Below are 103,874 nucleotides of genomic sequence, written 5' to 3'. Positions count from 1 at the left end.
ATAGCTCACTACAGCTTCAAACTCCTGGGCTCAAGTAATCTTCCTGGCTTAGCCTCCTGAGTAGCTGGAACTACAGGCAAGTGCCACCAAGCGGATCTGGCCATGTTGCCCAGGCGGCTCTTAAACTACTGGCCTCAAGCAGTCCTCCTGCTTCAGCCTCCTGAATAGCTGGAACTACCGGTGCACATCAGCAGGCCCTGCCAATTGACTGCTTTTATAGTGAGTGGTAAGCATGCTGTTCTTTGTCAGGTGGGAGACTTGAGCTCATCTTTCAAGGTTCCTTGCTGCAAACGCAGCCTGGGTACAGAGCTGTCAGGGTCTTGCTTTCTTGGCATACCCAGAAAGAACATGCAGGGACGCCCAGGGCCCACTGTGAACTGGTTCTCCCAACAGTTACATAGTAACTTGTTAATTGTCTCTCCATCTAAAACGTAAGAAACAAGCGGTTAGAGACTTTGTCACTTTGTATGTCCAGCACTCTAAAAGTGCCTGGTATGTCATAGTTAATAAATATTTGTTGAGTGAATAGATGGATTACATTCATCCATTCATTCTCAGCAGTCATTTATTCATCATTTCCTACGCCCAGACCCAATGCCCCGCCCTGGGAAGACAGTTGGATCAGACATTACTGATTAAACTTAGTGTGATGAGGGTGGGATAGACAATGATGACAGTGTGCTCATTGTTGTAGTATCTGGGAGACCAGAGACCCTGTCTAGCCTAAATCCTTCAAACTGCAGACTAAACTAACTATGTCTTGCTCGGAAAGATCAGGAAGTAAATGGCCCCATAGAACCCCTGCCCTCAGCACAGATAGGGCTTTGATTCCTCATGGCATGGGATGTGGAGAGGACTTCCTGAAAATCAAGTAGTAGTAGGCACTATGACAAGAAAATAAAGCAAGCTGAACGCCGTGGCTCACGCCTGTAACCCAGCATTTTGGGAGACTGAGGCGGGTGAATCACTTGAGTCTGGGAGTTTGAGGCCAGCCTAGGCAATATAGTGAGACCTCAACTCTACAAAAAAAATTTAAAATTAGCTGAGCAGGCTGGGCACGGTGGTTCACGCCTGTAATCCTAGCATTTTGGGAGGCTGAGGCAGGCGGATCACCTGACATCAGGAGTCTGAGACCAGCCTGACCAGCATGGAGAAACCCCATCAGTACTACTAAAAATACAAAATTAGCCAGACGTGGTGGTACATGCCTGTAATCCCAGCTACTCAGGAGGCTGTGGCAGGAGAATTGCTTGAACTCGGGAGGCAGAGGTTGCGGTGAGCTGAGATTGCACCATTGCACTCCAGCCTGGGCAACAAGAGCGAAACTCCATCTCAAAAATAATAATAATAGGCTGGGCGCGGTGGCTCACACCTGTAATTCCAGCACTTTGGGAGGCTGAGGCAGGCAGATCACAAGGTCAGGAGACTGAGACCATCCTGGCCAACATGGTGAAACCCTGTGTCTACTAAAAATACAAAAATTAACTGGGTGCGGTGGCTCACGCCTGTAATCCCAGCACTTTGGGAGGCCCAGGTGGGCAGATCACGAGGTCAGGAGTTCAAGACCAGCCTGGCCAACATGGTGAAACCCCATCTCTACTAAAAATACAAAAATAGCTGGGCATGGTGGCACATGCCTGTAATCCCAGCTACTTGGGAGGCTGAGGCAGGAGAATCGCTTGAACCCAGGAGGTGGAGGTTGCAGTAAGCCAAGACCGCGCCACTGCCCTCCAGCCTGGCCGCAGAGTGAGACTCCATCTCAAAACAAAACAAAACAACAAAAAAGCAAAAATTAGCTGGGTGTGGTGGTTTGTGCCTGTAATCTTAGCTACTCGGAGGCTGAGGCAGGAGAATTGCTTGAACCAGGGAGTCAGAGGTTGTAGTGGGCCAAGATGGCACCAGTGCACTCCAGCTTGGTGACAGAGCAAGGCTCCGTCTCAAAAATTAATAATAGGCCGGGCGCGGTGGCTCAAGCCTGTAATCCCAGCACTTTGGGAGGCCGAGACGAGCGGATCACGAGGTCAGGAGATCGAGACCATCCTGGCGAACATGGTGAAACCTCGTCTCTACTAAAAAATACAAAAAACTAGCCGGGCGAGGTTGGCGGGCGCCTGTAGTCCCAGCTACTCGGGAGGCTGAGGCGGGAGAATGGCGGGAACCCGGGAGGCGGAGCTTGCAGTGAGCTGAGATCGGCCACTGCACTCCAGCCTGGGCGACAGAGCGAGACTCCGTCTCAAAAAACAAAAAAACAAAAACAAAAACAAAAAAATTAATAATAATAATGATAATTTTTAAAATTATTATACATAACTCCAGCCTGGGCAACAGAGCGAGACTCCATCTCAAAAAAAAAAAATTATTATAAATAAACGAATAACATTAGCTGAGCATGGTAGTATGCACCTTTGGTTCCAATTACTCAGAAGGCTGAGGTGGGAGAATCACTTGAACCGGGGAGGCAGAGGTTGCAGTGAGCCCAGACCACGCCAGTGCACTTCAGCCTGGGTGACGGAGTGAGACCCTGTCTCAAAAAAAAAAAAAAAAAAATGCGGGGCACAGTGGCTCACGCCTGTAATCCCAGCACTCAGCACTTTGGGAGGCCAAGGCAGGTGGATCACCTGAGGTCAGGAGTTCAAGACCAGCCTGACCAACATGGTGAAACCCCATCTCCACTGAAAATACAAAATTAGCCAGGTGTGGTGGCGCATGCCTGCAATCCCAGCTACTTGGGAGGCTGAGACAGCAGAATTGCTTGAACCTGGGAGGTGGAGGTTGCAATGAGCTGAGATTATGCCAATGTACTCTGGCCCAGGCAACAAGAGCAAAACTCAATCACAAAAACAAAAAACAAACAAATTAGCCGGGTGTGGTGGTGGTGGCAGGCACCTGTAATCCCAGCTACTTGGGAGGCTGAGGCAGGAGAATCGCTTGAACCTGGGAGGCGGAGGTTGCAGTGAGCTGAGATCGCACCACTGCACTCCAGCATGGGCAACAGTGCGAGACTCCACCTCAAAAAAAAAAAAAGAAGAAGATGAACTAAAGCTGACTGGGAGAAGAGATGGATGGGAGGAGGCTACTTTAGAGCAGGGAGGCCTGCCTAAGGTGACATTTGAGCAGAGGTCTGAATTCAGTGAGAGAGGGGCCCATTAAGTATGATGAAGAAGAGGCCTCAGGCGGAAGGCAGTGCAAGTGGAAAGCCCCTGAGCGGGAAGCACTTCCAAGGCGTAGCAAGGAGGCTGGTGGCTGTGGCAGGTAGAGTAAGAAGAACAGGGGAGGAGGTGAGGCCACGGAGGTGATTGAGCTCCCGGAGACTGAGGCCCTTAGAGAGTGGTGGGCTGGGAAAAGACTTTGGACTCTGGTGGGGACTTTTCAGGAGGGGCCGGGCTGAGACCCAATCCACCAGTGTGTGCTGAGCGCCTGCCCTGGGGACCCTGGTCCCAGAGGAGCCAAACTGCTTCAGGGAGTTACCACTGGTAACGAGAAACAAGGCACTGTAGTGGGAGAGGCCATTGGGGAGCAGCCAGGAGCAGCAGGAACCCAGGGGAAGCTGCCCTGTGTCCCTGGGGACAGAAAGTAGTTGTGTGTAGGATCCATACGTGATGAAGGGTAGGGATGGGGAGGAGGCCAGATCGAGGCCTGGAGGTTCTTACATCCTGAGCACCCAAGCTGGCAGGGTCATCAGAGTCCTCTGGGCCAGTGTTTTTCAAATCAGCTTCTGTGGAGCCCTGGGGAGATGACTTGGGGTCCTGTGAGGGACAGGGGATTCTGAGTGGGTTGGGTCCAGAACCCCCACCCCCACCCTAATACTGAACCGAAGCAACCTCAGCTTTATCTATGTTATGTATTGAGCTTCCCATAAGCTTTTGTATGAATAAGGAATCAGTGGCTAAAACAATGCCCACAGGCCATGGATCACACACCTTACAGATTTATTGAGGCATAAGGGACACATATAATCAACTACATGTATTTCAAGGGCACAATTTGATAAGTTTGACATATGTATATACTTAAGAAGCCACCATCACCATTAAGACACTGAACATATCCTTCACCCCAAAAAGTTTACTCCTGCCCCTTTGTGATTCTTCCCCCAACTCCTCTGCTCTCCCACCCCAAAATGTTAAAAAGCACTTTGGCTAGGTGATGGCTCATGCCTGTAATCCCAGTACTTTGGGAGGCTGAGGCAGGAGGAGAGCTTGAGGCCAGAAGTTCAAGACCGGCTTGGGCAACGTGGCAAAATCTTGTCTCTACAAAAAGCACAAAAATCAGCTGGGCATAGTGGCATGCATTTGTGGTCCCAGCTACTCAGGAGGCTGAGGTGGGAGGATCACCTGAGCCCAGGAGGCAGAAGTTGCAGTGAGCCATGATCACACCACTGTGCTCCAGCTTGAGTGAAAGAGCAAGACCTTGTCTTAAAAAACAAAGCAAAAGGCCAGGCGTGGTGGCTCACGCCTGTAATCCCAGCACTTTGGGAGGCTGAGGTGGGCGGATCATGAAATCAGTAGATCGAGACCATCCTGGCCAATATAGTAAACCCTGCCTGTACTAAAATACAAAAAATTAGCCAGGTGTGGTGGTGTGCACCTGTAGTCCCAGCTCCTCAGGAGGCTGAGGCAGGAGAATTGCTTGAACCCGGGAGGTAGAGGTTGCAGTGAGCCGAGCTTGTGCCATTGCACTCCAGCCTGGCGAACAGAGCGAGATTCTGTCTCAACACAAAACAAAACAAACCCTCTGTGAACTCACAGTCACCCGCCTTGTCCCACATATGCTGGAAAGGACCCATCATACCTGAAGAGCCCCTAGATGGCCCCAGAGGTGTCTGTGGTGGGGGACCTAGGTCCTGAAGCAACCTCACCCAGAGCCTTTCCCCCTGCCCATCCCGAGGTTTCTGGGAACAGATTCCCTAGGGGAGGTGGTTCCTGGAAGCCTCTTCCCAGCCACGCCCCATGGGCCCTGGGGGGCTACTGTCTCCTCCCGAGACAAAAGCCCTCAACATGTGGCAGATAACCTTGTCTATGGCATAGGGAGAGGGGGAGGATCCACACGTGGGAAGGTGGACCCCACCCCCAACGTCAGCCGCTGGCTTTGAACTCCAGCTCAGTCACTGAGAAGCTGAGGGCTCTGGGAGAAGGAGAAGGCCAGCAGCTTCACCTCTCTGCCTCATCACAAAATGGGGTCTCAACACCAATCCAGCTGGGAGGACTGCAGGAAGTGACGTGTGGGGCCAGCTGGCAGATGGGAGCGCTCAATGCCTGTGCTGGCTGTACACCAGCCAGGGGTGCTGTGGGGTAGATGAGGCAGAATGGGGAGGGGCAGCCATTTGCGAGGGTCCTGAAAGCCAGGCTAGGGCTCCGACCCTGGCATTGGTACTTTCTTGCTGTGTGACCATGAATGAGAAAAGAGTTAATATAATCAAAGCGTTGAAAACAGTGTCTGGTGCATAGGAAATGTTACATTGAGCCAATGTGTCTGAACTCTCAGACTCAGTCTTGGTTCTTCCTTCTATAACATATGACCCCCGGCCGGGCGCGGTGGCTCAAGCCTGTAATCCCAGCACTTTGGGAGGCCGAGACGGGCGGATCACGAGGTCAGGAGATCGAGACCATCCTGGCTAACACGGTGAAACCCCGTCTCTACTAAAAAATACAAAAAACTAGCTGGGCCAGGTGGTGGGCGCCTGTAGTCCCAGCTACTCGGGAGGCTGAGGCAGGAGAATGGCGTAAACCCGGGAGGCGGAGCTTGCAGTGAGCTGAGATCTGGCCACTGCACTCCAGTCCGGGCGACAGAGCGAGACTCCGCCCCCCCAAAAAAAAAAAAATGACCCCCTTGGGCTTTACTGGTCACTGATTCTGTGTCCCCACGCACTTGCCAGTTACCCCAGTCTCTCCCTGCTTCCCAAATGGCAAACCATCAAACCCTTAGAGTTATCAGCCGTGGTCCTCTCCTCTCCAGGCCCACCAGGCTTGGGGTGCTGCAGCCTGCTGGGTGACTCGCCCTCCCGCACTCCCCCAATCCTGCCGCCCTGTCATCTGCTGTACCACGTGCACAGTACCAGGGATCCAGAAGAGAAGGCTGGTTGCCAGGGCAACGGAAGATAAAGCCTTTGCTCTGCCAGGCTGCTGATTGGTTGAGACAGGTCCCACCTCCTGCCATCCTGAGAGGGGGGGCTAGGGTGAAGGGTCTCTGATGGGCCAGGAGAGGTACCAGGGTGCTGAGCCAGTCCAGGACTGCCCTCTCCTGGTCCACTCAGAGCCCCCGGGTGTGAGAAGCTCCGTCTCCCGTGGGTGGCATTGGCCTTGCCCTATCTCTGCCTCCAGCACCCAGGGTAGCTGCAGATAGCGGTGTCTCTGGGGACAGCAGCTGCGAATGAGTCCACGGGCCGACGCTGAGCTGCTCAGGCTGAGGCGGTGTGCTCAGTGCAGAGCCCCCGGAACTGGCATCTGCAGGGCGTGAGGTGGGTCTTTGGGCACACGGAGGGCACCAAGTGGTGCCAATGGCTTGGGAGGTAGGGAGAGAGGCTCTGCAAACTCACACTGTCTCAGGCAGGACTTTGGCTGAAATGAGGCTGGAAAATTCCATATAGATCATCTGGTAACCCCATCCCCACCCTGTCACTGTGCACAGGGGACCCTGAGGCCCAGAGAGGGTGAAGAAGGGGCCAAGGTCACACAGGAGGCCAGTGTGTGTGTTGCTTTTCCACCTAGGTCAGTTCCCTGAGAAATCAGGAAGAGACCACTGGGTCCTCAGTCAGCCTCAGAATGCCTGGGATTTTGTGCGCAGGGCTGGAGAGGTTGGGGGACCTTGATCTCTATTCCACACTCCCCAGCATCATGGCTGAAATGGCTTCTGTTCTGCCCCAGCCCCCCATTCACATGTTTAAGCTGGAAAGAAACTGGGGGCCTGGCTGGGCCTGGGCAGGGGGTATGAGTCACCTTGGACACAGTCAAGTCACACAGAGAGCAGCCTCCCTGCCTGGGGTGCTCCTTCCCTACCTTCGCCAACCCTGGCAGCACCAGGCAATCCTGCACTCTCTCCGGCTCCCCAGAAAGGCAGCTAGTTAAGAGGTGCTGGGTCCTACACGCTCCCCTGCCCTGGCTGCTCTAGTTACTTTGGACAATCAGTGCACTCTTCATTTTGTTCCTCCACAAATAGGGTGCTTTAAGACAATGTTGGTGCCTCAGAACAGCCAGTGAGGACCTTGGGGGTAAGAGAGGGGCTCAGATGGATGCAGGACCAGGAAGCAGCATCTTTCCCTCCCTTGGGGCCACAGCTTCCCTCACAGGCCCACCTGGGAGTAGAGAGACAAGAGGAGCTGGAGTTTGGAGACGGAGGTCAGAGGAGTGAGGGCTTCGCTCTGACCTACCTGGCGTTCTTTCCATCCATCCCCCTGCTTCCCTCCCCGGAAGCAAGGTGGGCATCTGCTCATTTCATCCTGCTCAGGTGCCTTTCCCTCCCCTGGAGGACGCAAGTCTCAGGGCATCACTGGGGTTTGGCATCTAGCTCTGCCACTTTCCAGTTGGGTAAGCCAGGACAAGTTAGTGAGCCTGTCTGGGCCTCAGTTTCTTCATCTGTAAAATGTGGATAGTGACGCTTGCCCCATAGGCCTGTTATGAGGTTTGTGGAAGAACTCAAACAGTGCTCTACCTGCCGGGCAGGCAGAGGTGGGCTCCTCATGTCACCCCTTTCTTAAAACTAGGGAAGGTTGGGGGTGGGTTCAATAGGCCCTGCATCATCCTGTCCCTGGAGGAGATGATCTGTGATCTGTGTTTTTTTTTTTGTTTTTTGTTCTTTGTTTTGAGACGGAGTCTCCCTCTGTTGCCCAGGCTGGAGTGTAGTGGCACAATCTCGACTCACTGCCAACTCTGCCTCCTGGGTTCACACCATTCTCCTGCCTCAGCCTCCCAAGTAGCTGGGACTACAGGTCCCCACCAGCACGCCTGGCTAATTTTTTGTATTTTTAGTAGAGACAGGGTTTCACTGTGTTAGCCAGGATGGTCTTGATCTCCTGATCTTGTGATCCGCCTGCCCCAGCCTCCTGAAGTTTTTCTTTCTTTTTTTTTTAAAAAACAGTCTCACTCTGTTGCCCATGCTGGAGTACAATGGCACCATCTCGGCTCACTGCAACCTCTGCCTCCCAGGCTTAAGTGATTCTCCTGCCTCAGCCTCTCGAGTAGCTGGGATCACAGGTGCCTGCCACCACCCCGGCTAATTTTTGTACTTTTAGAAGAGATGAGGTTTCTCCATGTTGGCTAGGCTGGTCTTGAACTCCTGGACTTATCCACCTGCCTCAGCCTCCCAAAATGCTGGAATTACAGGCGTGACCCACCACAGCCAGACTGTGATCTGGCATTTGAAGTATGAGTAGGAATTTGCCAAGTGAACAAGAATGCAAAGAACATTCTAGAAAAAATGAAAGCATATGCAAAGATGAGGACTGCATAACGTGTAGGCGCATGTAGGTGACGGACAGGCAGTTCCATGTGACTGCACATAGTGGGCGATATGAGGAGGGGGAGGTTGGCAGGGAGCAGATGGGCACCTTTGGGCCATTCTAAAGAGTCTGGGTGGGCCGAACACAGTGGCTCATGCCTGTAATCCCAGCACTTTGGGAGTCCGAGGTGGGCAGATCACTTGAGGTCAGGAGTTTGAGACCAGCCTGGCCAACATGGCAAAACCCTGTCTCTACTAAAAAACACAAGAACTACCTGGGCATGGTGGCAGGTGCCTATAATCCCAGCTACTCACAAGGGAGGCTGAGGCAGGAGATTGCTTGAAGGCGGAGTTTGCAGGGAGCCGAGATCATGCCATTGCACTCCAGCCTAGGCAACAGAACGAGACTCTGTCTCAAAAAAAAAAAACAAACAAACAAAAAAAACACAAACAAACAATAAAAAAAGAGTCTGGGTGTATATAAGGTTTGCAACTCACCTTACACCTGCTGCCTTTCACTTTCCTGCCTTCTCTGCCTCTGGTTCAGTGGAAATAACAATAGCTGATATTGACCGAGTGCTGATTCTGTGCCAGGCAGAATGGTGCAAAATGCTTTTTTAATTTTAATTATTTCTTTTTTTGAGACAGAGTTTCACTCTTGTTGCCCAGGCTGGAGTGCAATGAAACAATCGTGGCTCACTGTAACCTCTGCCTCCTGGGTTCAAGCAATTCTCCTGCCTCAGCCTGCTGAGTAGTTGGGATTACAAGCATGGGCCACCACACCCCGCTAATTTTGTACTTTTTGTAGAGACGGAGTTTCACCATGTTGGTCAGGCTGGTCTTGAACTCCTGACCTCAGGTGAACCTGCCCGCCTTGGCCTCCCAAAGTGCTGGGATTACAGGCATGAGCCACCACGTCCAGCCTCATTCTCATTTTATAGATGTAGAAACCAAAGCTCTGAATATCTTGCCCAAATGTTTTGGTGCTAGGGGCCATGTCCTTATAACTATGAAACTGGGCTTGTGTAGAATCCATTGACATCAACCAGGTCTCCTTCAATGGATGTTTGTTCACTACACTTTCACCAGGCCACACTTGGCTAGGGCATGCAGGTGGCTAGGAGATCCACTCATCTCAGGGGCAGGTGCTGACAACTGGCAGCCATGACAGCTGCAGTCAGGGCTGTGCCCCAGGGCTCAGGGGCGCAGGGAGACCAGAGGAGGCATCGCCCAACCTGTCCTTTACTGAGTGCCCTGCACAGGCCCCATCCAGAGATCAGTGAATCCTCACTAGGACCAGTGTAGAGGTGTTATCCCTTTCGCCTTCCATAGGGGAGGAAGCCGAGGCCCAGCGAGGTTAGGCAACTTGCCCAAGGGCACACATCCTGGCAAGAGACTCAACCAGAACTGCCTGTGGCTAAGTCGCTCTGTTGCCCAGGCTGGAGCGCCGTGGCGCGATCTTGACTCACTGCAACTCCACCTCCCAGGTTCAAGCGATTCTCCTGTCTCAAGTAGCTGGGATTACAGGCGCGTGCCATCACGCCCGGCTAATTTTCGTATTTTTAGTAGAGATGGGGTTTCACCATATTGGCCAGGCTGGTCTTGAACTCCTGACCTCAGGTGATCTGCCCGCCTTGGCCTCCCAATGTGCTGGGATTACAGGCGTGAGCCACCACGCCCAGCGTAAGTCTCCTTAAAGGGTGACTAGGACCTGGGTGTCCCCATGGCGTGGCGACAGCTTTGTGCTTGCCCAGGAGGCCTGGGCTGCTGAGTCACGTGACCTGGTCTTGATCAGCCGCTTCCCCGCCCTTGCTCTAATGGACCTCAGTCTTCTCATTTGTAAAGTGATGCTTGGGCCTCCGGCTCTGTGAAGCCTGAAGGTCTCCCTCTGGATGGGCGGGACAAGGGGCACCTCTGCTGGCCCTCACTACCCTGTGTCTCCGCAGCCAAGGCAGCCGGGATGCCGCACTTCCTGGACTGGTTCGTGCCGGTCTACCTGGTCATCTCCGTCCTCATTCTGGTGGGCTTCGGCGCCTGCATCTACTACTTCGAGCCGGGCCTGCAGGAGGCGCACAAGTGGCGCATGCAGCGCCCCCTGGTGGACCGCGACCTCCGCAAGACGCTAATGGTGCGCGACAACCTGGCCTTCGGCGGCCCGGAGGTCTGAGCTGACTTGCGAAGGGGATGGGCGGGCGGCACCGGGCGCCGTCCCCCAGCTCGCCCAGCCCGCCCAGCCCGGAGACCCCCCAAAGCAGAGGGAGGCCGGTCTTTTGGCCCTCCACGCGATCCCTCTGCAGACTGGCTCTCCCGACAGAGGCCCCAGGTGCGCTGGCAGTGGAGGTCGGGCAGCTAGGTGCCTGGCTGGCCCAGGGCTTGCTCTCCGTGTCAAGCCGAGTCACCCAGAGCCCACTCTCCCAAGCTCAGGAGCATCCTCCGCTGGGCCCCGGTGCCTTTGTGCTGCGCAGCACTCTGCCCCTCCACTGGAGTCAGGCATGGCTATGGCTGCCTGTCCTGAGCCTCCCGAGCCCTCATTTCTTCGTGAAATCCTGTTTCCCCAGTCAGCTCCCCCGCCTCCACTCAGTGGCACCGGCCCTGCAGCTTCAGGCGGCAGGCGTCAAAGGCAACCCAAGGAAAGAACCTAAGAACCTCGTTTGGAGGGATGTCAGCTTGGGCCAGCCCAGCCGCACCCCGCAGGGCTCAGGTTTGGAACTGGTGAGGGTGTGTGGTGGGGGTGTGCAGAAGGGTAAGACCGTGGTAGAGGGTTGAGGAGGGGAGAGAGAGAGAGAAAGTCTGGGGGGAGCGGGAAAGCTTAGGGAGATGAGGATATGTGTACATGTGAGAGAGAGCGTGGGGGCCCCAGGCAGGACAGGAAGTGGTGGAAACGGGGTGAACTCTGTGGGCTGTGTGAGGACTGTCCATAGTGGGTCCCAACCCCCTCCCTCTGCTGGAGTTTCCTAGCCCTTCCCCCTCCCCAAGACTGAGGCAGCAGGCAGGAGCCCCTATCTTCCCTCCCTGTCCTGTGCCACACTTCTGGGGCCAAGCCCAGCCGCCTTGAGCCAGGCCCCGCCAGACTCCAAGGCCAGCCTAGAACCCTCCTCCTGTGTGGAGACTCTGTTGCCCCACTTTGGACACAGATTGGCAACCTGCCTCACCCCGCCCCCCTTCGCTGGGGCTTCCATCTTAATTTATTCTCAATAATAAAGACTTCATGATGATCTCTGCAGGATTGTGTCTTTTCCTGAAAGGAGCATCATGTCTGTCAACTCACTGGGTCCTCATGAAAAATATGACAGCTCCATAGTCCCCATTTTAGGGATGGGAACACTAAATCTCAGGGAAGGTAGGCCAGGGCTTCCCAAGAGCTGCAGTACTGACATTCTGGACTGGATCACTCTTGGTTGTAGGGGGCTGTCCTGCCCATTGTAGGATGTTTAGCAACTCTGGTTTCTACCCAGTAGATGCCAGTTGCTTGCCCCCTCTTCTGTTAGGACAATCAAAAATGTTGGCTGGGCTCGGTGGCTCACACTTGTAATCCCAGCACTTTGGGAGGCTGAGGTGGGCAGATCACCTGAGCTCAGGAGTTTGAGACCAGCCTGGCCAACATGGTGAAACCCCATTTCTACTAAAAATACAAAATTAGCCAGGTGTGGTGGCACGTGCCTGTAATCCCAGCTACCGTGGAGGCCAAAGTGGGAGAATTGCTTGAATCTGGGAAGTGGAGGTTGCAGTAAGCCAAGATCCTGCCATTGCACTCCAGCTTGGGCAAAAAGAGTGAAACTCTGTGTCAAAAAAGAAAACAAAACCCCAAAAATGTTAACTGGAACTCCTGGGGGTAGATTATTAGTTAGGATACAAACTCAGGCACAACCCAGATGCAAAACAAAGCCTTACACTGGCAACAAAAAGTCAACTCTTTTCAGCTGAAGTGCAGTGGCACGATCTCAGCTCACTGCAACCTCTGCCTCCCAGGTTCAAGCAATTCTCCTGCCTCAGCCTCCTGAGTAGCTGGGATTACAGGTGGCCGTCACCACACTCGGCTTATGTTTGTATTTTTAGTAGAGACGGGGTTTCAATATGTTGGCCAGGCTGGTCTCAAACTCCTGACCTCAAGTGATCCGCCCACCTTGGCCTCCCAAAGTGCTGGGATTATAGATATGAGCCACCGCACCCAGCCAAACTGCCTTAGTTTCTCAGAGAGTTAGGGGTGTGAGGCTGGGATTAGAAGCTCAGTGCAGCTGCTGTTCATCCAGAAAACTCGGATGGGCATGGTGGCTCACGCCTGTGATCCCAGCACTTGGGAGGCCGAGCCAGGCAGATCACAACGTCAGGAGATCGAGATCATCCTGGCGAACACGGTGAAACCCCGTCTCTACTAAAAAAAATACAAAAAATTAGCCGGGCATGGTGGCGGGTACCTGTAGTCCCAGCTACTCGGGAGGCTGAGGCAGGAGAATAGCATGAACCCAGGAGGCGGAGCTTGCAGTGAGCCGAGATCGTGCCACTGCACTCCAGCCTGGACGACAGAGCCAGACTGTCTCAAAAACAAACAAACAAACAAACAAAAAAACCCAGAAAACTCTTTCCCAGCCATGGTCAGAGGCGGGACTGAAAAGGGCCTCTGACAAACAAGCCAATCTAGTTAGGAGTGATCATTGCAAGGGACAGAAACCCGACTCTCCTAGCTTGGCCAAGAAGACCAGATATCATGAGGACACTGGGGTGTTCTGTCCCTTTAGGATAGGAAAGTAGTGGGCTTAGGACAACTAGAGCCATGCATGCAGACCCTCTTAGGATCCTTTCTCTTGTTGGTCACCACTGTCACACCCTCAGCATGGAAAACACAGCAGCCAGTTGCTGGCAAGTTCTGTACCTCACAGCTCCAGCCCCTGGAGCTACCAGTCCCTCACTCTGCCCCCACCGCAGATATCTCTGGGGTAGGATTCGTTGTCTCATTTTAGGTCAAGTGTCCATGTTAGGCCAGTCACCCAAGGCTGGGGCAGTGTCCTGTGGGTGAAAGTCTGTGGGTTCAGCGTGGATCATCTCAGAACAAGGCAGATCCCCTGGGATGTAGGGAGAGGAAAAGGCAGGTTTCAGGAGAAATGATGTAAATTACCCCACCCCACCTCAATCACAACAAACAGACTCTTTTGGAGGTAGATTAGGCTCGACTGGCTGAGCACTGGCTCAGCGAGGGAAGGCCTCCAGGCGTGATCTGGCCTGCAGCCAAGTTTGATTTGTCCCACATAGTGTTTTGAAAAAATGCAAATTAGTTGCCAATATTCACCAGTCAGGAGATTTCACACTAGAATCTCTTTTTCTGACTCCTCCTTAAAAATAAAAATTCTAGCCACAGAGAGTCTGAAGTGTAAATGTGTTCATGGTCATGAGCTTCACAGCCTGGGCAGGGAGGGTGCTGACTGTGACCCTGCCGGAGGCCTCAAGGTGGCCAGTCCTCTCAGGAGAGCCGCCTCCATTCAAGGGCTGTACCAAGATTTCTCACCCTAGGCTGCCATCAAAGGGAGGGTGAGAGATTCATCCAAGCGCTCTGCTCTTCAACCTGGATCCTTTCCCAGACTTCTCCCCTGGGCTCATTACATAAATGTTTATTTACACCTGTTCTTCCCCTAAAAGATTCAAGGTTTCAGCTGAAGGAGCCACATAACATAGGAGTAAGGAGGAAATATTTTAACTCTGACTCCTACTGTAATGCTGTTATTATTACTTGTCTCTAAGCCTCCTGGCAGCCAGAGGGAAAGGGCAAACACAAAGAGGTCTTTATTTGTTTATTTATTTTATTTATTTATTTATTTTGAGATAGAGTTTTGCTCTTGTTGCCCAGGTTGGAATGCAATGGTGCAATCTCAGCTCACTGCAACCTCCGCCTCCCGGGTTTAAGCAATTCTCCTGCCTCAGCTTCCCAAGCAGCTGGGATTACAGGCATGCGCCACCATGCCCAGCTAATTTTGTATTTTTAGTAGAGATGGGGGTTTCTCCACGTTGGTCAGCCTGGTCTCGAACTCCCGACCTCAGGCAATCCACCCGCCTCAGCCTCCCAAAGTGCTGGGATTACAGGCGTGAGCCAGCACACCCGGCCTTTTTATTTCTTTTTTAGAAATGGGTTCTTGCTATGTTGCCCAGGCTGGTCTTGAACTCCTGGGCTCAAGCAATCCTCTCATCTCTCAAAGTGCTGGGATTATAGGCGTGAGCCACCACACCTGGCCCATCTTTTTATTGTTATGTGATAGAAGGGAGAGATTCACTCTTCATGAAAGACAAATTATTATTATTATTATTATTATTATTTGAGACAGAGTTTTACTCTTGTTGCCCAGGCTGGAGTGCAATGCGCGATCTCGGCTCACTGCAACCTCTACCTCCCGGATTCAAGCGATTCTCCTGCCAGTAGCTGGGATTACAGGCACGTGCCACCATGGTCAGCTAATTTTGCATTTTTAGTAGAGACAGGGTTTCACCATGTTAGGCTGGTCTTGAACTTGTGACCTCAAGTGGTCCACCCGCCTTGGCCTCCCAAACTGCTGGGATTCCAGGAGTGAGCCATGGCACCCAACCTTTTTCTGGTTTTAAATAGGAAAAAGAAATGCTTCAGATGGGATAGTAAAAGCAACACAGTGGAGGGGAAGGAAGGTTTGACCCAGATGGCAGAGTCTACAGAAACAGGCCATTGCCCGTGGAGGCAGGATGTTTCTTCCATCTGCCAGGGGATGTCAGACGACTGGACTAAGGGTGATTCGAGGTCAAGACTTGATAATAGTAAATCCTATAAAACCATTGATTTAAATTGCACATGCTTGGGCAAGTTTCCTGAGCTCTCAGAAACACAACCACACATTTTTGTGTCAGGCACTGAGAATCACAGATGATTAAAGCCCACATAAATGTCCCCTGCCGGTGTCTGGCATTGTGCTCAGCTCCTGTCAGGTTCTCCATACAGACCTGTTCATTTCTTTTTTTTTTTTTCCTTTTTTTCTTGAGACGGAGTCTCACTCTGTCGCCAGGTTGCAGTGCAGTGGCGCAATCTCGGCTCACTGCAACCTCCACCTCCCAGGTTGGGGCAATTTTCCTGCCTCAGCCTCCCGAGTAGCTGGAACTACAGGCGTGCGCCACCACACCCAGCTAATTTTTGCATTTTAGTAGAGACAAGGTTTCACCATGTTGGCCAGGATGGTCTCAATCTCTTGACCTTGTGATCTGCCCACCTCGGCCTTCTAAAGTGCTGGGATTACAGGCATGAGCCACTGTGCCCGTCTGAGCCCTGTTCATTTTCATATCACTCCTGGCCTACCTCCCTCACTGGGTGATGGCAGATGTCGAAGGAGATAGTGGGGAAGAAAGCACTGTATAAAAGTCGTGTATCACATAGCTATCCTCTTTTTTTCTTTCTTTTTTTTTTTGAGAAGGAGACTCGCTCTATCGCTAGGCTGGAGTGCAGTGGCACGGTCTTGGCTCACTGCAACCTCTGCCTCCTGGGTTCAAGCCATTCTTCTGCCTCAGCCTCCCAAGTAGCTGGGATTACAGGCACGTGCCACCATGCCCAGCTAATTTTTGTATTTTTAGTAGAGATGGGGTTTCACCATGTTGGCCAGGCTGGTCTTGAACTCCTGACCTCGTGATCCACCCGCCTCAGCCTCCCAAAGTGCTGGGATTACAGGCATGAGCCACTGCGCCCGGCCCATAGCTATCCTCTTGAACTCTACAGAGGCATGTCGCATACCTAGGCCTGGCACCAAGAATGTAATGGAGAAGAGGATATCCCTGCATCAGAAGATCTCACAAACTGGAGGGTACAGAGGTATAAACAAATTATTATTAGTAGTAGTAGTGCTTTTTTCCTTTTTTTTTTTTTTTTTTTTTTTAGTAGAGATGGGGTTTCACCGTGTTAGCCAGGATGGTCTCAATCTCCTGACCTTGTGATCCGTTTTTTCTTTTTTTTTTGAGATGGAGTCTTACTCTGTTGCCCAGGCTGGAGTACAGTGGCACAATCTCAGCTCACTGCAACCTCTGCCTCCCAGATTCAAGCGATTCTCCTGCCTCAGCCTCCCGAATAGCTGGGACTACAGGCATGTGCCACCATGCCCAGCTAATTTAGTAGTAGTATTTTTTGTGAGGGAGTGTTACTCTGTTGCCTAGGCTGGAGTACAGTGGTGTGATCTCAGCTCACTGCAACCTCCGCCTCCCGAGTTCAAGCGATCCTCCTGCTTCAGCCTCCCAAGTATCTGGGACTACAAGTGCACGTCACCATGCTAGGGTAATTTTTGTATTTTTAGTAGAGACTGGGTTTTGTCATGTTGGTCAGGCTGGTCTCAAACTCCTGACCTCAAGTGATCCGCCCACCTTGGCCTCCCAAAGTTCTCGGATTACAGGTGTGAGCCACTGTGCCCGGCCAACAGACAAATTATAAAACTGTACCTGCCGCAAGAGAAGTATGTGTGCAGAACTAAAAACAGAACCGAAGAAGTGCCTAATTCTTGGGGAAGGGGGTTGTCAAGGAATGCGTCCCGGAGGATATGACTAGTAATCTGGGTTCTGGAGGTGGAATAAGAGTTTTCCCTGCAAAGGGAAAAGAAGGCTGCAGGTATTAAGCCACGGACTCCGGAGAGAACCTAGTCCTTTCTGAGGACTGTGAGTGGTGTGGCCAAAACACAGAATGCAAGTGAGCCAGTGGCAGGAGGGCAGGGGGATTAAGCATCTAGAAAGTGGCTTCTCAAGGAAGGCTTAGACCCGGACAGAGAACCCGATGACCTTCCCGTTACCACCTACTCGAGGAAGCCTTCCCTGGCCCTACCAGCGGCTTTCCACAATGCTAATCTTGTGTTGTGATTTTGTTCTCGTCAGTGGAGAGCAGTGACCACATCTTCTCATCTTGGCTTATAGCCTGCCTGGCACTGGGCAGGGCCTCCTTGAAAGCTTGCCTGTGGCAAGAACGGGGCTAGTTTCTTTGGAATTCCTGCCAGGGGTTGCCTGTTTGCTTAGAAACCAAGATTTCAGAAAGGCTTGGAGGTTTCCTGGGCGTCACGCTGTGTGCAGGTTTTTAAAATGCTTTGAGAGGTTTTGCAGAGTCCTGGGAGCTTTCCCATCATCTGAGAGCTGTCAGGATGCGGAAGGGCAGGTGTGTCAGGGTTCAACCCAGAACAGGAGGACAGGAGGCGGGAATGTACAGGGTCCCTGAGTAAGAATGGCTGCAATGTTCAGATTCCAGCCCTGGAGGGTGGCACAGGCTCCTCATTGTTCCGCCCCCTCAGTTCTCCACACTGGCTGAGTAGGAAGCTTGGGAAGGCTGAGAGACCAGCTTTGGGAGCATAGCAAAGGCTACAGGCTCTCTCAAAAGACTATCACAGTCTCAGTCAACCACCCTTTCAGAGAACCCCTGGCAGGCAGAGCTTTTTTCTCCTTCCCTCATAAGGTACGAAGGGCTCAGTATTTGGAGCCTGGAGACCTGGGTGTCCAGCTACTGATTCACTGTGTGAACCTTGGCAGCTCCATTTCCCTCTATTTCTGCAGCTGTAAACAGCTGGAACTGATGAGAAAGTCAGAGGAAATCATGGAAGGATACATAAAAATCATACCTAAAAAAGGAAATCAGTGTGCCAAGGCAACAATTTGAATGGCTAACGTGGACTGGGCTCATGGACTAGCAATTGCCCGTTGCAGTTTTTTGTTTGTTTGCTTTGAGGCAGAGTTACGCTCTTTCGCCCGGACTGGAGTGAAGTGGTACAATCTCGGCTCATTGCAACCTCTGCCCCTTGGGTTCAAGTGATTCTCCTGCCTCAGCCTCCCGAGTAGCTGGGATTATAGGTGCCCACCATGACGCCCAGCTAATTTTTGTATTTTTAGTTGAGACGGGGTTTTGCCATGTTGGCCAGGCTGGTCTTGAACTCCTCACCTCAGGTGATCTGCCCGCCTCAGCCTCCCAAAGTGCTGGGATTACAGGTGTGAGCCACTGTGCCTGGCCCCCATTGCATTTTTTTGTTGTTGGTGGTGGTGAGACAGAGTTTGGCTCTTGTCACCCGGCTGGAGTGCAATGGTGTGATCTAGGCTCACTGCAACCTCTGCCTCCCGGGTTCAAGCGATTCTTCTGCCTCAGCCTCCCAAAGTAGCTGGGATTACAGGTGCCCACCACCACGCCCAGCTAATTTTTTTGTATTTTTAATAGAGCAGGGTTTCACCATGTTGGTCAGGCTGATCTTGAACTCCTGACCTCGTGATCTGCCTACCTCGGCCTCCCAAAGTGTTGGGATTACAGGCATGAGTCACCGTGCCTGGCCCCCACTGCATTCTTATAGCAACCATGCAAGTGGGTCCTCACTGCTGTTCACCAAAGGTTTCTGACTCTCTAGCTGTCAGCATATGGTAGGATTAAACTTCCCTGCCTCCTTGTGATGAGTGGGGCCATATGACTAGTTTTGGCCAATTAGTTGCAATTAGAAGTGAGTACAGGCCGAAGCATCTAATGGCTAGTCCACAATTTGTCACTCCCTCCTTCCCTCTGCCACATGACTAGCAATGCACTAGAAGGCAGCCTGGGTCCCAGAGGGAAGAGGGCACAGAGCAGAGCCTTAGTGGACCCAAATTACTGTGGACATGAGACATGGATGAGAAATCAATGTACCATCGCGGCCAGGCGTGGTGGTTCAGGCCTATAATCCCAGTACTTTGGGAGGCTGAGGTAGGAGGATCACTTGAGGCCAGGAGATTTAGACCAGCCTGGGCAACACGGCAAAACCCTGTCTCTACAAAAATTAGAAAAATTAGGCTGGGTGTGGCTCATGCCTATAATCCCAGGACTTTGGGAGGCTGAGAAGGGTGGATCACTTGAGGTCAGAAGTTTGAGACCAGCCTAATCAACGTGGTGAAACCTTGCCTCCACTAAAAATACAAAATTAGTTGGGTGTGGTGGCCCACACCTGTAATCCCAGCTACTTGGGAGGCTAAGGCAGGAGAATTGCTTGAAACTGGCAGGCAGAGTTTGCAGTGAGTCGAGATCATGCCATTGCACTCCAGCCTGGGCAATAAGAGCAAAACTCCATCTCAAAAAAAAAAAAAAAGGAAAATTAGCTAGGCGTGGTGGCACATGCCTGTAGTCCCAGCTACGCGGGAGACTGAGGTGGGAGGATCACCTGAGCCTGGGTAGGTCGAGGCTACAGTGAGCTGTGATTGCGCCACTGCACTCCAGCTTGGGCAACAAAGTGAGACCCTGTCTCAAAAATAAATAAATAAATAAATATGTTGTTATCAGCCACTGGGATTTGGGAATGGTTGTTACTGCAGCATAACTTGACTCATCCTGACTGATATAATCTCCATTTTACAGATGAGACGGGAGCTCAGGGGGATTGACTTGTTTGAAAATCACATAGTTTAACAAACCCAGGCTTGAAGGACTCCAGAGTCTATGCCACTTGTCTGGGAGGCCACCAGGATGGTTTTGCGGTTGAGTGGAGGCCTCTGTTCTCTGAGGCCACTTCCAGGCCTATGGATCTTTTCTTTGATGGGAAAGCACCATATGTGTAGATAGGAGAGGGCCATTGTCACTTTGGGCCCCTAGAGGGCAGCTGAACCTTGTCCTGTAATTACTGGACAGGCAGTGTCCTCTAAGCCTCTAAGCAGGGCAGATGGGCAGGAGGATGTGGAGGTGAACAAGACTCAGGCCTTGCTCTCAAAGCCCTAACAGCCTGGCAGGGAGCAAGATGGAGGAATTGTAGATCTTGAAGTAGAAGAGACCGACCACATGAGGGCATCTGATCCCTATTTTAAAAGGCAACTGAGTCCCAGAAGCACAAGTTAATCTGATAGACGTTGCCTGGTGAATCGTTGGCCAAAGTAGGGAGAGAACCCAGGGCCCCTGATTTCAGCCCAAGGCTGCTTATCTCACAGAGATCATGTAATCCAATGGGGCTGGACCCAGGAAAGTCTCCATTGCTCCAATCTGTCCCGGCAGAGCTGTGCCCTCTCCTTCCCAGCACCCTCTGTTCTTCCTTAAGTCAGGCCGGTCCTCAGGGCCTCAAAGCAAGGAAGCACCAGATAGCTCCCCTCCCCCATCCACTGGGATCCCAGTAGGTTGCCCTGGTAACCAGAGCCCAGCCAAGTTTGAGAACCTAAAGCTGTAAGGGGAGAGAAAGGATAAGAAGAGGGATGGGGGCTGGGCGCGGTGGCTCACACTTTTAATCTCGGCACTTTGGGAGGCCGAGGTGGGCAGATCACGAGGTCAGGAGATCAAGACCATCCTGGCTAACACGGTGAAACCCTGTCTCTACTAAAAATACAAAAAAATTAGCTGGGCATGGTGGCAGATGCCTGTAATCCCAGCTACTCAGGAGGCTGAGGCAGGAGAATGGTGTGAACCTGGGAGGCAGAGCTTGCAGTGAGCCGAGATGGCGCCACTGTACTCCAGCCTCAGTAACAGAGAGAGACTCCGTCTCAAAAAAAAAAAAAAAAAAAAAAAAAAGAAGAGTGATGGGTGCTAGGCCCACACAATCACCATTCAATCATTAATTCATTCATTTATTATTTCTTTCTAAAGAAATTTACTGGTCGGATATGGTGGCTCATGCATGTAATCTCAGCACTTTGGGAGGCCGAGGCAGATGGATCACTTAAGGTCAGGAGTTCGAGACCGGCCTGGCCAACATGTTGAAACCCCGTCTCTACTAAAAATACAAAAATTAACCAGATGTGGTGGCATATGCTTGTAATCTCAGCTACTTGGGAGACTGAAGTAGGATTATCCTGAGGCTTGAACCCGGGAGGTGGAGGTTGCAGTGAGCCGAGATCCCGCCACTGCAGTCCAGCCTGGGTGAGAGATTGAGACTCTCAAGAAAAAGAAACTTGGCCGGGCGCGGTGGCTCAGGCCTGTAATCCCAGCACTTTGGGAGGCCGAGACGGGCGGATCACCAGGTCAGGAGATCAAGACCATCCTGGCTAACACGGTGAAACCCCGTCTCTACTAAAAAATACAAAAAAACCAGCCGGGCGAGGTGGCAGGCGCCTGTAGTCCCAGCTACTCGGGAGGCTGAGGCAGGAGAATGGCGTAAACCCGGGAGGCGGAGCTTGCAGTGAGCTGAGATCCGGCCACTGCACTCCAACCTGGGCCACTAAGCGAGACTTCGTCTCAAAAAAAAAAAAAAAAAGAAAAAGAAACTTACCGAAGCCAATTCTTGTCAGGCCGTGGGGCCCAGAGAAGATCCAGGCCCTTCAGAACTGAGCTGTTGGTGGTGCATGTTGGCTTATGACTGTAATCCCAGCACTTTGGGAGGTGGTGGTAGGAGTATTGCTTGAGCTCAGAAGTTTGAGACCAGCCTGAGCAACACAGGGAGACCCCCATCTCTACAAAAAATAAAAAATTAGCTGGGCATGGTGGTGCATGCCTGTGGTCCCAGCTACTCTGGAGGCAGAAGCAGGAGGATCGCTTGTGCCCAAGAGGCTGCAGTGAGCCATGATTGCGCCACCATCTTCCAGCCTGGGCGACAGAGTGAAACCCTGTTCAAAAGAACTAACAACAACAACAACAAACGAAACAGAGCTGAGCTAATATGGTAGCCACAAATTAAAGTAAAAAATCCAGTTCTTTGGTCACTATAGCCACATTTTAAGTGATCGGTAGCCATCTGTGGCTAGTGGCTACTGTACTGGACAGCACAGACATAGAACATTTCCATTATCACCGAAAGTTCTATTGCCCAGTGCAGCTCCAGAAGCTTACTCGCTAAAGAGAGACACACAGGAGAGTAGACCAGACAACACAGTGTTGTGTGGGCTGCAATGTCCTCCTCGGCAAAAAGCAGGTGATGAGGCGGAGATTAAAGGAGATGCCAGGAGAATGTTTAGCCTAGTTCCTGACTCAGGGTGAGTGCTCAGAGGACATCTGCCATCACTGTAGAGGATAGTACTATAGGATCTGTTTACATACCCATCTTCCTAGCAGACTGTGAGCTCCGCCCAGCCTTGGCATGGTGCCGGGCACAGAGCAAGTGCTCAGGAAATAGTAGCTGTTATCAGCACCATCGTTGTTATCACCATTGCTATGACAGAGGCAGCCGGGGACTGTGGGAACACAGAAGAGGGCTCCCATCCTGGCCCCAGGGCCAGGGGCTGCTGAGAGTCTGCATTGCCAAAGCCAGACTGGGTGCCTTTGTGGTCCCCTCAGGGGCAGGCTTAGGGGCCTCTTCACACCCTTAGGGTCTGGGTACAGGGTCCAGCTGGAGCAAGCTGGGGCTCAGGAAATAGTTGTTGAAGGAGCTCTAGCCTCTGGGAACTCCAGCCTCCTTGAGGAAAGACCAGGTGAGTGGGCAAGATGGCCTGAGGGTTGCAGAGCTTAACAGGGCATGAAGGGCACAGAGGGAGAGCCTGAGGAAGATTGGCGCTGGGACCATCAGAGTACAGCCATATTTGGAGTATTCCTGTTTTTACTGCATACTCCCCAGGCATCAGAGTCTGTGGGAGACAGAGCAGATTTGGGGAGGGCAGGCTGCAGGGAACCACCCCGCAGGTGGCCGTGAGTGCCAGCCTGGCCATTACCAGCCTCCCATGGCTCTTCAGGATTCCAGAGGCTCAGAGCAGCCATTCACAGCCGCCCACTCCTAGGAAGCCAGCTCCTCCCTGCACCAGAGCCCAGTCCAGCCCAGTCTCCAGGGGATGTAGCTGGTGGGACAGTTAGCAGAGGGCTGGGCCCTGTGCCTGGAGACTGTGGCCTGGAGGCTGAGCAGGAGCCGATGAGGGGACCAGATGGACCAGGCCCCTAAGCTGGCCACCATGGCCAGACTCTGGGTAAAAGGGAGGTGAGGGGCCTGCGTGTGCCTTATCATCCACTGGATCCTTCTTGTCCTCTGATCAAGGTAGGTGTGTGTCGGGGGGGGTGAGGGGGGTGGGGAAGGACCAAGCAATCCATGGAAGATGGGAGTGCAGTGAGGGGATGGGGGTCGGGTGACGCCCTCGGACAACCTGTCCTCTGGCCTGCTCTCTGTGTGTGGGTGTGCACACTGAGGGGAGCTGTTTGTGGCTAAGTGCAGGGTAAATGTGTGTGCCCAAGTGTATGTGGTTGTGTAGGAGCAGGCAGGAGATCAGGGCTGCAGCGATAGGCCAGGTGGGAAAGGGTTGGAGGCCAGGGCAGTCTTGGATACAAATATATGACAGAAGAGGGATGTGGGGCTGGGGGCACCATTGTGAGGGGTGATGCCTTCCCCGTCTGGTGTCCTGCCTTCCCCGTCCCTGCTCCAGACCTCAAGGACCTGGCTACATGATTACTCTCCTCCCCATGACCTTCTGGAACTGACTCCTCCCACCAGCCCTGGCCTTGTCCCCCAGCTGCAGGTCCCAGCCTGCTGTGTTAAAAGCAGCCAAACCAACTTTGTTTCAGAGGGTGAGTTACTTGGAGTCCAGAGTGGCAGGGAGTGGCCATCTACTAAGACCATAGCCAGAGTCCTGAGCTTCATCCTTGACACTCCTTTGTGCCTACTCCCTAGCCCGGGCAGTCCCGCTGCTTCTACCCCTGTGCAATGCAGCCTCCTCCAGCCCCAGCCCTAGCCCTGCCCCTTCCACAGCCCACGGAGCAGAGAGTTTCAACTATGTCCTCATGGGATCCTTGCTTCAATCCTGCTCCCCTCGGATCCCTCCGTCACACTGCCCCTGAGTGCCGTTCCCACCTGCAGATCTGAATGGGTCACATTCCCTGGCCTGAGCATTGCTGTAGCCTGGCCTGGACCCCAGCTCACCTGCAGCCTTGGCTCTCCCCTTCCTGCTAGATACAGCCTAGGAGCCCCATGTTGGATTTTCAGAAAGATGCCACACTTTCTCACCTTTGGGCCTTCTGTAGGAATAGCCCCAGCTCAGGTCTAGCCTCCCGCCTTTTTACCCCTAATGCTTAGCTTGGCGGAGCCCTGCCTACTTCCTTGCCTGGCATCCTTGGGCATAGCAGGCTCTCCAAGGGCAGGGACCATGGCTTGTTCACCGGATAAGCTCCTTCTGTGAACACTCACTGCCTCTCCATTTCCCAACCTCACCTTCTCCAGGGCTGACTCTCTTTCCGACTCCAGCACTAGGCCAGCTCAGGGCTCTTCTTTGGTTCTGGGGCTCCAAGCCAAATTGGTCCTCTCTCATCCTTCTACCTGGACACCTGAGCTCCTATGTTGGCTGCTGTGGGTGGGAATCCACAACCCTTTGGTTCTTTCTGGAACAGAAAGGGAGAGAGATCTCCAGTAAGCACTGCCCTCCTCTGGAGTCCCTGAACATGTATACGACCTCCATAGAGCTGTCCACAGAGACGGGGGCCACACTCAGGCTCAGGCAAAGGGAGATGTAAGCCCGGCCTGAGTTCCCCCATGCTGGAGGCAGACTGCTCACTGGATGTGCCCACCCCCCTGTGTGGTGGCTGGCCAGGGGTGGGGTGGGTATGAGGTACAGGTCGGTCTGCAGCAGGTAGGAGCCATAGGGGGACTGAAGGAAGTTACATGTGCCCTCCACTAAGGACTGGACAGTCCCCAGAACCAGGCCCCTTCAGACCTGGCATGCTCAGCTGCTGGTCAGGAAGGGGAGGACTGAGACCTCCAGGCCTGAGCTCCTCACCCCTGCCTGGCCTCTTCTTTCTGTTGATTGCCTCAGGGGAAGACAAACAACCTGGATGGACCACGACTTGGCTCCTTCTCCTCCAGAGATGCAGTCGCATGGAGCTCCAGGCCCGGGAACCTCCTTCTCCCATAGCCATGTGCTGGGGCGCCCTACCCGCCCCTCGAGACTCCCTGGAGGAGGGTCCCCCCTCACCCCCGTCCTCAGGAAGACCATCCATTTGGATACCTTCCCCCAAAGCCATATCCCACAGACCTCCAGTCGGCTGGGCCTTGGAGCCAGGACCCGGAGTGTGCCCCCACAGGAGATGGGCATTGCTCTGGGGGCTTCCTTGAGCCCCCTGCCCACCAGCAGCCTTGTACCCAGGAAGCTCAGCTCCATCTCCTTGACTCTCCGTCAGAACATCCAGGTACGGTCCCTGGATCGCCCACTTTCTCACTGGGAAGAGTTGCCCACCCCAGGAAAGAAGGCTGCTCCCCATGAGGGAGAGAGGGTGTCCTCGCCAGGCTCACCACCTGTGACCTTAGTGCCAGGGGGCAGGGTCCACTCTGAGGGCCCAGGGAACCCAGGTCTGACCAGATCCAGCAGGATGCTTGCCACGGAGAAGCCCCTGGTGAGTTCCTACCTGGCCTTACCTTTCCAATCCCGGTTAGCCCAGAGTGCACCAGTCCTTGCAGAGCCAGGCTCGGTAGGCCAGGGCCACCTTGTCTCAGTGACTGACCACACGCCTACCAGAGCTTCTCCAGGAAAAGGCAAGCCCCGGGCCAGGGGGATCCCCAGACCCCGGGGGCGTCTCCAAAGGGCCAACGCGGCTGTGAATCTGACTGCTATGGATACAAGGACAGACACAGCCAGACATTTAGCCACAGTGGCCACCAAGAGACCTAGCTTGGCTATCAATTTAGCCACACCAAACACATCCGGACTGGACACAGGCACAGAGTTCCCCACTATGGATATCAAGCTGGGCACAGCCAGAGACTTATCTTCAGTAGGGACAGTCAAGTCAGGCAAAACCACAAACTTGGTTACAGCAGGCACAATCAAGCCGGGCACAGCCATGAATCTGACTACAGTAGGGACAACCAAGCCAGGGATGGTCATGGATTTGATAGCCTCAGACCCAGACAAGCTGGGCAAAGCCATGGCTACAAGAAGCACAGCCAACCCAGATATGACCACAAAGGGCACAGCCATGGATTCAGCAACATCAGACCCAGTCAAGCTGGACACAATCACAGCTACAGTGGGCACCACTAGGTTGGAAACAGCCATGGCTTTGGCCAGAGTAAACAGAGCCAAGCTGGGCACGACTATGAATTCTCTTGCTTTGGACACAAGTAGGATGGGTACAGCTCTGGGTTCAGTTGTGCCAGTAACCCCAGACCCAGCCACTGGAAAGACCACACTGGGGAGTGTTAATAACCTAACCATATCAGACGTTGCTACATGCCTGCTAATGCCAATCAGATCCACAGACCCAGCCCTAGACCACACTAATGCTGCCATGGACGGAGCCACAGAGCCTGCCTCCCTGGACCTGGCCACAGAATCCAAAGGTAAATGCAGAAACTTGGTTGGGGATGGACTAGGCTGCCAGCGGAGGTGGAAGTGGGTGAGCTTGGAGATGGCTCATGCTTGCATGGGTTGGGAAAGGGAGGAAGGACTCTAAGGTCAGAGTTGAATGGGTTGGGAGATAAGGAAATGGGGGTTGTAGGGCCAGACATAGGGACTGTACCCTGAGCTGGGTTATAACCTGCCAGTCTGAGGTCAGGCTGAGGGAAACTATCAGAAAGAAGGTTTTGGCCAGGTGTGGTGGCTCATACCTGTAATCCCAGCACTCTGGGAGGCTGAGATGGGAGGACTGCTTGAGGGCAGGACTTCAAGACCAGCCTGAGCAACATGGTGAGACCATCTCTATAAAAATTAAAAAATAAGGGTTGGGCGCAGTGGCTCACACCTGTAATTCTAACACTTTGGGATCCCCAAGGTGGGTGGATCACTTGAGGTCAGGAGTTCAAGACCAGCCTGGCCAATATGGTGACACCTCATCTGTACTAAAAATGCAAAAATTAGCCAGGTGTGGTGGCACATGCCTATAGTCCCAGCTACTTGGAAGGCTGAGGCACGAGAAGCACTTGAACCTGGCAGGCGGAGACTGCAGTGAGCTGAGATCATGCCACTGCACTCCAGCCTAGTGACAGAGTAAGACTCTGTCTCAAAAAATAAAATAAGATAAAATAAAATAAAAAATTAGCAGGGCATGGTGGCGTGCATCTGTCGTCCCAGCTACTGGGGAGGCTGAGGTGGGAGGATTGCTTGAGCCCAGGACATCGAGGCTGCAGTGAGCCATGATTGTGCCACTGCACTCTGGCCGCCTGGGTGACAGAGCAAGACCTTGTCTCAAAAAAAAAAAAAAGAAGAAGAAAAAGGAAAAGAAAGGTTAACAGGGGTAACTTGTGGAGGAGCAATTATGGTGAGTCCTCCTTTCAGCATCTCCTGGGGTTCTTTGTTTCCTGAAGAGGTGGAATAATCTGGTGATCAATAGGTGTGTCCAGCTTTAAAAGCAGTGGCTCACAGCTGTAATCCCAGCCCTTTGGGAGGCTGAGGCAGGTGGATCACGAGGTCAGGAGTTCAAGACTAGCCTGGCCAAGGTGATGAAACCCCATCTCTACTAAAAATACAAAAAATTAGCCAGGTGTGGCCGGGCATGGTGGCTCACGCCTGTAATCCCAGCACTTTGGGAGACTGAGATGGGCAGATCACGAGGTCAGGAGATCGAGACCATCCTGGCTAACACAGTGAAACCTGGTCTCTACTAAAAAATACAAAAAATTAGCCGGGTGTGGTGGCGAGCGCCTGTAGTCCCAGCTACTCGGGAGCCTGAGGCAGGACAATGGCGGGAACTCGGGAGGTGGAGCTTTCAATGAGCCTAGATGGCGCCACTGCACTCCAGCCTGGACAACAGAGCGAGACTCCATCTCAAAAAAAAAAAATTAGCTAAGTGTGTAGGCTGAGGCAGAGAATTGCTTGAACCCAGGAGGTGGAGGTTGCAGTGAGCCGAGATTGTGCCACTGTACTCCAGCCTGGGCAACGGAGTCCCAGAAAAAAAAAGCAAGCCTCCTGCTTCCTATGTGAAAATACTGACTAGCACTTTAGGAAGTTGTGATTTGTCTAATAGGTAGTCTCTGCAGCCTCCTCTGAATGTGAGATAATGACCTCACCTGAGACTTTCCAAATCCATTTACACTCAGCCTTTTAGGAAGTATCTGCTGCTTAAAAGGTGCCTTACCTGGATGCCTCTTTCTTGGTCCCCCACCCCCAGCCCTTTAATCCTGAAAGGTAAGTTGGAGCCGTGTATATATGGAAGTCCTACACAGAACTCTAAATAGGTCAACACAAGGGCTGGACATTCATTTGGTCTTAGAAAGCCTGTGACATGCCTAAAGTCACACCAAAGCTGGCTGGTGGCAGTAAGCTGACTGGAATCCAGATTGTTGAAATTTCTACTTTGGGCAGCCTCATTTCCAACATTTCAAGGGCTCAGAGTTTCTGGGTCTGGAAAGGTGCCTCGAAGGCATCCAGTCTAACGCCTGAATTGAGTCTTTAGATTGTCAGACCCCTTTCCCTCCACTCCGCACACTCAGTCTGGGCATCTCACCTAAATTCTAGTCTTTACTTCTCCCTACCAGACCTCAGCTCTCCCTCCTTCTGCAGCCCAGCCCTGTCTCCTGAAGTGCAGATGTGGGCAGCCAGCAGCTAGCTGGTTTATCTACCAGACATCCCGGATGTCTCCTGGACATGTCCAGAGGTAGCCCTTTTCTTCTTGAACTGACTCCTGCCTCCCCGATCTCACTCTCTCAGCTGTAGGCATCGCCTAACCTTCTATCTGGTGCCTAGAAACCTGCGTATCCTCTTCTTCCTCATCTCTCTCTTGCCATCTCATCCAGTCTATTTCCCACCTTGTTGATTTACCTCTTCAGTACTCAACTATCTGGCTGGCTGTCCTCTCCTCTCCATCCTTCTGCCCCTGTGAGGCCATCTCCCACCCACTGGCTTGTTCCCTGTCCACACACAACTGCTGCAACGACTCACATATTGAATGGCAGCACTTTCGGCTTAATATTCGTCAGTGACTCACCATTACCTTCCATTAAAGTCCAGCTTCCAAGGCTGCGTGTGGACTTCTCCAGCCTCTTATTTAGCTCTGCACACCTGTCTGGAATTTTCTCTGCTTCAGTGACACCAAGGACTCTGGGCTGTCCACCAGCACCACGCAGCTCTCACCTCTGGGCCCCCTCACCTCAGCTGTCTTCTCTTTGCAGAATGCCTCTCCCTTTCCATTCTTCCCTTCCACTCCCATTTGTCTTTCCATCTGGCCCTCATCTCCTCCAAGAAGTCTTCCAAGCCCCCTCTCACCCAGGTTGCCCACCTGCCTGCACCCTCAGTCCCCTGTGTGCACCCCAGCCCCTGCATTAGGACATTCCATCTTCCTGTTTCCTCCACTAGACCCAGAACCTTCAAGGGGAGGGATGGTTGTCCTCACCCCTGTGCTCCCAGGGCCTGGCAATATGCTGTCCATTAGTATCCACTGAATGCATGACATTTTTTTCTAATGGGCAAATTGAGGCTCAGGGAAGTTCCTGGCTGGCTTAAGATTATTGGTTCATCATCCCGGAGCAGGGCCTGGAACCCGGGCCCCTGACTCAGGGCTCTACAGGCACCCGCGCAACACCCCAGCCCCCGCGTGACTCACGCGCGCTCACGGCCGCCCGCAGTTGCCACTGGTCCCCTGCTCCCACCGCCCCTCCCTGCCGCAGCCTAGCGGGTAAGGGGCCGGGAGCGGATCCAGGGGGATAGATGGGACTGGGGCACAGGCACCTTTCCGGCCAGGGCACCTGGAGCCCGCGGGAGCGGCTCCTGGGCCGCCCGCAGCCTGGACCCGGGGCCCGTTCCCGCGTGCGGGCGCGGGCGCCGCGGGAAGGGGAGGGGCCCTCGGCGGGGCCGACGGGCGCGCGGTCACGTGATGTGGGTGGCAGCGGCGGCGGCTGGCGGCAGCGGCAACGGTGCGCGCGGACAGGGGCGGCGCGGCGCCGAGCGAGCAGAGGCGAGGTCCCGGGCGGGTGCGGCGGCGCGGGGCGCAGGGGCGGCGCGGCGGGGCCGCGGGCCGGGCGGGTGGGAGGACAGCGCGAAGGGGCGAGGCCCGGCTGCAGGGGCCGCTCGGCCCGGGGGAGCCCGCGCCCCGCTCAGCCTTGCAGCCCCGCGCCCGGAGCATCTCCCTGGAGGAACCGAGACAAAGGAGGATTCATGTCCAAAGGTAGGGCGGCCGGCCGGGCCACCAGCACCCGCCAGGAGGAGGCTGCGGCCCGGACCAGTGCGGCCGGAGGCGCTCCCGGGGGAGGGTTTCCGCGCCGAGGAGCCCACGCTCCGTGACAGATGCGCGGACACACGCACACACGGTGGCACCCACCTCGAGGGAGACAGTCTCGCAGAGGGGCAGACACAGGACGCGGGGAGACGCAGGGACCCACGGATACGCAAGCAGGGACCCCGATGCGCACAGAAAGCCCCACGCTGGAGTACACCAAGACACGCACACACACACACACCACGCACAGGTGCCAGGGTCATGCCAGCCGGATGAGAGACCTGTTCACTGATACATACGTCCCCTGTCCCCCAACCCCCACAGGCACACGCTGAGACAGGCACCAGCTGGTGGTCTCCAAGGGAACCCGTTGGCCTCTGGAGGACTGGGATGGGGGAAGGGGTGTCCCAGGGCCCTCCACTCCTGCGAATGGGAAAGGACCGAGAGAGCTTTCGGTGATTCCTTTTCCCAGAGCCTAGGGCTGGAACTGGGGTGGGCTGGAATTGCCTCTGTGGGGGGTGGTGGGGTCTTGAAGGCTGCTGGGGCTGAGGAAGATCCCCCTTCAGGCTGGAAGGAAGAGGGGGGTCTGCACTAAGCAGGTGCTATTTTGGAAAGGTCCCCTCCCCCAGCTGCCACCTTCCCAGAGGGGTGGGGTCCCTGGGCCAAACAAAGCCAAAACCGTTCATTTGCCCGTAAAAGGAAGTGCCAGGGTCTTTGCTTAGCATGGGAATGGAGGGGCTGTTTCTGTGGGGGACTTGGCTGCGCCCAGTCAGGTGGATGGTGCCTCTCCCTGGAGCACTGATGGGGCAAGTAGCTTCTGGCAGAGGGTGCTGCAGGCAGATCCCCCTTCTCCAGGGGCCCTGGGAGAGCCAGGAGCTGAGGGGGGCCCCAAGGACTGTCTAGCCAGGATGGCAGGCTTGAGCTGCACCCTGCTGTGAGCCCGACCTGAGCTCTTCCCCATCCTTGGGGAGCCCCCTCCAATCCTTGTTGCAGAGGAGGGAGGAGGTCCCAACAATTCTACTCTCTTGACTGTGGCCAAGACAACAGCCATTGCTCACTGAGGGTCAGCTGCTCTGCACTGGGAGAAGCATCTGAGGGAAGAGAAAGGTGATGTCTCTGATACCTGCCTCACTCTAAAGCTCTCATTCACTCATCATTCATTCATTCATTTATTGAGGAGTGCGTGTGGTATGCTAGGTAGACTGGGGCACAGAGATCAATAAGACATGGCCCTGCCCTAAAGAAGGGTGAGAACTAGTATGTATTTGTGCCAGATAATTTACATCCTTCATTCTATATAACCTTCATAGCAACCCAGCAAGGTAGGCTCTATCTCCAGTTTTTTGAGCAGAGAATGAGGCTCACAAGGGTCACCCAGCCAGGATTCAAGCCTGGGTCACCTGCCCATCTGAGGTTGACATGGTGGGATCAGGGGAGCTGTAGGGGCAGAGGATGGAGCTACAGAATCCAGCTCCAGAGCAGCATTGGTTCTGTGCCCCAGAGGTCTTTATTTGTCAGGCACCCTTACCAGCCAGTGGGTACTTGAGGGCAACAACCTTGTCTGGGGTACTTAAGTGTCCTTGGAATTTAGCCTAGGGCTTGGCTGGTGTAGACCCCCATTTGACAGCATAGGAAATGGCCTGCATGGGATGGAATGAATGAATCAATGAATGTGATGAGTACCAGAATACCTGCAGCGGGTACAGAAGAGGGCCATTCACATCAGATGGCAAAGCAGAGGCTTTCCTGGGAGTAGCAGTGGGGCTGAATGCTGGAGGAGGAGGAGGAGGAGGAGGAGGAGAAGGAGGAGGAGGAGAAGGAGGAGGAGGAGGAGAAGGAGGAGGAGAAGGAGGAGGAGAAGGAGGAGGAGGGAGCCAGGGGTTGGAGGGGGAACAGGATCTTCCAGCAAAACTTGTGGCACTGTGACCTGCACGTATTTTCTGTACTTGGGGCTGATGGGTGGCTTGTTAGCATGTGACTGGCATGTCATTGGCATGTGGTGGGGAGGCTGACTTGGCAGTAGGCACTCTGTACCGTGCACACAATGGGTGCTCATATGTGCTTGCTGGAGGGAATGAAAGTGAGGTCTACCAGGTCCTGGTCCTGCAGCGGGCCTGTGGTAGCCCCTAGATGCTGCTTGGGAATCTGGTAGGACCCTCTCTCCATCAGGGTCTATCTTTTGGGAGTGCTCCTTTAGGATGCTGCAGTTGACAGGCCAGGGCTCAGCAGGCCATGGTGAGAACAAACACTTTATAGGAATCTTTACACAACCTCTCATAGTAAATACAAGGCATACTTTCCAAGTACCTAAAATGGGGATAAGATCACCCCCCGCAAAAACCACGTGGCTCTATCTTATAACACAGGTTGAGACCAAATGGGCTCAGCTGCAGAGGCATAAGGGGCAATGGAAAGGCCCAGCTTGTGTGAGCAGCTGGGCAGGAAAAATGGGGCATTGGTCCCAGTGCAGGTGTGCTGAGTGGGGCCTGTGAGCCACGTGCAAGAGTGGAGGAGCAGGGCCAGGCTGCTGAGAGTCAGCTGCTGCAGGGCTGAGCCAATCTTGCTGCCGTGTGGAGCTGCCTGGCTGGGAACAGCTTCGTGGGAAGCAAGAGAGAGCCATGCCAGGCCCTGGGGAGGTCCTGAGGCTTTGGCAGATTTGGCTGTGCCTAGGAGTGACAGAAGAAAGGACAGTTTCCCATTGGGAGAGAGAGTCTTGCCAGTACCAGTGGAAGGACCAGGTGGAGAGAGATGGGAGTAGACTCCTGGCTGGGTTTAGGGGCAGGAAGGGAACACTCCTGTCCCCTCTCCCTCTCCTCCATCTGCTGCTCCATCAGGCCTCCCTGTAAGGTTGAGACTCTGCAGGGTGTTAGTCATGAAACATAGGATTCTAGAACGGCAGAGCTGGAAAGTGTCCTCAAGAGCACATGGAGTCCAATAACCATGCTTGTGTAACTGGCATCTGGGGACACCTTCCTGTAACCAATGCTTTCACATGTACTGTTTCATTTCCCCTATAGACCTGAAAGGGGCTGGGGCGAAAGGGTCTGGGACCTATTGCTCAGTGCCTCTTCTTTTTTTTTGAGACAGCGTTCCACTCTTTCTCCCAGGCTAGAGTGCAGTGGCACAATCTCGGCTCACCGCAACTCCATCTTCCAATTTCAAGCAATTCTCCTGCCTTAGCCTCCCCGGTAGCTAGGATTACAGGCGTCCGCCACCACGCCCAGCTAATTTTGTATTTTTTTTTTTTTTTTGAGGCAGAGTCTCGCTCTGTTGCCCGGGCTGGAGTGCAGTGGCTGGATCTCAGCTCACTGCAAGCTCCGCCTCCCGGGTTTACGCCGTTCTCCTGCCTCAGCCTCCCGAGTAGCTGGGACTACAGGCGCCCGCACGTCGCCCGGCTAGTTTTTTGTATTTTTTTTTTTAGTAGAGACGGGGTTTCACCGTGTTAGCCAGGATGGTCCTCGATCTCCTGACCTCGTGATCCGCCCGTCTCGGCCTCCAAAGTGCTGGGATTACAGGCTTGAGCCACCGCGCCCGGCCTAATTTTTGTATTTTTAATAGAGATGGGGTTTCGCTGTGTTGATCAGGCTGGTCTTGAACTCCTGACCTCATGATCCGCCTGCGTCAGCCTCCCAAAGTGCTGGGATTACAGGCGTGAGCCACTGCGCCCGGCCATTGCTCAGTGCTTCTAAGCATTAAGTCTCATGAATGCTCACCACAGTCTTAGTGATGATCCTACCATTTTATAGAGGGGATGCAGGCTCATAGTGGGGAGGTGGTCTTCCCAAGTCCACAAAGCTGAGAAGTAGCAGAGCCAGGCTCTTTCCACTTCACCCCACACCCCAATCGTATGGATGGGGAAATGGAACTGCTCTATTCTAGAACCTGCCCTGGTGGCTAGTGGCCTGATAAGGAAACCCAAAAATTTCTCCTGTGTGTGAACACACCCATGATCCACTAAACCCAGGGAGATGTTTGCCCTTCCTCACTAGGGAGGGGCTGGTTCCTCAGCCTCCTCTTTCATGTGCCATCCACCACTCCAAGAGCACACTGTGTCCTCTTAGGCAAGTGATGCCCTCATTTGGTTCTTATCCCCTCCCCACTGCTCCCACAGATTCAGAACAATGGCTGGGAGGGTGTCTGGGCTCCTCCAGGCACAGACCCCCTACTCTGCAGTGGTGCTCATGGTACAGAGAGGACATCGAGGCTGGGAGACGAGAGTGATGGCCACTTTTCAGAGAAGGGTAGCCCTGTTTGCTTCTAAAAGATGAAGCAGCCGAGGTCAGTGACAGTTAATAGATGTTAGTGCAAGATCCTAAAACGTCTTTGCCCTTTATTCAGGGAGGGAGGCACAACTCAGGTCTGAATAACCCCACACGTTTCCTAGACCAGTGGTTCTCAGCCAGGGCAATGGTGCCTCCCAGGGGACATTTGGGACTGTCTAGAGACATTTTGTGTTGTCACAACCTGGGGGGGCCACTAAGGTCAGGGGTGCCACTAATCATCCTGTAATGCACGTGACAGCCTCCCACGATAAAGAATTACTCAAATGTCATTAGTGCCAAGATGGAGAAGCCCCTGGGTTAGACGCACAGATGTGGGCTTCAGAGCGTGAGGTACATTTGAAAGTGCCCAGCAACCAAAGAACCTGGCACTGGCCCAGATTTTGCCTCTGACCTGCTCTGTGTTCTTAGTTGAGTTCTTTCTCCTCCAGGTCTCAGTCTCTTTGTCTATGAAATGAGGGACCTGGACTGGATGATATTAAGATCCTTTCCAGGCTCAACTTTGTATGATTCTGTAGCAAGAGAAAAATACCATGGTTTCCATGTGACTTCTGTTGTCCTCCTGATCACCCCTCCGACCTCTCCCACCTTGGCTCTGCAGGGCTCCCAGAGACCAGGACGGACGCAGCCATGTCAGAGCTGGTGCCTGAGCCCAGGCCTAAGCCAGCGGTGCCCATGAAGCCCGTGAGCATCAACTCCAACCTGCTGGGCTACATCGGCATTGACACCATCATTGAGCAGATGCGCAAGAAGACCATGAAGACCGGTTTCGACTTCAACATCATGGTCGTCGGTACGGAAGGCTGTGGGACTGCTGCAGGCCTGGTGGTGGGCAGCACCAAGGATCCCATTTCTTTCCTCCAAATGGCTGTGACCCTGGCTCTTCTTTTTTTTTTTTTTTTTTTTGAGGAGGAGTCTCGCTCTGTCGCCAGGCTGGAGTGCAGTGGTGTGATCTTGGCTCACTGCAAGCTTCGCCTCCCGGGTTCCCGCCATTCTCCCACCTCAGCCTCTGAGTAGCTGGGACTACAGGCGCCCGCCACCTCGCCCGGCTAGTTTTTTGTATTTTTAGTAGAGACGGGGTTTCACCGTGTTAGCCAGGAGGGTCTCGATCTCCTGACCTCGTGATCCACCTGCCTCGGCCTCCCAAAGTGCTGGGATTACAGGCTTGAGCCACCACGCCCGGCCGACCCTGGCTCTTCTAAGATGAGCTGTTTATAGAAGGGAGAATTTCACCATGCTGATCACAAAGGCCTGACCCCTGTCTCCCTTTTTTTTTTTTTTTTTTTTCTGTCTCCCCTTAAGACTAGCTGACCAGGGGTAGGAGCTTCGGGTGGATGCCAGGCCGGCCCCATCACCAGCTGGGTGTACACAGGCAGCCCCTTCACCACTCTGAGCCTGCTTTCGGGTTTGTGACATGAGAGAATCAGCAATGTCCTTCCTTAGCTCTAAGATGTGGTGGGAGGATTGGATGAAGGGTGGTCTTATTTCTACTCTTTTGTAGTGCTTTAAAATTTTGAGAGAAGGCCAGGCATGGGGGCTCACGCCTGTAATCCCAGCACTTTGGGAGGCTAAGGCGGGCAGATCACCTGAGGTCGGGAGTTCAAGACCAGCCTGACCAACATGGAGAAATCTCATCTGTACTAAAAATACAAAATCAGCCAGGTGTGATGGTGCATGCCTATAATCCCAGCTACTTGGGAGACTGAAGCAGGAGAATTATTTGAACCCGAGAGGTGGAGGTTGCGGTGAGCTGAGATCGCACTATTGCACTCCAGCCTGGGCAACAACAGTGAAACTCTGTCTCCAAAAAAAAAAAAAAAAAAAAAACCAAAAAACAAAAAAATATTTGAGAGAATTTCCAGGGATTTGGTTACTGAGTAGCATCACTGCGTCACAGAATGTAAGAGTAGGAAGGGGCGGTCGGGCGCTGTGGCTCAAGCCTGTAATCCCAGCACTTTGGGAGGCTGAGACAGGCAGATCACGAGGTCAGGAGATCGAGACCATCCTGGCTAATATGGTGAAACCCCGTCTCTACTAAAAAATACAAAAACCTAGCCGGGTGAGGTGGTGGGCGCCTGTAGTCCCAGCTACTCGGGAGGCTGAGGCAGGAGAAGGGTGTAAACCCGGGAGGCGGAGCTTGCAGTGAGCTGAGATCTGGTCACTGCACTCCAGCCTGGGCGACAGAGCAAGACTCGGTCTCAAATAAATAAATAAATAAATAAAAGAGTAGGAAGGGGCTGGGCGTGGTGGCTCACGCCTATAATTCCAGCACTTTGGGATGCTGAGGTGGGTGGATCACCTGAGGACAGGAGTTTGAGACTAGCCTGACCAACATGGTGAAACCCTGTCTCTATTAAAAATACAAAAAAATTAGCTGGGCATGGTGGCACATGCTTGTAATCCCAGCTACTCAGGAGGCTGAGGCAGGAGAATCACTTGAAGCCCAGAGGCGGAGGTTGCAGTGAGCCAAGACCGCGCCATTGGACTCCCGCCTGGGCAACAAGAGTGAAACTCCGTCTCAAAAAAAAAAAAAAAAAAAAAAAGTAGGAAAGGACCTCTGCCCCATCTCAGTGAGATGTCCAGTCAGTGCTGAAAAAGGAATCTGGCGTCATCCTTCTGTACTGTTCCTCTTTCGTCCCCCAATCAGTCATCCAGTCCTGTCCATTTTACCTCATAAATACCTCTTACGTCTGCCCACTTCTCTCCTCTCTCCTGCTGCCACCCTGTACTGAGCTAGGTCTCTCACCTGGCTTGCCATGGCCACCTGACTCTGTGTTGTCAAAGTGCTGACCTGCAGCAAGATAAGCTCAGCTGGGGCTTGGGCCAGAGTATAAATCATCTGGAAAATCTTGCTATAAAAAACCTCCGCTGAGCTAAACAGTGTGCTCAGTGACAAGGTAGATTTCTCTCCTGAGGCAGACTTCTTATCTCAAGAACTGGTAGCAAATGGTTCAGGGACCCTGGCAGCTGGGCCACTATGGGCCACACTCGGAGTGGCACCAACCCTCCTAGCTCTCTATCTCCTTTCCTCTTCAATCCCTTGTCCACCAGTGACCAAATAATCTTCCCACCTTGCAAAACTTATCAAGTCACCCAACTTACTTAAAACTCTGTAATAACTCTCCTTTAACCTCAGGATAAGTTCAAACTCCTAGACTGCCCTGATGCTACCTCTCCAACTCATCTCTGACCACTTCCCATCTAGCATTCTACTCCTCACTCATAAGAGGCAGTGCTCCTCCATGTGCCATGCTCTCTCCTACCCTAGAGCTTTTGTGTCTGCTGTTCCCTCTGGCTAGAACTCATGACTCTTTTGAAATCAACCTTCTGGTTTCAGCTTAGTTGCATTTCTCCAGAAGTCTTCCTTAGTCCCAGAGAGACTGGGTTGGATTCCCTTGGCAATGCTGCTTCAATACCCTGCGGGTTATTCTCTTTCATACTGGTTATTGCAACATACTATAATTGTCTGCTTATGTTTTGGTCTCTCTCACACTAAACAGCTCCTTGAGGGTAAGGATGATGTTTTGTTCACCATAGTACCTCCAAATTTTAGGACAACGCTTGGCACCTAAGAATAATGAATGAACGAATGCTCTTAGAAAACATCTCAGAGCAAGCATGGCAAATCCAAGACCCGTGAGCCACTTCTCTCCCCAGTGGTGCGCAAATGACAGACTGCTAGTCAGTCATGGCACGTGTTCAGTGCTGAGGCCAGATGTAGCCTTTTTAACATAATGATCTAGGTGGCTACTACCAGATAATCAGCAGGAATGAGAAATGCACCTTATTTACCATCCCTGGTCTTGTCCAATTTCCTCTCTCCTCACCATCGTATCAGTAAAGAAACCAAGGCATGACTAATCCAAAGGCATTCAGGGAAAACAATGCAGGTGGGTCTGGAACTCTAGGCCCTTGTCCCCCAGCATGGTTCTTTTTCTAATATAATCACAAGAATGCACTAGCCCAGTATTTCTTAGATCTTACTGTCTATAGGACTGTTCTGGAAGCCCAGTTAAAATGCAGATTCGGAATCATAGGTCTGGGGTGGGGCCTGAGACTCTGCATTTCCTACTACTGTCCAGACAATGCCAAGGCTGCTTGTCAATTGCAAGTCTTTCTTGTGGGATTCTTGTACATGTTGAAGTTTGAGAAGCACCAGTGGGTTTCTTTCTTTTGAAACAGAGTCTTGCTGTGTTGCCCAGGCTGGAGTACAGTTGCATGATCCCAGCTCACTACAACCTCCACCTCGTGAGTTCAAATGATCCTCAGCCTCCTGAGTAGCTGGGACCATGCCTGGCTAATTTTTGTATTTTTAGTGAATACAGGGTTTTGCCATGTTGGCCAGGCTGGTCACGAATTCCTGGCCTCAAGTGATCTGCCCGCCTCGGCCTTCCAAAGTGCTGGGATTACAGGCATGAGACACTGTGCCTGGCCTGATCAGTCTCTCTCTGTTGCCCAGGCTGGAATGCAGTGGTGTGATCTCGGCTCACTGCAAGCTCCACCTCCCAGGTTCATGCCATTCTCCTGCCTCAGCCTCCCGAGTAACTGGGATTATAGGTGCCCACCACCACACCCGGCTAATTTTTTGTATTATTTTTAGAAGAGACAGGGTTTCACCATGTTAGCCTGGATGGACTCTATCTGCCCCTGACCTTGTGATCTACCCGCCTCGGCCTCCCAGAGTGCTGGGGTTACAGGCATGAACCACTGCACCTGGCCTGACCAGCGATTTTCAAATGCTCTGTAGCTGTGAAACTTTTCCTTGAAATGAAATCTTTTGCAGATACGCATCTGGAAAACAGGTGAAAGGGAGCCATAGCGAAGGAAGTGGAGGCAGAGGCCCTGCCTGCCCAGTCTCCTCCTCCTCTCACAGTGCCCTCTCTGACATGTATCTTCACAGGACACTAAGGCTTCTGGGAGCACAATCTAAAAACCACTACACTAGAATGAAGAGTGGATATAGAGACAAGATGTTCTTTGGGTTCGAGTTCCTGGTCTTGCATGTATTAGTTTATGTTGCTCTGCACATATTTTGTTAGAAGAGGATTCATCTCTCTAGGACCATCTCAACTGAGGATAAAGATAGTTCTGCTTCAGGATCCACAGGGCTGATACAAAGATTTGTCTAACAAATGTGAATGTACAATATGCACTGTGAGGCAGTATCAGGATGCAAAGTCCTTCTATTTTTCTTTTTAGTATCATTAAAAAGTGAAAACCTAAGCAAAAAACTGAATTACAACAAAACAGACAATCACGACACTAGACGTATGCAGAGGTTGTCCCTTTTCCCAGTGGTCCTGGGACTCTGGGAAGGAAAGAATATGGAATCCAAGTGATGTTTCCCCGAGGCCCTCTGCAGTAAGCAGGAAACCATTCCCACCTGCCTACTGTCCCCCAGTGAGTAGTCAGACAAGGTGTTGGCCTGGATCATGGCTCTAGAATTCTGTAAGCTTATGGGGAAGTATTAGGCTCAGAAGGTGAATGTGGAGTCTCCCTACCTCCTCCTCCTGCTTTGCTGTAGGCCAGAGTGGACTGGGCAAATCAACGCTGGTCAACACGCTCTTCAAATCCCAGGTGAGCCGCAAGGCCTCCAGCTGGAACCGGGAGGAGAAGATCCCCAAGACAGTGGAGATCAAAGCTATCGGGCATGGTGAGGACCAGACAGGGACCCCTATGGGCTTTGTTCAGTGAGTGTCTCTGCTGGAAAGGGGAAAGAATGGGGCTTATTGAGGAATAAGATCAATAAAAGGCAACCTTAAGACAGAACACACTTGAGTACTGCACTCTGAAGCAAACCCCTTAGACTGCTGGTTCAGGGAAGAGAGAGCGGGGAGCTCAAATGGAAGGAGGGGGGATTTGAGGTGGATGATAAAGTACAGGATTTAGACAGGTAGAAAGAGGTAAGGAGAGGGTGGGTGTGGTGGCTCATGCCTGTAATCCCAGCACTTTGGGAGGCCAAAGTGGGAGGATCTCTTGAGTCATGGAGTTCGAGACCATCTTGGTCAACATAGTGAAACTATCTCTCTTTTTGTTTCTTTGTTTGTTTGTTTTCGTTTTTGTTTTTTGAGATGAAGTCTCTCGCTCTGTTGCCCAAGCTGGAGTGCAGTGGTGTGATCTCGGCTCACTGCAAGCTCCACCTCCTGGGTTCATGCCATTCTCCTGCCTCAGCCTCTTGAGCAGCTGGGACTACAGACGCCCGCCACCACACCCAGCTAATTTTTTTGTGTTTTTGGTAGAGATGGGGTTTCACCATGTTAGCCAGGATGGTCTTCATCTCCTGATCTCGCGATCCGCCTGCCTCAGCCTCCCAAAGTGCTGGGATAACAGGTGTGAGCCACTGTGACCGGCCCGAAACCCTGGCTCTTAAAAAAAAAGTTAGCTGGGTATGATGGTGCATACCTGTAGTCCTAGCTATTGGGGAGGCTGAAGCGAGAGGATCGCTTGAGCTGGGGAGTTCGATGCTACAGTGAGCAGTGATTGCACCACTGCACTCTAGCCTGGGTGACTGACTGAGACCCTGTCTCTTAAAAAAAGAAAAGAAGAAGGAAAAAAGAAATGAGTAGAGAGGGGTTTCCAGGTACAGGGAACAGCATGATTATTGAGATGGAGAAGACCCTAAATTTGACTTTTCCAATGACCGATCCTGAAGAAGAGGCCTGGGTCTCCCTAGCTAGTAGGCTGCCAGGTACCCGGGGTCAGCTGTAGGACTGAGCTCTCTGGTATATTTTCTTTTCACCCCCAGTGATAGAGGAAGGTGGTGTTAAAATGAAGCTGACCGTCATCGACACCCCGGGCTTTGGAGACCAAATCAACAATGAAAACTGGTATCTGTCTGCCTCTGAGATCTTTGCCCTAAAGACTCTGCTGGGAAGATACTTGCTATGGTGCAGATTCATTCACGTTGAGAACCATCTGCACCCTCCATGCTCTGCAGTTCCCGACAGCCCAGGCAGAGGCCAGGGTCCCTGGGGAGCTCCACCCCTGCTAACTAACCATCCAGGAAAGCCATCGATGCGGGGGCTGAGGGGGAATCCAGCAGCAGGTATTCTAGGCCCACCAGGGAATGAGATGGATGTAAGGAGATTGCTACCAGACCATGCCTAAACTGAGCCCTAGGTCTTGTTCTTCTGATGCATCTATCTACTTTCCCCCGCCATCAGCTGGGAGCCCATTGAGAAGTACATCAATGAGCAGTACGAGAAGTTCCTGAAGGAGGAGGTGAACATCGCCAGGAAGAAACGCATCCCTGACACTCGTGTCCACTGCTGCCTTTACTTCATCTCCCCCACAGGACACTCGTATGTATCAACCCCACCCCTATTGCCAGGCCCGGTCTGGTTCGCATCATCTGTGTCCATTCTGGATCGGATGATCCATACGTTGACTCAGCTAGGGAGGGCCAGATGGGCTGGAATATAGTCATGGCCCGTGACCTTGCGATTCCCCAGACTTTCCGTGAGGAAGTCTGACTTTCTTGCTAGGAGGTTAAAGCTGTCCAACATCAGCCACCAGTATCTGCCCACTGGTGTCCCAGCAGCACAGCACAACTGTATCAGCAAAGAGGACTTGGTGTGTGTGAGCAGAGGGCACTTCATTTGTTCACCAAATGCCTGCTTTGGAAAATAATTGGAGTTGGGAGCAGCAAGAAGGGTGAAATAGGGCAGGGCAGGGCTCTCGCATTGGGGCTGGTGTTTGGAGGGTAGGGACCCAGCCGTAGGCATTTGGAAGGTACCAGCCTGGAGTGAGGCATCGTGTGTCCAGAGATGAAGGCCAACCATTGTAATGAAGTACTGTCTGATAGGCAGAATAAGACACACACAAGCGTGTTGGGAACTCTGATTGTGAGTGGCAGGTGGACCCATGAAGGAAGTGCTGGGAATAGGCAGAGAATGGAGATCCCAGGGGGGAGCCCAGCAACCTTCCTGCAGAGATGGGGGGAGGGGGTCCCATAATGTTACTAAGCCCAGATGCTGGGCCAGAGTTAAGCTCTTCACAGAATGGCACAAGCAAGGTAGGCCCCAAATTTTGTAGGAACCAGGCAGTGATGGTAGGGGGAGGACAGAGATGAAACAAGACTCCTGAGAACTCAACAGAAGGCTGGTTTTATCCCTCCCTAGGCTTCGACCCCCCAGTCAGAATGAACCATCAGACAACCTATGAGTCCCCAAGGTTGCAAAATAGAGCCAAGTTGGGGTCTCAGAGCCTGAGGTAGGATGGAGGCATAGACTGTGAGATTGTGGGAAGGGCAGGGCCTCTAGCTTGGCCCTGCAGGACTAACTCTGGGGGCTAGGAGGAGACCTGTCAAGAAGTAGTCTGATAGGCAGAACAAGGCATACACACTAGGCATGGTGGCTCTTGCCTATAATCCCAGCACTTTGAGAAGCTGAGGCAGGAAGACTGCTTGAGCCCAGGAGTTTGAGACCAGCCTGGGCAACATGGCAAGACATTGTCTCTACACAAAATTTAAAAACTAGCCAGACATGGTGGTGTGCACCTGTGGTCCCAGCTCCTCTGGAGGCTGAGATGGGAAGATTGCTTGAGTCCTGGAGGTCAAGGCTGCCATAAGCCAATGACCATACCACTGCACTCCAGCCTGGGCGACAAAACAAGACCCTGTCTCAAAAAAACAAAAAACAAAACACACACACACACTGTCATTTTTTGTTGTTGTTGTTGTTTGTTTTTTATTTTTAGGACAGACAAAAAAGGAAAAAAGACACACACGCAAAAGACATATGAGTAGAGACAACAGTCCACAGGTGCTCCAAGGAGAAAGAAATCCCTGAGTCAGAAAAGATGTCATGAAGTGGTGGTTTGAGGGGGGCTCACAGAGAGGCAGGATCTGCATGGGGACTGAAGAAGAAAAAGGCAGGTGTTGAGGCTGCTCTGCAGATGGCAAGGCAGTGGGGCTGTGTTGGAGAGGAGAGGAGCAGCCTCTGGGCCTCAGCCAGATGCCCAGCCCCGTCCTCTTCTCCTGAGGTGTCCTGGAGTGGTAGCAGTGGCTGAGTTGGGGAGGGCGAGGTGGCTCTGACGATCCCACCTTTTCTGTGACCCAGCTTGCGACCTCTGGATCTCGAGTTCATGAAACACCTCAGCAAGGTTGTGAACATCATCCCTGTCATCGCTAAGGCTGACACCATGACCCTGGAGGAGAAGTCTGAATTCAAGCAAAGGGTGAGAAGGCCCCCTGCCTTCTTTTCCTGTTCCCATCCCCTCCTTTCTCTCCACTGGGTTCAGGCCATCTCCTAGCCCTCATCATTCTGACTTTACCCCCACCCTCAGCCCTCCCCCAATTCTCCACCCCAGCCCCTACTTAACCATTCAAAGGGCTGAGGTTGGTGGTATCTGGGGACTATGATGAAGAAAAGTTGGTGCAGCTCCAGGCTGCTTTCTTCCTGCCTTCCAAACCTATCTGTGAAGACCACTGAATACATGTATCACTGTGAACATAAGAAATCACTCCTCAAACGTTAGCCTACTTGAAGGACTAGACGACTAGACTGATGATTGAGTCATCTGCCCACTAGTCCTCACTGGCATCTTCTTCATTTTTTTTTTTTTTTTTTGGAGTCTCTCTCTGTTGCCCAGGTTGGAGTGCAGTGGCGCGATCTTGGCTCACTGCAAGCTCTGCCTTCCGGGTTCTCGCCATTCTTCCGCCTCAACTTCCTGAGTAGTTGGGACTATAGGCGCCTGCCACCACGCCCGGCTAATTTTGTTTTTTTATTTTTAGTAGAGACGGGGTTTCACCATGTTAGCCAGGATAGTCTTGGCTAGTCTCGATCTCCTGACCTCGTGATCTGCCCGCCTCGGCCTCCCAAAGTGCTGGGATTACAGGCCACTGCCTGAGCCACCGCGCCCGGCTGTCACTGGCATGTTCTATAAGCTCAGTCCTGTGCTGGATGTACAGGGTTGGGGAGGGGAGATTTGAGAGAAATAAAAAGACAATTGCTGCCTTTAAGAAACTTACAATTGGCCAGGCGCGGTGGCTCAAGCCTGTAATCCCAGCACTTTGGGAGGCCGAGACGGGCAGATCACGAGGTCAGGAGATCAAGACCATCCTGGCTAACACGGTGAAACCCCGTCTCTACTAAAAAAAATACAAAAAACTAGTCGGGCGAGGTGGCGGGCGCCTGTAGTCCCAGCTACTCGAGAGGCTGAGGCAGGAGAATGGCATAAACCCGGGAGGCGGAGCTTGCAGTGAGCTGAGATCCGGCCACTGCACTCCAGCCTGGGTGACAGAGCAAGACTCTGTCTCAAAAAAAAAAAAAAAGAAAGAAAAAAGAAACTTACAATTGTCTGGGGGCGGTGGCTCATGCCTGTAATCCCAGCACTTTGGGAGGCCAAGGCGGGTGGATCACCTAAGGTCAGGAGTTCAAGACCAGCCTGGCCAACATGGTGAAACCCCATTTCTACTACAAATAAAGAATTAGCTGGGCGTGGTGGCATATGCCTGTAATCCCAGCTACTCGGGAGGCCTAGGCAGGAGAATCACTGGAACCGGGAGGTGGAGATTGCAGTGAGCCGAGATCACACCACTCTGTGCAGAGTAAGACTCTGTCACAAACAAACAGACAGACAGATAAAACTTACAATCAAATAGAACAATGAAGAGGTCCTAGATGGTATCTTGGAGAAGGCAAGACTTAAGTCGACCTTGAAAGAGGGCAGTCTCGGAGTAGGGGGAGCCTCACCTTTCTTCCTTCCAATCAGGAATATAACATGCAGGGATCTGAGCACTCCCCAGTGCACTCAGCTGTGCTGCTTGTGTAAATCTCAGTCTCATGGACCCTGAGATGAGCAAGCTGGTTGCGAGGCGCCTGGGACCTAAAGTTGCACCTCCTAGCCTCTTCCTCCTCTCAGGCTAGGCTGTAATTGTATAGCTGGGGCTTGCATTTATTCACCATCCTCCTGCTGCTCAGGGTCTCAGAGTTCAGAGATGACTGTGGATTATCCAAGGCTGGATTCGGCTCTCTGACCTCAGCTCACACACATAGATAGGTGCACACACTCCTCTTTTCCATTATCCTGACACTTGACTACCTTGCTTCTTCTCCTCGCCTCTAGGTTCGCAAGGAGCTTGAAGTAAATGGCATTGAATTCTACCCCCAGAAGGAATTTGATGAGGATTTGGAGGATAAGACGGAGAATGACAAAATCAGGGTGGGTGCCTGGGGCTCTTCTGCTCCACAGATGCCCCCTTGGGACCTCTGGGATGTGTATTGTGCATGTCCTCTGTCTTTTCACTTTCTGTACTCCCCCCAACCTTGCCTGACCCAGACCAGAAGTGACATGGGGGGAAGAGGAGGACTATGGCCCTGGACTGTGAACCCACAGAAGGGCTCCCTGTACCAAAAAAGCCTTCTATCCCCAGACCACACAAAAGCCTTCTTTCCCCCACAAGGTCTGGCAAAAACAGTATGTGAGGTGATGGGAGGGGCAGCAGGCAGGAAGAGCAGTGGGCTGGGGTCCAGGATGATCTATGCTGTGGTCAGAACCTACCTCAGTTTCCCCTCTATGAAATGCAGGGGTTAGATTGAGTGGCTTATAGGCTATTTTCTCCCTCTAGAATAACTTTTTTTTTTTTTTTTTTTTTTTTTTTTTTTTTTTTTTTTTTTGAGACGGAGTCTTGCTCTTTCGCCCGAGCTGGAGTGCAGTGGCCGGATCTCAGCTCACTGCAAGCTCCGCCTCCCGGGTTTACGCCATTCTTCTGCCTCAGCCTCCGGAGTAGCTGGGACTACAGGCGCCCGCCACCTCGCCCGGCTAGTTTTTTGTATTTTTAGTAGAGACGGGGTTTCACCGTGTTAGCCAGGATGGTCTCGATCTCCTGACCTCGTGATCCGCCCATCTCGGCCTCCCAAAGTGCTGGGATTACAGGCTTGAGCCACCGCGCCCGGCCCCTCTAGAATAACTTTAAAAAAATTAAATTGGCTGGACATGGTGGCTCATGCCTGTAATCCCAGCACTCTGGGAGGCCTAGGTGAGAGAATCACTTGAGCCCAGGAATTCAAGACCAGCCTGGGAAACATAGCAAAACTTATGTCTACAAAAACTGCAAAAATTAGCTGGGTGTGGTGGCGCATGCCTGTAATCCCAGCTACTCGGGAGGCTAAGGCAGGAGAATTGCTTGAACCTAGGAGGCAGAGGTTTCAGTGAGCTGAAATCGTGCCATTGCACTCCAGCCTGGGCAACAAGAGCAAAACTCTGTCTCAAAAAAGAAAATACAGGGCCGGGCGCGGTGGCTCAAGCCTGTAATCCCAGCACTTTGGGAGGCCGAGATGGGCGGATCACAAGGTCAGGAGATGGAGACCATCCTGACTAACACGGTGAAACCCCATCTCTACTAAAAAATACAAAAAACTAGCCGGGCGATGTGGTGGGCGCCTGTAGTCCCAGCTACTCGGGAGGCTGAGGCAGGAGAATGGCGTAAACCTGGGAGGCGGAGCTTGCAGTGAGCTGAGATCCGGCCACTGCACTCCAGCCTGGGCGACAGAGTGAGACTCCGTCTCAAAAAAAAAAAAAAGCTCTCTGCAGCTGAAGAGAGCTGATTCCTGAGGTTAACCAGCCAGGCAGTGGTACAATTGGGACTGGACCCAGGACTCTTGAATCTCAGTCAGGTGCTCTTTTCAAGAGACCAAGCCTTGCCCTTGCCATCAGTAGTATCTCTGAATGAGCATCAGAGGTGTGTGGTTCAAGGCTAGAAGACCATATGCCGTCCTGCTCCTGGATGTCCAGGTTGTTGGAGGATGACGGTGCACATGTGTGTGGTTTGTGTTTCTGCCCCATGTAGCAGGAGAGCATGCCTTTTGCTGTGGTGGGAAGTGACAAGGAGTACCAAGTGAATGGCAAAAGGGTCCTCGGCCGAAAAACTCCATGGGGGATCATCGAAGGTAATTCACTGCATCTTCTGGAAGAACTGGTTGCTGATCAGTTATCCAGTCATTAAGCATCTATAGATCAAGGCACTGTCTCAGGACATATGAAATGAATGCCAGCCAGATTCTGCTCATAAGGAGCTGTATTACAGTCTCATTGAGAAGATGATGCTCACAGGCAGGAGTAACGAGAGACTGGTTTAGCACCTGACTGAGTGGCACTGACTTGGTGCATCAAAGGAGTTCAGGACATGGAGAGATTAGCAAGGCCTGGAAAAACTGGAGAAAGGTTTTCATAGGAAGAGGGATGTGATCGGACAAACTGCCGAAGGGTTGTTCAGGTGTTGTCATTTCCATTTTATTATGAATGGATGTGACCTTGGGCGGGTCTTGATGATTCTGAAAGTGGTCAAAGAATCACTTCAGTGATTTCATTCAATATGATAACCCTATGAAGGGAAGAGGGCGGGTGCTCCTGTTCTCAGAATATAAGCCACTGAAGCACTGGAAGCTTAGGTTAAAAGGCTTGTCCAAAGTCACATAACTCGTTAGTGGTGAAACTTGATTTCAGACGCATATTTTTTTTTTTTTTTTTTTTTTGAGAGGGAATCTTGCTCTGTCATCCAGGCTGGAGTGCAGTGGCCCAATCTCAGCTCACTGCAACCTCTGCCTCCCGGATTCAAGTAATTCTTCTGCCTCAGCCTCCCAGGTAGCTGGGACTGCAGGTGCAGACTCTAATTTTTGTATTTTTTATTTAGCCCCAAAAATTAGCCCAGCTAATTTTTGTATTTTTCATAGAGATGGAGTTTTTTCATGTTGGTCAGGCTGGTCTTGAACTCCTGACCTCAGGTGATCCATCTGCCTTGGCCTCCCAAAATGCTGGGATTACAGGTGTGAGCCACCATGTCTGGCAATTTCATTTTTATTTTTAATAGAAGTGGGGTCTCATTATGTTACCCAGGCTAATCTCGAACGCCTGGGCTCAAGTAATCCTCCCACCTTGGCCCCCCAAAGTGCTGGGATTACAGGCATGTGCCATGGCACCCAGCCCCTTGTCTTAATCCTCATTCTGTTCCAACAGTGCTTGGCCAGTGATTTGCAAATACTAGGTATTCAATATATGTTGAATTGGATTTGTCATGTAGTGTATGACCTTTTTAAAATGGCTCAATTATTTTCTCTGTGTTACTTCCAATCGGATTATAAGCTTCTGAAGAATGGGAAGTGTGTCTTAGGCCTTGGCCAGTTTCTCAGACTCGGTATTAGTTTTCTCTTCTATAAAACGGTAAAAATTATAGTCCCTCTTGGCTACTATTCCACAGCGTCTAGAAGAGTGTTGTGCCCATTGTAGCTGCTTAATAAATATTTGTTTAATGAATCAAATCCAGTGCACCCAAGTGAGCACACCTCTGGAAGGGTTAGAAAAAATAACCTGTCCCATAGCTTTCTCCGAAATGCCTCCGTGACCCGAACAGAAGTTCACCTCCTGGGGGTTGCTGTATTAATGAACTGACTACCTGTTTTGCTTTGTTTTGTCTTGTTCATAGTGGAAAATCTCAATCACTGTGAGTTTGCCCTGCTTCGAGACTTTGTCATCAGGTAAGATGTCTCCCCTCCAGCTGTGTCCTGATGGCAAGCTGAATTATTTGGGGTCAGGGTCTATATGTTCAGATTCATCTCCTGCATCTCCAGGTCTCTCTGACAGAGCTTTCTGCTCCAGTTCCAGCTCCTGTTGCAAACTGGAAGGGGCTGTAGAAGAATCCTTAGCTCCTGGGATTGGGGTCCCAGTCATTGGGTCCAGTCACTCGAAGTGATGTGTGTCACCACCTCCTCTTCCTGCCCCTAACTGCAGCCCTCTTCTTACCCTGTGTCCTCTAGGACCCACCTCCAGGACCTCAAGGAAGTGACACACAACATCCACTATGAGACTTACAGGGCCAAGCGGCTCAATGACAATGGAGGCCTCCCTCCGGTGAGCGTGGACACAGAGGAAAGCCACGACAGTAACCCATGACGACCACTTCTCTGTGTCATCACACATACCCATATTCACACACACACATCCCAAATACCACCAACAACCACCTTCTTCCTCTCAACTCTGTCCCGCAGGCAGGCCTGTCTGGTATTTGTGGAGCATCTTGTCTACATCGTGTGTGTATGTATGTGTGTGTGTGTGTGTGTGTGTGTGTGTGTGTGAAAGAGAGAGCGAGAGAGCCTGTGTATGTGCATGCAGGGGTGAGGTATTTTCACTGCCCTCCCTGGAGAGTCCCTTGTAAGTGTGGCTCCTCCATGCGTGTCCATTATCTGTCTCCTTTCCTTGTGTCCCAAAACAAAGCTGTTTTGCCTCACTCAGGAGATCTCGGGGAGGTTTCATTTAAAAGTGCTGGGAGCAGGTGAGCCACAGGCAACTCTTCTCTCGGAACCTGCACACAAACTGGGGCTATAGAGATTCTCCAAGGACAGATGGCAGCGGAGCTAGAGCTGAGTAGGGGGCAGGGAGTTCAGGACAACCCTCCCTGTAAGTTGGGGGTGGTCTGGAGGTAAGGCTGGGGCTTCCTGGGAAAAGAAAGGCCATGAGAAGGCAGAGAAGTAGGCCAGAACTGCGTTCTTGCAGAAAGCATCAGTGCCTACAAGTGGAACTCCACCCTTCAGTCTGTGTCGTGTTCACTGTCCCAAAGCTACCACCTGTCACCAGAGCCTACTGCTGCTCTCCACTCACCTGGCCTCTGCTGCTGGGTCAGTGCCTGTCTCTGCTTCCCACTCTGTCTTCTTTCTCCCTTTCCCTCCTTCCCTCATACACTGCTTTCTCTCCCTCTCTCCTGCCTGTCTCTGACATCTCTCACTTCCTTTTAGATGAATCTACTTTAGGTTCATTCCTATATTTAGCATTTATGCCTAGTCTACTTCCAGAAATGACTTTAGGCTGCCTTCACATAAAATCACAAAAGTACAGGACAGTATAAACTGAGATTGCCAGATAAATCTGGGGCAAAGAAAGGAATAGGAAAGAAAGTTTCTGTAGTCAAGCACTGGAACAGGCCCTGAGCTCATAGGCAGCCAGTGCAAAGAGGGAAACACAGTGAGTTATGCAGTTCCCAGTGTCTAGTTAAAGGAAGCACACATGCTAGTCACGTGAGACAACCGTTTATGGGGACATCAGGTTCTAGAACTAACTCTAAAGAAGTATCAGAAACAATATACATTATTTGTCTTTCTTAGTGATTTGGCTTCAAAGACAGAATTTTGACCACACCTCCCTTTTCTCTGTCAGACTTCTCCCCCTTCTAAGCAGGCTTCTCTGTTGCTCCATTTGACTCATACATACTTGACTTCTCTTTTCAATTCCCCATCACTTTTGTGCTGAATCTAATTACATTTATGTCTGTCTTTCTCTGCTTTTCCCTAATTCCCTCTCCTCCTGACTCCTACATTCCCAATGATACCCACCCTCATACATTTAGGCTTTTCTTGCCTTTCCCTGGAGCCCTATATTAATGCATATATTTTCCCCGTTTGTTTTACAAGTAAGTTACTCTTTTCCTTTAATCTGTAAGATTCATGAAATTTGGGGCCGGGGAAACAATTTAGCCTTAGGAACGGGAAAACACCAAGTGAAACTGTTTACAATAACCTCATACAACCTCCTGTCCCATCTCCTGGTTCAGCCTAGGTGTTTCACTGGTCCTCTACGAATCCCAGCACTTATAATCCCAGTCTTTTATCACTCAGGTGCTAGGAAAAAACATAAGACTCAAGACCCAAGATTCAGTGGACCAGGAGAAAGGTGGGGGGTGATCAGGTCACTGGTGACCCCAAACCTATGGTCTCGATCTTTCCTGGAGGCTGCCAACCCAGCCCTCATCCTCCCTTGCTCACAAAGTTACAGGGTAGGCACCTGTCATGATAGAATAGCAGCAGTGCTACAGCCCAGAGGTTACTACATTTCAACAGAACAGGGATCCTTGGCTGCTATAGAAGCAGTCCTGTTTGGAGACCTTGGACCAGCAAGGGAAGATCTATGGGCATGGGAGGTGGGCGTTGGAGAGGCTGAGTAGGAATGGTGCCTGGCACCCCTGAACCATAATCTCAGCCTCCCTGGAGAAGCTATTTTATATGTCTTCTGCCAGCTGCTGGTCTCCACACCCTCAACCATTCTCAACCCCCCTGCAGGGAGAAGGCCTCCTGGGCAATGTCCTTCCACCTGTGCCAGCCACCCCCTGCCCCACTGCTGAATGAAGTCCATTTCAAGCGCTGCTTCTCCCTCCATTCCTCTCAGCTGTTATTGCTGCAGGGCCAGGCCCTTTTTAGTGCTGTGCTCGTCCAGCTCACCACCACAGCCCCTCTCAGCCCTCAGTAGGTGGGAGGGGCCAGCTGCCTCTTTAGGACAGTTGCATCCTCCATTTATCCAAACCACTCCTCTCCTCCCAGTGGAGTGGGGTTCTGCCAGCACTGCCCTACCACATCATCTGTGTCAGCCAGTCCCAGCCCATCTGCAAGGCGAAAGAACTCATTAAGAGTTTCTTCTGCCCTTGTAAGCCCATCCCAGCTACTTGTAACCATCTCTAAGGGCAATGGCATTGCTCCCTACCCATTCATCTGCATGAGCTACTCTTGGCTTCCTTAAAAGGTCAAGAAAGCAATTTTTCTGTTTACTAGATTCATTGAGATCAGCTGTGTGAGCCCCAGCGTGGGACAAGGGTGTCTCCTTCATCACTTAAAAGTATTCATGAGAGTGGGTCACTACAGATGTTGGGGAGCAAGGGCTAGGATCACTTTTTAAAAAATCACCACTTGTGGCTGGCCCAGAGTGCGGTTGTACATCCTCCCCACCTCGTAACGCAGCTACTAAGGAAGAGTGGTTTTCCTAAGAAGACATTGCTGGAGTTGACGTTCTTTTGTCCAAACAAACAAAAACTAAATACACAAACCCCCAGAAACCCACAATACATACACACTAAGGAAAAACTAACACCCTTCTGTCCACTCGGCAATAAGAAGGATCTCTTCCCACCTACCCTACCTACTTCTACCCCCAACCCCCTTCCCCATTAATGTGAGTAATGAATTAGCCTGGCCACAGGTGGTCACTGTAGGCTAATGGAAAATACCCAAGGGAGGGCAAAGCCCCCCATCAGATGCATGAATGTTTGCGAATGTTGACTGCCACTGCCCCACACACTGTGTCTTTATAGAATTCCCCTTTGCCCACCCCCTCCCTGTCTCCACCGGGACACAACTTGCTCGAAGGCTGGTGACTTGTGGGCCATTCATCTACAACCAAGTCCTGATGGAGCAAGAGGCCCATACCTAGGGGATGCAAGAACGACCCATTTCTAAAATGTTACCAGTCCCAGCCAATCTTATGGTGACATTACAGTTAAATTTCCCAATTGAAAACAAGCAAACAGACACTCAAACTGGTCCTGTAATTGTTGCTAGACTTTATGTGCTGTACAACTAAACATTGCTGTTTGAACAGTAACTGCCTGGCCTGTCTTATTTGTGCTCCTTGACCAAATCAGCCGTTACGTCATCTCACCCATGTGTGGAGGGTGAGGCTTTCTTGGTAAGAAATAGCCACAGCTATTAGAGATGAAAACACTTTGTGAGGTCAGTTCATGTTCAGCTGGCATGAGGTTGGGCCTCAGTCATTATTTTCTAGTGTTTCATATCCAAAGTGAGTAACGGATGGGAGGTTGAGGTGGGAGGATGGCTTGAGCATGGGAGGTTGGAGGTGCAGTGAGCTGAGATCATACCACTGTGCTCCAGCCTGGGCAACAGAGCAAGACCCTGTCTCAAAAAAAAAAAAAAAAAAAAAAAAGCAACAACAAAATGAGTGAGTGATGGAACTATCACACCTGACCTTGAGGGATGCTGTGCAAAGCACAGCCTGTCTCCAGTGAAAATGATGCTTATTTCCATTCAGTTAACTTTCTGGGTTTCCCCTCCTTTTTCCTGAATGTGTAAGGACCAAGTCTATGAAAGGAGTGGACCTGGCTGGGCGTGGTGGCTCATGCCTGTAATCCCAGAACTTTGGGAGGCCAAGGCAGGAGGATCACTTGAGCCTAGGAGTTCAAGACCAGCCTGGGCAATACGACGAGACCCTGTCTCAAAAATAAATACATAAAAAATAAAATAAAAGGCGTGGACCCATCTTACCTAGATACCTGCTTATTTTACAGTGAATAAGGATTAAAACTTAAGCACTAGCTTGTATCTTTCTTGAACTTAAACCAACCCTTCCTCTCCTTAAGGTGCACACTCTTTATGGGAGCCAGCAAATAACACAGTATTTCCTTATATATTATTTCTCTGAACGTGACGACTGTAGGCAGTTATATTTGAGGCCTCAACATTCTGTAGGGTGAGTGCAAGGTACAGATGAATGGTGGGAAGTGGTTTGGAGGGGTCAGAGTTGGAGGAAGACGAGGCAGGAGGCTCTTGGAGTGATTGAAGTCAAATGACAAGGGCAGGAAGTAGAGTAGCGTCATGACACTGAGATGCAGAGAAATGAAATGTGAGTTACAAAGCAGTTTGATGAACATAAAATGTCACAGCTGAAAGAAACCTGAGAGCTCTTCTATTCAATGCCTTCATACAGATACATGGAAACTGAAGTCCCGAGAACATAATAATCTTTGCCCAAGGTTGCTCTAGTAAGTCTTGTATTTTGAAGTAAATTTTCTGAACTCAAGATACATTTACAATTGATGGGATGTCAGTTTATTTGGCAATGTTTTTTTTTTCCTCAGTGGTACATGAAAAATTGTTGCATCTTATACTTAATAGCATCTTAAATTCCATGAAATACAGTAGTCAGGAAGAGGTTTACATCTCTTTGAAGATCTTTTTAATCTCTTTGAAGATCTCTGATACTATTCGTGAAGTTTATTTTCATTATTTGAAATAGGGTCTCGCTCTGCCGCCCAGGCTGGAGTGTGGTGGTGTGATCACGGCTCACTGCCATCCCCAGCTTCTCTCTCCCTGGCTCAAGCGATCCTCCTCCTCAGCCTCCTGAGTAGCTGGGACTACAGGTGTAAACCACCACACACGGCTAATTAAAAAAAAAAATTTGGTAGAGACAAGGCTCATCATGTTGCCCAGGCTGGTTTTGAACCCCTGAGCTCAAGCCACCCTCCCGCCTGGGCCTCCCAAAGTGCTGGGATTACAGGCGTAAGCCACTGCGCCCGGCCTGTATTTGTGAAGCTTAAAGGAAATAAGAAAATGTACAACATTTTAGTCCTCAAAGCAATTCCAGTATAACGTGTCCCACCCCATTCCCACCATCACCCTGGAGGAAGCAGGGCAGGCATGAAAGATGACCCAGAGACAAAGGCGCTTTCGATCCTGGAACTGGCAGGGACTCGATCCTGGAACTGGCAGGGACTCACTCAAGGGCTTCTGGGCCTCCGCTGGTGGAAGAAAGTTCTGTAGGCCTAGGGAGGCGGGCAGTTGTTCTGGACCCCTTCTCCGAAAGGCAACAGTTTCCTGGCTGGGCGAGGAGGGCGCAGGGAAATCCTGGCTGGGGTTCTCGTGACGGCTGCCTTTAATTTTCATTCCTGACAGGACCAACCCAAGTCCATACCTAAAGGCATGGAGCTAAGGGGGCAGGTGAGGTCAGGTGGCCACTCACCTATCACTCACCCCTTCGCGCTCTAGGGGGCGGAGCCAATTCTCAGGACCCGCCCCTTTATCCCGTTTCTCGGCGGGGGCCCACCCTGACTTCGCCCCCCCGCCCTGCCTCGCCATGTGACCCGCTCTCGTTCCTCCTCCTCCTTACGTCATAATCTCCGCCCTCCCCCTCAGCGCCAAACCCCACGGCTCGGCGCCGGTCCCGCCTCTTTCCATCTGCGGGGCGGCAGGAGGCGGCTCGAAGCAAGATGGCGGTGAATCAGAGCCACACCGAGAACCGCCGCGGGGTCCTCATCCCTAACGGTGAAAGGTGCCTGAGGGGAATCACGGCGTGCTGTCAGAGGAGAGGAGATGAATGGGATAGACATCGCGGCTCGCAAGCTCTCAGCGAGTCAGGGACTTTGCCGCCTTTTTTGGGCGCGGCGCTCTTAGCTCCGCCCCCGACCGTTGGGAGCGCGCGCCCACTCACTGGTGTTGCGGCATGTGGAGGTGGCGGAAGCAGCGGGGGCTGGAACGCGTGGCCTCTCGCGTTTGAGGGGCGGGGGTGGGAAGGTGCCTCTTCAGGGCGCAGGGCCGTGACGCGTGCCTCCTCAGGGCGGGGAGGGGTTGCGAGCCGCGTGTCTCCTTTTAAGAAAGGCCGGAGCTGACTGGCGGTCGTGAGCAGCCGGGGGCCCTCGGTGGCAGCGCGGCTGCCCTTGGGTGCCTGTGACCTTGTTGGATGAGGACAGGTACTGGGCGTGTATCTCCCCCTACTCCCAGGAACAAAGTGTCGCCCTTTGGTAAGAGGGATGAGGAGGTGGAGTGTGGATTATTCTGGAAAGATCTCGAACTGTTCTGGGGCTTCTCCTTGGCTCTTGGAACTTTCCAAAGCCCTGTTTCCTCCTTGCTCCAACCAGGGAGATGTCTGCTTTTAAAAACAGAAGATTGAAAAGATTGAGGCCAAGTACAGTGGCTCATGCCTCTAATTCCAACACTTTGGAAAGCTGCAGTGGCCCAGGAGTTTGAGACAAGCCTGGGCAACATAGTGAGACCCCATCTCTACAAAAAGTAGAAAATTAGCGGGGCATGGTGGTGTGTACCCATAATCCCAGCTGCTTGGGATGCTGTGGTAGGAGGATCGCTTGAACCCAGGAGTTTGGGCTGCAGTGAGCCCAGATTGTACCACTGCACTCTAGCCTGGGTGACAGAGCCAGATCTGGTCTTAAAATAAAAGATGGGACTGGACAGATGCCTGGGCAGAATGAAGTACTCTTGGTCGCGGGAAGCTGTGGAACTTACACCAGTTGCTTTGCTCCTTGCAGTGCCTGCTGCTGGCCCCTGAGCTCTCTACTGGAGCAGATTCAGCCAGAGGGGTGCCCATCTCCACCTTCAAGGCAGACTTGTTCACTAAGGGCTGACTCCACTGCACTCCCCTCTTTACCCCACACGCCCCCTTTCCCGTTTCCCACACTCAAACTCAGTCTCCCCCGCTGTGCAGTTGTAAATTATGCTCCTTTCTGGGCTCTGACTTGCCCTCAAGTTCCTTTTCTCCCACCCAGCGTTGAAACTCAAGCTGGATGATGTGCTTGGGACCAGCATACCCAGGTCGGTTTGAATGTAGTTGTCAGGAAGATTGAGGTAGACATTACCAAATGTTGATATCCAGATCTTTTCTTCTATCTTTCCTTCCTCCAGAAAGTTTTCTTGACAGATTTATATGGGCCTTAGAGGTTGTATGTCCTCACGTGCTTCCTATGTACCTTTGCTGCTTTGTTACATTTTGTGGTAGATGATTGCTCACCACTCTGACAGTGGTGTCCCTGTGCGCACTTACTGGGAGCCATTTGAGCATTTGTCATTCCAAGGTGTGAAGCCATTTCTTTTTTTTTTTTTTTAAGATATTTATTTCTCCAAATTTGTTATTTATTAGGAGTGACTGAAATAAAAAATATAACCGAGTCCCATCACCATCATCATCATCGAAATGGCTTTAAGAGAAAACTGGTCAGATGAATATTACTGCTTCCCATTTACAACCAATAAATAGTTGCCACTGATAAATTGACAGCAAGGAGTCTGTCGAGAATGCTGAAGATAGCTGGGCACGGTGGCTCATGTCTGTAATCCCAGCACTTTGGGAGGCCGAGGCGGGTGGATCACAAGGTCAGGAGTTCAGGACCAGCCTGGCCAATATGGTGAAACCCTGTCTCTACTAAAAATACAAAAAAAAAAAAAAAAAAAAAAAAGCCAGGAGTGGTGGCAGGTGCCTGTAGTCCCAGCTACTCAGGAGGCTGAGGCAGGAGAGTTGCTTGACCCCAAAAGGTGGAGGTTGCAGTGAGCCGAGATTGTGCCACTGCACTCTACCCTGGGTAATAGAGGGAGACTCCGTCTCAAAAAAAAAAAAAAAAGAGTGCTGAAATATGTTATATAATACAACATACCTGTTCACAGGGGGAAAAATCCAAGGAAATAACTTACGTGTACTTCTTGGTTTCATCATACAAGAGAAGCACAAAAGCACCACCCATGCCTCTGAGAACATTGGACCATGCACCCTTGAAAAAAGCTTTGCCTCCTTCATCATGAGTAATCTTCCTCCAGCAGTCAAGTGTGCCTGTGTACATGATGTCAGTTCCTTTGCGTCCTGACTGCATCATCATGCAGCGGTGAACGGTGTTAAATGAATAGGAAGTCAACCCAGCAACGGCAGTGACAGTCTGTGCATCATCCAGCTGATGACGATGTGAGTGTCCTTGGGATCCGGAAGCTTTCCCTTTGCAGTGTCATAGATACTGAAGTAGGCAGCAGGCAGCTCGATAGATAATACCCTGCACATACGTGTTAAAGCCTTGGTACAGGCTCTTAATCTCATCAGATCTGTAGATCTTAACCAGTTGGTCACCGAAGACTTGGAATTCCCTTTCAGCTCCAGCTTTGCCCACATCAGCTGCTAGACGAGTATGGGCAAAACCAAGAGGGTACACAAAACAAGGACGTGGCCCCAGTGGTACCGCCTGATGCCAGATTCCCTGCAAAGTAGCACCAAAACTGGGACCTTTTGTCCATACTACCCAGGAAGAGCCTCTTGTATTTATCTTTGAAGGCGAAGTTAAGAGCCTGGGTGGAGGAAGTATCTGATGACATTGACCAGATTACTGCACCAAAATGACAGGACTCCCTGCTCCTTGGGGATATAGACCATGCAGTCTATAATGCCCTTGTATTGCTTATCTGCAGTGATCTGCTTGCTGGCATGCTGCACCTGTAGCAGCAGCTTGACCCACTCGATGGGTGCTACCGCCATCTTGGAGATGGCTGTGGCCATTCCATCTGCCAGGGAGTCCTTGGCGACAGACACAGTGGCATCCGGCATATTGAAAAGAGGAGGCAGGCTGCTGTGGGATGGGACTGGTCTGGGAACCGGCTTTGACTTGGGACTGCCTGTGAAGCCATTTCTAATTTGGTGTTTGGGTGTCTTCTCGCTTGGGCTGTGAGTGTCTCTCTACTTTGCTGCTTGTGTGTTGGAGGAAGGGAAGGAAGCATGTTTTAAAAAACAAAACACAGAAACACTGATTTTTGTGGTCCTTTGAATTACCGTCATGGGATCAATTTTGTGCTCCTGAATACTTAATAGCATTTATTGAATACTTAAATATTTCAAGTACTGTTCTTAGTTCCAAGAGCTTTATACTGTAGTTAAAACCACTCTATCGGCCAGGCATGGTGGCTCATGTCTCTAATCCCAGCACTTTGGGAGGCCAAGGCCAGTGGATACATGAGACCAGGAGTTCAAGACCAGCCTGGCCAACATGATGAAACCCCCGTCTCTAGTAAAAATACAAAAAATTAGCTGGGCATGATGGTGCACGTCTGTAATCCCAGTGGCTCAGGAGGCTGAGGCACGAGAATTGCTTGAGCCCGGGAGGCAGAGGGGAGGTTGTAGTGAGCTGAGATCGTGACACTGCACTCCAGCCTGGGTGATAGGGTGAGACTTTGTCTCAAAATATAATAAAACAAAAAAAACTCAGTCTGTCTACAGTGAAGATCAGTACTGTTTCCCTCATTTCACAGGTGGGAAAACAAAAAGAAGTAATTTGCTTAAAGTGCATGTGGGAGAGCTTGGATTTAGATTTGAACTTAGGTACTGTGCATTAACTCCTCTACTCCAGCTGTCCCTCAAAAAAGAAAAGGATTCTTTCTCTGTTTTCTTCTCACAAAAGAAGGACCTATTAGTACCCTAGCTTCCTGGATAGAAACTAAAGAACCAGAGATAGTGGTGCACATCTGTAGTCCCACCTATTCGAGAGGCTGAGGTGGGAGGATTACTTGAGGCCAAGAGTTCAAGACCACACTGAGCAAAATACTGGGACCTCATCTCACAAAATAAAATTTAAAGAAAGAAAGAAAAAAGAAACTATAGCCAGGCATGGTGGCACATGTCTGTAATCCCAGCTACTTGGGAGGCTGAGGCAGGAGAATCGCTTGAACCCAAGGAGGCAGAGGTTGCAATGAGACAAGATCACACCATTGCACTCCAGCCTGGGCAACAAGAGTGAAACTCCATCCAAAAAAAAAAAAAAAAAAAAAGTGCCAGCTTATAAGGTAATTAGATTGGTTCTCTCTAGAGGTAACCTGCCAAGAAGAGATGCTATAGATGTTACTCTTATACTGTAAAACATTGTGAAATCAGATTACTTTAAAATGATGTGTTACAAAGTTACGGAAAAAAGCAGTTGTGACTATGGAAGCCCAAGGCTTATATCCCAGCTCTGTCTTACACTAAATGTGGGTACAGTGTTTCCACTGTTTATAAAATGAAAGCTAATATCCTCCAACCTGTGTGCCTGACATGGTGGTTAAAAGGATTAAGCAAAACAATAGTTTGTAATTTATTCTGTCAGAGCAAACTGCTGGTAAATAAAAGGGAGTCAGTTGACTAAAAATAAATTTTTTAAAAAAATAAGAAAAATCCTAATAAAACAAGTTTGTACTTTATAATTGTATACAAATAAAAGATGTTATTAAAAAAAGAAACCTAAGAAAAACTTGAGTGGGAGAAAATTGATTCTATGAGGAGTCTTCAAAAAGATCATGGAAAATATGAGTTACGAAGAAACTATGCATGGATTCCAGATTATTTTTCCACCAAAATTAACTCGTACTAACTTGTTATAATATAACTGAACAGGATTTAGTTTGAGGCACTAAGAAAAATAAAATATCAATTTGAAAAAGGGCTCCTCTCAGAGCAACATGAATACTGCTAAAATTGAAAGAAGAACAAACATCAATTTTATGGTAAAACTTGGATGGAAGAATGGTGAAACCATTGATGCTTTAGGAAAAGTTTATGGGGAAATGGCCCAAATAAATCAGCAGTTTACAAATGGATAATGTAATAAGAGGGGACAAGAGGCCAGGCGCAGTGGCTCACACCTGTAATCCCAGCACTTTGGGAGGCTGAGGCAGGTGGATCACTTGAGGTCAGGAGTTTTGAGACCAGCTGACCAACGTGGTGAAACCCTGTCTCTACTAAGAATATGTAAAATTAGCCAGGCATGGTGGCACATGCCTGTGATCCCAGCTACTTGGGAGACTGAGGCAGGAGAATTGTGGGAACCCGGGAGGTGGAGGTTGCAGTGAGCTGAGATCATGTGACTGCACTCCAGCCTGGGCAACACAGCAAGACTCCATATCAAAATAAGTAAATAAATAAAAAAGAAGGGACAAGGGGTGGGTGCAGTGGCTGATGCCTGTAATCCCAGAACTTTGGGAGGCTGAGGTGGGTGGATCACTTGAACCCAGGAGTTTTTAAGACCAGCTCAGGCAACATGATAAAACGTTATCTCTACTAAAAACACAAAGAAATAGTTCGATGTGGTGGCATGTACCTGTAGTCCTAGCTACTTGGAAGGCTGAGGTGGGAGAATCACTTGAACCTGGGAGGTGGAGGTTGCAGTGAGCTAAGATTGTGCCACTGCACTCCAGCCTTGGTTGGCAGAGAGAGACCCTGTCTCAAAAAAGAGAAGGGACAAGATTATGTGAAATACGAAGCCTGGGTGGGGCACAGTGGCTCACGGTTGTAATCCCAGCACTTTGGGAGGCCAAAGTGGGTGTATTGCCTGAGGTCTGGAGTTCCAGACCAGCTTGGCCAACATGGGGTAACCCCATCTCTACTGAAAATATAAAAAATTAGCTGGATGTGGTAGTGGCACCTGTAATCCCAGCTACTTGGGAGGCCAAAGCAGGAGAATCGCTTGAACCTGAGAGGCAGAGGTTGCAATGAGCCAAGATCACGCATTCCAGCCTGGGCAACAAGAGCAAAACTCCATCTCAAAAGATAAATAGGCTGGGTGTGGTGGCTCATGCCTATAATCCCAGCACTTTGGGAGGCCGAGGCGGGCAGATCACAAAGTCAGGAGTTCGAGACCAGCCTGACCAACATGATGAAACCCCGTCTCTACGAAAAATACAAAAATTAGCCAGGCGTGGTGGTATGTGCCTGTAATCCCAGCTACTCAGGAGGCTGAGGCAGGATAATCGCTTGAACCCAAGAGGCGGAGGTTGCAGTGAGCCAAGATCGTGCCACTGCATTTCAGCCTGGGCAACAGAGTAAGACTCCATCTCAGATAAATAAATAAATAAATAGGCCAGGCGTGGTGGCTCACACCTATAATCCCAGCACTTTGGGAGGTCTAGGCAGGTGGATCTCCTGAGGTCAGGAGTTTGAGACCAGCCTGGCCAACATGATGAAACCCCGTCTCTACTAAAAATACAAAAATTAGTTGGGCATGGTGGTGGGTGCCTGTAATCCCAGCTACTCAGGAGGCTGAGGCAGGAGAATTGCTTAAACTCAGGAGGCAGAGGTTGCAGTGAGTGGAGATCTCGCCACTGCATTCCAGCCTGGGTGACACTCCTGAGTGAGACTCCGCCTCAAAATAAATAAATAAATAAATAAATAAATAAATAAATAAATAAAGCATGTAGTGGCAGACCATCCACATTAATTTGTGAAAAATTCATCTTGTTCATGCCCTAACTGAAGAGAATCATTATTAACAGCAGGAACAATAGCCAATACTGTACACATATCATTTGGTTCAGTTTACAGAATTAAAGTTGAGCAAACTTTCCATTCAATGGGGGCCAAAACTATAGTGCCCAGATCAGCTGCAGGCAAGAGCAGAACTTTCAGTGGAAATTTTAAATATGTGGGATCAAGATCCTGAAGCACTTCTTCAAATAATTGTAACTGGAAATGAAACATGGCTTTACCAGTATGATCCTGAAGATAAGCACGTCAAAACAATGGCTACAAAGATGTGGAAGTGGTCCACTCAAAGCAAAAGTGGACAGACAGGTCAAGAGCAAAAGTTATGGCAACAGTTTTTTGAGATGCTCACGGCATTTTCCTTATTGATATTCTGGAGGGCCAAAGAACGGTAACATCTGCTTTGTTTTAAGAAAATTAGCCAAAGCTTTAGCAAAAAAACACCCAGGAAAGCTTTACTAGAGAGTCCTTCTCCACCATGACAATGTTCATATTCACTGTTCTCATGAAACAAGGGCAGTTTTGCAACGGTTTTGATGGGAAATCATTAGGCATTCCCGGATCATTAGGTTCCTTCTGACTTAGTTTGTTTCCTATTTTTTTTTTTTTTTTGAGACGGAGTCTCGCACTGTTGCCTGGGCTAGAGTGCCGTGGCATAATCTCAGCTCACTGCAACCTCTGCCTCCCAGGTTCAAGCGATTCTCCTGCCTCAGTCTCCCTAGTAGCTGGGATTACAGGTATTTGGCACCACGCCCAGCTAATTCTTTGTATTTTTAGTAGAAAAGGGGTTTCACCGTGTTGGCCAGGCTGGTCTCGAACTCCTGACCTTGTGATTCGCCTGCCTCAGTCTCCCAAAGTGCTGGGATTACAGGCGTGAGCCACCGCACCTGGCCGGCTTTGTTTCCTAATCTTAAAAATCTTTATTGGGCACCCATTTTTCTTCTGTTAAAAATGTAAAAAAGACTGCCTTGGCATGATTACATTCCCAGGACACTCAGTTCTTTAGGGGTGGACTGAATGGCTTGTGTCATAGCTTACTAAAGTGTCTTGAACTTGTTGGAACTTATGTTGAGAAATAAGGTTTATGTTTTTTGTTTTTATCTTTTAATTCCATGAACTGTTCGAAATTCTCGTTATATTTTGACTCCTCTTGCCTATTCACAATACACAGCTGAGAAATTCATCCCAGCTCGCTGTGTTTTGTAGAGATTTTTTCTGACCCCACCTGAGAAGTCATGAACATATGGGCCAGACTCTACTGTGAAATGGGAATCATTGAGTTGTTTTATTTTATGCATTGTTAAAAACGTGTGCTGATAACCTGCCATTATAGAAAAATCAGAAAAAAATCTGTTATCCCAAATTTTTACCACTAATGTTTACATTTTGGTATATATGTCCTTCTGTACTTTTCCACATGGAAATAAAGTTTTTTTCTCCAACTGGTTTATAACTTATTTTCCTTTTTTACCAGTGTATTGGGAATGTTTTCTAGTGTATCTACATCCTTATTTTCAATGGCTGGTATTCCAATGTGCATAAATCTTTACTCAACCCCTAATCTGGAATTGTCTGGGTTTTTGTTTTGTTTTTTGTTTGTTTGTGGTGTTTTGGTCATTACTATAAACATTCCTGCCGTGAACATTTTTGAAAACATAATTTTGCCTACCTGTCAAAATGTTTCTTCTGGATTTATTCCTGAAAGGGGAATTGTGAGATCAGAGGATATAGACTTTTAAAAAGAGACTAAATATATATATTGAAAATATAAAAATCATTGTCCAGGCCGGGCGCGGTGGCTCAAGCCTGTAATCCCAGCACTTTGGGAGGCCGAGATGGGCGGATCACGAGGTCAGGAGATCGAGACCATCCTGGCTAACACGGTGAAACCCCATCTCTACTAAAAATATAAAAACTAGCCGGGCGAGGTGGCGGGCGCCTGTAGTCCCAGCTACTCAGGAGGCTGAGGCAGGAGAATGGCGTAAACCCAGGAGGCGGAGCTTGCAGTGAGCTGAGATCTGGCCACTGCACTCCAGTCCGGGCGACAGAGCGAGACTCCGCCTCAAAAAAAAAAAAAACAAAAAAAAATCATTGTCCAAAAATATTAAAATATACATGATGATACATTAAAATATACTTACTGCAAAGTGGCCTTACAGAATTATATCAATTTACATTCCTCTCAGTGCTCTTGAGTGTCCACTTCACCATACTTTTCCCAACAATTCTGTTCCCATTAAACAATTCCTCTATCCCTGTCCCCATGACCCCTAGTAACAGCCATTCTACTTTCTGTTTCTATGAATTGGACTGCTTCAGATACCTCATGTAAGTGTCATCACAGTATTTGTCTTTTTGTGGCTGGTTTATTTAACTTGGCATAACATCCTTAAGGTTCATCCATGTTATAGCATGTGACAGGATTTCCTTATTTTAAGGTTGAATAATATTCCATTGTATGTATGTGCCACATTTTGTTTATCCATTCATGCACTGATGGACATTTAGGTAGCTTCCACCTCCTGGTTATTGTGAATAGTGCTGCTATCAACATTAAGTATTCAAATATCTATTTAAGACACTGCTGTCAATTCTTTTGGATGTATACCCAGAAGCAGGATTGCTACCTTGTATGGCAGTTCTATTTTTCATTTTTTTGAGAAGCCTCCGGACTGTTTTCCACAGCAGCTACTCATTTTACTGTTCTAGCAACAGTGCACAAGAGTTCCAGTTTCTCCACGTCCTCACCAACACTCGTTTCCCTTCCCTTCCCCTCCCCTTCCCCTCCCCTTCCCCTCCCCTTCCCCTCCCCTTCCCTTTCTTCCTCTCTCCCTCCCTCCCTTCCTCTCTTCTTCCCCTGCCCCTCCCCACCCCCGTTCCCTCTCTTCTCTTTTTTGACAGTCGTACTCTGTCACTCAGGCTGGAGTGTATCAGCAGGATCCTGGCTCATTGCACCCTTAGCTTCCGGGGTTCAAGTGATTCACATGCCCTCAGCCTCCTGAGTAGCCAGGATTACAGGCATATGCCACCACACCCAGCTTTTTGTATTTTTAGTAGAGATGGGGTTTTGCTGTGTTAGCCAGGCTGGTCTCAAACTCTTAGTGTCAAGTGATCCACTCACCTTGGCTGCCCAAAGTTCTGGGATTACATGCATGAGCCACCATGCCTGGACCTGTTGGTTTTTTAAATATTAACCATCCTAATGGGTACAAAGTGATGTCTTATTGTGGTTTTGATTTGTATTTCTCTGATGATTAGTGATGATAATCTTTTTATATGCTCATTGGCCATTTGTGTATTATTGCTGTTGTTGCCCGGGCTGGAGTGCAATGGTGCGATCTCGGCTCACTACAACCTCCACCTCCCAGGTTCAAGTGATTCTCCTGCCTCAGCCTCCTGAGTAGCTGGGATTACAGGTGCCCGCCACCACACCTGGTTAATTATTATTATTTTTTGAGACGGAGTCTCGCTCTGTCTCTCAGGCTGGAGTGCAGTGGCACGATCTTGGCTCACTGCAGCTCCACCTCCTGGGTTCACATCATTCTCCTGCCTCAGCCTCCCAAGTAGCTGGGACTACAGGTGCCTGCCACCATGCCTGGCTAATTTTTTCTATTTTTTAGTAGAGACGGGGTTTCACCATGTTAGCCAGGATGGTCTCTATCTCCTGATCTTATGATCTGCCTGCCTCGGCCTCCCAAAGTGCTGGGATTACAGGCGTGAGCCATTGTACCTGGCCAATTTTTTGTATTTTTAGTAGAGACGGGGTTTCACCATGTTGGCCTGGCTGGTCTCAAACTACTGACCTCAGGTGATCCACCCACCTTGGCCTCCCAAAGTGCTGGGATTACAGGGAGCTCTTTACACACTCTAGATATTAAGCCCTTATCATAAATACAATTTCAAATATTTTCTCCCATTCCATAGGTTGCTTTTTCATTCTGGTGATTGTATCCTTTGATACACAATTTTAAAGTTTGATATAGTCCCATTTGTTTATTTGTTCTTTTGTTGCCTATGCTTTTGTTTTCTTATCCAAGAAGTCATTGCCGAGTCCAATGTCATGAAGATTTTCACTATTTTTTTTCTAGGAGTTTTATAATTTTGGGCCTTATGTTTAAGTCTTTAATCCATTTTGGGTTAGTTTTTGCATATAATGTAAGTTAAAGGTATGACTTCATTCTTTTGCATGTGGATATCCAGTTTTCTAAAAGCACATAATTTGTTAAATAGATTGTCCGTTCCCTGTTGAGTCATCTTAGTACCTTTGTTGAAGATTATTTGATCCTCACATATATGTAAGGATTTATTTCTCTCTATTCTAGTCCATTGGTCTATTTATCTTTAATGCCAGTGCCATGCTGTTTTGATTACTGTAGCTTTGTAATATACTTTGAAATCAGGAAGTGTGAGTCCTCTTTGTTCTTCTTTTTAAAAATTGTTTGGCTTTTTGGGGTCCCTTGCGATTCTATATGAATTTTATGATGTTACTTTCTGTTTGTGCAAAAATTGTTGTTGAGATTTGGTAGGGATTGTGTTGAATCTCTGAATCACATGGGTAGCCTGGACATCTTAACCATATTAAGTTTTCAAATCCATGAACATGGGATACCTTCCCATTTATTTATATCTTCAATTTCTTTCACCAACATTTTATAGTTTTCAGTGTACAAACCTTTCACCTCCTTGATGAGGTTTATTCCTAAGTATTTTATTCTTTTTCATGCTATTGTAAATGAAATTGTTTCCTTAATCTCCTTTTTGGATTGTTCATCGTTAGTGTATAGAAATGCAACTATATTTGTGTGTTGATTTTGTATGCTGCTACTTTACTGAATTCACTTATTTTGACAGCTTTTGGGTGGACTCTTTAGGTTTATTTACATATAAGATCATGCCATCTGTGAAAGGAGTTAATTTTACTTCTTCCTTTCCAATTTGAATACCATTTATTGATTTATTTTATTTTTTGCCTAATTGCTCTGGCTAGGACTTCCAATACTATGTTGAATAGAAGTGGTGAAAGCAGGCATCCTTGCCTTGTTTCTAACCTTAGAGGGGAAGCTTTCAGTCTTTTGCCATTCAGTATGCTGTTAGCTGCAGGCTTTTCATATATGGGTTTTATTATGTTGAGGTAACTTCCTTCTACTTTTACTTTGTTGAGTGTTTTTATCATGAAAATATATCGAATCTTTTCATATGCTTTTTCTGCATCAATTGCGATGATCATATGGTTTTTTTTTTTTCATTTTGTTCGTATGGTGTATTACATTGATTGATTTTTCCTATGTTGAACCATTCTTGCATTCTAGGAATAAACCCCATTTGGTCATAGTGTATAGTCCTTTTAATGTGCTGCTGAATTTGTTTTGCTAGTATTTTGTTGAGAATTTTTTACATCAGTATTCATCAGAGATACTGACCTGTAATTTTATTTTATTGTGGTATCTTTGTCTGGCTTTGGTATCAGGGTAATGTTGGCCTCATAAAGTGAGCCTAGAAGTGTTTCTTCCTCTTTAATTTTGGGGAAGAGTTTCAGAAAGGTTAATGTTAATTCTTTAAATGTTTTGTATAATAGAATTTGTTGAGAGTTTTTTTTTTTTTTTTCTCTTTTTGAGACAGGTTCTCACTCTGTCACCCTGGCTGGAGTGCAGTGATGTGACATGATCACAGCTCACTGCAGCCTCAACCTCCAAGACTCAAGTGATCCTCCCACCTCAGCCTCCAGAGTAGCTGGGACTACAAGTGTGTGTCACCACACCCAGCTGTTTTTTTTTATATATTTTGTAGAGATGGGGTGTTCCTATGTTGCCCAGGCTGGTCTGAAACTCCTGGCTTCAAGCGATCCTCCTGTCTCAGTCTCCCAGAGTAAAGACATGAGCCACCACACCTGGCTGAGAGGTTTTTGGTTACTGATTCAATTTCCTTAATAGTTAATTGGTTTGTTTGTTTTCGGTTTGTTCATGATTCAGTGTGGTAGGTTGTGTTTTTTCTAGGGATTTATCTATTTCTTCTAGGTTATCCAACTTGACATACAGTTGTCCTTGGTTTTCTCTTATAATCCTTTGTAACTCCTTGGCATCAGTTTTGTTGTTGTTCTTTTGTTTTGTTATGTTTTTGTTTTTGTTTTTTTGGAGACAGAGTCTTACTCTGTCACCCAGGCTGGAGTGCAGTGGTGAAATCTTGGCTTGCTGCAAACTCTGCCTCCTGGGTTAAAGTGATTCTCCTGCCTCAGCCAGCCTCCCTAGTAGCTGGGATTACAGGCACCCACCACCACGCCTGGCTGATTTTTTTGTATGTTTATAGTAGAGATCAGGTTTCATCATGTTGGCCAGGGTGGTCTCAAACTCCCGGCCTCAAGTAATCCACCTGCCTTGGCCTCCCAAAGTGCTAGGATTACAGGCATGAGCCACCACGCCTGGCTGGCATCAGTTTTAATATCCTCTTTTTCATTTCTGATTTTAGTTGAGACTTCTCTCTTTTTCTTAATCTAGCTAAGAGTATTTTTTTTTTCTATTCTCGCTTTCATTTATCTCTGTTCTAATCTTTATTATTTTCTTCCTTCTGCTAGCTTTGGGCTTCATTTTTTTTTTTTTCTTTTAGTTCCTTGTATAAAGTTAGGGTGTTGATTTGAGATCTTTCTTCTTTATTAAAGTACACATTTACAGCTATAAACATCTTAGCACTGCATTTATGGCATCCCATAAGCTTTGGTATGTTGTGTTTTCATTTTCATTTTTCTCTAGGTACTTTCTAATTTCCCCAATTTCTTCTTTGACTCATTGTTTATTTAAGAGTGTATTGTTTAATTTCCACATATTTGTGGCAGTTTTCCTTGTGCTGTTGATTTCTAGTTTCCATTGTAATCAGAAAACATACTATAAAATATAGCATTTCTTATACTTCAAATCTACTAGTGATGAACTCTCATTTTTTGTTTATTTGGTAATGTCTTAATTTCTCTTTAATTTTTGAAGGATAGTTTTGCCACTTACAGAATTCTTGGTTAAGAGTTTTTTGTTTTTAGGGCTGGGTACAGTGGCTCACACCTGTAATCACAGTACTTTGGGAGGCTGAGGCAGGTGGATCACGAGGTCAGAAGATCAAGACCATCCTGGCTAACATGGTGAAACCCCATCTCTACTAAAAATTCAAAAAATTAGCTGGGTGTGGTGGCACGCACCTGTAGTCCCAGCTACTTGGGAGGCTGAGGCAGGAGAATCACTTGAACTCAGGAGGTGGAGGTTGCAGTGAGCCAAGAGAGCGCCACTGCACACTCCAGTTTGGGTGACAGAGTGTCACTCTGTCTCAAAAAAAAAAAAAAGAAAAGAAATTTTTTTGAATATGTCATCCCGTTGCCTTTTGGCCTGGCACGGTGGCTCATGCCTGTAATCCCAGCACTTTGGGAGCCCGAGGTGAGCAGATCACCTGAGGCTGGGAGTTTGAGACCAGCCTGACCAACATGGAGAAACCCCATCTCTACTAAAAATAGAAAATTAGCTGGGCATGGTGGCACATGCCTGTAATCCCAGCTACTCGGGAGGCTGAGGCAGGAGAATCACTTGAACCTGGGAGGCGGAGGTTGTGGTGAGCCGAGATTGTGCCATTGCACTCTAGCATTCTAGCACTCTAGCACTCTAGCCTGGGCAAGAAGAGTGAAACTGCATCTCAAAAAAAAAAAAAAAAAAAAAAAAAGAAATCAGCTGCTAGTCTGAGGATTCCTTGTGCATGATGAGTCACTTATCTTGCTAATTTCGATTCCTTTTTTTTTTTTATTGTATTTGGCTTTCAATAATTTGATTATAATGCATGTCAGTGTGGATCTGAGTTTATTCTACTTGATTCTACTTGGAGTTTGTTGAGCTTGGATGTGTAGATTCATGTATTTCATTAAATTTGGGAAGATTTTGGCCATTATTTATTTATTTTGAGATAGGGTCTCTGTCACCTAGGCTGGAGTGCAGTGGCCCGATCACAGCTCACTGCAGCCTCGACATCCTAGGCTCGAGTGATTCTCTTGCCTCAGCCTCATCCTGAGTAGCTGGGACTACTGATGCATGCCACCACACCTGACTAAATTTTTAATTTTTAATTTTTTTATTTTTGGAGACAGAATCTCACTCTGTTTCCCAAACTGGAGTGCATTGGTGCGATCTCGGTTCACTGCAACCTCTGCCTCCTGGGTTCACGGAATTCTGCTGCCTCAGCCTCCCAAGTAGCTGGGATTATAGGCACGCGCCACCCACGCCTGGCTATTTTTTGTATTTTTAGTAGAGATGGGCTTTCACCATGTTGTTCAGGCTGGTCTCGAATTCCTGACTTCAGGTGATCCACCTGCCTCTGCCTTTCAAAGTACTGGGATTACAGGCATGAGCCACCGCAGCCTGCCAGCAGATTTTTAAATTTTTAGTAGAGATGAGGTTTCACTATGTTGCCCAAGCTGGTTTCAAACTCCTGAGCTCAAGCAGTCCCCCTGCCTCAGCCTCCCAAACTGCTGGGATTATAGGCATGAGTCACTGTTTCCGGCCCAGATATTCTTTTTTCTTATTTTGAGACAGGGTCTCGCTGTGTCGCCCAGACTGGTGTGCAATCCCAGACTTGGAGTGGTGCAATCGTGGCTCACTACAGCCTCGACCTCCCAGGCTGAAGCAATCCTCCCACCTCAGCATCTTGGGTAGCTGGGACTATAGGTGCACTCCACCATGCTTGGCTAATTTTTTGTATTCTTTGTAGAGACAGGGTTTCACCATGTTGCCCTTACTGGTGTTGAACACCTGTGCTCACGCATTCTGCCCACTGTGGCCTCCCAAAGTGCTAGGATTACAGGCATGAGCCACCGTGCTTGGCCCCAAATATTCTTTATTCCCCTTTCTCTCTCTCCTCTCCTTCTTGAATTCCCATTGTAGATATATTGGTATGTTTGATGGTGTCCCACAGGTCTCTGAGACTCCGTTCATTTTACTTCCTTTTTTCCCATTTGTGTTACTCAGGTAGTAACTGTTATTCCCATTGATCTACTTCAAGTTAAATAATTCTCTCTTCTGCCTGCCAAAATCAGCTATTGAGCCCCAGTGGTTCATTTCAGTTGTAGTCTTCAACTCTAGAATTTCTATTTGGTTCCTTTTAATAATTTCTGCCTCTTTATTGATATTCTCTACTTCCTGAGACTTTGTTCGTATTCTTTCTTTTAGTTATTTGGACATGGTTTCCTTTAACTGTTTCAGTATATTTACAATAGTTTATTTAAAGTGTTGTCTGATAAATCCAATGTATGGGCTTCCTCAGGGACAGTTTTATTAATTTCTTTTGTTCCTGTGTATTGCTATACTTTCTTGTTCCTTTGCATGCCTAGTGATTTTCATTGTTGAAAACTGGACATTTTGAATATTTTAATGTAGTAACTCTGGAAAGTAGAATCCCCCTCTTCTTCAGGGTTTATTTTTGTTGCTTGTTGTAGTTAGTATTTGTTTGTACAGTGACTTTTCTGTACTAATTTTGTAAAGTCTGTATTATTTGTTATTTGTGGCCACTGGAGTCTCAGTTCTGTTACCTCAGTGGCCAGCTAGTGATTTGACAGAAATTTTCTTCTATGTCTGGAACAACAACAAAATCTCCCAGCCCTTACAGATGGACTGTGTGTGTATTGGAGCATGAATGTGCCTTTCTCACTAAGCCAAGCAGTTTACAACTCTGCCTTCACCTTCACTTTTTTTGCATCATTTCCTTTTTTTTTTTTTTTTTTATGAGACAGAGTCTTGCTCTGTTGCCCAGGCTGCAGTGCAGTAGCATGATCTTGGCTCACTGCAACCTCTGCCTCCTGGGTTCAAGCAGTTCTCTTGCCTCAGCCTCCTGAGTAGCTGGAATTATAGGTGCCCACCGCTACGCCCAGCTAATTTTTGTATGGTTTTTTTTTTTTTTTTTTTTTTGAGACGGAGTCTCGCTCTGTGACCCAGGCTGGAGTGCAGTGGCGCGATCTCGGCTCACTGCAAGCTCTGTCTCCTGGGTTTACGCCATTCTCCTGCCTCAGCCTCCCGAGTAGCTGGGACTACAGGCACCCGCCACTTCGCCCGGCTAGTTTTTTGTATTTTTTAGTAGAGACGGCATTTCACCGTGTTAGCCAGGATGGTCTCGATCTCCTGATCTCGTGATCCGCCTGCCTCGGCCTCCCAAAGTGCTGGGATTACAGGCTTGAGCCACCGCGCCCGGCCAATTTGTATATGTTTAATAGAGATGGGATTTCACTATGTTGGCCAGGCTGGTCTTGAACTCCTAACCTCAGGTGATCTGCCTGCCTCAGCCTTCCAAAGTGCTGGATTACAGGTGTGAGCCACCGCACCGAGGCCTTTTTGCATCACTTCTAATTGTCAATCAGAGGTGAAAGCTTAGTGCCTCTTCTGTCTCTGTGTGTGTGTGTTTCATTTTTTGTTTGTTTTTAGTATGAATCTAGCCATGGACATGTATGTGTATGGCTTTCTTGTTTCTCAGGAATATGTGTGAGCTTTTACCTTTATTCCTCAAAGCATCTCATTGCTCATCCTTTCCTCTAGCTTTTCAATTTGTCTATTTTTTTTTTTTTTTTTTTTTTTGCCCCAGTTGTCATCCCTTTTGCTAGGTAGCAGCAACTAATACATTGACTTGGAATTTTTTTTTTTTTTTTCTTGAGATGGAGTTTCACTCTTGTTGCCCAGGCTGGAGTGAAATGGCGAGATCTTGGCTCACCGCAACCTCTGCCTCCCAGGTTCAAGCAATTCTCCTGCCTCAGTCTCCCAAGTAGCTGGGATTACAGACACATGCCACCAGGCCCAGTTAATTTTGCATTTTTAGTAGAGATGTGGTTTCTCCATGTTGGTCAGGCTGGTCTCAAACTCCCAACCTCTGGTGATCCGCCCGCCTCAGCCTCCCAAAGTGCCGGGATTACAGGTGTGACCCAGCCAGAAATGTTTTTGACAAATGCCCCCCGGCAGCCTCATCCATCCTGGGAAAATTACAAATTAACTACATGCCCTTTGAGCCAGTCCTTCAAGGAGCCACCAGACAAGTCAAACTACAATTTTTTAAAATAAGTGTGTTCTGCTCCCTCCAGTACTTGGTATCTATCATGGGAATACAGATTGTTGTCTTCAAAGCTGCTGCCAAGCTAGTAGTGGGGGATGATACCAGGGTAGGTTAAAGTGTCATAAAGCTTACTTACTGAGATTCAGCTTTTTTTCTTAAATTGTTTAAGCATTTGCCTAGTTGCTATAAGCTTTTGATTAGATTCTAGAGTTCTGAAAAAGTTGATTCTGACAGGTTTTCTTTTGCTTTATTTATTGCTTTTATGGCTAGACTGACATTTAAAGGTTCCCATTCCACTGTTTTTTGCTAATGTCCTATATTTTCATAGTCTTTTAAAAATCCTCCCCTTTTAATCTGCACATTACCACCCTAGTTCCAGTTTTTGCCTTGCATCAGAATTATTTTAGGAATTCTTTTTTTTGTTGCTGTTTTTTTTTTTTTTTTTGAGACCGAGTCTCGCTCTGTCGCCCAGGCTGGAGTGCAGTGGCCGGATCTCAGCTTACTGTAAGCTCCGCCTCCCGGGTTTACGCCATTCTCCTGCCTCAGCCTCCAGAGTGGCTGGGACTACAGGCGCCCGCCACCTCGCCCAGCTAGTTTTTTTTGTTTTTTTTTGTATTTTTTAGTAGAGACGGAGTTTCACTGTGTTAGCCAGGATGGTCTCGATCTCCTGACCTCGTGATCCGCCCGTCTCGGCCTCCCAAAGTGCTAGGATTACAGGCTTGAGCCACTGCGCCCGGCCTATTTTAGGAATTCTTAAACTGATCCCTCTGATACAGTACCTTCTTGATTATGTGACTTTCCTGTTGAGAAATCTGAAGCTCACAGTTTCTCCTTGCCTATCAAACGATGTCTTTAAGCTGTAGTTCCGGCATAGCTTTCCAACTGTATTTCACTGTTTCTCCTAACCTCACTTCCACACAATGTTTTGATGAAGCCATACCACTAGGCTTCTCCCAAGTATGCAGTTTGCTTTCCGTATCTGCTCCTGCACCTCCATGAATGTTGTTTGCTTCCCATCTGGATTGTCCTCTACCCTCACCTCTGCCTACTGAATACTATCCATCTCTCTCTCTCTCTCTTTTTTTGAAACAGGATCATATTCTGTTGCCCAAGGTGCAGTGCAGTGGATCACTGCAATCTCTGCCCTACGGCTCGAGCAGTCTTCCCACTTCAGCCTCCCGAGTAGCTGAGATTACAGGCATGTACCACCATGACTGGATAATTTTTGTATGTTAGTAGAGATGGGGTTTCACACCATCAAGCTGGTCTCAAACTCCCCAAATGATCCGCCAGCCTTGGTCTCCCGAAGTGTTGGGATTACAGGTGTGAGCCGCTGTGCCCAGCCTGAATACTACCCATCTCTTAATCAGCTCAAATTGCAGTCTTTCTATTAGGTCATTCCTAATTACTTCAACTAAAACTAATCTCTTCTTCCACTAAATTGCTATGACATTTTGTTACCAATAAATGTATGACATACATTTATATTATGTCATATATTGTTTGCATTATGATCTGTATTCATGTTTTCATTCATTCTTCTTTCAATAACTAGAGCACCCACTGTTTGCTAGGGCTAGAGTAGCAAAGAAGGCAGACATTGTACCTGATGATCATTAAGGTATACATTGGAGATATATATATATATATATCTCCATATATATATAGAAACCTTGTCTCTACCAAAAAATACAAAAATTAGCCTGGCGTAGTGGCAGGTGACTTAATCCCAGCTACTTGGGAGGCAGAGGCAGGAGAATCGTTTAAACCTGGGAGGTGAAGGTTGCAGTGAGCTGAGATTGAGCCATTGCACTCAAACCTGGGGGACAAGAGTGAGACTTCTCTCAAAAAAAAACAAAAACAAAATAGCCAGGCGTGGTGGTGCTTGCCTATGGTCCCAGCTACTCGGGAGGCTGAGTGGGAGGATCACCTGAGCCCAGGAGGCGGAGGGTGGTGAGTGGAGATTATGCCACTGCACTCCAGCCTGGGCAATGGAGTGAGACCCTGTCTCAAAAAAAAAAAAAAAAAGAAAGAAGAAAGAGAACTGGGTGTGGTGGCTCACACCTGTAATCCCAGCAATCCCAGCACTTTGGGAGGCCGAGGCAGGCAGGTCACGAGGTCAGGAGACCGAGACCATCCCGGGTAACACAGTGAAACCCCATCTCTACTAAAAATACAAAAAAAAAAAAATTAGCTGGGAGTGGTGGCGGGCGCCTGTAGTCCCAGCTACTTGGGAGGCTGAGACAGGAGAATGGCGTGAACCTGGGAGGCAGAGCTTGCAGTGAGCTGAGACAGTGTCACTGCACTTCAGCCTGGGCGATGAACGAGACTCCGTCTCAAAAAAAAAAGAAAGAGAGAGGAAAGAGAGAGAAAAGAAAGAAAGGACGGGAAGGGAAGAAGGGAAAGGAAGAAGGGAAGGGAAGGCGAAAAGAAAAGGAAAGAAAGAAAAGTAAAGGAAAGAAAGAAAAGAAAGAAGTGAGGGAGGGAGGGAGAAAGAGAGAAAGAAGAAATAGAAAGAGAAAGAAAGAAAGGAAAGAAAAAAAGGAAAGAAAGATTAAGAAAGGAAAAAAAAGAACCCAGTAGGATTTGATGAGTGACAATAAGGTGAGTCTAAGTTTTCCAGGTTAACAGTAAGGAGAGAGCACGACAGGCTGAGGGAACATGTCAGAGGGGGCTGGGGCAGTCTGCTGCCTTACTTTCTTTACCAGCGTCAAATAACCATTTCTATTAGCACAGTGCTTTACGCTTACCGCACAAGAAGTATAAGAATTAATGAACACACATTGAGAATAGGAGTAGATTTGACAAGAAAAAGAATCCAGTGATGAAGAGGGAGAAGAGTAAGAGTAAATTGTTAGAGAATAAGATCATTTGAATTCCTTTTTATTTCAATAAAATAGTAGTAGTAGTAATAATAGCAGTAGCAGCAGCTAATGTTTATTGAGTGCTTACCCTGGGAAAAAAAACTGTATTGAGAACTTTATGTGTGTCATTTTATATACATTCTTTATTGTGTGCTGTCTGTTCCTCGTTTTCTACAGTCTCTTGAAGCGGTCTCCGAATGTGGAGCTCTCCTTCCCACAGCAATCAGAAGGCTCCGATGTCTTTAGTGGTACAAAGACAGGAACATTGTTTCTCACTTCATACCGGGTAATTTCTACTTCTGCTTTAATTTGCTGATTAACTCTACATTTGTTTTCCTTAAAACGAAGAAAAGTTAAACACTGACTTTTGAAGTGTTTTTAAACATGTGCAGTTTGGGATTTTCCACATTGAAGGGTGATGGAAGAAAATATGATGTTTCTCAGTTAGACCAGAATGCACCTTGCTCTTGTAAGTCTCAATCCATGGACGAATTTTGCATTCCTTTTCCAAAGTTTCTGTCTTTGCACAGGTGATTTTCATAACTTCGCGCTCCATCAATGATCCCATGTTGTCTTTTATGATGCCATTTGATCTGATGACGAACCTCACTGTTGAACAACCAGTATTTGCTGCAAACTTCATTAAGGGAACTATTCAGGCAGCTCCATATGGTAAGTGTTCCCTCAGAAGTGTGTGTTTTTTTTCCCTCAAAATCTTCTAGAAGGTTTAAGATTCAAACTTGGCTCATGTTGAAATTCAAACAAAAGCTGCTCTGCTTTGTCAGGTAGTGTTTCCCTTGGTGTTTGTGGCAGTCTTTCTGTTGTCAGCTATGCCAGTTTCTTAGTGAATGTGTGCCATTTCTTCCCCCAGGTGGCTGGGAAGGACAAGCTACTTTTAAATTAGTCTTCAGAAATGGAGGTGCCATTGAATTTGCCCAGTTGATGGTGAAAGCTGCCTCTTCTGGTAAGTGATGCTGATAAAGATATTAAGCACTTTGGGTTTTTTGTTTGTTTGGGTTTTTTGTTTTTGTTGTTGCTGTTTTGTTGTTTTTGAGACAGGGATTTCTGTATTTTTTGTAAGTCGGGGTTTCACCATGTTGCCCAGGCTGGTCTCAAACTCCTGAACTCAAATGATCCTTCTGCCTCAGCCTCCCAAAGTGCTGGGGTTACAGGTATGAGCCACCACGCCCAGCCCACTTTGGGGGTTTTAAAGCTTGTGGAATTAAAGCAGGACTTCTACTAAGCCAAGATTTGCTGGCCTCTGTGGCCAGGCAGTTGGTATTTGCATACATATTCAGCAGGCATTTCCTGGGGCTACCTACAGTTGTCGAGTACCATGTTACAGGGTAGGAACACAAAGATTATTCAGTCCCTTCCTGTCCTGAAGGAGCTTGCAATCTAGTAGGAGCTTACAGCCAAACACCCAAGTGACTAATTATACCTGATAGTCTTTTGTCCATTTAAACACTGACCTCAGATATCCACCGAGTGTCTCTTCCTTGGGTCAGGGAGTCCTTAGTTATTCTTCCTTTGGTGTGGCTTTTAATTTTTTTCTTCTTTCTGGACTTGCCTTTGCTTTTCTCAGGTTTAGTCCCCATCTTACATGAGAGGGGAGTAGAGGTACTGTCAAGACTTACAGCACTGATCTAATGGATGTACCACAGAACTCTTTCAAACTTTGACTAAATATAATTTTTTAAATCATATATATATATGGGTGTGTGTGTGTGTGTGTATATATATATATATATATTTTTTTTTTTTTTTTTTGAGACAGAGTCTCGCTCTGTCACCCAGGCTGGAGTGCAGTGGCCAGATCTCAGCTCACTGCAAGCTCCGCCTCCCGGGTTCCCGCCATTCTCCTGCCTCAGCCTCCCGAGTAGCTGGGACTACAGGCGCCCGCCACCTCGCCTGGCTAGTTTTTTGTATTTTTTAGTAGAGACGGGGTTTCACCGTATTAGTCAGGATGGTCTCGATCTCCTGACCTCATGATTCGCCCGTCTCGGCCTCCCAAAGTGCTGGGATTACAGGCTTGAGCCACCGCGCCTGGCCTTTTTTTTTTTTTTTTTTGAGACAGAATCTTGCTTTGTCACCCAGGCTGGAGTGCAATGGCACAGTCTTGGCTCACTGCAACCTCTGCCTCCTGGGTTCAAGTGATTCTCCTGCCTCAGCCTCCTGAGTAGCTGGGATTACAGGTGTCCGACACCACGTCCAGCTAATTGTTATATTTTTAGTAAAGGTGGAGTTTCACCATGTTGGCCAGGCTGGTCTTGAACTCCTGACCTCAGGTGATGCACCTGCCTTGGCCTCCCAAAGTGTTGGGATTACAGGTGTGAGCCACCGTGCCCTGCTATTATATATTTTTATTTAACCTAGTCTGACTTCATGCCCTTCACTCTCTTACCTTTTATATTCCAATCAAACTGGACTTCTTTGTGCTTTATTTTCTCTCATCTCTGAACTTTCGTGCTATTTTTTGTGTTTGGAATGCTCTTCCCTTTTCTCCCTGCCACCCACCCCCAACTTCAATGTAGTTGAGACAAACATGCTCTAGTAGAGACAGACATATGCGGATACACGATTGTATCTCATGGAATATGCTGTAATAAAGGCATGGACAAAGTGTTGGGGACACACAGAAGGATGGAGTAAACTTTCTAGCTTAGAAGACTTAGTGGATTGGGATGCTATAAACCGTGTTCAAGAATATAAGAGACAGGCTGGGTGTGGTGGCTCATGCTTGTAATCCCAGCACTTTGGGAGGCCGAGGCTGGCAGATTACCTGAGTTCAGGAGTTTGAGCCCAGCCCAGGCAACATGGCGAAACCCCATCTCTACTGAAAATGCAAAAGTTAACCCGGCGTGGTCGCGCACACTTGTAGTCCCAGCTACTTGGAAGGCTGAGGCAGGAGGAGTGCTTGAACCCGGGGCGGGAGGTTGCAGTGAGCTGAGTTCGTGCCACTGCACTCCAGCCTGGGCAACAGAGTAAGACTCTGTCTCAAAACAAAAAAAGAATATAAGAGACAGTCTAAGTTGAAGAAGAAATGAGTTCAATTTTAGCTATAACACTGAAACACTGACTAACATATATTGAAATGTTTACTGTATACTGGGCAGTATTCAAAGCCCTTTACATTTGTCAATTTTTTTAATCCTGGCAAAAACCTTATGATGTAGGTACTATTATTATCCCCAGTTTATAGCTGGGGAAACTGAGTCAGTGGTGGTATATAATTTCCCAAGGCCATATAGTAGCAAGTGATGTAGCTGGGATTTGAACTCTAAACCTACTTTCTCTTCTTTTTAAGTCTTTTATTGTTTTTTTTTTTTTTTTTTTTTTTGAGACGGAGTCTCGCTCTGTCGCCCGGGCTGGCCGGATCTCAGCTCACTGCAAGCTCCGCCTCCCGGGTTTACGCCATTCTCCTGCCTCAGCCTCCCGAGTAGCTGGGACTACAGGCGCCGCCACCTCGCCCGGCTAGTTTTTTTTTTGTATTTTTTAGTAGAGACGGGGTTTCACCATGTTAGCCAGGATGGTCTCGATCTCCTGACCTCGTGATCCGCCCGTCTCGGCCTCCCAAAGTGCTGGGATTACAGGCTTGAGCCACCGCGCCCGGCCAAGTCTTTTATTGTTAAAAAAAAATCAGATCTATGGAAAAGTTGCAAGAATATTACAATCAACTTCTCTCATCTAGATTTGCCCGTTATCAGCATTTTCCCTTTATTATTCTTTATTGCTCTTTATAATTCTTTTTTTGCTTTTGTTCTTGCTGAACTATTTGGGAGTAAGTCACAAAGATTATTTCCTTCATTCCTAAATATTTAAGTGTGTATCTCCTAAGAATGAGAGCATCATTTTATCTAACCTCAGTGTACTTATCAAATTCAGAAAATTTAACATTGACAGAATACTGTTATTTAATATGTAGTTTATATTCAGCCGGGCGCAGTGGCTCATGCCTGTAATCCCGGCACTTTGGGAGGCCGAGGTGGGTGGATCACTTGAGGTCAGGAGTTTGAGACCAGCCTGGCTAACATGGTGAAACCTGGTCTCTACAAAAATACAAAAATTAGCCAGGAATGGTGGTGTGTGCTTGTAGTTCCAGCTACTTGGGAGGCTGTGGCATGAGAATCGCTTGAACCCGGGAGGCAGAGGTGCAGTGAGCCAAGGTCATGCCACTGCACTCCAGCCTGGGTGACAAGAGCAAAACTCCTTCTCAAAAAAAAAAACAAAAAACAAAAAACATACATATATATAGTTTATATTCAAATTCAAATGATTGTCATGTTACTGTTCCTCATTCTAATAGCACTTTTTTTCCCCGATCCAGGATCTAATTCTGGATCACACATTGAATTTAGTTGTCCTATTTCTTTCATGTGCTTTAATCTGGAACTCAGCCTTTCTTTGTCTTTCATGACATTGACTTTTTCTTTTTTTTTTGAGACAGAGTCTCGCTCTGTCACCCAGGCTGGAGTGCAGTGGCACGATCTCGGCTCACTGCAACCTCCATCTCCTGGGTTCGAACGATTCTTCTGTCTCAGCCTCCTGAGTAACTGGGACTACAGGCTCACGCCAGCACGCCTGGCTGATTTTTGTATTTTTAGTAGAGACGGGGTTTCATCATGTTGGCCAGGATGCTCTTGATCTCCTGACCTCGTGATCTGCCCGCCTTGGCCTCCCAAAGTGCTGGGATTACAGGCATGAGCCACTGTGCCCGGCCAACACTGACGTTTTTAAAAGAATATAGACTTATTGTTTTGTGGAATATCCCTTAATTTGAGTTTGTCTGTTTCTTCATGATTATATTCAGGTCATACATTTTGGCAGGAATACTACATAAGTGATGTTGTGTCCTTTTGAGCCTATACTCTTGACCCCTACACCATATTAAGTGTGAGTTACATTAGGAGGCCACTTGACATGCAGCTTGGAGCTCCAAAGATGAGCTGTGTCTAGAGACTGATTTGGAAATCTTCAGCACACAGGTTGTCTCTGGCGCCATGTGAGTGATGGGCTTCCTCAGTGATTTGAGGATAGAGTTCCAATGGTTCTTAACATTTAAGGGAAGGGAAGGGAATTAACAATCTGCAAAGATTGAGAAGGGGCTGACTGTGATAAATGAGGAGAATCAAGTGAGTTTAATATACCAAAAGTCAGTGGAGGAGAAAGTTATAAGAGACATGGGGATGGTCATCCGTATCAGCTGCTCTAGAGATGTTTGGTAAAATGAGGACTGAAAAGTGTGCATTGCATGTAGTAATTAGAGTTTGTTGATGGTAGCAAGAGAGATTTCAGTGAAATGTTGGAGAGGTAGTGGAAGAGCCATGTTCTGGGAGGTTAAGAAGTAAGAAAAATTTTTAGTTACCTTTGATGATACAGTGCAAAGATAAGGAGGCCAAGAAGTTCACAAGCTGTACCTAACCCACAGCTGCTTGGTAGTCCAGAGTGCAGACAGCATCTGGAAGCCTGAAACTGGATTGCAGGTTATCCTGGCAGACAGATGAGTACAGCTGTGGGAAATCCAGAGACAGGGGACACTTGGAAGTCTAGTACTTCTTTGCTACAGACATCTGGGGAACTCAGGACAATTGCATACTGAGTGTTGAATTCACTCTTACTTTTGGCCTCATAGTACTGAAGAGGGCTTCTTTTTTAGGATTATGGGCTAAGGGTCAGGCAACTTTTGAGGTTCTTTGTACTCTCATTAAGATCTACTTCTTGGCCCGCAAAGCTAGCCAAGAAGGTTCAGCGTCTCAGCAGTTGCATAGCCACTTGAAAAGGGTTTAGGTAACTTACGTGAACTTGCCCAATGTCTGGAACTGCTCTGGGTCTTTTTTTTTTTTTTTTTTTTTGAGATAAGAGTCTCGCTCTGTCACCCAGGCTGGAGTGCAGTGGGGCGATCTTGGCTCACTGCAACCTCTGCCTCCTGGGTTGAAGCCATTCTCCTGCCTCAGCCTCCTGAGTAGCTGAGACTACAGGCGCACACCACCACACCCAGCTAATTTTTGTAGTTTTAGTAGAGACGGGGTTTCACTATATTGGTCAGGCTCGTCTTGAACTCCTGACTTCGTGATCCACCCGCCTCGGCCTCCCAAAGTGCTGGGATTACAGGCATGAGCCACCACGCCCAGCCTGGGTCTTCTGATTATATCATGGCTTAGATGTGGGGAGCTTCCTCCCCACCCCCACCTGCCCCCACAAGAGCCAGGGCTTGTGAGATAAATGTCCTTGAGGCCCTTGGAGTTAACTATTAATCATGCTTTATGATCTGATTCTTTGACCAGGAAAGATTCCCTTTCCCTCGCAGAATTGATATGTCAGGGCTCTTGATTTATGTTTTTAACACATGTATGTTGAGTACCTATTGTGAACCAAATTCCCAATTGTGAGACAACTAGGAACACGCAGCAGTGAATAAGACACACATAGTCTTTATAAACTTATAGTCTAGTTAGAGTCATATAAAAAGCAAACTTGTAAGTGAATAAAATACTTACTGTTGGAATTACTATAAAGGACACAGGACACAGAGGGTCCTCAAGGAGGGTGATAAGGGAAGAAGGGCAACTTTAGATTTATAGTGAATTAGAATAATTCTAGCCATTGAAACAGATAAACTCCAAATTATCAATGCTTAAGACAGTAGATATTACTGCTTATATAAAGACCAATCAGCAGGGGCAAGAGAAGGCTCTGTTCCACATAGTTATTCAGGGATCCAAGGTAATAGGGTCCTTGCTATCTTTTTTTTTTTTTTTTTTGAGACAGAGTTTCACTCTTGTTGCCCAGGCTGAAGTGCAATGGTGTGAGCTCGGCTCACTGCAACCTCCACCTCCCGGGTTCAAGCGATTCTGCTGCCTCAGTCTCTCAAGTAGCTGGGATTACAGGCATCTGCCACCACACCCAGCTATTTTTTGTATTTTTAGTAGAGTCAGGGTTTCACCATGTTGGTCAGGCTGGTCTCGAACTCCTGACCTCAGGCAATACACCCACCTCAGCCTCCTAAAGTGCTGGAATCACAGGCGTGAGCCAGCACGCCTGGCCGGTCCTTGCGATCTTTAACCCATGGCTTCCATGGCCTCTTTGTACAGCCAACAGAGAAGGGAATAAAGATCTCCCCTGGGAATTTTTATGGGCCAGGTCTGGAAACTGTACATTACGTCTGGTCACATGCCATAGGCAGAACTCAGTGTGGTAGGCTGCTAATGGATCCACAGATATATCCCCATCTCAATCCTCAGAACCTGTGAATGTTACCTTGTTTGTAAAAAGGGTGTTTGTAGATGTAATTAATTTAAGGATCTTGAGATGACAAAATTACCGTAAATTATTTAGGTGGCCCCTAAATGCTGTCACAAGTGTTCTTATGAGAGAGATGCAGAGGGGAGACAAGACAAAAGTGTTCTGTACCACACTGCCTTACATTGGTCTTTAATGGATATATCTTACCAACTTGGTAGAATCCTCACTTAGAAGTTTTTTCTGAGTATCTATTATGATTAGGTGCTACGCTAGGCCTGGAATAAGCACAGGCAAATGAGACACAATCTCTGCTCTTAAGAAGCATGCCATTCAGGACAAGGGTCATAGTTCTATTTTTTTTTTTTTTTTTTTTTTTGAGACAAGGTCTTACTCTGTCGCTCAGGCTGGAGGCTCCAGTGCAGTGGCACAAATAAGGCTCACTGCAGCCTCAAACTTCCAGGCTCAAGCAATCCTCCTGCCTCAGCTTCGTGAGTAGCTGGGATGACAGGTATGCACCACCATGCCTGGCTAATTTTTAAATAAATTTTTGTAGAGATAGGGTCTTGCCATGTTTCCCAGGCTGGTCTTGAACTCCTGGGTCAAGCAATCCTCCCATCTTGGCCTCCTGAAGTGTTGGGATTACGGGTGTGAGCCACTGCACTCAGCCCATGTTTCTTTTTTATCTTGTATCTCAAGAACATTGTTGGAAACACATGTAAGGTGGTGATTAAATACTCTGTTAATTGTTCAGTTGATATCTGCTATACTTCTGACTTAATTAAAAGAGTTCCTATTTTGCCAAATTTGTCTTTCCAGCTGCCCGAGGATTTCCACTTAGAACCTTAAATGACTGGTTCAGCTCTATGGGAGTTTATGTAATTACTGGGGAAGGGAATATATGCACTCCACACATGCCTTGTTCAGGTAAGGTATGGCAGAGACGTTCTTCCTGGAAGGTGGAAAATTATGCCAGAGGCTCAGAGATCTATCTATTGCAGGCTTGCCTCCAGCTCTCCTGCAGGAACAGCAGCAGAGGTTTAGGGGCTTGGAAAATGGTTACGTCTGTGACTTTGTTTTCAGACTGAAACCCAGTGGCAAAGTCAGCAAGTAACTGGGCTTTGGTTTCAGGCTTACTTTTAATGATATGTACAAACCTGGAACATACTTGGGCAACGCCTGTTAGTGGGAAGGGTCACTTCCTGTTTATAGCCTGAGCAGAAAATATATGCTCTTGCCCACTTCCTTGTTTCCATTTCACATAGCACAGTCATCATACCTGTGCCACACTCTTCAACCTCACTGAGGAGTCAAGCCCTGGGCCCTTTAACAGTTGTGCGGTTAAAGTCCACTGCGACTGAATGGGGTTTCTGGGAAGTAACTCTCAAACATGGTCCACTGCCTACTGGTGGGCCACCAAGGGTCTCCTAATGCTGCCAACCCACCCAAAAATATGGGATTTTTCTTGAGTTCTCCTTGGAACTTGATATGCATGTCCATGGGCCTTTAGTTTTGTATGTAACTGAAAGGCTACTTATTTATAACCTTAATAGTTACCTTGGTTTTTAAAGGTTATTACAATCTAATACTCAGAATCTAAAGTAAGTGTTGCTAGGGTTTAACATTTTTTCAATTGAGGTGAAATTCATATAACATATAATTAACATGTTAATGTGTACAATTCAGTGGTATTTAGTGTAAAATTTAGCAGTATTTGATGTATTCACAATATTATACATCCATCAGCTCTCTCTAGTTTCAAAAGGTGGTGGGTTTTTTTGTTTTTTTGTTTTTTGACAGGGTCTCGCTTTGTCACCCAGGCTGTAGTGCAGTGGTACTATCATGGCCCCCTGCAGCCTCGACCTCCTGGGCTCAAGCGATCCTCTCACCTCAGTGCCCCCCAGCCAGAGTAGGCTAGGACCACAGGCGCAATCCACCGTGCTCAGCTAATTTTTATGTGCTTTTGTAGAGACAGGAATCTCCCTATGTTGCCCAGGCTGGTCTTGAACTCCTGGGCTCAAGCCATCCACTCACCTTGGCCTCCTGAGGTGCTGGGATTACAGGCATGAGCTATCCCTGCCAGCCTTTTAAAAAAATTTTTTTTTGTAGAGACAAGGTCTCACTGTGTTGCTCAGGCTGGTCTCACACTCCTGGGCTCAAGCAAGTCTACTGCCTTGGCTTCCCAAAGTGCTGGGATCACAGGTGTAAGCCACAGCACCTGGTCCAGTTTCAGAACTTTTTATCACCCCATACCTACTAAGAAGTTACTCCCCCATTGTCCCCTCCCTGATCTCCTGGTATCCTCTAATCTGCTTTCTGTCTTTATTGATTCACCTATTCTGAATATATCACATAAAGAAATCATACAATGTGTGATCTTTTGTGTTTGACTTATCTCACTCTGGATAATGTTTTTGAGGTTCCTCCAAGTTGTAGCATGTAGCAATACTTCATTTCTTTTTGTGGCTGAATAATATTCCATTGTACATATATACCACAATTTGTGTATTCATTTATCCATTGATGGACATTTGTCTTGTTTCCACCTTTTGGTTATTATGAATAATAGCTGCTATAAGCATTTGTATATAAGTTTCTACGTAGACATATGTTTTCATTTCTCCTGGATATACATCTTGGAGTGGAATTTCTGGGTCATATGTTAATTCTCTTAACTTTTTGAGGAACCACCAACTATTTTCCAGTGCTGCACTATTTTACATTCCTATGTAAATGTAAGTGTTCCTATTTCTACACATTCTCAGCAACACTTACCTTCCTTTTAAAAAAAAATATATATATATATATTAAAGCCATCCTAGTGGGTATGAAGTGGTATCTCATTGTGGTTTTAATTTGTACTTCCTTAATGACTAATGATGTTGAACATCTTTTTATGTGCTTTTTGGCTTTTTGTATACCTTCATTGGAGAACTGTCAAGTCTTTTGCGTATTTTTTTTTTTTTTAATTTAAATCGGATTGCTTGTCTTTTTGTTGTTGAGTTGTAAGCATTCTTTACATAGACTGGATGTGAAATCCTTGTCAGATATATTATTTGCAAATATTTTTAGGTTTTCTTTCACATTCTTGATAATGCCTTTTTTTTTTTTTTGAGACAGAGTCTTCCTCTGTCACCCAGGCTGGAGTGCAGTGGCACCATCTTGGCTCACTGCAACCTCTGCCTCCCAGGTTTAAGTGATTCCTGTGCCTCAGCCTCCTGAATAGCTGGGACTGCAGGTATGCGCCACCATGCACAGCTGATCTTTGTATTTTTAGTAGAGATGGAGTTTCACCATGTTGTTCAGGCTCATCTAGAACTCCTGAGCTCAAATGATCTGCCTGCCTTGGCCAGTGGGTTACAGGTGTGAACCACTGTGCCCAGGCAAAAATGGCTCAATGCACAAAGGTTTTTAATTTTTATCAAATTTCTCTTTTTTCTCTTGTTGCTCATGCTTTTGATGTAAAATTTAGGAATTCATTGCCAAATCCAATGTCATGAAGATTTAATCCCTGTTTTCTTCTAAGGATTTTATAGTTTTAGCTCTTATATCAAGCTTGTCCAACCCATGGCCCAGAATGGCTTTGAATGCAGCCCAACACAAATTCATAAACTTTCTTAAAATGTTACGAGATTTTTAAAAATAGCTCATCAGCTATCGTTAGTACTAGTATATTTTATATGTGGCCCAAGACAATTCTTCACCAGTGTGGCCCAGGGAAGCCAAAAGATTGGCCACTTCTGTCTTATATTAAGGCCATTGATTCATTACAAGTTAATTTTTGTCTGTAGAGTGAAGTTAGGGAGGAACCTCATTCTTTTACATGCAGATATCCAGTTGTCCCAGAATCATTTTTTGAAGAGACTTATTTTTTTCTCATTGAATGGTCTTGGCATTCTGTCAAAAATCAACTGTTCATAGATGCTTGGGTTTATTTCTGGACTCTTAATTTATTCCATTGGTCTCTAAGTCTGTCCTCGTGCCAGTAACACACTGTCTTGATTACAATAGTTTTGAAATAAATTTTGGATTAAAGCAAAATAACTTTACAGCTGTCCATTCACTTTATCCAGTTAAATCACTTTGGGGAATGTAACCCAAGGTAATAAGTAAAACTCATGTTTATTGTAAGGTTAATTGGAAAGTCAGAAACAACAAAAAGTATCATCTATCCATATGATGAAATATTATCCAGCTTTGAATTTATGAAGTAAATTAACAGTATAAAGACATTTCTTATAATATTAAGTAAAAGAGCCAGATTTTAAAAATCATGTGACTGGCCTGTAATCCCAGCACTTTGGGAGGCCGAGGCGGGTGGATCACGAGGTCAGGAGATTGAGACCATCCTGGCTAACATGGTGAAACCCCATCTCTACTAAAAATACAAAAAAAATTAGCTGGGCATGGTGGCGGGCGCCTGTAGTCCTAGCTACTTGGGAGGCTGAGATGGGAGAATGGCGTGAACCTGGGAGGTGAAGCTTGCAGTGAGCCAAGATCGTGCCACTGCACTCCAGCCTGGGCGACCGAGCGAGACTCCGTCTCAAAAAAAAAATTAAAATAAAAATAATATGGCTGATATGATCATGATTATATAAAGAATATTCACAGAGATTCTACAAAGAAATACACCAAAATATTAAGTGTTTGGTGGTAGAATTATAGATGACTTTTTTCCATTCCTCTTTATTTTCCAAACGGATAGTCCTCATTAAGCATGTATTACTTTTTTCATCATCAAACTTTATTAAGTAAAACACATGTCTGTGCACAAGTATAAGTAATGCACCAATCTATTCATAGGGTTGTTTTCATGTTGATTTGAATCCCTGCACAACAGGAAGTGATATGCCTTCAATTGGTGATAGCTGGAGGAAATCGCTTTAGCATTATTCTGCCTGACTTCTCTTCTTGCGTCAGTTTGCTTCAGCATTATTTTTTAAGTTCTTCCTTCTCACATATTCCTTGACTTCAAGGTAACTGAATTTTTTTCCTTCTCATTATAATTCCCAATTATTGCCTATGGAGCCCCACCTGCAGGATATGGAGCCCCATCTCCTGGATACGGAGCCCCACCTGGAGGATATGGAGCCCCATCTCCTGGATCCGGAGCCCCACCTGCAGGATATGGAGCCCCACCTCCCGGATACAGAGCCCCACCTCCCGGATACGGAGCCCCACCTGCAGCATATGGAGCCCCACCTCCCAGATACGGGGCCCCACCTGCAGGATATGGAGCCCAACCTGCAGGAAATGAAGGCCTGCCTGTGGGACACAGGGCCTCACCTGCAGGATATGGAGCTCCACCTCGTGGATATGAAGCCCCACCTGCAGGAAATGAAGGCCTGCCTGCGGGATACAGAGCCTCACCTGCTGGATCTGGAGCCAGGCCTCACGAATCTGCAGCAGCCCAGGCTCCTGAAAACGAGGCTTCTCTTCCCTCTGCCTCCTCTTCTTAGGTCCATTCTTAACCTTCTAAGATGTAAACCTTGAAGACTCACCAAGCAAAGAGGTACCCTAAAACTGAAGTCAGGATAAGGAGGAGGACTCAGGTATGTGATCACAGGCTTCTCGCAGATAGTTGTTCCACCCTTTAGAAGGACAATCTTATGGGGGAAGATGAAGCTTTACTTCTGTGCCTAGATTTTAGAAGCAGAATCAACTCTTGAGTAGCTGGCTAAAGGAAGAGTACTATTGTAGGGCTAATTCCCCAGTAATTTGGTTGACATTGGGTTGCATTTTTTTTTTTTTTTGAGACGGAGTCTCGCTCTGTCACCCAGGCTGGATACAGTGCACTGGCCAGATCTCAGTTCACTGCAAGCTCTGCCTCCTGGGTTTACACCATTCTCCTGCCTCAGCCTCCCGAGTAGCTGGGACTACAGACGCCTGCCACCTCGCCCGGCCAGTTTTTTGTATTTTTTAGTAGAAACGGGTTTTCACCGGGTTACCCAGGATGGTCTCCATCTCCTGACCTCGTGATCCGCCCGTCTCGGCCTCCCAAAGTGCTGGGATTACAGGCTTGAGCCACTGCGCCCGGCCTGGGTTGCATTTTTAAGCATAACTTTTTCCACACTCGCATTCAAGGTTCCTGTCTTCCCATTCTCATTCAAGAAACATTTATTATGCTCTGTTTGCTAGGCACTAAGATGCATGCTGAAAACAACACGGTGAAACTACGTATGCAGAATGCCCATACTACGTATGCAGAAATTTCTAATACTTGATAAGGAGAAAAGCAAGTTGTAGGGAGCATATATTGTAGTGATTTTTCAGCCTCATCAGACTGAATGCCCCATTTTATAACAAATATATTTTATAACGTTTATATTTGTATATTTATAACAAATATTTTGTAATGTCTCCTTCACTTCAATGAAGTTTGTAGATAATTGCATATGATTCCACACCATTTCAACCAAAATTAATATGCCATAAATGTGGTAGAGGAAATAAAAGGAGTTTGTAGTAAAATTTTAAGTGTTTTAATACATAAATGCTCAGATTCTACCACACTAGAAGACATACTGAAGTAATCAAGGGTTCACTCCCATATACATCGTCACCATAGGTATAAAGACTAGAAATGCTAACTGATATGAATATGTTGCTTTGGTGACTTGAATACCATTGCTATTCGCAATATTGTTCTCCAAAATGGTGAACAACCTTTGAAAATTTTCCAAATAAAACAAAGTTTAGTCTTCCCTTGATTTACACAGTGTTGGAATTCCTGAAAATTTCTGTATATACTAAAGTAATATAAAACAGAGTTAGACTCTAGGCTCAAATGATTATAAACGTGCTTCACCTGCATCACTGGCTGGAGAGCCATTAGAAAGTCAGGAGACACAGGACAATTAAGGTACTGCCCTGTACCTTTCAGGATGTCTCTGATCTTCGACTCCTCACCCATTAAATGCCAATTATGGCCTCTAATTGTGATAACCAAAAATGCTCCTACTTATTTCCTAATTGCTCCCTGGGGGGCAGTACCATCCCTGCTGAGGACCACTATTCTAGACTGTTTCAAGGTTTTTAGCCCCTTCAGAGCTCACCATTCTCCCACACTGGCAAGGTAGGCAAAGTTCCTAATTTCATTGGCCTTTCCTTATCTTATTGTAGGCTCATCAAGCCACTTAAAAGGGAGGCCTTAAAAATACATTAGTAGTCAGGTGTGGTGGCACATGCCTGTAATCCCAGCACTTTGGAAGGATAAGGTGGGAGAATCAGTTGAGGCCAGTTCAAGATCAGCTTGGGCAATATGGCAAGACCCTGTCTCTAGGGGAGAGGAAAAAAAAAAAAAAAAAAAGCCAGGTGTTGTGCACAGTTGACCCAGAAGACATTTAAATCAATATATTTTCTATGCATTTTTTTTTTTTTTTTGAGACAGTCTTGCTCTGTCACCCAGGCTGGAGTGCAGTGGCACAATCTTGGCTCACTGCAACCTCCACCTCCCAGGTTCAGGCAATTCTCGTGCCTCAGCCTCCTGAGTAGCTGGGATTACAGGCAGGTAACACCATGCCCTGCTAATTTTTTTTATTTTTAGTAGAGATGGGGTCTGGCCATGTTGGCCAGGCTGGTGTTGAACTCCTGGCCTCAAGTGATCTGCCCATCTCAGTCTCCTGAAGTGCTGGGATTACAGGCATGAGCCACTGCGCCTGGCCTTCTATGCATATTTCTTATATGTAGTTGAAATCATGCTATATAGTGTTTCACCAGATATTTTACATTTTCATAGGTTTTTAAGAATTGCTTGTAAATATTGTTAGTGACCACATAATATTCTGTGACACAGTCACACCATAATGTATTTTCTCAATCCCTCTTTTAGGTATTTGAGTTGTTTCCAGGTTTTTTTTTTTTTTTTTTTTTGAGGCGGAGTCTCGCTCTGTCGCCCGGACTGGAGTGCAGTGGCCGGATCTCAGCTCACTGCAAGCTCCGCCTCCCTGGTTACGCCATTCTCCTGCCTCAGCCTCCCGAGTAGCTGGGACTACAGGCGCCCGCCACTCGCCCGGCTAGTTTTTGTATTTTTAGTAGAGACGGGGTTTCACCGTGTTAGCCAGGATGGTCTCGATCTCCTGACCTCGTGATCCGCCCGTCTCGGCCTCCCAAAGTGCTGGGATTACAGGCTTGAGCCACCGCGCCCGGCCTCCAGGTTTTTGTTATTACAACTTCGTGATTAACTTCTTTGTATATGGAGCTTTTTAAAAGTTTTAAATGCTTTTTTTAACACAGCTTAGAGTCATTGATTGATCTGCGTTGTGAAAATTAGGAAACCAGATGCTCCCATGTTTTCAAGGACAGCCTTTCTTAAGGAAGTCAGGTAGATATTAATGGGTTTTATGTGAAATGGAGTAACTGGGTTAAATATAATTGAAAAATACAAGAAAACTGGTTTCTTTACAATTTCTTAGAGCCTTGACTATACTAATGGACATAATGTCCAAGAAGGGGAGATTTTCAAAATTTACAGTTTTTTCAAAATTATTTGATTTTAGAATATTCAGTAAACATTTTGTTCAGTGGAACAAACTTTGAGAAACACTTTCTGGAATTATGGGATATTATAATTAGAATGGACTTCAGGTATCAGAAGTATGCTAGACCTTAAAGCTCTTTCCAAAAATGAAGACAAGTCAAAAGATGATTCTTCCATTCCAAAAAAAGAGCTTTATGTCCAATTTACAGAAAGCAGTGTGGGACATCTTGAAGATATAATATATAGAAAGTAGCTGCTGCTTCTCTCAGAAATTACTGGGATAGAGTTACGGGTCCAGGAAGCTGGAATGTCAAAACACAAGGACAGCCACTTTGCCCAAGCAACTGGCATGAAGGGAAGAAGTGAAAAGAGAAAGTGTGATGGTAAACCTCTCTAAAGTTTCCAAACAGGGAATCCAGGCAATATTGGATCTCAGACATGGGTCATAGGATCTGGTGCTTTTATCCCTAAAATTTTTGGAGGAAAATAATGAGATATTTTTAAGAGTTTCTTCTTTTCTTCCAAACTACAGTACGTGGGCAACAGTGACAAGGAGAGAAAGAGAGGAGAAACTCAACCAACTCGAGCAGGGATAAGGTTTCCCTTGTTCAGCTTTTCAGTGTCTGCTGGAATGTGACGGTAAGTTGGGAACAAGGTGAATGGGTGAGGCCTTTTTTATATCAGAAAGTTTTCCGAGTAACAAATATCTGGCAAATATTTGGGAATTAGGCCGGGCGCGGTGGCTCAAGCCTGTAATCCCAGCACTTTGGGAGGCCGAGGCGGGCGGATCACAAGGTGAGGAGATCGAGACCATCCTGGCTAACACGGTGAAACCCCGTCTCTACTAAAAAATACAAAAAACTAGCCGGGCGAGGTGGCGGGCGCCTGTAGTCCCACCTACTCGGGAGGCTGAGGCAGGAGAATGGCATGAACCCGGGAGGCAGAGCTTGCAGTGAGCTGAGATGTGGCCAGTGCACTCCAGCTTGGGTGACAGAGCGAGACTCCATCTCAAAAAAAAAAAAAAAAAAAATTTGGGGGGGATTAGAATTCTAAAAGAACACAAACTAGACTTCTCTTCTGCTCTTAATTTTAATTATACTTGTACCAGGTAGATTTGAGGTGAGGTCCAGTTACCTGAAAAGCGTAGCAGGTGCAAGTTTCTTAAAGGTGGAATTCCACCATGTTCTCCTGTGCAAAGGGTACCTGTTTACCTGGTCCACCAAACTGCCCCAATAAAACCAAAGGCTGTGACTGTAAGGATAGAAGCAAATGGAGCCACAGGTTGGACCCACGTGGTGCTGTGTGGCACACCCACTGTTAGTTAGTTCCCACTGTCTGATGCAGTTGTTTCCCCAAAGTCTCAGTCGAATTTGTTCTATAAGAGCTTTGTGTCCCGTAGATTCAAAGGACCCTGGTTTTTGCTTTGCTTAGGACAAATCCAGTCAGAATTCAGCTGAGCCTTTTGCATGCTCAAAGCACTCATGTGAGTTCCTCAGCTTCTCACTGACATTTTGAGTACTTTCTTTCTGACTCATTCACTGTGCTGGTGGATTCCGCTCTTCCTGTCTCTTCCCCAGCTGCAATACAGAAACTATACTCTGTTGTCTACTCTTTCATTTCCTATTAGAAATATAAAGGGATAAAAATAAGACCTTTTAGTCCTGGGCTATCTGGTATTGGCCCCTAAAATGAACCTCCAAATACTTCTTTTCATGGGTAAGTGGATGCTCCCGAGCCTGCTGGAGCAGAACCTTCCTGGCTCAGCTACCCTGAGGTATCAGGAGGAAATCTAGCTGGTGTGATTTTCTTTCTGTTTTTTTTTTTTTTTTTTTTTTTGAGATAGTCTGGCTCTGTCGCCCAGGCTGGAGTGCAATGGCACGATCTTGGCTCACTGCAACCTTTGGCCCACAGGTTCAAGTGATTCTCCTACTTCAGCCTCCCGAATAGCTGGGATGACAGGTGCCTGCCACCATGCGCGGCTAATTTTTGTGTTTTTAGTGGAGACAGGGTTTCACCATGTTGGCCGGACTGGTCTCGAACTCCTGACCTCAAGTGATCCACCCGCCTCGGCCTCCCAAAGTGCTGGGATTGCAGGCATCGGCCTGTGCCTGGCCAATTTTTCAATCCATAGATTAATATGTTCAAGAAATATTGCATGTCTTTGTTTTCTGTAAATTTATTTCTGTTACCAAGGTCCCCACCACCATCTGCTTTGTTGGTGGGCTTCTCACAAATCCTAAGATTATGCAAAGGTATCCAGATTTTATTTGGCAACAAGATGCTGAGAAGGTTCTTCTGGTCATCAGACTGCTTCTGAAACAGCCACTATCCAGTCCTGGCAGTCCCATCAAGTCTAAAAGCTTGTTTCCTTGGGACCCCAGAATGGTAGGGCTTAGAACCAGCGTGTCAGAGATCCAACTCTGTGTACCATATTGCTCCTTAGAGCTGGGGAGTAGGACCCCAAAGCCCTCCTTATCCTTGAGAATCTCACAATTCCTTCCTTAAACTTCCAGATTCTGCCTCTCAGCTGTGCTGTTGGTCTGCATCACCTTAATCTCTTAAGCATCTACCCTAATCCAAATCTCAGGATTTGGGTTTACACAAAAGGTAATAGAAAGCCTTTGCCTTCATGTTAACTTGGCTTTCCTTGCCCAACACTTGGTTGCTTGCTTGAAAATCATGTATGTATATGTATAAAATGTAGAAGCCCAATTCAAATTAATAATGTAAAAAATTTTTCTGTTATACAGATTACCTCATTGTCAGGTAGGAAATGAAACATACGGTAGTCTTCCTGGCCTTTGCCTTGAGAGTCTTCTGGAACCTGAAGAGGGTGGGGCAGACAACCATGGACTGCTAGAGAATAAACTTTTTTTGAAGCTTCCAAAATGGATTAGAAAGAAAGGGTTCTGTCAAAGGGAAAGGGTTTATACAGATGTGATCAGCAGTTTGATTAGTTTAGATATGTGATTTAGCAGCCAATATAAGAAACTTGTGTAATTTTTAGTAATTGGAATTTATTATAAATAATAAAACAGGGTATTAATTGAGTTATTAATGTTATGGTATCTTTGGGGTGTCACTTTTCTGGCCAGAAACCTCTGTGGCCAAGTGGCACCTCTGCCCAAGTTTTGCTTGGGCCCACTGGGTTCATTCCACCCACCTGGACTGGAAAGCTGCACTTGGCTCATGCTACTGGCCTGGATCCCATGCCTGCCAAGGGAGATTGCGTGGAGTGACAAGGGGGGTGTGGGGAAGCGTGGGGTCTGGCTATTGTTCAGTCAGATATGCCAGCTGCTGCAGTGGGGTGGTCAGCTTCAGTTACCAGCATGGGTGCCAGTTCTCTGCCAGGCTGCAGCTGGACCAGTCACACTCCAAGCAGCTTCCACAGCTGGCACCAGGGAAAAGGTGGTGCCCAGAAACTTGGAGATGCCAGGAACCGTAGGGCCCCAAGGAGGGAGTCACAGCCCTGGCTCAGAGAGCTCCCAGATCTGAGCTTCCCAAAGGGTCGCAGCTCTTCTTTTCTTCTCTTTGTCCACAACATGGTGAGCAAGGGGCATGTCTCAGCCCTGTTTGTGTTGCAGGTCTTTTAGCCTCATTTGGTGGGTCCAGAGTTATTGAATGAAGTACACAGACAAGTAGAGGGTGAGCAATGAGAATGAGGTACACAGACAAGTGGAGGGTGAGCAAGACAAAGAGCAGCTATTGAGCGACAATAGCTCAGAGGAGGCCTTGGAGTGGCTAGCTCCTATCTGCAGGCAGGTCTTCCTGTCATCTCTGCAGCTCTCAGCAGAGAGGAGGCCCTGGAGTGGGTAGCTCCTCCCTGCAGCTGGTTATCCTGATGTCTGCTGTTCTTAGCAGAGAGGAGGTCCTGGAGTGGGTAGCTCCTCCCTGCAGCTGGTTGTCCAACATCTGCTTAGCTCTGGCTGAGCCCAGGGCTTTTATGGGCCTCAGAGGGGAAGAAATGCGTTATCGATTGGTCCATATGGGGCCATGGGCAGGCCCAGAAAAGGCACTACAAGTTCTCATGCCAGTCCATGGGACTGGCATCCTGATCCTCAGCTTTCAAGCCCTCCCTGGCCTGCAGGTGGGACCTCACCAGGGACCCATCCCCTTCTACTCAGGAATCTGTCTGCCTCCTGCCATTCATGGTACCCAGGCTATAGGTGCCAAGCCAAGCTGCTCTCAGCTCCCCTCGGTTTCCTTCTATGATCATTGGTGCCCAAAATCTGGAGGGGGCCGAGGCGGCAGGAGGCTGCTGAGTCAGCACTGCCCAACTTTGCTCTGAGATCAGAGAAGGCAGGGAGAAGCTAGGCAGTAGGAACAGGCATTTCCATGCCGGCAAGGGCAAGGGGGGCCTTCCTGGGCCCCCAACAATGCAGGGATGCCAGGGTCTGCAGCCATGGCTTGGGCGGCTACAGCAGCATCCAGGGAGTTCCTGCCTCAACTTGGAAGGGGCGGGTCTCCCGCTTATCCCTGGCTTTTGCCTTCTTCATGGAGCATGCCGCCCTGGCCATGCCTAGTTGTTGCAGCCAGCATGATGGCAGCAGCTGCTCCAGATGGCCTGCTGCTGCCGTCATTAATATGTAGCTATTAAACACAGTTGGTGAATCACTTTTTTGTCTTTTAAATTGTTTTGTGATAATTTAATTTTTATGACATATAAAAATTATATATATTTAAGGTTTACAACTGAATTTTTGTGAAACATTGTGAAATGACCATCACATTCCAACTAATTAACATATCTATTACCTGTATATAGTTACCATTTTTATACCCTTTGACCAACGTCCTCCATTTCCCCCTTTTCCCAGCCCCTGGCATCCACCATCCTACTTTGTTTCCATAGTTTGACTATTTTAGATTTGACATAAAAGGGAGATCATGCAGTATTTCTCTTTCTGTGTCTTGTCTATTTTGTTTAACATAACTTCCTCCAGCTTCATCCATTTTGTTACAAATGGAAGGATTTTCTTTTTTAAAGGCTGAATAATATTCCATTTTGTATGTGTGTATACTCACATTTTATCTGTTCATCCATTGAAGGACATTTAGGTTGTTTCCATGTCTTGACTATTGCACAAAATGCTACAGTGAACATAGGAATACAGATATCCTTTTACTATCCTGTAGGATTGTTTGATCATGTGTTCTATTTTTTTTTTTTTTGTTTGTTTGTTTGAGACTGAGTCTCACTCTGTTGCCCAGGCTGGAGTGTGGTGGCACGATCTCAGCTCACTGCAAGCTCCGCCTCCCGGGTTCATGCCATTCTCCTGCCTCAGCCTCCAGAGTAGCTGGGACCACAGGTGCCCGCCACCACGCACAGGTAATTTTTTTTTTTTAGTAGAGATGGGGTTTCACCATGTTAGCCAGGATGGTCTAGATTTCTTGACCTCGTGATCCGCCCGCCTTGGCCTCCCAAAGTGCTAGGATTACAGGCATGAGCCACCATGCCCGGCCGTATGTTCTATTTTTAATTTTTTGGGAACCTTCCTACTTTTTCCATGATGGCTGTTTGAATTTATATTCCTAACAGCAGTGTACAAGGGTTCTCTTTTCTCCACATCCTTGACAACATTTGTTATATTTTATCTTTCTGATAATAGCCTGAAAGGTGTGAAGTGATATCTCATTATGGTTTTGATCTGCATTTACCCGATGACTACAAATGTTGAACACATTTTCATATGCTTATTGGCCATCTGAATTTCCTTTTTTGAGAAGTATCTATTTTGGTTCTTTGCCCATTTTTAAATCCAGTTATTTGTATTTTTAGCATTGAGTTGTATGAGTTCCTTATATATTTTGGATATTAATCCCTTATCAGATATATAGTTTCCAAACATTATTTTCCCATTCTGTAGGTTACTTTTCATTTTTTGGATTATTTCTTCTGTTCTGCAGAAGCTTTTTAGTTTGATGTAATCCCACTTATCTATTTTTTCTTTCATTGCCTGTGCTTTTGGTGTGATATTGAGAAAATTATTGTAAGACCAATGTCAAGGTTTTCCCAATGTTTTCTTCCAGGAATTTTGCAGTTTCAAGTTTCACATTTAAGAATTTCATCTATTTTGAGTTGATTGTTGTGTGGTATGAGATAGGGGTCAGATTTCTTTTGTGTGTGTGTGTGTGTGTGTGTGTGTGTGTGTAGATATCCAGGTTTTCCAGTACTGTTTATTGAATAGATTATCTTTCCCGATTGTGTGTTCTTAGCACCTTTGTCAAAGAAAGTTGTTCATTAATATGTGAGTTTCTTTCTGGGTTCTCTGTTCTGTTCCATTTTGTCTATGTCTGTTTTTATGCCAGCACCATACTATTTTGGTGATAGCTTTGTAAGATAATTCGAAGTCAGAAAGTGTGATGTTGGCCGGGCGCGGTGGCTCAAGCCTGTAATCCCAGCACTTTGGGAGGCCGAGACGGGCGGATCACGAGGTCAGGAGATCGAGACCATCCTGGCTAACACAGTGAAACCCCGTCTCTACTAAAATATACAAAAAACTAGCCGGGCGAGGTGGCGGGCGCCTGTAGTCCCAGCTACTTGGGAGGCTGAGGCAGGAGAATGGCGTAAACCCGGGAGGCGGAGTGTGCAGTGAGCTGAGATCCAGCCACTGCACTCCAGCCTGGGCGACAGAGCGAGACTCCGTCTCAAAAAAAAAAAAAAAAAAAAGTGTGATGTCTCCAGCTTTTTGTTCTTGTTCAAAAATTCTTTGGCTATTCGGGTTTTTTTTTTTTTTTTTTTTTTTTTGAGACGGAATGCAGTGGCCGAATCTCAGCTCACTGCAAGCTCCACCTCCTGGGTTTACGCCATTCTCCTGCCTCAGCCTCCCCAGCAGCTGGGACTACAGGCACCCGCCACCTCGCCCAGCTAGTTTTTTGTATTTTTTAGTAGAGACGGGGTTTCACCGGATTAGCCAGGATGGTCTTAATCTCCTGACCTCGTGATCCGCCCGTCTCGGCCTCCCAAAGTGCTGGGATTACAGGCTTGAGCCACTGCGCCCGGCCTATTCAGGGTTTTTTGTAGTTCCATATGAATTTAGGATTTTTTATTCTATTAGGGATTTTGATAGCAATTGCATTGAATCTGTAGATTGCTTTAGGTAGTATGGACACTTTGACAATATTAATTCTTCCAATCTGTGAACATGAGATATCTTTCCACTTACTTTTGTTTTTATTCCATTTATTTGTGTCATTTATTTTGCTGAGTCCCATAAATTCCTAAGTATTTTCAAATTTTTGTTGCTAAAGTAAATGAGATTGCATTCTCAATTTTCCTTTCAGATAGTTCATTTTTGGTATATAGAGATGCTATGGAGTTTTATGTTGATTTTGTGTCCTGAAACTTTACTGAATTCATTTAGTTCTACCAGTTTTGGGGGGAGGTGTGTGTGTGGGGGGGAGAGAGACAGAGTATGTGTGTGTAGTCTTTTGAGTTTTCTATGTATGTGATCATGGCATGCAAAAATAATCTTTCTTTTTCCTTTCTGACTTGGAAGCCTCTCTTTTTCTTGCCTGATTGCCCTGGCTATGACTTCCAGTACTATGTTGATTAACAGTGATAAGAGTGAGCATCCTTTCCTTGTTCTGGGTCTTAGAAGAAAAGCTTTCAGTCTTTGACCATTGAGCATGATGTTAGTTGTGGGCATGTCATGAATTACCTATATTGCATTGAGGTAAGTTTCTTCCATACTTGTTTTATGAGTCTTTATCATGAAAGGATGTTGACTTTTGTCAAATGCTTTTTCTAGGTCTACTGATGTGATCATCTGTTTTTTGTGTTTCATTCCTCTTATTGTGATTTATCACATTGGCTGATTTTCATATGTTAACTGACCTTGTATCCTACGGATAAATCCCACTGTATTATGTTGTATAATCATTTTAATGTGCTGTTGAATTTGGTTTGCTAGTGTTTTATTAAGGATTTTTGCATTTATGTTCATCAGGGATATTGCCTGGTAATTTTCTTATGTTATCTTTAGCTTTGGAATCAGGGTGATGCTGACTTTACAAAATGAGTTTGGGAGTGCATTCTCTTTTTTAATTTTTGGAAGAGTTTAAGAAGGGCTAGTGTTCTTTGAATGTTTGGTAGAATTATTGTATGAAGCCATCCAGTCCTGGGCATTTCTTTGTTGAATTTTTATTTTTCTTTTTTGAAATAGGGTCTCACTCTGTTGCCTAGGCTGCAGTGCAGTGGTGTGATCATTGCTCACTGCAGCCTCAATCTCCTGGGCTCAAGTGATCCTCCTGTCTCAGCCTCCCACGTAGCTGGGACTACAGGTGCACACCACCATTCCTGGCTAATTTTTTTTTTTTTTTTGAGACAGAGTCTCACCCTGTTGCCCAGGTTGGAGTGCAGTGGCACAGTGTCGGCTCACTGCAACCTCCGTCTCCTGGGTTCAAGCAATTCTCCTGCCTCAACCTCCCAAGTAGCTGGGATTATAGGTGTCCACCACCATGCCTGAATAATTTTTGTATTTTTTTTAATAGAGACGGGGTTTCGCCATGTTGGACAGGCTGGTCTTGATCTCCTGACCTCAGGTGATCCACCTGCCTTGGCCTTCCAAAGTGCTGGGATTACAGGCTTTTTTTTTTTTTTTTTTTTTCTCCTCCCAGTATTGATGAGGTCTTCCTGTGTTGCCTACACTGGTCTCAAACTCCAGAGCCCAAGCAATCCTCCTGGCTCAGCCTTCCAAAGTACTGTGATTATAGGTGTGAGCCACCACACTCAGCCTGGAATATTTTTGATTACTGATTCAACTCCTTGTTTGTTATTGGTCTGCTCAGTCTTTGTTTCTTCTTGATTCAGTCTTGGTAGTTTGTGTGTTACTAAGGATTTATCCATTTCTTCTAGGTTATTCCATTTATTGGCATATAGGTTGTCATAATAGTCCTTTATGATCCTTTTTATTTCTGTGTCATTCATTGTAATGTCTCTTATTTATGATTTTATTTATTTGAATCTTCTTTTTTAATATAGCTAAAGGCTTGTTGATCTTTTTAAAAAGCCAACTCTTAGTTTTTTCTGTTCTCTATTTTGTTTATTTCCACTCTAATTTTTCTTATTTCTGTCCTTCTGCTAAGTTTGGGTTGAGTTTGTTCCTCTTTTTCTAGTTTCTTGATTTGTACAGTTAGGTGTGTTTTTTGTTTTGTTTTCTTTTGTATCTGGTTTTTTGTTTTTTGTTTTTTTTTTTTGAGATGAAGTCTTGTTTTGTTACCCAGAGCTGGAGTGCAGTGGCTCAGCCTCAGCTCACTGCAACCTCCGCCTCCTGGGTTCAAGCGATTCTCCTGCCTCAGCCTCCAGAGTAGCTGGGACTACAGGCAGGCGCCACCATGCCTGGCTGATTTTTTGTGGTTTTAATAGAAATGGGGTTTTACGATGTTGAACAGGCTGGTTTCGAACTCTTGACTTCAAGTGATCCACCCACCTTGGCCTCCCACCATGCCTGGCCAAAGTTAAGTTCTTTAATTGAGATCTGTCTTCTCTCTCTCTCTCTTTTTTTTTTTTTTTTTTTTTGAGACGGAGTCTTGCTCTGTTGCCCAGGCTGGAGTGCAGTGGTGGAATCTCAGCACCTCTGCCTCCTGGGTTCAAGTAATTCTCCTGCCTCAGCCTCCCAAGTAGCTGGGATTATAGGTGCCTGCCACTATGCCCAGCTAATTTTTTGTATTTTAGTAGAGACGAGGTTTTACTATGTTTGCCAGGCTAGTCTTGAACTCCTGACCTCAAGTGATCTGCCTGCCTAGGCCTCCCAAAGTGCTGAGATTACAGGCGTGTGAGCCACCTTGCCTGATCGAGATCTTCCTTCTTTTTAAATATAGGTGTTTAATGCTATACATTTCCCTTATGGAACTGCTTTTGCTGATTCCTGTAAATTTTTAAAAGTTGGAATTTTATTTTTGTCTCAAGATATTTTAAAATTCTTTTGATTTCCTCTTTTATCCAGTTGTTCAAGAGTGTATTGTTTTTATGAATTTGTGAATTTTTCTATTTTGTTTTTGTTACTGATTTCTAGTTCATTCCACTGTGGCCTAAGAAGATACCAGGTATTATTTCAATCTTCTTAAATTTGTTAAGACTTGTTTTGTGACTTAACATGTGACCTATCCTGGAATATGTTCCATGTATACTTGAGGTGAAATTGTATTCTGCTGTTGACTAGAAAGTTCTGTATGTTAGGTCCATTTGGTGTATAGTGTTATTCAAGTCAGTTGCTTTTTATTGGTTGTCTACCTGAATGTGCTATCCAATATTAAAAGTGGAGTATTGAATTCTCCTACTATTACATTGTTTTTAACCTCTTTCTTCATATCTGTCCACATTTGATTTATATATTTAAGTGCTCTGATGTTCAGTACATACATGTTTATAATTGTTACAGCTTCCTGTTGAATTGAAACTTTTATCATTATATGACTTTCTTTGTCCCTAGTAACAGTTTTGGACTTAAAAGTCTGTTTTGGCTGGGCACAGTGGCACACGCCTGTAATCCCAGCACTTTGGGAGGGGAGGCTGATGCAGGCAGATCACGAGGTCAAGAGATAAAGACAATCCTGGCCAACGTGGTGAAACCCCATCTCTATGTAAAATATATAAATTAGCTGGGCGTGGTGGCACACGCCTGTAGTCCCAACTACTCAGGGGGCTGAGGCAGGAGAGTCGCTTGAACCTGGAGGCGAGGTTACAGTGAGCCGAGATCATGCTGCTGCACTCCATCCTGGCAACAGAGCGAGATTCTGCCTTTAAAAACAAAGAAAAAAGTCTGTTTTGTCTGATACAAGTATAGCCACTTTTGCTCTCTTTTGGTTACCATTTGCATGGAGTGTCTTTTTCTCTCCCTTCACCTTTAGTCTGAGTGTCCTTATAGCTAAAGTAAGCCTTTTGTAGACAGCATATTGCTGGATCTTTTTTTTTTTAATCCATTTTTTTTAATCCATCTTTTTTTTTTTTTCAATCCATACTCTATGCCTTTTGATTGGGGGGGTTTAATCCATTTACATTTAAAGTATTTATTAGTAGGTGAGGACTTAATATTGCCATTCTGTTAATTGTTTTCAGTCTGTTTTGTAGCTCTTTTGTTTTCTTCCTTTTCTTTTGTTATTTGATGATTGTTTTGGTTTGCTTTTATTCTTCTTTTGTCTATATCTTTTGTGTATACACTACAGGGTTTTTCTTTGTGGTTCCTGTGACTCTTGTATATATGTTTATTTTATTTTATTTTATTATTGTTATTTTATTTTATTGATTCTCACTCTGTCACCTAGGCTGGAGTGCAGTGGCATGATCTCCACTCACTGCAACCTCGGCCTCCTGGGTTCAAGTGATTCTCGTGCCTCAGCCTCCCGAGTAGCTGGGACTACAGGTGTGTGCTACCACACCTGGCTAATTTTTGTATTTTTAGTAGAGATGAGGTTTTGCCATGTTGGCCATGCTGGTCTCGAACTCCTGATCTCAAGTGATCCACCCGCCTTGGCCTTTCAAAGTGCTAGGATTAAAATCATGAGCCACCGTACCTGGCTACATTTTCTTTCAGTTACAACCATCTATTTTAATTTAACAATAACTTAAATTTAATTGCATACAAAAACTTCACTCCCTCCACTATGTATTCTTCAAGTCAGAGTTTACTTCTTTTTATATTGTGAATCTGTTACCAAATTTTTTGGTTATAGTTATTCTTGATATTTTTGTTTTTCAACTTTTGTATTAGTGTTATGGGTAAATTGGGTACCACCATTACAGTGTTACATTATTTTGTATTTGACTGTATATTTACCTTTGCCTGTGAGATTTATGCTTTCACGTTGCTGATTAGCATGTTTTAAATTCCATTTGAAGAACTCCCTTAAGCATTTCTTGTAAGACAGGTCTAATGGTGATAAACTCAGTATTTGTTTATGTGGGAAAGACTATCTCTTTCTTTTTTTTTTTTTTTGAGACGGAGTCTGGCTCTGTCGCCCAGGCTGGAGTGCAGTGGCCGGATCTCGGCTCACTGCAAGCTCCACCTCCCGGGTTCACACCATTCTCCTGTCTCAGCCTCCTG

At 47.7% G+C, this 103,874-nt stretch overlaps 2 protein-coding genes across 9 annotated transcripts; both read left to right on the top strand.

Annotated features, from left to right (window-relative positions):
• Positions 1-22,480: 22,480 nt before the first annotated feature.
• Positions 22,481-53,016, top strand: SEPTIN3 (septin 3). Of its 6 annotated transcripts, XM_033233772.1 has the most exons (12): positions 22,481-23,282; positions 25,045-26,567; positions 35,258-35,449; positions 40,181-40,309; positions 41,402-41,483; positions 41,820-41,957; positions 43,716-43,833; positions 45,724-45,819; positions 47,447-47,546; positions 49,079-49,130; positions 49,410-49,503; positions 51,705-53,016. In XM_033233772.1, exons 2-12 carry the CDS (start codon positions 25,064-25,066, stop codon positions 51,768-51,770), a joined length of 2,571 nt encoding a protein of 856 aa, XP_033089663.1. In that variant the 5' UTR covers positions 22,481-23,282; positions 25,045-25,063; the 3' UTR covers positions 51,771-53,016. The 6 variants fall into 6 exon arrangements, with proteins under 6 accessions (XP_033089663.1, XP_033089662.1, XP_033089661.1 ...); XM_033233771.1 differs by lacking the exon at positions 22,481-23,282 and having other exon boundaries at positions 47,450-47,546; XM_033233770.1 differs by lacking the exon at positions 22,481-23,282.
• A 2,306-nt stretch (positions 53,017-55,322) lies between these two features.
• Positions 55,323-95,663, top strand: WBP2NL (WBP2 N-terminal like). Of its 3 annotated transcripts, none has more exons than XM_033233777.1 (10): positions 55,323-55,476; positions 76,290-76,398; positions 76,643-76,784; positions 76,984-77,076; positions 84,171-84,278; positions 88,365-88,903; positions 91,587-91,674; positions 92,363-92,469; positions 94,344-94,437; positions 94,581-95,663. In XM_033233777.1, exons 1-6 carry the CDS (start codon positions 55,415-55,417, stop codon positions 88,808-88,810), a joined length of 960 nt encoding a protein of 319 aa, XP_033089668.1. In that variant the 5' UTR covers positions 55,323-55,414; the 3' UTR covers positions 88,811-88,903; positions 91,587-91,674; positions 92,363-92,469; positions 94,344-94,437; positions 94,581-95,663. The 3 variants fall into 3 exon arrangements, with proteins under 3 accessions (XP_033089668.1, XP_033089667.1, XP_033089669.1); XM_033233778.1 differs by lacking the exon at positions 91,587-91,674 and adding an exon at positions 57,597-57,888 and having other exon boundaries at positions 55,387-55,476; XM_033233776.1 differs by lacking the exon at positions 91,587-91,674.
• The last annotated feature ends 8,211 nt before the right edge of the window (positions 95,664-103,874 follow it).

The sequence above is a fragment of the Trachypithecus francoisi genome, unplaced genomic scaffold (assembly GCF_009764315.1).
Source record: "Trachypithecus francoisi isolate TF-2019V2 unplaced genomic scaffold, Tfra_2.0 Lachesis_group14, whole genome shotgun sequence".
NCBI lineage: Eukaryota > Metazoa > Chordata > Mammalia > Primates > Cercopithecidae > Trachypithecus > Trachypithecus francoisi.
Note: the sequence above shows the minus strand (reverse complement) of the source record. Positions and strands in the feature narration are given on the sequence as shown.

Excerpts from the sequence above, each read along its gene's own strand:
- SEPTIN3 (XM_033233772.1), top strand. The coding sequence starts at position 25,064 with ATGGACCACGACTTGGCTCCTTCTCCTCCAGAGATGCAGTCGCATGGA. Across the intron at positions 26,568-35,257 it reads CCTGGCCACAGAATCCAAAG|GGCTCCCAGAGACCAGGACG; the intron begins GTAAATGCAGAA and ends TTGGCTCTGCAG. Across the intron at positions 41,958-43,715 it reads ATCTCCCCCACAGGACACTC|CTTGCGACCTCTGGATCTCG; the intron begins GTATGTATCAAC and ends TCTGTGACCCAG.
- WBP2NL (XM_033233776.1), top strand. The coding sequence starts at position 55,415 with ATGGCGGTGAATCAGAGCCACACCGAGAACCGCCGCGGGGTCCTCATC. Across the intron at positions 76,399-76,642 it reads TGTTTCTCACTTCATACCGG|GTGATTTTCATAACTTCGCG; the intron begins GTAATTTCTACT and ends GTCTTTGCACAG. Across the intron at positions 76,785-76,983 it reads TATTCAGGCAGCTCCATATG|GTGGCTGGGAAGGACAAGCT; the intron begins GTAAGTGTTCCC and ends TTCTTCCCCCAG.